Source organism: Gymnodraco acuticeps, unplaced genomic scaffold, assembly GCF_902827175.1.
Source record: "Gymnodraco acuticeps unplaced genomic scaffold, fGymAcu1.1, whole genome shotgun sequence".
Lineage (NCBI taxonomy): Eukaryota > Metazoa > Chordata > Actinopteri > Perciformes > Bathydraconidae > Gymnodraco > Gymnodraco acuticeps.
Window position 1 is genome coordinate 1,723,253 of NW_022990023.1, and position 121,896 is coordinate 1,845,148.

At 40.6% G+C, this 121,896-nt stretch overlaps 2 protein-coding genes across 3 annotated transcripts; both read left to right on the forward strand.

The window, feature by feature from the left end:
• Nucleotides 1-61,306: 61,306 nt before the first annotated feature.
• Nucleotides 61,307-68,988, forward strand: LOC117544824 (glycylpeptide N-tetradecanoyltransferase 2-like). The gene is made up of 11 exons (XM_034214281.1): nucleotides 61,307-61,634; nucleotides 61,890-62,034; nucleotides 63,099-63,217; nucleotides 63,376-63,467; nucleotides 64,363-64,479; nucleotides 64,617-64,787; nucleotides 65,428-65,536; nucleotides 66,361-66,531; nucleotides 66,643-66,810; nucleotides 67,052-67,189; nucleotides 67,611-68,988. The coding sequence occupies exons 1-11, from the start codon at nucleotides 61,515-61,517 to the stop codon at nucleotides 67,632-67,634; spliced, it is 1,374 nt and encodes a 457-aa protein (XP_034070172.1). The 5' UTR covers nucleotides 61,307-61,514; the 3' UTR covers nucleotides 67,635-68,988.
• A 365-nt stretch (nucleotides 68,989-69,353) lies between these two features.
• Nucleotides 69,354-120,435, forward strand: svild (supervillin d). 2 transcript variants are annotated; one of them, XM_034214427.1, is made up of 30 exons: nucleotides 69,354-69,682; nucleotides 84,106-84,640; nucleotides 91,726-91,760; nucleotides 95,199-95,251; nucleotides 98,131-98,228; nucleotides 99,497-99,599; nucleotides 100,916-101,538; nucleotides 102,170-102,302; nucleotides 106,432-106,467; nucleotides 107,244-107,391; nucleotides 108,070-108,153; nucleotides 108,425-108,511; nucleotides 108,767-108,950; nucleotides 109,054-109,226; nucleotides 110,185-110,346; nucleotides 110,545-110,681; nucleotides 111,111-111,258; nucleotides 111,696-111,841; nucleotides 112,083-112,258; nucleotides 112,451-112,586; nucleotides 112,799-113,099; nucleotides 113,391-113,545; nucleotides 114,816-114,918; nucleotides 115,108-115,315; nucleotides 115,400-115,527; nucleotides 116,526-116,681; nucleotides 117,255-117,398; nucleotides 118,052-118,164; nucleotides 118,608-118,763; nucleotides 119,110-120,435. In XM_034214427.1, the coding sequence occupies exons 2-30, from the start codon at nucleotides 84,255-84,257 to the stop codon at nucleotides 119,194-119,196; spliced, it is 4,599 nt and encodes a 1,532-aa protein (XP_034070318.1). In that variant the 5' UTR covers nucleotides 69,354-69,682; nucleotides 84,106-84,254; the 3' UTR covers nucleotides 119,197-120,435. The 2 variants fall into 2 exon arrangements, with proteins under 2 accessions (XP_034070318.1, XP_034070319.1); XM_034214428.1 differs by lacking the exon at nucleotides 106,432-106,467.
• The last annotated feature ends 1,461 nt before the right edge of the window (nucleotides 120,436-121,896 follow it).

Below are 121,896 nucleotides of genomic sequence, written 5' to 3' on the forward strand. Positions count from 1 at the left end.
GTTTTGGCCATTATGTCTGAACATAATATTATAGCATACTCACCAATGGCATTGTAGAGACGGCAGACATTGTAATACAAGTCACAGATGGATTTTAAACTGCAGTCTTAACCTTGCCATAAAAATCAGAGGTCTAAACAAAGGTGAACGTTAACGGTTATTGCCCCAGTCACACATTACGACTGTCGTTCGGAGAGCAAATTAACTCTGCAACATTAAAGAAACTCACAATAGAGTTACATCTGGGTTCAGACGGCTGAACTCTAGAAAGTGACTCATCTGTGCAAAAAACGTCAGTCAGGATGTCCTATGTTGAGCTCTGCAGACACACTGAGAGAAGGGTCCTGTGAGGGTGAGCAGGAGAGAGGAGAGGGAAGATATGAGGTAACAGAATACATGGTAAGGGATCAAAGTATCAGAAAAATATGTAGTAGAAAAACATAAATCACTATAATAAAATCAGTAAGAATCTAAGGAGAAAAAGTAATGAGTTAAACGAATCAAAGAGTAAAGAGGATGCCCCCTACTCTACTTTGTAGAAATGAAATGGAAAAAATTGGAACTGAATGGCAATTACAAAGGCAGTGTTGAGCCGGCCTGCAAAGAGCACACCAAAGAAATCCTATAGTTAATACTGAAAATCTTTATTTCAGTCAGACAACTCACGTGTTCCTTTAACACGTTTATTAGAAGCAGCATATAGTTGAGTTTGGCGACTAGGCTCGGGCATCATCACTCCATAGATATACATAGCACGATGAGTGATGATTAAATAACTAACCCCCGAGCCTACAGGTGGAAGCTGGGGTGCAAGCAGCAGCGACGTAGAGGTTGCTGCAGCAATAGCAGCAGCAAGCAATGCATGGAGAGAGATCTGGCAGGTTAAATAGAGCTGCATATTAAGGAGACTCTGATTGGTTGGTTGTAGAGTGGCAAGGGGGCGTTATGTATGAATGCAGCATAAGTGCTCGAGTTGACTGCCTGAACTAGCTCGCAGGCTTCGCCCCATTTATTTTCGTTACAAAGCCCTGAAAGTTAAAAACCCAAATAACCTAAGAAAAATAATTAAATAACAACAAAAAACAAAGGCGAAAGAATAAGTGTGAAATGAAAAAGGTGTGATAGTGTGACCAGAGCATATTTTCGTATGTGCCTGTTTGTTTGTTAAGCTTCTGTACTCTAAATGTGGACAAACACCAAAGGATGCATTAGGCTTTGGTGTGTGTGCGCGTTTGCGCGTGTGTGTGTGTGTGTGTGTGTGTGTGTGTGTGTGTGTGGCTACTAAATATATTCTCTCTCACTTTTCATTTAGATTTAAGTCACTGCTGAACACCACAGAACTTTTGAGCTTGAATAATTCACTGTACTTTATCTTAAGCAGACCCATACTGTTCATAAAGAATAGTTATGAGGGCTCTAATTTGCAATATGGTGTGTGTGATGGAAGAACAGAATGAATATGTAAAGAAGCTGCTCAGTCTACATTAAACTAAAGGCCTGTGTGTGTTCTCCATTACAAAACAGCATGGATGTGTGCACATACACACAATCAATATGTATTTCAACATTGATTCTCGTGTGTGCGCATTTCCGTTCATATTTCTCACAGCCAATTAGATACACTCACGATGGTCATACTGTACACCATAAAAATCAAAGGGAAACTTTAAAGGCAGACATTCGTCTGTAGCTTATCATTACCAAGCTCACATTGTGGCAGAAACATCAAAGGAAATCCCTTTGGCTCGGATAACTACAGAGCATCTCTTATAGCCAATAACACAGAGTGGAACATGGGAGAGGTTTAGCAACGTGACTGAAGAGCAGGTCAGTGTTGGCAGGAAGTGAATGGTAAATATGAAACGTCTGAAGTATAAAAAGGGAAGTGGCAATTAAAAAAGAAAAACATGGCTCTACATATGACTAAGAGTACATCTATAGGAGTCTGCGGTCCTCAGACACGGGCCTGCTCTCCATCCCCCGCTCTCGCCTCCGTACTGTTGGTGACAGGGCATTCAGTGTTGCGGCCCCCACCCTCTGGAATGCACTTCCTGCCGAGATCCGTAATGCTGCCTCCCTGGACATCTTCAAATTATCACTAAAAACACACCTGTTCACCCTGGCCTTCGGGCCCTAGCCCTTTTCTGGTCCCCTGGCTTCCTTTATTTATTTCTTTGGTTTGCCCGTTGATTGTCTGTTTGTTTTGTTTGTCCACCATGTACAGCGACCTTGGGTCCCTTGAAAGGCGCTATATAAATATTATTTATTATTATTATTATTATTATTATAGAAGCATTTATATGTATAGCACTATCAATCAAACATAATCACAGCTTTTTTACTTGAAAGGGAGTTTCAAATACTGTACGATCAGAGTGGATTTAAGAGCAAAAAGACTCAGTGGAACCTCGGTAGTGCCCTTACATGAACCGTATTCACCATAGAAGAAGAGAACAACAGCAGATCTGTGCTTATCGGTAAAAACTCCTGCTGTTTCCAAAAGTCTCTGCTGGCTGGGAGTCTCAAGGCCAGACAGTTTCCTTTCTGTCCCACATGCAGTGTTAGCTTTAAAAATCACAAGTCAAAGACACCTGTTTTACCTCACAATGGGAGACTTAAAATGTTGGGCCAAAGAGCAGAGCAAAAAGAGAAAGATGATAAAACAACAACAACAGAAGAAAAACAATGTCAGGAAACAGTGAGGATACTTGTGAGGAACCTTGTGTTCAATTGGACAGAAATAAAACTAAATATTCTTTAACTAATAACTAATATGACTTAATTCGTATTCATGATACCAAGGTGTCAGTATACAGTTTAGAAATAATGCCATATGTCTTGCCACTGATGGTGAGGAAACTACATGGGAAACAATTATCTGTTTTTCAATATTTGTATACTTGTATGTAGGGCTGTTAGTTAATCGTATTTTAATCTCGATACCGATTTTGGCTTGCAACAATTATGAAAACAACGTAATCAAAATAAAACGATTGTTTAGCTGTGTGCGCTTTCGCCCCTCCCTAAAAGCCCTCTCGGCCAGGTTGTGAGTGACATTAGATGTGTGAGTTCAGCGCGAGCGAAGATGGCAGAACAACAGCAACTCGTGAACAAGTAAGGTAAAACGAATTCCGCTGTTTGGAGATACTTTAAGGAGTCCGACGTGCAGGGGCGGATATCTGTGCTTTTTTTAAACATCATTTCAGTTGTGCTGACAGGCGACAGAGCTCCACAGTTTCCCCGCAGCGAGGCTTCCCAATCACGGCTTTGATACGGCCACTAGTGCAGGTGAAGAGATGTCGGTGAAAAGACAGTTTCAGTCCGGCACAAGCAAGAGGGGAAAAAAACAAAACATGAAGAAACTAGAGCATCACTCGAAAGGTGGGTTATTGTATGAGTCAAATGTACAACTTGCGAATGTTGTATAAGTCAAATTACCAATTGCCATATTAAAACATCAGCTGCAATTCAGGACATGAAGAAGGCAGTCTCTGCATACAGTAGCATACAGGCTAATGGAGATGCAGTTATTTCCAGCATTCTTTAATTAACATTCATTCAAGTATGTTATGCCTTTTATCTGCTAATGTACAGGAGGAAGAGTGATAAACTGTCTTTCTAGTTGGCTTACATAACAGTTAAAGTTTACAGCCTAAAAACATGGAGCATTTTTTCCCCTTTTATTCATTTTTATGTAAATTTGCACATTTCATGGTGATGCTCATCCTCTCCCCTTAACTCCTAACAGTCATCATCATGTCAACCACAACACAGAGAAATACTGATAGAAATGTGTGTGTAGTTGTTGATACATTGCTGACAGAGGGAACTACATTTGAATACAGATTTAAGAAGTATCAGTTTTTGTGCATGTCATAAGCATGTTTTGTCTTGACTATATTACAACTATATTATAATAAAAATAATATAGTATTTATATTATTGAATTGATTATGATTATTATTATTAGTAGAAGTAGTTTATTTGCATTCATTATATTTTAATCTTTTTGAGGCTAGTACTTGGCAGGAAATGCAGACGTATTCACCTGTAAACGCATACTGAACGACATACATGCACATAAACCATTTACCTCACTGTATAAAAAAGTAACTGTTGATAATAATAATAAACAGGAATTATATTTGCAAAGTAGCCTACTTTGTTTCCAAAAAAACATTTTTCACTCCTGTCAGTTGGGGGGGGGGGGGGGGCCTCATCTCACAATGTCACTTGGGGCCCCAAGTTGGCCAGGGGCGGCCCTGCCAGTTAGCACGTTTAGCAACCAGGGGTTTAACCAACTGGTTCACACTATAGACAAGTGTTCCAAAAAAACATTTTTCACTCCTGTCAGTTGGGGGGGGGGGGGGGGGCCTCATCTCACAATGTCACTTGGGGCCCCAAGTTGGCCAGGGGCGGCCCTGCCAGTTAGCACGTTTAGCAACCAGGGGTTTAACCAACTGGTTCACACTATAGACAAGTGTTGCGTGATGCTATCCCAGCATCATTTCACCAGATCTGCACTGCCTGCCCTATATGACAAATGCCGTGAGGAGGTTGAAAAAGATGTGGCTTCAGCTGAATACTTTGCAGTTTAATTATACTTAAAGTTCAGGGTAATCAACTGTTAAAAAGATACCGTTCACATTTATTGAACTTTTTTTAAAAGTTCAATAAATTGATGTTTTCAAAGTCAATGAATAATCGTATTTAATAATCGTGATATCAATATTGACCAAAATAATCGTGATTATGATTTTTGCCATAATCGAGCAGCCCTACTTGTATGTGACATTTGTGAGGCTTTACTGGAAGAAAAAAAGGCAGTTCTCCTCTAAACTGAAACGCTTTCTAAAGTGTTTTGTGTTGTGCTACCTCGTAAGGTCACTGTCACCGCTCAGCAGTGTTGTTTACTACAACGGGCACACTTTTCCAAAACCTTGAATACCTTAAAAGTTAGTAGAGAGAACATTTTTTGTTTTAGAATTATCCTTAAAGTGACAGATAAGGATGCTAAAACCTTGTGGTATGATCCAGCTTCTGCATTTTGAACAAGCTCGAGATTAAAGAACCTTGAAGAATTACACTCAAACTCAAACACTCTACATGGCACGCGGATGACCTCAGTGAGACAGCCTGACCTCGAGAAATGTAAATGCAAAACAGTTTCTTACAGTAAGAAATATCAGCAGAGACGAAAACCTGTCAGAGGGTAAGATCTGCAGTATTAAGTGTTTGGTTGTTAAGAATACTAAACTCTCCACACTCTTCTCGATAGGCGCTAAAACGCTGATTAAAAGAAGAGCTAATAAGTTATGTTTTCCAAAGTCAGTCATTACAACGTATGCATATTAAACCACTATAATATGACTCTCGTTTCTAAGTCTCCACAACACACCTAGGGTTTCATTCTGGCGTTGTAGCTGGTTTGTAAACATTTATTAATTTGAATGAAGATTAAGAATGAGGTTTTAGATGCGGGATTAACAGCTGAAGTGTTTTTGAAATGCTTCGCCCATCAGGTGTCTCAAGTGGAAAACAAGGCCTCTGATAATCTCTTGACCTTTGAGGATGCACCGTAGATAAGTGCACAAACTGACATTGGTTCGCTAATTCAGGATTAGAAGGAAAATAAGGGAAGAAACAAAGAAAGTCTGTAAATGACAAGAAACACCAAGAGGCTCGCTAAAGGTGGGTGAGTCAGACAGAAGGAGATGGTATTACAAATCTGTTTTACTGGTGTGCAATCCATGTGTTTTTGTATTTAATTCTGTTTCTACTTATTTTGTTTCTTATTCCAACTTTCCTTCTGACAGTTTACACACTGGGAGAGTTATTCTCCTACCTCTCACTTCTCGCTGCCCAACCCTGTGACAGATGAGAAATTGAACAATTGATATTTCTGACAGGAACTCAATTAAATCCTGTGGCTACTGTCGGAAAAGCTGAACCAGAGGAACCAGAGAGTTTGTGTTTGTGCGCATGAGTCAATGAGATATGATCATAAATATAGTGTACTGTATTTTTCGAATTGTTTGTGCGAGACGAAGAACATGTATATGCAAAATAAATAAATGAAGATGTCAAGAAATAGTTAAAACAGAACATGTTTTGTAAGCATTAGACACAAACAGTCTGTGGGGGTAGTGTCTAGTCATATCATATCTTGATTTTCTTATCTATCTGACCAGGCACTAATTCTCTATCTGTTGATGGGGACTTTTATGACATTAAATCTAATAAAACGAAATGTTCCTACGAGCTGTTGGTCACATCCATATTTCATTATGGCAGAGAGAGCGACAGAAAAAGGGGAATAGAGAGAGACAGTTAAAGAAAGAAAAGAAACACGAACTGTGCAAAATGCAAAGAGGGAGCCGGACGGAGACGAGAGTAAACGGGATCCAGAGAGACAGAGACAAGCTGGCCTGTGGCATTCTGGGATAAGGATTTAATGTAGATTGAAACACTTCATGCTGGTTGAGCATAAAAGGGCGCAGCTAAAACAATTTTTTAAAATCACGTCATGACTTAAAGGTGGGGTAGGTAATTTTGAAGAAACCAGCTCGAGTGCACTATAATTTGAAAATACATAGCCGGAAAAGATCTGCTACTTCCTTGCAGAGCCCCTCCTCCAACACACACAAACATGCACATGACCAATGAGGGCACAAGATAAGTTTGTGCACAGATGGAAGGCTGACAGGCTGGTAGGCCATCCAGTTACTTTAGCCGGGCCGGCTAAAATGATTGGTCGTGCTTTTCACAGTACTACGGCTTCCACAGATGACATTTTTTATGGATTTTTTGTCAAAGCACTTCAGATATTCATTGCTATCGGGATGTTAAGAGCATTCCATGGAATATAACAAAAAGTATATCTCGAGCCGGTTTCTCAAACTTACCTACCCCACCTTTAACCGTCAAATTAAAGACACACTATACTTTGAGTGTGATCTGACTCTAAATCATGTTTCTAATCTGAATTTGTGAGGGACTTTTGAATTAAGTACTTTCTGGGTGTGTTTTAACACCTCAGTAACACAATAGGGCAGGGGTGTCAAACTCAAGGCCCGTGGGCCAAATCTGGCCCCCGACTCCATTTTATGTGGCCCACAAGAGCTTGCAAAGAATATCATACGTTTATTATACAGTTACATGCCACTTTACAGAAGCAGGTTGCCCATAAACTACATGTCCCACAATGCACCTCATTATGTGACATGTGCACTGAAGAGACTTGCAATTATTTGCCCTAGACTTCTGCTTTCAGACGTATAGTTAATTATGGAGTTATTACAATTATATATAATAGTTATTTTATATTATATATATGTATATTTATATAGTCTTAAAGTTACAACCGGCCCTTTGAGTGCAACCATAATGCTGATGTGGCCCGCGATGACATTTTGTTTGACACCCCTGCTATAGGGCAAAAGTGTTGGTCCAACAGTGTGGCGCTTATAAATCCAAATTGAAATGGTTTGTTTCATGAATTATTGGCCAAAAAAGGAAACAAAGATTACTGAAAGTGTCTGGGATAAAGCTAATCTGATAAAAATAGTAGATTACTAAACAACATTACAGTGAATGCTAACATGCAAATGCTAATAGGGTTTAATGTTTACAAAGTAGCTTGCATTAATCAAATAAAAATGTGGCCTGATGATGGCATGAGATGAATCCAAATCACCAAGGGTATTATATTTTATCCCGAGAGAGAATAAAAGTCTGTGCCAATATGTTCGGCAATCTGTCCAATAGTTGTTAAGATTTGTGTTGTAAACTGATGATTTATTTTCTTTTTCTCACTTAACTTTGATTCTACAGTTAACACAGCATGTTGGTTTTACAAGGTGGCTAAATGAAGCATTTCCCAAATTGGGGTCCTTGGAGCTTTGAGAAGCCCCCAAGCAAAATGATAAATTATTCATTTTGATTATACCTTTCATACACGACTCTATTGTAGAGATTTGCAACTTGGTAGAATGAATAACTGTGATTATTTTACTCATGCTGTTTCACCGCCAATCATTTTCCAATTGGGCCACTATGGTTGCTTGTTTGCAACAGTGAAATGCATTTCTTGGTTTTTAACAAGAGCTTGTTTAATGTTCCAAAACAAATAATCAATAGTAATTCCCATATAATGCGCTGCGAGGCAAAATCCTGAGTTTTGATTTGGTGTAATTAATATGAGATGTGATCCTCTCTCACGTTCTGTCTTACTCTGATTCTGTCTTTGCCACTTCTTCACCTGTCCGTTTTTCCTGTGCAACCATCCATGTCAAAATATGTTAAAGACATTTTGACATGTTTCTTCCCCAGAGCAATAATTGCACTAAACTCCAGCTTGCACTGACACAATATATATGTGTATACACATTCAAACATATTTATTTTGACTTAAACCGATATATTCCTGCAATTTAACTTTATCTGCATATTGAAGTATGAATGCTTGTTGTTTGTATGTTGTCTTCTGATTGTTTCTTGTTTGTTTTTTGTATTTTGATGGCACCTTGAAAAAAGGAGTAGCTCTACTCATCTCATTGTACCTGTATAATGACAATAAAGGATTCTATTCTAATGCTTAATTTAGAATAATGGCACAAAGTAATCCCATAAAGCAAATGGGGACCTGACATTTCGAAAACATAGCCATTACTAATTGTTTACAGTTCAACCCGGAGAGACGTGGTTGTGTGGAATACATATTTATTGTTACACGTCATATGAATTAAATGATTGCCATGATAATACAACAGGAGAATGTAATGGTGTTTGGCGATTAGGCCCCGGTTTGCAGGATAATCATTCAGGAGGGAAAGAACCGCTCCGATGAAATCCCCGGGGTCTAGACACTGGGTGGTGATGAGTAGGTGAGACCGGTCTGAAGGAGGAAGGTTTTAGCTTTGTCCTGAAGGAGACGGGAGGCGAGAGGGGTGGAGGCGGGTTGCGTGTGGTCACCTGAAATGACAACTGACAGGAAGGAAGAGCAGGCATTTAAGGAATTTAACGTGTGCAGCAATTGGCTGCTGAGTGGTGACGCCCCCGCATTTAATGAGGGGGGAGAGAGCAATAGAGTGATGTGTAAATGACTCATTGTTAGGTCTTCCTTATTGAACTTGCGCTAAAGCTTTCATTTGGTACAGTAAATAATAGATAGAATATTGATATATAGAGGGAAAACAGAGATAATAATAAAATAGACACAAATAGACTTTCTTTAGGTGGAAACAGGAAAAGGCAGTCAGCAGATGGTAAACAAGGAAACATGCAGAGGCTGGCAGTAAAGGAAAGACAGTAACGATACAGGAAACAGGAGAGATTTAGTCATTACTAAATTCCAGGGCCCCCGCTGTGCAGATACACTATTTCTGGGACCCACTCTCATAATCCCTCGCTTGCCAACAAAGCATTTTCAAACTAATTTCCTGAGAGCATCACAGCAGCAATAAAAGCACAAATGGAGCAGTAAATGGCCTAATAACACCCAACAGTTTCTCTTTAGCGTTGCCTTTGTCTCTTTAGCGGTGACCGGCCTAACTCCTTCTGGGAAACGCTCAGCCAATTAAATCAAAAGTAGATGAGCAGGTTGCACGGTTGGTTTGTGTGAGAGGAGGAGGGCGTAAAGCGACAAGCCAATCGAGACTGGATAAACCAAATGATTGTTTTGCTGTATTAGCTGATGAAGTTAGCTTGATGGTCAGATATAAAGTGACAGCTCATGGTGGTATGGCATGGTGTTAAGGCTAAATGTATCCTCAAGGAGTAAGTGGAACAGCCATAGGCGTGTACTGCTACTGCTGCTTAGATGAGTGTATTTAACACCTTGACGAGCTGGCAATCATCTTCTTTATGTTAAAATATTCCTCTTTTTTTTTATTCCAGCACTTAGATGTCTCAGCACATAAAGTACGTTCATATTGTTGCCAAGGACGGAGCCACATCGATGGTAAACTGTTGAGCTTGTGACATTAATTTGCATGCTTTTAAATGCTTATGAGTCAGTTTCTTTGTTGGCGCACTCTAGAGTAATTCCAACCTGCATCAAACTCATCGTGGTATGTAGAAAGTGCACGCCACATTATTCACGTATTGCTGCTCTATAAACCGGATGGTTAATGTTCCTATTGATTGTGACGATAAAGACGTTTGAAAGCGCTGACTGCACTGACATTGGACTATAATGGGCTGTTAAACACTCACATGCATGCGCAAACACCCATGGATGGATGGACAAACACACACGCACGCACACACACAAACGTATGAAACTGACCTCATCTACTCACACCTGCCAACATTAATAATCACATATGTTTACTGAGCCACAAACGGACTCATTCCAGTTTTAATATTTTACTTTTATGACTTTTATTCTGCTTTATTACTACATTAATTATGCTCTTCAGGTAAGTGTAATATCCAGACGTCTTTCAGTGTAAATGTATTATATATGCAGATTAATTAAATGTAATTACAGAACAACATGGTATAGATTAATTGTTATTTAATTGTTATTATGTATGCATTATTTTACCCTTAAGGATAATTTGCAACTCTTTGCATTTACTTCCCATTTCAGAATCAGAATTGGTTTTATTAACCGTCCTGAGAAGCACTTGTAATGGCAACAAACTATTTTGGGTCAACTTTGTTAAGATCGCGGAAAAGGTAGGACCCAAAAGCAGATTACAAAAAGGTAAGAGGTCTATAAACAAAAGGCGAGCTTTATTTTCAAAGCTGATGATCAAAAAACATGGCATGGATAACATAGGTAACACAAGGAAAATACTTCACCAAAAAGCTGACCGTGACTGACATGGAGGGAGACAGGAAAAACAAACAATGAACCGACAGGGGAACACAGGGAAAGACTAAATACAGAGAGGGGTAATCACGGGACAAGAAACAGGTAAGGGAGGCTGAAACACAAGGGCAACAGGTGAACACAATCAGACAATCAGACACAGGAGGAAAAGAGACAGGGAGAACAGAACAGCTAAACAAAACCCATTACCAGACAGACAACACTAAAACCGTGACATAACACCGAGATCGTGACACACTTTACAAGAAGCGTATGAGCGTAAAAAGAAATACAAAGAAATTATACTGCATTAAAAGCATTGTGAGTAATGAATCCTGGATGTAAAAAAAGACAGAGGTTGTTACTTTTCACAGAAGTTTTCACATTAACTAACTATGAGTCAGTTAATTGCTCTCCATCCAACCTGCACAGCCCGTCTGACTTTAAAAACTTTCCAAATATCAAAGACCTGAGCAACTTACTTTTTACACTTGATATCTTAAGACCGTAGGCATGGAGTGACTAGGTTCACATTATTTCAAAGGCTAAAAAACACAAATAAAACACCCTCGCATACGACCGCACTTAAGTCACACACTTTTTCATTGTCACACTTATACACATACGCATGCAGGCAGTTGTTACAATAATTGTGCACATTGTACACACACACACACACACACACAACCAAAACCTACACACACGCTCAAACATGTGAATGTCAACGCACGCTAAGAGGGAGCAGCGAGGAGCAAGGAGGATGATTTACTGCAGAATGTATGCAGTCAAGACTAATTACTTCAACATCCTGTCTCTTGTCACACACTAAGCCTGGTGTAAAGTGGGATTGGAGAGATTAAACCCCCACACATTTGGGAGAAACTCTCCTTCAGGGCCACAGTGGGATTTGAATACATTTGTGTTTGTAACAAAACTTTACTTTATAAGTATGGGCAAATGAGTGTATATCTGTGGTATGGTTTAGCAATGCATTTGTATATGTCTATGCCTCTAAATGACTTGCATCACTACTGGACGCAAATTAAACATTTACTTACTTTAAGGGGCCTAAACACCAAACTGACACCAAAGAACACCTCCCGACGGGACACGACTGTTGTGTCGCCTCATGTCTTCTGCGTCTTGGCCAACAGTCACACTGGAACACACCGCAAAGACTTCAGCCGACGGCCAAGTAGCACGTACGAACTGCGCATGCGTGAGTGGCAATATCTCTCCTTACCAGCAGGCGGCGGTAGTGTGTATTCGTCAGAGGTGGGACCAAGTCATTGTTTTGCAAGTCCGAGTCAAGTCTCAAGTCTTTGCGCTCAAGTCCGAGTCAAGTCTCAAGTCTTTGCGCTCAAGTCCAAGTCGAGTCTCAAGTCAGGATGGGCAAGTTCAAGTCAAGTCCAAGTCCTAAACTTTGACAAAACGAGTCATAAACAAGTCATTGTGTGCTTTTCACCAAATGTAATGACATCGATCAACAGAATAATACTTAATAATCAAATTGCTCTTTATTAGTCACATTAATAATTTAATAATCAATTTTCTCTCTGCTGGTAAAGTAACGTGTTTTTTTCTATTTGAAGAGGTATCAGTGACGGTTTGATTCAGAAGGAGTTTAATGTATATGATGTTGAGGTGACCAGAATGTTTATTTCCACTGTGTACAACATGTTATAAGGGACCCACAATATATCTTTATGCAAGGGATAATGTGCAGCGAGGCGGACATTTTAACACCTTTTTAAGACCACTTTGAATAGAATTTAAGACCTATTTCACAGCAATAAAGTATGAAGGAAAATGTATATGAAAGAAGAAATACGTCCCATAATCACTTACAAAGTAAATGTATTCATGTTCAACATAAGAACAATGACTGAACATAACAGCACAGAACTGTGTTAGCGTGTTAGACAAAAGGTGTGTCTGTGTGTGTGTGTGTGTGTGTGTGTGTGTGTGTGTGTGTGTTAGGGCTGTGCAATTAATCATATTTTAATCGCAATTACGATTTTGGCCTGCCACAATTACGAAAACAACATAATCGAAAAAACCGATTATTTTGCTTTGCTAGGTTGTGACAGTGCACTTCAACATATTTGATCTAATTAATTTGTTAGTAATGTATCATTTATTTAATTCATTTTTGTATTAGTTTTTCAGTTTAATTATACGTTCAAGGTAATCAACAGTTAAAAAGATACTGTTCAAATTATTATTTGTTTTAAAGTTCAATAAATGGATGTTTTCAAAGTGAATGAATAATCGTATTTAATAATCATGATATTAATTATTGACCAACATAATCTTGATTATTGCCATAATCGAGCAGCCCTAGTGTGTGCGTGTGTGTGTGTGTGTGTGTGTGTGTGTGTGTGGTGTGTGTGTGTGTGTGTGTGTGTGTGTGTGTGTGTGTGTGTGTGTGTGTGTGTGTGTGTGTGTGTGTGTGTGTGTGTGTGTGTGTGTGTGTGTGTGTGTGTGTGTGAGAGAGAGAGTGTCTGAGAGAGAGTGACAAGAGCTATATTCAGAGCTCTGCTGCCTTGGCTACACTATTTCATCGTTGCTGTTGTATGATTGGTGTTTAGCTGCGGTATTTAGCGTCTACAGCAGCTCCGCTTTTAGGATTGACGTAGACCCAAACTTCGCCCGGAGGTCCCCCAGTGTTGTTGCGGGAGCTGCTGCACTCGCTAACGCTCCACTCGCTAACGCTGCACTCGCTAACGCTGCACTCGCTAACGCTCCACTCGCTAACGCTGCACTAGCTAACGCTGCACTAGCTAACGCTGCATTAGCCAAACAAACGCTAATTTATTTTGCAAAAGGTGCAGCGGGCTTCAAACACGTTCCCTCCACTGGTTTCAACCAAGCACTAAATTAGATGTTTTCCAACCAAATACGGTTGAACTGACACTTCCCCATATTCATTTGTAAGTAGATTCGAAGATAGGCTACATGAGCTGAAGCTTGGTTGCTTGGTTACTTGCTGGGTGTTCTCCAATAAGGGGCCGGGGGAAACAAAGTTAGTGATTACTGGTTCCATGTTGATTTAATTCAATACAAATTGTTGGGGGGAACTGAAAGGCTATTCCCGTACTGGTTACTTTGCAGCCCGGACATTTCCCCCAAAACACATTTAGACGCGATCGCAACACAGAAGTACCTTTCAAATCCCATCATTTTTAAGACCTTCTGAATCATATTTAAGACCTTTTTTAAGGCCTTAATTCAGATTATCAAATTTAAGACGTGTTAAGACCCCGCGGGAACCCTTTTTTTAAAATTGTCTGAACTTCTCCCACCTCTGGCAATAAATCCTAAGTGGTTACTGTAAGAGAATATTTTCAACTGATCTGTTTATAGAGTTTCTTATTGTTTTATAGAATCTGTGATACTGCAAACATCTGCTTGTAGTCAGTCAAAGACCCCTGTGTAGGTTGAGGCTTGTCTGGATCTCTTTGAGACAAGTAGACTATTGTCTCACATCTGCTACTAATTAGGTATACGCGGGCTTTCTGGGAGCCCGCCTCTCCTCGTGTTGGTTAGATGTTTTGTGTCTTTTGGTTCAGAGATTACCTTGGTGGAGCACAAGGACAGTGTGAAACTAGGATGATCTCCCGGCCGTACGTAATTGTCTGTCTCTCAATAAATATCAGTGTATTGACGGGTGAATCCAGTTTCCCTCATTTCATGATGCGCTCAACATTGCTGCAAAGAAGTTTTAACTTCACAGTTACCACAAAAAAAAAACCTGCTCTGAAGGTTATTTTCATTTTACAAATCCTGCACTCAGCTTTGCTTTCTCCAATATCATTGAAAAGCAGCCAGATGCTGCTTCTTTTTTCGGTTTTCGCTCATTTCTTGACTTTTTCCGACGCGCTTGCATTTAAATCCGGCTCCCCGTCTCCCTGTCGCTCTGTACAGCTGGCCTGTACCACTACACATGCTGTGCACCCCACCCTTCTTTCACATAATGGTATGATCCTAGTGTGTCCTCGCATATGATTGGCCGCATGGTGGCCCAGCTAAATAAAGCCTTGCCCCTGCCTGCAAGGATTCTCAGCAAGAGGAGCGGCTGAAGATTCTGCTCTCCCCGACGGGAGTCTGCTCTTCTAGAGGCAGCTCGCGATCGGCGTGTTGGAGACCTCTGAATTAAATGATCAAGTCAGAAGGCTCAAGTCCAAGTCAAGTCCAGAGTCATTGGTGTTCAAGTCCAAGTCGAGTCGCAAGTGTTTTGTGATTTTGTCAAGTCGAGTCTCAAGTCATCAAATTGGTAACTCGAGTCTGACTCGAGTCCAAGTCATGTGACTCGAGTCCACACCTCTGGTATTCGTCATTCAAAAGAGGCAACAACCGGAAGACAGACTACGATAACTGAGAGAAGAAGAACAGACTGGGTGATATAAACAAACAACAAATAGCGTGTGCGTTCCATTTTCACTCTACAACGAGAAGCTCATGGGGCTTTCCCGAACCTGTGTCGAGAGCTGGAGTTAAACGAAATCTCAGATTTGCCTTAATAGTTTGTTTGGGTCCTTCACTTCCGCTTCGCTTCTCATGCACTGATTCGCTAGCTGAACAGCCAATCAGAGTGATTTGTTTTTGCAGACAGCCTCCCGATTCAACATGTTGAATCGGCGGCAGAAGGTGTCGGCACGGCCGAAAAGACACCTTCCAATCGGCCAGACATCTATCGACGGCCGAAATCGGCTTGGTGTGTAAGGAAAGAGTTAATTGACAATAGATCCATCCCAAACTGAGCAAACTCTGGAAAAGCTGCATCTCAGGTTAAGAGTCTGGGTGTCATCCTCGACGGCACATTTTCATTCAAATCTCACATCAGTAATATCACTCGGTCTGCCTATTTCCATCTACGCAACATCAACCGCCTCCGCCCGTCCCTTAACCCTCAGACCACCGCCATTCTTGTTCACATCCTGGTCACTTCCCGCATCGACTGCTGCAACTCCCTTCTCTTAGGTCTCCCTCTCAAATCCATCCACAGACTTCAACTGGTTCAGAACTCTGCCGCCCGCATCATCACCAGAACCCCCTCCATTAACCACATCACTCCTGTTCTTCAGCAACTTCACTGGCTCCCCGTCAAATCCTGTATAGTTTTTAAGATTCTGCTCCTCGCCTTTAAGGCCATCCTTAACCTCACTCCTCTGTACCTCTCCGACCTCCTGCACATCAACACACCCATCCGCACACTCAGGTCTTCTTCATCTCTCCACCTCACTGCACCGCCCTTCCGTTTAACCACCATGGGGTCTAGAGCAGTAGCGTGGCGTGGGGAAAAATGTAGGGGAAGCCCATTTTTTGGGGGGGGGGGTGGTCAATAACGTAACCAGATGAGTGATTACAGCGCCCGGTATCATTTTACACACATTTGTATCGCACAGATGCAGGACTTGCACACGCCTGTTATCTAACCGAAAGGTCCGCACGCACTCTCCAGCTGAAACTCTCTCCTTATTAATTTAATGCAGACAATCACACAATCTATGTGATTTTTGGATTTACCGTGCCTCTCAATTGCCCGTGACAGGTCGATGAATCCTGAAGTTGCCCAAGGATTGTTCAGGGAGCACGAATCCTTGTCAAAAAGAAGACATGGCCAGCAAAATAGACGCTGAAGTTTAGCGCTTCCAGTTAGCCACTCCGTGCGGACATAATTATCCTCATTGAACGTCCGATTCTCTCCCTTTTTCCTCTGTGTACACACAGCTCGAGTGCGGGCATTGGCCTGTCATCTGATTTAATTTTCAGTTGCTGCTGTAGCGGAAGTTTAGTAAAGTTATGTTTGATTAAGTACGCCAAATCTCCACCCTCCATAATGCTTCATTTGCTTGATAATTTATAATGGCGGTGATGACAGTTACAGTATTAAAACTGATGTTGATGTGATTTGATTGGATGGCAGTGTCCAATCAAATCGCCAGCCGCCTCTGAAGGGAAGCAAGAGGCGGCTGGCTTCCCTTGGCATGGCCCTGACCAATCACAGGTTGGCAGGGGCATCACGTGGGCCTCATCTGATTGGTCAATCCCTCAATTTTTTTTCACCAAGGGAAGCCAGATTCGGCTGGCCTCCTCTCACAACAGTGAGTGCAATCTACTGTTTCACCATAACATCTAGAGGGGCGCTGTTTGTTTCACTCTTTGTAAAATACTCAATGAGAATGGGGGAGCGACGGGCCGGCTGGCAGCAACACACAGCAAAGGAGAATTATCGAAACAAAACAAAGTGTTTTTATTTATTTATTTAAATTATAACTACAATCCGAAAAAACAGGGGAAGCCTGGCTTCCCTTGGCCTCCGGAAGAAAACGCCACTGGTCTAGAGCCTTCAGCCGCTCTGCAGCCCGCCTCTGGAACTCCCTCCCACCTGACATCCGCAACACTGACTCTCTCCCCATTTTCAAATCATGCCTCAAAACATATCTCTTCACACTCGCATATCCACCCTGATCATTACCCATCACACATCCTCTGTTTTTATTTATTTGGTTATTTGATTGATTTATATACTGCATTGTCATTGTCTTGTTTACGTTTCTTATGCTGGTGTTATCTATTGTGTATCTTGTATTTGATGTGTTTGTACGGCGACCTTGAGAGCCTTGAAAGGCGCCTATATAAAATAAATGAATTATTATTATTATTATCAAGAACAGAAATCACAATAAAATACATTAAAATTAGAACAGGTGTGAACATCACCAGCAAGATTTGAATACAAAACCTGCCAAATGATCACAACATGGGACAAATTCACATCCATTACGATTTCTGCTTCCACAAGGGAACCCTGTACCTTCTTCATGGGTACGTGGACAATCAAGGGAAACATATATGTATACATATAATTAATTTCCTAATTCTTACATCTGCTGCTTTTGTATGTTTTGCACATTTTTTCTGACATTGTATAGACCAGAAGAATACAATTATTATTATTTAACCAAGATCATGAAAAGATAAAGTGAAATGAACAGCAACTAAGCTTACAATGAAGAAACTAAGGCCCATTCCCAAACCGCCCCCTACACCCTACACCTCCGTTTGCAAGTTCACGCGGAGGGTCCGTCATATTGAGGGCTGTTCCAAAGCAACGAGTGTGGAGCGGTGTGGAGGGGGAGTAGGCTATCAAGCCTTCAAACAGCGAGTCTGCAGCGGTGCTGACTTGAGACCGGTCTCTACCTGACCGGAGTCACGCTGTGTGTGTCCGTCAGGAAACACGCTGTTTACAAGTAGTTCCAGCAAACATCCACTGATAAATTGCGATGTTAACAACCCCATGATAACCTCATATGTTTTTAACTTAGGATCATACCTGTGTTTAGTCTAGAAAAACGTAAATGTGTGCATTTTATTATAAAGTTGTGTATATTTACAGACCGTTGCAAAAACTAAGAAGCTTATAAACATCAGGTTTAAAACTAAAAGAGCTTTGAAACACAATGAAAGATGTTTGGAGTTTTATTTGAGTTATTCATTTAAACTTTTTGTCTAAGAGATGCTGATTTGAAACCATTGTTACATACAGTTACGGCATTTCCTGTTTCTGCCAGAGAGAGGGGAGGCCGTCCCAAAGCTTGCTGCTGTATTTACTCTCCATCTGACAGGAGGGAGCCTCGTTGAGCTGCGAGTGTGGCTACAGACGGAGTTCACTCCGTCACGGAGGGCTAGGGTCGAGGGAGTGGTTTGGGATTGGGCCTTAATCTTCAATTGAGGCCAGAAGTCGGTTTGATTGCATTCGGGCTCGATTGCTTATCCTGTCTGAGTAGCCCGGATGATGTTGCATCGCAATTTTGGACATCGAATTTTAAACGCCGACATTTTATACACCGAAATTGTGCATTCGAATTTTTTTCACTTTAATTTTTGGGATCTGAATTTGACTATTCCAATTTTTTTAACTTCAATTGTTACATTTTTTTTCACATAGGTAAATTCGGGGCAAAAAAATTCAGATACATGATTTTCAAAGTAATTATTTTCAATGCTATAAATTCGGTGTCTGATAACATTCAAATACTTCTGTCTCTTGTTTGCTTCCATACATGTGAATCATTAAGCTAAAGATGACTGAATTTTAATGCTAGCCTATTTTTTCTAAAATGGTGTCTATGGGGTAAAGTGAACCACACTGAAAAAAAAGGCTGTTGGATTAACATTATTTTAATATGGAAACCGGTTGCACACATTAAAAACATGTGTACTCAAAACTATTCCATTATGTTAAAGACACACAACTATGTTATGTCAAAGAAACATGAAATTGTTATGTTCATTTGAATATTTCCTTTAATATAGGTATATTCATTTACCCTATATTTAACCAACATGACTTTTTTATGTTCATTTTAGGCTTTTAATATGCTCAGTATATTTAACTTGTACCTGTTAAAGCAACATGATTTCTTTATTTAAGCTTCACTGTAAAAAGTCTGTTGGACTTAAGTAATAAAAAACATGGAGATTGGTTTCACATATTAAAATCATGTGTACTCAAAACTATTCCATTATGTTAGAGACACACAACTATGTTATGTCAAAGAAACATGAAATTGTTATGTTAATGTAAATATTTCCTTTAATATAGGTATATTCATTTACCCTATGTTTAACCAACATGACTTTTAATGTTCATTTTAGGCTTTTAATATACTCAGTATATTTCATTTGTACCTGTTAAAGCCACATTAATGTTTTGTTTAAACTACATGCTATAGTTTTCTGTTTAATCTACCTAGTGCTCAAGGGGGTACATAAGATTATTTATTTCATGTGAATAGAGGCATGTCGTACATTCTTCTACAGGATCCATCCTAATATCTTATATCTACAGCATTTATCATAACATTTTAAAACAAATAGTCAATAAAGACAAACACATTTCTTTGAACAACATTCATGTATTTTTCTCAAAAAATAAAACAATATTAACAACCACCACACATCCAGATGAGCTTTTGGTTTTTCCATCATGCAGCCCCAGGAGAATGAACAAATACATTGAAAATAAAGAAATAGAAGAAATAGAAAATGTTTGTGATGCATGTACATATACATTATTGTGTTAGAACACAGTAAGCAAGCTTAAAGGAAACTATTCTCCAGACCAAAATAAAGGTGTATTGGGCCAAATGGCAAAGAAAGGCTTATTTTTGTAACTCATTCATAGTAAACAATTAACAGAAAATGTCAACGCCTAGCCGAAAAAAGGAAATGTTCTTACAAATCCATTATTTAAATAGTAACCTGCTAATATGAAAGGGCACTTTAATACAAAAAAGCAATGGCATTGCTTTGGAAAAATACATGGAAGTATAATAATGGCCTGGTTTCTCACCACATATGCACTAAAGAAAGTATTACAAATAAAAACAAGAACTGACATTTTGAAGTTAGTACATTAGTACAATTAGTGCAATTAGTACATTCTGAAACACATGACCCCAGGAAAAACCCACATTTCTGAAACATGCAAATCAAGCAAAAAGTATGAGCAAAGGAAGTGCAAGACAGTTGTATCGATGAAAGTCCAGTATGAATGCTGTAAAAGTGCACAATGGTCCATGGCAACAGCTCACTCAAATAGTTTGTTTTTAAACGCTTGGGCTTTCTTGGAGAGCATGTTGCCGTCTAGCTCCATTAACATTTGCTGGAGCACTTCGAACGTGCACTTCAGTTTAGGGGGGTCGTTCAGGTTCATTGCATACATTAGTCCAAACAGCTTGGTAGCAGCTAATGCAATGTTGTCCACATCAGTTAGTACCTGTTGGCCTTCCAGGACAATCTGTCATCTGGTCTCATCTGTCCTCTGGTCTCATCTGTCCTCTGGTCTCATGGTGGAATTGTGTTTGACGACATAAAGTCCCACTGTAATCCCCTGAATGGACCGCAGAATGACGTCTTCATCTTCTGCCTGCAGAGCGCACAGTCACAAAAGGAACAGAGTGAGATCTAACAAAACAATACATATATATACCCATTACTAAGTCCCTGTGTTTAACAAGTACATTTGGTCAGATTTCAGTACTTTTAAGCCTCCTTGTTATCTGATATACTCCTGTCTGACCTGATAAAAAATGTTTCATTTCCTGTATCCGTTTTAAATTAAAAGCCCTCTAGCTTTTAAGTGTAGTCTGGCTATTAAACAAAAAACAGGGATGTTCACATACTTTAGGCTATATACTATGTGGTGTTTCAATAAATACATATTTTAACGCCCAACAAAAAAATCAAAAGGTCAAATATTACTTCTACTGACCACAAACTCTCTCATTGAGGTGCACACACAGCCCCTTGAGAAGACAATCCCGGCCTAAATCGACATCATCAACCTAAGTGAAGGGGAATAAGAAAAGAAAGAATCTATTTTGCTCAATGAAATGTGTACACTATTGACTCCATGTATAATTTCCTTAAAATGAATTCTTACTTGAGTCATGTTTGACATAATACAGTTCAGACGCTGGCCTATCTGTCCTCCTCTCTTCTCAAAAACCTTCAGAAGTTTATCAGATAGCACATCCAGCTGAGAGAGACATTTTTGATTGGAGGGGCAGGGTTGTTATGCGCTTAAACTCCGCATTTATCAAAGAAAAAAAAATATCACAGTCATAAAAATCATGAAATCATTTCATTTTCTAATGATGTTATGATTGTAGTTGTGTGTTTGCCTCAAAACGATGCAGAGAAACTAGTCCATGCATTTGTTACTTCAAGGCTAGCTTATTGTAACTCTTTATTATCTGGGTGTACCAAAAACTCAGTTAAGTTGCTTCAGCTGATTCAAAATGTATTGACCAGAGCACGGAAAAGGGACCACATTACTCCTGTTTTGGCACTATAGTGAGAATAACTGTTTTTATCAAGTACGAACAACCAGGTTAGACTACATTACATTTCATTTAGTTTACGTTTTTTTCCAAAGCGACTTAAAATAAGTATTACTGTAATATAAGACTACATATAAGAAACACCCTTATCCATTTCAACAAACAAAACATTATCACTTTTGTGAAGGAGGCTTTATCGCAGAATGTTTGGCTTTTGCCTCTCACTTTGAGTAACTTTTGCCTAATAAATCAGAAAAAGTGTATACATATGTAAATGTTATGAATAAATATTCAGAAATTGTCAGACTAATACCAGTTCTCATTCATAACACTCCGTTCGATGTCTCACTATGGGATGCGCCTCATCGCGGAGCAAACAGAAGCATCAATCTCATTACGCCAATCCTGATTGGCTGGTGATCTTGACGTCAGCGTCAGGGAATTCACCCCCTATAAGTAGCTTGCGCCATGATGCATGCGTCATTCAAACACCTCTTCTCGCTTCAGAGCACATCTCTATAGTAGCCGGACAAGCTTAACGGTCCACAGACTGAACCCAAATATAACCATTTAGGTCGACGGGCGTTCGCCGGCTACTCCTTCTGCTTTACAGGAAGACGGTAATACTAACGCCAGTTAGTATTGAAATCGACCTCGCCGTTCTCTTTCCCCGGAAAGTAAGGTAGGTCTGATTTTTTTCAAGCTAGCAACACACCTGTTGCTAGCTCGCTCCCTCACTATCGACACCACGGTAGCGAGGAAGCTTTTTATTTTCTCTTCCCCACGGAGGAGGAAAGGATTAAAGGAGCATACTGTCACACCAGTCAGTATTCTCCGGGAATAAAAGACCCACACCGTCCTTTTCTCCGGATTAAGGACAGGGTGGTAACACCTTTTTTCTCCCAATTTACCTGTTGAGAGCGGGTCCTCTCCACGCCACGAGGCGAACAAGATGGACGCCTCTCTCCCTCACACCAGAGGAGTCAGGGACTCGGTGGCTCGACTCTGCGGCTGCGGGTTGAAGATCTCGGGCACAGACACACACCAGGTCTGCTCGTCCTGCCTCGGGCTGGAACACGCCCGAGGCGCTATCGACAACCCCGGCTCGTGCGGACATTGTGTCCGCTTCACCGTGAAGAGCCTCCGCCGACGGCTAGCACGCCAAGCTAGCCTGTCGGAGCAGGACCCCCCCCATGTCCACTGACTTGCCGGCCGGCAGTCAAGACGCGGGGGCGTCCGCCGCAGAGAGTGAACCCCTCTCCGTGTCGGTCTGGGGCTCATTATCTGCGATGGCTGCAGAACCGGAATCCCGCGCCCTGGCAGGCCGGGACCCGGTGACGGCAAGACACGCGGGAACGGGACCCCACGCTTTAGTGAGCTGGGGCTCCCGGTTAGACCTCAACATGGTCTCACCCGCGGAGGATGTCCTCGAGCTGGACTACGATGAGGACGAAGAGGACGCCTCGGTGTTCCTCCTGTCCGAGTCGGATGAACATGAAGAGGACATCTTCATGTCATCGGCAAAGCCTGGAGCGAGGGCTGCTCTCCCGGGCGATAGCACACCAGCTTCGCCCTGTCTGAGCATGGACCTGCAGGCCGTGTGTAAACGCGCCGCGGCCAGACTTGACATCCCGTGGCCTGAAATGGCCAAGGAGACCTCCAGGTCCCGCTACGAAGGGAAACATTTTCCCCAAGCAGCGCGGACGAAGAGGCAACTCCTTCCGGTCTTCCCGGAGATGTTGGATGAGGTGTCGGTCTCGTGGAGAGACCGGCCCTTCAGCAACAAGGTCCCAATCCAGGGTGCCTCCTCCCTAGACTGTGACGGAATGGAGAAGCTCGGCCTGCTCCGCATACCGCCCATGGAACCGCTGGTAGCGGCCCACCTCCTACCGAGGATGGGCCCGTCACCAAGCAGGAACCCCACGCTGCCAGCAAAGTCGGACCGATTTCAGTCGACAATGACTGAACGGTCCTACAAAGCCGCAGCGTTGTCCGCCAGGGCCCTGAATGTGTTCTCGCTGCTAACCGCTTACCAAGCGGAGCTCTGCGAGGACCTGTCGGGTAACCCGGGGGCAGCCACTCTGGACGAGATGGCAGCGGTCACGGACATTTGTCTCCATGTCCAACGCTGCGCCGTCCAGGCAAGGCAATGGGGATCATGGTGGTGCAGGAAAGAGCGAGATGGCTCAACCTCACCAACCTGCCAGACCGGGAAAAGGAGGATGTGCTGGATATAACCATCGTTCCCGAGGGAATTTTCGGCTCCGCTCTCGCCTCCATGCAAAGGAGGTGTGAGTCGAAAAAGAAGGAGGACGAGGCACTCCACCTCTGCCTCCCTCGAAGGGTCCAGCCGCTGCCTTCCCAGCAGCAGTCCTTCGCCCAAGCTGCCTCGAACCCTGCTCGGTTTAAAACACCGAAGATGCAGAGGTCGCAGCCCGCCCCGAGTCCCCAGCCCAGGCTGGAGACGAGGGCGAGCTGGCCTAGAAAATCTCCGGTTCCGGCTGCAGCTCAGGCGCAGCCAACCCAGAATTTCGGCCAGCAGTCGAGGAAGAAGAAGCGAGCGGCGTGACAGCCCCTCCTTCTCCCCTCTGTGACAGAGCTGGAAGTCCACGGTTCCACAGCTCTAAATGTGTTCCCGCCGCCTCGAGAGATGCCTCAACACCATCCTCAAGTCCGCACAAACACATGTCACACATTTGTTGATTTTTCTGTTATAAAACATTTGCCGCTGACGCATCCAGGCTTCAGGCCGAGGGCGCAGCTCAAAAAAATGAAAAGAAAAACAATAAAACCAATAAACAGCCCGTCAACTGTTCCCCTTCTGAGAGCAGCTATGGCATCTCTCAAAAGGCGGATTACAGGCGGGTCTGTGAAGGCACCACCGCCACGCGCATGCGCAGTGCCGGCTGGGGCTTTAAAGGCACCACCGTCACGCGTATGCGCAGTGCCGGCTGGGGTTGTGAAGGCACCACCGTCATGTGCATGCGCAGTGTCGGTGGGGATTGTCGAAAAGGGGCACCACTGTGTTCAGACACTAGAGGGCCCCATAACACAACAAATAGAGACTCAGAGGGGAAGAGACGTGACATCTCCACTGGCTCTAAGGAGCATGCAGTGGAAGATGCTCACATCATCTGCTTGGGTTTTCAAGACAGTAACACGGGGCTACAGACTCCAATTCGCTGTCACCCCCCCTCGCTTCTCGGACATTCTGCATTCGCAGGCCCGAGGAGAGTCAGCCCATATTCTGGAGAGAGAGATTCTCTCACTCCTAGAAAAGAGGGCTATATCTATTGTACCCGCCGAACAGAGTCAGGGCGGCTTCTATTCTGTTCCCTCCTCGTTCCCAAACGGGGAGGGAACGGAATTCGGCCAATACTTGATTTGAGGGCTCTGAACAAATATCTAAGAAGATATAAGTTCAGAATGCTCACTCACACATCTCTGCTGCGGCTCGTGCGACAAGACGACTGGTTTACATCAGTCGACCTGAAAGATGCGTATTTTCACATCCCAGTATATTACCCACACAGGAAATATCTGAGATTCGCATTTCAGGGGATCTGTTATGAATACAGAGTACTCCCCTTCGGTCTGTCTCTCAGTCCAAGGGTGTTTGTACGATGTACGGAAGCCGCGATATCCCCGTTAAGACAACAGGGTATTCGTCTGGCGACCAACCTGGACGACTGGCTGCTTCTCGCACAGTCGGAGCAGGAGGCTGTTACGCAGACAAATGTCCTCGTAAAGCACCTGCTCAACCTGGGTTTCATAATAAACACAGAGAAGAGCATGTTGTGCCCCGCGCAGACTATACTCTTCCTGGGTTTACGCCTGAACTCGGTGCCCTTTTCAGCTCGCTTGTCAGCGGAAAGAGTGAAAGCTTTCAGAGCTTGTCTCGCTCTTTTCCAGCTGCGCAAACATGTTCTCTTCAGATCATGCCTGCCCTATAGTGATCATTCAGATCAGAGTGATCCCCCTTTCACGGAAAGTGGTCACCACGGACGCATGCCTGACAGGTTGGGGAGGTATTTATGAAGGTCGCCCGGTGAGGGGTCTCTGGAGCAGAGACCTCCAGCGGGCGCACATAAATTACCTGGAGCTTTTAGCGGTGTTTCTCACCCTAAAACGCTTTCTGCCTTTCCTCAGGGGACATCACGTCCTCATGAGGACGGACAATACGACCACACTATCGTATATTAACCGCCAAGGGGGTTTGCGTTCTCTCCCGTTACACACACTGGCGCGCAAACTGATCCTATGGAGCGGTAGACGTCTCCTCTCTCTGAGAGCGACGCACGTACCGGGAGTGATGAACCTCGGGGCAGATCTACTGTCCAGAGGTATACCACTTTATGCAGACTGGACTCTACATCCAAGGATTGTGAGCCAGCTGTGGGTGCGTTATGGCAGAGCCGCGGTGGATCTGTTCGCATCTTAAGACAACGCTCAGTGTCAGCTGTTCTTTTCGATGCACGATCTAAATGCACCGTTAGGCGTGGATGCACTCGCGCACGATTGGCCCCCGGGCCTTCTGTACGCGTTCCCACCCCTGGCTCTGATACCCCCAACTCTGGCCAGAGTGAGAGAGCAACGCCACACACTTATCCTGATAGCTCCGCACTGGCCAGCTATGTACTGGCTAGCGGAGATATATCAGCTGCTGTGCGGGCAGCCATGGCAGCTCCCACTACGCAGGGACATACTGTCCCAAGCGGGGGGGGCGATCTTTCACCCACACCCAGAGCACTTGGCTCTATGGGCCTGGCCCGTGAGTGGTACAATCTGAATACAGTGTGACATGAAGCTGACCCTGGCAGCTGCCAAGCGAGCCAGTGGCACTCATGCACTATCTGTACAGTCTTCATGCACTCAGTTCGCCCCAGGGCAAACAGAGTGTGGTTGAAGCCCAACCCTGCCTTTATCTTAAGGCGGTTGGTTCAGGTACCACATTTGACATTGAGGCATCCTCCCCGCCACTGTATTCCTCCGGGGAACAGCGGCCGGATTTGCCGTGTCTAGCCCGTGCTGTACGCACGTACAGCGACAGATCAAGGGTGCTTCGTCATAATGACCAACCCCTTGTGTCCTGGGCTAACCCTTATAAGGGCAAGCCTGTTACTAAGCAACGGCTCTCCCACTGGTTTGTGGAAGCAATTGCTTTGGGGCCCATACGAGTCAGAGTTCGCAGGCACCCTCGGGTCCGCGAGCTCTTTTGACTCAGGGTCTGGCTGCATCCTGGGCTCTGTCCAGGATGTCTCCCATCCAAGACATTGGTGCAGCGGCGAGCTGGTCCTCGCCGCTCACTTTTGTCCGCCTCTTAACAGGCTGGACGTTCTGCTCCCAGTGTGACTCAAGCAGTGCTGGGCACCTGGTTGAGTCAGAGGTTTGGTGATTTTCGAGATAAGCTCGTCTGACAATACGGGAGCTACAATTTCCCATAGTGAGACATCGAACGGAGTGTTATGAATGAGAACTATAGGTTACTTACGTAACCCCAGTTCTCAGAGTAACATGAAGTGAGATGTCTCACCAGACGGCCCTCCTTGCTATGGTGAAGCGAGAAGAGGTGCTTATTTTGAATGACGCATGCGTTGTGGCGCAAGCTACTTATAGGGGGTGAATTCCCTGACGCTGACGTCAAGATCACCAGCCAATCAGGATTGGCGTAATGAGATTGATGCTTTTGTTTGCTCCGCGATGAGGCGCATCCCATAGTGAGACATCTCACTTCATGTTACTCTGAGAACTGGGGTTACGTAAGTAACCTATAGTTTTCAATTAGTTAAAGATCAAGTTTAAGTTAGTCAAGTAAATCACACAAAACATTTGAATACTCACCATTTACTACAGAGCCTTTGGAACAATGTTCAAAGCAAGGCTGAGGTCAATCTTCTCCACACCAATTACCTATCACAGAAAAACATATTTGAAATTATTTCTTTATTCACACACAAATAAAACAAAAATGTTCTGCTCCTTAAAGGCGACATTTACCATTTAATTATGTACCTTTAGGTTAATATGAACCGACTTCGGCTGAGATGGGCGCCTCCAGTGTAAAAAGCTACAGTAGCCTACACTAATGCAATGAGTACAACTTTGTACGGAGCCATACACATCAGCGTTGCGAGCTCATTTCCATTGGTTTCAATGGAGACGTGCACTGCAGCAGCGCGCACCGCTCGTCATGTGACGAGGAACAACCAATCACAACCGAGAAACATCTCAACTTCCGTAAACACAAGTGTACGGCAAATATGGAAGATAATTCATTTCACAGCGGGTGGATCATAACCCTTACTTGATATGTAGGGCATGTCCCCCATATTCATGGTATGTGCACCGCTGCTAAAATGTAAAACAATCATTAATATCCTCCACTTTCCAGTATCAAGTGTCGCTTTCCGGGACACACCCCCACACACAATATTGTGTCTCTGTTTTGATCTGTGTGTATTTACGGTATTTACATGAACACAGAGCGGATCAAAGCAGAGACATAAACACCGTTTTTCAGGGAAAACACTGCGGTCCCACAGACAATATTGTATCTTTAACAATCAACACCTTAAATGGGTAAAGATGGTCGCTTAACGTAAGGTAGGCCGACAACCTGCATCAGCGCCCTTAAAAGTCAGCACAAGAGTAGACATGCAGAGCCGGACCGACGCAGTAAAGTTCTACACCGCCTGACAGCAGACATGAAACAATACTTTAAAACAAGACGTAGCCTATAGATATGGAAACATGCTGCAAGCTCATCCATCAGATATGACTCCCCCCTCCCCACTGAGCTCGGTTTAATGTGCATAATTTTGGGCAAGGTTCATAGTTTTAAATATTGTAAATCAAGCAACTGTCGGACTTACGCTCTACAAATACTCACAGTATAAAAAAACACGCTAAACACAAGTCAATCAATATAAACTCACCTTATGATTTTCATGGCTTTATCCTAGCTAACACCAGTGAATGACAATGTTTACAAATTGACAGCTGTATTTACGTTAATCGTTGTAACAGCAAATGTGAACTCTGCTTTTTGCAAACAATGCATCTTGTGATAACCTGTAACTATGACGAACATTTGATGACATTAAATAACTTTTACCTTGTAGAGATGTTCTCGGGACAGAACCAGCTTACTCCGATGTGGGAAGAAAAAATGGTAGCTTCACAAAAAGCTTCACATTTTTAAAAATAAATATATTTTTTCGTGAATTTTTTTGTGAATAAAATATTTGTAAATAATAATTAGAAGCTGAGTAATCGGCTGCAGAGCAAGCTGCTGACGTATGTGCTCAGTGGGCGGAGTTACAGAGACAAACGTATTTTTTTTCCTATTTCTTAACATGATTGAGACTTATAGAACGTACACCCCTCAAGATTAACATAGTTCTACATGATTGATTCATGTTTCGACGAGAAACATGAATAAATTATGTTTCATATATTAAATGCATATTTGCAAATTGAACAACCCCACTTTCCCCTTTTTTTCAGTGCATGGGCCGTGGGGTAAGTTGAGCCAGTTTTTCAATGGAGAAATGAATGAAAGTAGGCCAAGTTGATAATAAGAGCTCATAGGCTACATTTAAAGTTGAATTTACCCTGTGTTTGATTGGTAAGATGTATGAAATTGTTTCACCATTTGTACGATTACTTATCCTTTTAACAAAATGTATATTCAAAATATTTGAAAAACTAAACTTGTATTTGGTTTGTTATTTATTGTTTATAGTTACCTTTAAGATTTGTTGTAGGTATGCCCAGGTTTGAACAGGTATGCCCAGGTTTGAACAGTGGTTCAATTTACCCCTGACCTGGATCAGCTTACCCCTAACCCGGGGCAAGTTGAGCCACAAGACCACTTTTTTTTAAGAAGTAATATTTTCACTGCCCTTGATCAAATATTAATTTGTATCATTGCCATTGATAGGAGACATCCTGAATTATAGGTGTGTGTTTTCATTTTTACATGTGTAATTTCTCCTTGCTTAGACGACAGCATAACTAAAAAATAGCTCAACTTACCCCACTCTCCCCTACGGCTTTCAATTTATTTTTACAACAGTCCTTCATGTCAAATCAGAAGCTTACTGTAAGTCAACAAAGCAGTATATTCCTTTATATTGCCCTCTCTTTCAGACACACACACAACACTCACACATCGACAGACACACAAACACACAATGCTGGGTCAGACTGAACCTGTTTAATCATTTATGAGTGTTCGGCGCTGCTAATGCAAACTGCACACCAATACCCACTTAATAATTAAAGCCTCATATTGATTGTGGAATTACAATGCTTGTGTTGAGGGACATTAGTCAGTGCTGCTGATGATAATAACACTGCTGATTCCCTCCTATAAAGACTAGATTTAATTCAGAATGAAGACAGAGTGGAGGAAATGAAAGGATGCAGGGAGGGATTTGAAAGACAGACTGAAAGTTAGAGGGATTGACGAGAAGTCTTGTAAAATAAATAAAAAATAGACAAAAGAGAGAGAAACGCAGAGAGCATAATAGAAAGCAGATGGTTTGAACACAACAAGTTGGCAGCCCATGTGCTGGGGATCAGATTCTGCTTAACCTCATGATGGTTTGCAATGTATGGTTTTTGTAATACACTTTTTTTAGCCACTGGCAGTAATTGTTTTATTCAATTTCTCGAGAAATATTGTGCTAATGCAGGAAACGTCTACCTTAAGTAGTCATTGCTGCTTATGATGAAAACCAAAAAGCACTATTAATCAAAAATGCATATCTTTCCATGGAACTTTTGAGAAAGTGCAACAATGCCATGGATTGTAAAAGCTAAGATTAGCATATAAGGGTGCTTTCAAGTATGCTAAACTTGTTTTAATCTTTTCAGGCCTAGGACACTGTTGGTTCACATGAAATTGTAAGGTTCTAAAAAAAAAAATTGAACAAATAATAAAGAGAGGAATGCGCAATATGATAAGATATGTGATCCTATACTGAGGTTTATTTTAGGGTAAAGACTAATGTGCGCTGTTTAATGAGTACATTTGCACCTACTTTGTATTTCATTAAATTAGGACTGTGACTATTTGTGTTACCCGGGAAGTTTGCATGTGCGTGGTGCTAATGGATGTAAAATTCAAAAGGAAAGAAACACATAGAAATAGAGCTTGCCTAAAACACACTGAATGTTTGTGCACTTGTAATCATCCCTCATAAAAACATGGCATCACCCCAAAGATGTGGTTTTCTCTGAAGTTGACAGCCGGCTCTTACACTGACGCTGATCCTCTAGAAAGGCTAAATAAAAAATATTCCCAAAGTAACTGTACATCATTCATCATTATCATCACCTCTATTTACCTCTGGCAGTTTGACGGAGTGTTTTGTTAGCTTGGAACCAGAAGTAAGAAGATTTTGGCAAAGAATTTCAGCAAGGCAAAGAATATATAATTGTAAATGTTTGATGAGGATATTGTTGTCCCATTAACACGCACATTATGAGGTAATATATTGCCCAAACACTTATTTTCAATAATGATCTTTTGTTTGATTTATACTGTAGATATAGGCCTGGTTCCAATATCTTTACTTCAAGTTTTTTCTAATTTGGGAAAATATGAACTCTGGACCATATTTATAAATTCAAAGTGAAGAATAGCTCAATTTGTTACAAAACTACAAGCTGACACTTATCCTTGTTAGTGCACCTTAGCAGTCATATTTGCATTAGTTAACCTGAAATTAACCAATTTATTATAGAAAGCTTGTTACTTGAAATTAAAATGTGTTTAGCTCCCATTAAATGTCCTATATTTTGTATTAGTTGTCTATTAGTCTGATTTTGTCTTCTATCTTTACACATATGGTATTGATAGATACACTCTTTTAATTCTAAAGTAGCTCAACATCAGCTAAAAGTATAAAGATAGGAATCCCAGTTTGGTAGATCAACGTAATATGCCGGGGTTGTTTAAAACCTAATTCTGCTGCCCTCAAGTGGCCAGAAAACCATGATGCTGTTTCCATCAGAGTTGTATTAGTTCAGGCTATTAATTGACAATCAAAATAAAAAACGAATAATTTCACTGAACTTAATCCTAAATAGGGTTGCAAAGCGACGGAAACTTTCCGGTACATTTCCGGAAAATTTCCATGGGAAATTAAGCTGGGGAATTTTGGAAATATTCAATGCAAAATTAAACAAAACATGACATTTCAACAGATTTTTTTTAATTTTTTAAGTAGAACAGAACACGTTTTAATTATTTTACTGAACAATTATTTGTTTCATTGAAGAACGAAAACAGGAATGTTGAGTTAAATATTACTCACCCCCAAACCAACCCCACTCATTAAAAAATTAACAAAAACGCACCCCCCCATCCAAAAGTCCCCACAAAGGCCCATTCAAAATGTTAAATGAAAAGATGTCTTGTGCTTTGGGTTCAAAAGTGTGATCCAGTCTTCTCGAAATCATTTGTGCATGTGATGGAGGAATGCACAGTGCCTGTAGGGGGTGTGGTCTCAATAGCCATGCAGTAAGCAGTGTGCTATGGCATGGATATTCAAGTGTACTTGAATGGCATCTGTTTGTTTTAGTCAAGATTATGCTAAAATATACTTCCCCCAACTATATTTAAGTTCCCTATGAAGAGCCAACCTTCAATTTTGAAAATTCCCAGTTTATTCCCATGGAAAGTTTCCATCTTTGAAAATTCTCGGAATTTTGCAACCCTAATCCTAAGCAATGACTACTGCTACATATACAGTGGAAATGCAAAGCAATTAAGAGCCACAAAAACACTATCCAACATGTCTTCCACCCACATGATATCATACAATCTTTCACACACTATTTACACTTTTAAACACACACAACCTTCACACTTAGCACTGACAACTACAAACATTCAACCCAATTACCATTCACACGTACAATGTTAAGATTAAGACCCATCGTCACTCGATTATAGGAAGCAAGCAATCAATCAGTACCACACAGAAAACAGGAATATTGGAGTAAAGAAGAACTAATCAGATGGTCATTTGGGTAGACTAGAGCTAGACAGGTGTGTGTGTGTATGTGTGTGTCGAGTCTAGTCGCAACAAGTCAATCGGAACATACGAAAACAGTCTGTTTGCCTTGCAGTCAAAAGAAGATGAATTTCTAGATTTTCTTCAAATGTGCCATCTGTCTACAAAATGTAAAGAGAACACGCAGAAGCAAGCATGCCCACACACACACACTTGAACCTTGAAAGTACTTTGTTTGTCCTGGTCAAAAGTCTTAAAGCCATTGGAACCATATGGTACTAATTTCATTCTTATGAGTAATTACTCAACCACTAAAGTGAACCGTTGAGAGTCACCGACATCTGCTTCATTGCACCAGTTTGGCCAATAAAAAAAACAGCTTGTTACTCGATCAACATCATCAAAAATCCAATATAGTTTGTTGAATTGTGGCCAAACGATTGGCAAAGTTGCATTTGCTAGTCGATCAGTCGACTGAAATACCTCAACAAATGTTTGATGCAAAGCAATGACATTTTAAAAACAGACATTTAAATTCCTGAGAGGATGAATTTGAATTGGTGTTCCTTTGTGTGTTCAGTGAAATATCTGGACTACTGTGGTGCAGCACTCCAGGATGTGTCATTTATAATACATTATTAACACCAGTCCCAACATATTAAGTTTAAAACTCAAAAGAAAGTGTGAAGTGGCTTTCATTGTCATATATTTGAGATCACAACAGCATAAATCATTTAAACCCAAACAAAGTCAGCAAAGTCTGAGTTAAGATTCCAAGATTTATTGAATTGAAGACATTTTTGACTCTGTCATCTATCCTCTGAGCTTTTGATCTAGATACTTCTGTATCTTGAAGAAAAGAGGAGACCCAGCTGCAGCCTGAGAGCGCTGGATCACTGTCATCGCTCTGGCTGCTGAGACAGCAGATTGTAGTCTGTATCGGGGCTCTCGTAGGACCTCTCTCTGAGGTATTTCAGACGTTCTGACCTTTTGATGGCCACTTAAAACTTTTAGACACGGAGCTTATTGACTGTCAGCAATGATTTATGTTAGTAAAGACAGCGAGGGGGGAAAGATGGACTTAGAAAAGTGGATCAAACATAAACTGACGACACCCTGTATCTTGAAAAAGCCAAAAGAAAAAAGTGTTTAAACTAGTGGTATTGAGTTTACACAAGTTACCATCAACCATGACACAATTACACAGAGGAAGCTTGACTGAACAAACAAAGAACATTGTAGAGAAACTGAAAATGAATTTGATATGTTCCTATCAGAATATTTCTCTTGCTTTCTGTCTCTGACTCTCCTGCCCAAGTTTATGTATATGCGATTCAGAAGGAATTTCACCAAAGAAAATTTTATTTTCTGACTCAGATGATCCTATTGCAACATCATTTAAGATATCTTTATAACTCAAGAATGTAAAATACTTTGATTGCAACATCATACATTTATCAGTGACAATTTGTGTTGCATTCTAAATTATGTTGTAGTAGCTAAACGTTATATACTGCTGCCGATAACAGGGATCAGTATCAAGGGAGATGTGGGCTTAATGTACCAGTACACTAAAATAAATCAGAGCAAAATCAAATCCTTATTTTACTGTATTTTGTGTTTAGTCAACCCCAGCTTGCTAATGTTGCATTGCTCTCCTTAAACAGACAGCCATGCTCTACACTGCATATGTTGGTAAAAATTGGTGATTAAATCTGCATAAGATGTGCTACGTTGAAAGCTAAAGGAAATTAGAGAATGCAATTTGTGAAGCTGACCGTTGAGCGGCCCAGACCAAGCAAGGAGGCAGAGGCAGAACGTCCAAAATACAACCCGGTGTGGGCATCTATACTCACAAACGTATGACACAGCCTCAATCTGCTGTTCACGTGAGCACAGTCACCAGCCACCACAAGGATCTCACACGCTACCCAGCCCCCTAACAGACAGGGAAACAGAGCCTAAATACACACACACCCTAATCAACCAATTAGACACAGGTGGGGGGGGGGGGGGGGGGGGGAGGAGACAACACAGGGCACCAGGTGAACATAATCAGGAGCAACAGAAGAAACGGGAGGTGGAACACTTTTCAAAATAAAAGACATGTGCAATATACAAGGCCCAAAGCAGTCAGTCAACAGTGACGAAGTTACCTTCGTCACACAATTCCTGAAGAAATTGCGAGTGGGAATGCTTTATGCTGACGCTGAATTGCTATGCTGAAATGTAATGTGTAAGAAGAAAGTGAAGAATTTAGATTGAAATGATACATGAACACTGGGGGCTTGAATGTGTGATAAGAGAATAAAATAAAATAAAAAGGCTTGGAAAAGCAGCAGAATATTTTAACTGCTAACTTTTGAAATAAAACCATACGTCACCAATAATGTATAAAATATGTGGAACATGTTGAAGTCAGTATGAAGTCTCCATCAGACAGAAAATAATAGGCTGAGACAGTCTGTTAAACTCCAGTCTGATTGTCAGTGTTTGTTTCTGTGCTGAGCAGCTAATCATAACACCTGTGTTTGTGCCCAGAGATCAAAGGTTTCCATGGTGATGTGCAGTGATCTGTGAGAGGAGAGCCTTTCCATTGATCTGAATGAGAGATAAACCTCTTACATTTGAACGTTTTGTTGAAGAACCGTAGCAGCTATCGGTGAAATTCAACGCGTGGAGCATGTCAGGACCCTAAGGGTCTAACCTCAGTCTGCTTTTTGGGTACTTTCGGGTCAATAATGTTGCTTTTTTGGCTGTTGCTCTGAGGAAAGATCAGTCTGAATTTACAATGGGCTTTAATGGAGACATGTTGAACGTTGTCACTTCATAACCTCCAGAGGCATTTTGTTTAATTTTTTGAGTCACCGACATCTGCTTCATTGCACCAGTTTGGCCAATAAATAACAGCTTGTTACTTGATCAACATCATCAAAAATCCAATATAGTTTGTTGAATTGTGGCCAAACGATTGGCAAAGTTGCATTTGCTAGTCGATCAGTCGACTGAAATATCTCAACAAATGTTTGATGCAAAGCAATGACATTTTAAAACAGACATTTAAATTCCTCAGAGCATGAATTTGAATTGGTGTTCGTTTGTGTTTTCAGTGAAATATCTGGACTACTGTGGTGCAGCACTCCAGGATGTGTCATGTATAATACATTATTAACACCAGTCCCAACATATTAAGTTTAAAACTCAAAAGAAAGTGTGAAGTGGCTTTCATTGGCATATATTTGAGATCACAACAGCATAAATCATTTAATTTACAATAATACATTTTTTTGCTTAATTTTAATTTAAATTTTTGAAGCTACGAGATGAATTATGTCCCAGGTTATGACAGGTTAAAAAAAAAATACGAAGGCAAATTTCAAGCTCTGCTCCACTATAGCTGTGGCATCACGTACTCTAAGTCGAAGTTGAAGTCGCATGAAGATTTTTCAAGTCTGAAGAGTTTCTCCATTGACTTCCATGTTAAAAATGTGATGAATTATTGGATATATCTCTGGAATTATGAAATGTATGAATGTGAAAAGTAATAGCCATCGATTCCCGATCAAGCTGAACGTTTTGATGTTTGAATGGAGTTTCTGCGATGTGGAATGTGGGAACAGAAGAGGCGCAAAAAAACCCGGCGGAATAATAATAAATAATTTTGTGCGTAACCAGCATAATAGGGAGATGTAAATCATTGTTGCACCCCACACCGTCCTGAGAGGAAGGAGGACTAATCAACAACATACGTGAAAACACCTGTGTAGGTGTGAAGGGCCTGACGACATGACCATATATGGTAAAGCATTTCCATAGTATAAAAAATGTTCAAGGCTTACAATATGGTATTAAAATGTGTAGAACTGCAACAATTCACATCATATTCACTCGTACTACACTATAGGCAAGGCAAGGCAAGGCAAGGCAAGTTTATTTATATAGCACTTTTCAACACAAGGCAATTCAAAGTGCTTTACAAAAAATGAAAGAGATTAAGAAAATGGCATTTAAAATCAGTCATTAAAAAGAAAAGCTAATAAAATAAACATTAAAAGAAAAAAATACATGGATAAAAGTTACAGTGCAGTCAATTAAACATTAAAAGAAAAAGTACATGGATAAAAGTTACAGTGCAGTCTAAGATATGAATAGTTCAATTAAAAGCAGCGACAAAAAGAAAAGTCTTCAGCCTGGATTTAAAAGTAGTCAGAGTTGTAGCGGACCTGCAGGTTTCTGGGAGTTTGTTCCAGATATTTGGAGCATAATAACTGAACGCTGCTTCTCCATGTTTAGTTCTGACTCTGGGGACAGAAAGCTGACCAGTCCCTGAAGACCTGAGAGATCTGGATGGTTCATAATTTAGCAGGAGGTCAGAAATGTATTTTGGGCCTAAACCATTCAGTGCTTTATAAACCAGCAGCAGTATTTTGAAATCTATTCTTTGACACACAGGAAGCCAGTGTCAAGACTTCAGAACAGGAGTGATGTGATCCACTTTCTTAGTGTTAGTGAGGACTCGAGCAGCGGCGTTCTGAATCAGCTGCAGCTTCCTCATAGATTTTTTAGTGAGACCTGTGAAGACACCATTGCAGTAGTCGAGTCTACTGAAGATAAAAGCATGGACAAGTTTTTCCAAATCCTGCTGTGACATTAGTCTTTTAATCCTAGATATATTCTTTAGGTTATAGTAGGCTGATTTAGTAACTGTTTTAATGTGACTGTTGAAACTCAGGTCAGAGTCCATGACTACACCTAGATTTCTGGCTTTATCTGTTGTTTTGAACATTGCACACTGAAGCTCAGCGCTAACTTTTATACGTTCTGCCTTGGCTCCAAAAACCATTACCTCAGTTTTATCTTTGTTTAATTGGAGAAAGTTCTGACACATCCAGTCATTGATTTGTTCAATGCACTTACTCAGTGTTTGAATTGGAGCATAGTCTCCTGGTGAAATTGTTACGTAAATTTGTGTGTCATCTGCATAGCTATGGTAACTTATTTTGTTGTTCTTCATTATCTGAGCCAGTGGTAGCATGTAGATGTTAAAGAGAAGAGGCCCCAAGATGGAGCCTTGAGGAACCCCACATGTCATATTTGTCAACTCAGATGTGTATTTACCTATAGAAACAAAGTTGTGTCTGTCCTTTAAGTAGGATTCAAACCAATTCAGAACTGTTTCCGAAAGTCCCACCCAGTTCTCCAGTCGGTCTAGTAATATGCTGTGGTCAACAGTGTCAAACGCAGCACTGAGATCTAATAATACTAACACTGAAGTTCTGCCACTGTCTGTGTTTAAGTGGATGTCATTAAAGACCTTTACAAGAGCAGTCTCAGTGCTGTGGTTTGGACGAAAGCCTGACTGGAACACATCAAAACAGCTATTTAAATGCAAGAAATTACTCAACTGTTGAAAAACAACTTTTTCAATGATTTTACCTAGAAATGGCAGGTTTGATATGGGCCTGTAATTGTTCATTACTGAAGCATCTAGATTATTCTTTTTTAAGAGCGGTTTAATGACTGCAGTTTTCAGGGCCTGTGGAAAAATACCTGAGTGAAGAGATTTGTTTACTATATGAAGTAGATCTGAGGCCATGCAAGGCAAAACATCTTTGAAAAATCGTGTTGGAATAATATCAAGGCAGCAAGAGGAGGATTTCAGAAGTTGAATAATGTCCTCTAGGTTTTTATCATTAATCTGATGGAATTGTGTCATGATGTCTGAATTGATGTTAAGTGGAGATAGGGACAACACATTTGCTGTTCCTGATGCAGAGGCACTGACTGCTTGTCTGATTTTCTGAATTTTGTCAGTGAAGAAGGAGGCAAAATCATTGCACGCCCTGGTGGATAGAAATTCAGAGGCTACTGACACTGCTGGGTTAGTTAGTCTGTCGACGGTAGCAAACAAGGCACGTGCGTTGTTTTTGTTTTTGGTAATGATGTCAGAGAAGAACGATTGTCGTGCGTTTTTCAATTCCAAATTATAAAGGCCAAGTCTCTCTTTATAGATTTCAAAGTGAACCTGGAGATTTGTTTTTCGCCACCTGCGTTCAGCTTTTCGACATTCTCTTTTTTCTGTTTTCACGGTCATGGCCTTTCTCCATGGAGATATTTTCTTGCCAGACACTTCCTTTACCTTAGTTGGAGCAATGGCATCTATAACATTTTTAATTTTTGAATTAAAATGATCTACTAGCTCATTTACTGAGATGTTGGCAGGGGCAAGTGTGGAAGAGAAATTCTGAGTAAACATTTCCCTAGTATTTACTATACAACAATATGTTTAAAAAAAAGAAGGTCAAATGATTACACAACATATATTATATCACACATTATGTAAGTTTATATATGAGAAGGTAATGTTTAGAACTGGTGTCTTCCCTCGTGTATCAGCTCACAGCAGCACTGTCTCTTTTTAGTTTTAGTCTTGTCTGACTCACTTGATATTTCGCCAACATCTTTCAATCTATTTCTATCTCTGTAACTATCTATCCTGTTCTCTTTCTCATCCTTCTTCTTCTTTCCTTCTCCCCTTTGAGACGGGTCTCTTCCGTCCTGTTCTCTCTGTTCTCTGAGGTGATTGTATACGCTTGTCTGAACCTTCTCTGAAACTCCCTGCAGGATGGGTGGTGGTGGATGCACACAAAGGCATATATATATATATATTTGGCACACACATTTCCACCTATGCCTCATATGTTCATACTATTGTTTTACACAAAACAATGTAGGCACAGGCACTGATGCTCCCACACACCTTTAGTAAGCACTTAAAGACAAACACACATATCCAGGAGTTGTTGTGACATTTGTTATAAAGGGCTTAATGGAATTTCCTCTGCTGGTTAAAAAGGTTTGAAATGCCACTGCAGGCATGATCACAAATCAATAAACCATTCTCATAGCTGCCATTTTAGTTTGGGTCCTTTCATTTCTGGCCACAGCTGGCAAAATGTTGTACTGCCTCCGCAGTATCATTTTTTCTATTAATTTAATCGTGTTCTCTTGAAATGTCCCTTAACCGTGTTGATAAGATAAGATAAACTCTATTGATCTTCAGAAATAATACCAGCAGCAAATGAAACTATGTAAAATTAAATACAAGTGTCATCGCTGATTTAAAGTGAACTGAAGGGATTATTTGCCATGTCCGTTTGCAAAGTTGGCTATTTACAGATTTGCAAATACATTGTAAGGCAATACTATTGGTATTTTCTTCAAATTAAAGTAAGATGTCCATCGGCTTTTAAAGACGCCTGAAAGATTTGCAAAACACCTTAAATTAATGAGCTAACCTTTATTCCCCCTCGCTCACTTAAATTCTTATTTTATTTTAGCTATAGTGTGCCCAGGTGTTATGACCAGAGAAAGGATTAAATAAGTGTGGAGATGGGAATTTTAGAAATAAATCAGTAATGATATGGTGGAAATGTGCAGAGGGACACGGATTAAGGTGGAAATCTGATTCATTTAAGATAAATCCACACTGCCTTATTGCCTTTGCAATGGCTTTGTGTCTTAAATATTTGCTCCTCTTAGTTTCTACATGCTAAAGCACATTCTGGACTAAGTATTTAATTTCGGACTCTCCTCGGATCATTGCTAAACTGTCGTATTCTCAATTCCTGGCTGAGTTCAGTGTGGAACTATAATGAACACCCTCATTTCCCAGATAATGCTTTGTGTACCCCAATAATGATACTTTCTCTTTTCTGAGGCTTAAAATAAGGTATGAATTATTCAGGCAGTAAATTACATTTGATCTCCATTTTCGAAAGGCATAGGTGATACGTGCAACGCAAGACCATGCCAGATTTATTAGTTACACCACGACAGCAGAAATCTCCTGCTGCTGCTTTTGAAATACTTTTAATAGACGGTGCTTTTTGTACTGGGTGGATTGTTCTGAAACTTGAGGGCAGCCATGGACGGCAGTGACCAGGGTTGCAGCTCCCATCTATCTCTTCTGAGCTTAAGCTATTCTGAACAATGCAAACCACTACTCTGTTCATGCACTTCAATAAAAGTATCCATTTATTACAGCTATCAGGCAACTGAAGTTGAGTTGAAATGATTACCTGAATAATAAAAAAAATTGCGACTACTTTCATACTCATTTATATTCATTACCTTTTCAGGGGAAAATGCCAATATTTTCTTTACCCAGCTCTTCTGACTGAATACCAGGAAATGAAGAATAAAGGTGCCTCTTTTTGTTAAGGAAATGATAGCTCTACTTTCCAATCATGTGACATTACAGGCAACAACCCACAACAAATAGGAAAATATGCTTACACCAGACACAGCAGGTCAATGTATCATCTGGCCCTTCCTGATAACTGCACACACTCAACAGCTAACAGCTGGAAGACACTACAGCAACAGCAGTAAACAATACACAGGCAGGATCCACTTGAAACAACAATATGGCACAGCGGCCAAATAAAAGCACACACAAAGCAGAAGCAACATCCATACATCCATTGATGCTTCTGTGGGCTTATCCAACAAACAAAAGCACAACAAACTTTAACCATAGCTTCATCCAATTGCCGCTTACCTTTGATGTCTTCTATTTATTCACGATAGTCCATTTATCCAGACGGTTCTCTTTCAGGTAAATATTGACATAGTTTAGTCTTGTTTCATTGTTGCCAGTCCAAACCACTTTACGTCTTCCACAGTCGGTTAAGTTGCAGACAGCACTTTGTTTAAGGGCTAAATTAGCAGCTAAGTTAAAGCTACGTTTGTCCACTTACTGATGTTGAGAATGGCGACCGAACTTAGTCTCTTTTTCTTCTTCTCGCCCAGTTATCTTTGGGAAACTTTACTAATGTTTTATCGTTTTTGGGCTAAACATGTGCACCATATGTATTTAGCTAGGTTTCACTAAATGTAACATGGCAACGCAACGCAAATGGGGCTACCATCAGGTGATTAAAAAATACGCAAATAAACCCCAACAAACAACAAATAGGCCTTTTTGTATTTAGTTGTCACATAGCTTTAAATAATAATATTATTATTTATAAGTTGGTAGCGTATTCATTTATCTATTAACTGATTATTTGATTTGTATACATGAACATATGTCATTGAGCTGACGCTTTTATACAAAGCTTCATACAAGTTTCATAAAATACTGAAAACTTGAAAGCCTTCACAATTTCTAAAGCCCAAGTGCTGTTTCTTTATTGCAAATAAGTATTCAGACACTTAAGTATTTGTATATAATTCAAAACCTTACTTAAGCAGAAGTGTAATTGACCAAATATATCAATAGTAACAACAGGCTATTCTGCAGAAAATAATCTATCCTTTGAGAACCATGTAGGTGTATCTTTCCCAAGGATCCATGGATCATTATTGTCATTATTCAACACAAGATTTGATTCTGAAAATAAAACGGCCCTGCTTTCAGCTTTGTGATGAGGCATTTTCCAGCTGATTTATTTTATCAATATTTTTTATTTCATACAAGAATTAAAATGTTCTCAACCCCCAAATGGAACAGCTTATCCTTCAGTTTATCAAAACAACTCAAATGTAACCAGTTTAGCCCTGAGCCTGTTTTTCAGGTCTCAGGCTCGAAAATGACATTCCCAGAACAAATGACCATATCTTCCCTTCTAAAAGGGTTAAATTAATAATCTTTGTCTTCAAAGTAATGATAAACCTGTGAGTTGGATGTAGAAGAGTCAGAACAATATAGATGTTTTTCATTTTAAAGAAAATTCAGATTGAACATAGTAAAAAACTGTAAATTATAGTGTCCGTCCAAAAATTATGTTTTACTTATAGTGAAAACTACCCTTGGATGATGGTAAGGTAGACTAAGAGCTTTAGGAAAGTACAATATATAATAAGTACCCTGTATCAAGATTGATGCAAAACAAGTGACATTTGACCTTTTTAGAGAGGTTTAGCCAAAAGAACTCCACCTCTGAGGTGATTTGGGTGGAAATGGGGGTTTTACCATTTCTCTGGAACCCATTGGTCGATTTTGGTGATTGACATCTCTTTCTGACCGTTGGAGCCAATAGAATCGAACGAGAATCTCCCCACTCATACACATGGTAAAACAAAAAGAGTGGGCTTCGCCCAAGCAGTTTTGCATGAGAGTGAAGCTGTCTCTAGCTCTGACATCTGGAAACGGAAAAACAGATGTATTGCTCATGGATTATCAGAAATCATTTCAAAGGGACACAGACACATTGGATTAACTTCAGCAGCGTTTTTATCGTTGTAATGCCATTGAAGACCACGTTTGACCAGACTACGACACAGGTGAGCCATGTTAGCATTTTTAGCTACCTAGCGCCACATGTTTTGATGTCTGTTTTTGTTTATAAAGTTGCGATTTCGTATAATTGAGTGATAATGAGGGTACCCTTCGATTCTGTGTCACCTCACGATGTGAAACGATGTGTTGGATGTGCAGCAAAGATAAATAATAAGGTTTTGTGAGTGAATTTCGGTGCAGTCATCTGTTAGCATCTTTCGCTCGTTGCTAATTCAGAGGCTCAACGTTATTATTGTGGGTTTTATTTTGAAAAAATAATAATATTGATCAGTTAGATGAGTTTCTTCCCGTTACATGGATATAAAACATTCGTAGTTTATTAAATGAACATGCCCTCAGACACTGTTTCCTGCAAGATGTTGCGGCAGTGCTCCGGTACCGTGGTCTCTCGGGATTAACAGGTTTTTAAACAAATGTAGTGAAGCAAAAAGTATTATGTTTGACTGTATATAAAAAGTGCAAGTATCCGGAGTACAAGTCATATTTTTTCAATGACACTAATTATTTTAGCTCTAATATCAGTGTTTGATCAAATTAATGGTCATGTGCAGTGATTACTGATAATATATGTATTGTTCTAATTGGTGCAAAATGGATAATCTAGCTATTAGTCAGGGTTATTGACAAAAGTGCTTTTGTGGTGTCCCAAAAATGTGTCTTGAACGACCCCTTTCCCCTACTTCATTCAATTAAAATAATGTTGTCTTTGAGCCAGACCCAGAGACAATTTATCTTCTTCGCTCATGTTTTGCTAAGAGCCCTTGCTATTCCACTTCAGCTCAGTTTATAATTAATTTCCATGGGCCTATTCATTGAAACTTAATTAGACATTTCACAGTCAGCATCCCCAAACTACATGTAAATCTGTCATATATTTTTTTATGTAGCTAAAATCTGCAGAGCTGCAATTGCATCATTATCCTGCAACTAGTTTTCTTCCCACTAAAGTGTCTGAATGTTGGTTCAGTGTCAAAACTGCCAGATCCGTGCAAAATGGCTGGAGTGCCCAGGTGATGCAACAGTAATGGGTTTTGGATCCTCCGCCAGCAAAGTATATCAAAAATTAGGTCCTGGTACCCTTTGGGTGACTTCAGAGGGATGTAATGTGTGAGTCCCGTGTAAATAATTCAACAATAATATGGTCAAATATATACTTTTTTTTTGTGTGTATATGTGTGTAAGTGGCACTATCTCAGGAGCAGGAGGATAGAGCAGAGGAAAGAGAACTTAAGGAAAACGGGAGAAAAATGTCTGCTTGACCACCTTTTCTGAATCATCACTGCACCAATACAATGATTGTGTTTTGTCATGACCAAACGTTTGGCCGTAGTGAGTTAAATATTAAACTTTCCTGCACACCCTTTAATAGAGAGCAAATTAAACCTATGTTACCCTGTGGTGGGGAAACCAATCATGTCCAACAACAATTCAAACTCACCCTTTGCCAGTACCACAAACGTTGTCCTGTTAATCTCTTCTGCTCAGCCATCTGTCCCAGAGTCATCTCACCACACCATCATCATCACCTACTCTCCTCCAGGGGGGGTTTAGCAGCAACACAGCCCATCTTCAGTCGCTTATATCATGCTGCTGAATTAAAGCCTACATGTTTTTCCATTCCCTTTTAGGTATCTAATTCACATTTGTTCAAACAACACAACACAACATTATTAAATATATTCCCCAGCCTGTTGAGTAATGTGTTCTCTGGCACAATACATGAAAAAGATAACTAGCCTGGATGTAAAGTAAAATTAAGGCTATTTCTTAGGACTGCTACACTTTTGAACACAATAGAATGCAGACTAAGATGAGTAATGCAACGGAAGAGTCATAACTAATGCAGCCAATTACTTGAAACTAACCATTATATTGTTTTGCCACACTTGCAGAAATTATTGATTTGCTCTTGAGAGGATAACCTTCTCAGAACTCAGATAATTGTTTTCAGGTAGAACCGAATGCAATACGTCTTTAGACCAGTTAAGAATTATTATTTACAGTCATAGTCACAGCTCATGGTTGTAAGGCTACTCCTATAGAGGTGGTAACAGTCAATTATCTGTCTCTCATCCATGCATTGAATGGCTTCTGTGAATCCATCACCAGTGTGTGTGGATATTTTTGTGTTTCCGTACCATTCTCTTGGAAGTTGGACCGGCATGATGCTGATTGTACTGACAATCACTGGCAAATTGCATTGTCAACAATTCCCCACTGTGGCTGTGCACATGTGTGAGTGAGGCTTTTATATGTGTTTACACATATTCTTTCTTTTCTGTATGTTCCTGTGTAAGTTTCAGCTGTACGTATAGCTTGAACAATTGCATCCTTTTGATCTCTGTGCTGAATGAATAACGTGGGAGTTGGAGATGGAGCAAACTTTTTTTTTTTTTAAAACAAACTCAAGGACTCCTTCTCTTTTTCTCCCAACAGAAGTGACTCACCACCAACTAATTGTAAAGCTAGTAATAATGGGATACTACATTGCTCACTGAAAGTAAGGAGAATATTTGCTCCACGATGGTAGTTCTAAAAAAAGCTTTCCATCTCATTTGACGAACAAAATCAATTGCAGTCACAAACTTTGCTCAATGTCTTGCAATATAATGATTGCAAACTGATTCACAGTATGATGTCATTTTCCTTTCCCTTTTAAATAATGCCTGAAAAATCACACTGTAATTGTTACTCCGATGGATTCATGTCATCATTCAGTCATCTTACGACAATCCCACTGTGTCTGCCAACACATCCGAGTGTAGCCAGTCCCTCTGATGGCTCAGCATACAAGATCTGTGTGTGTGTGTGTGGGTGTGTGTGTGTGTGTGTGTGTGTGTGTGTGTGTGTGTGTGTGTGTGTGTGTGTGTGTGTGTGTGTGTGTGTGTGTGTGTGTGTGTGTGTGTGTGTGTGTGTGTGTGTGTGTGTGTGTGTGTGTGTGTGTGTGTGTGTGTGTGTGTGTGTGTGTGTGTGTGTGTGTGTGTGTGTGTGTCCTGTAGCTGCATACATGTGCACATATTTGTATTTATGACTCATCTGTGTGGAGGATTGACTGCATGCCTTCTTCTCATCCGGTTGTCTTGTTATCCTGAGATTTCCCATCGACACGAAAGTGTGTGTGTGATTGTTTAAAATATATGCGCATTCTGGGGAGAGTATGACACTATACATGCTTTTCCTCCTTCTCCTAAGGGGATCGCAAGGCTGCATGGTCAGCCAGCCAGTCTGTCACAGAACTTCATAGCCGGAAGGTTTACATCCTAATGACCTTGACATATCATGTCGTGCTACCAGTACATTTTAATTCAGTTTTTTAGCATCATCACCAAAACACTAATTACCAAAGGCTGAAATTCTGAGCTGTATATGCATACCTCAATATAAGTATATTTGTAGTCCCTTTGGATTTTAATGACCCCATTAACCTCCCTTTGTGGACGAACCTCTGGGCAAACTGGCAGCTTTTTAGACATTATAGCTTCTATTTTAAATAAATTACCATAATTTGCTGAGCAAATTCATGCCTCCAACAGACTGACACATAATGTCAAACCTCAACTCACTCACAGACTCGCCTTATCTTCTGTCAAGCCGTGACGTTAATCTCCCAAATGTCTAGGGTTTGGGAAATGGTGCTGCCCTGTAAAAGTAGCATGGTTTATAGACAATTATGAGTACACATTTGTATTTTAAATAAACTGTGTCAACTAACTGTCTTTTGAGCAAGGAGCTAACAATTGACCATTGGTAAACTGCTAATTCAAAGTAAGTAATGTGTGACGGTTAGTGAGCTTGCCAGCTTTTCGACTGCCGGCTCTCAATTCGCTTTACTTAAGGAAATATTTTGAGTTCAAAAGTGTGTTAACATTAGGAAGAGGTCCTTTGGCAAAAGGCAGAGCACATTGTCTTTTAAGATGGTGAACTCATAATAGTAATAAAAAGCTGAGTTTGGAACGCTGGACATTTCTTAGCCTCGTTAGTCGCCATGTTAGCTCCATAGCAAAAATGGGGGGAGCAACAATGGTGGTTTTCATTTGTGCGATACACCTGTCTAAATTAACGCACTAGGCAAGTGATTGATAATGCACATAGACAGTGTACTATGGAAGTCTAGTAAAATGCGTAGGACTACAGCAGTTCACCAAGTAGATCTGTAAGTAATTCCCACATCACCGTGCCTCCTAATGAATTGTGGAGATGGATTTTCACTTAATGTTGGCACTAACAGTTATCCATGAAAACATTACAATAACTACAGCCTTAGTGTCATATTGTGTACATTAGGGTTGTACAGCACAACAAACTAAACATTGGTTTCTGTTTTGTGTTATTGTTCAGATGTATCTACACTGACCCTTCTGTCTCATCTTCTTTTTTGTCTTTGTCACTAAGGATCGCAGCTTGAAAGGCCTCTCTTTGTCTTTGTACGTGTCAGAAACTGCTCCACTCTATGTATATGTGTTTTTTTCTGCCTCTTTCTCCATTCCTTCCACCCCAACCCCTGTCTCTCTCCCTCTATCTCTGTCTACTCATTTACACCAACGCAACTCCGGTTCAAGCTCCGTGCTAGAGCTTTTCAGGTTCAGAACCGGTTCTTCGGTTTAGCTCCGGCTCTTTTCACACCGCCCAGAGTCCGACTGGTGCGTCATTGCGTCATTGCGTCATTGTTTGCGTCATGACGTAACCGTTTGCGTGCCTGCTTCATAAAGCCAAACCGTGCGGAAACCCCTCACAGCTCACACCGACAACAACAACAATGGCCGATTGTGTTGAAGCGCTACTCGTTTTGGTTTTGCTCTGTCGAAACGAAATGGAAGAAATGGAACGACTTTACTACCAACTTTACAGTCGTTACATGCTACATTCAAAACTGCTTTACAATCGTAATCATCAACTTCAACGACGATTCCGATTCCCCCTGTCCCTGCCCCTGCCTCGACGTAAGCGTGATGTATGCGGTGCTTTTGCTCTAGCCGGACAATTTTTTGGTGCTTGAAACGAACCGGATTCCGGAGCTAAGAGGCTGCTCGGAGTTGCTCGGTGTGAACAGGAAAACCCGGTGCTTTTCAAGCTCCAGCTCCGAACCGGCCCTGAAACACCGTTGGTGTGAATGAGGTAACATACCATATGAGGGAAACGGAGCCAATGTCTCCTGCTCCATCACTCAAATCAAATCAAATCAAGTTTTATTTATATAGCACATTTATAAACGATTTTTGGTCGAGCCAAAGTGCTGTACATATAATAGCCTACAGTAGAGACACTTTACAGCAAATACAACAGCACAGATTGTTCAGAATATCAGTATGAGAAAAACGACACCCTCTATCCTTATTATGCTCCAAATATCTGGAACAAACTCCCAGAAACCTGCAGGTCCGCTGCAACTCTGACTACTTTTAAATCCAGGCTGAAGACTTTTCTTTTTGTCGCTGCTTTTAATTGAACTATTCATATCTTAGACTGCACTGTAACTTTTATCCATGTACTTTTTCTTTTAATGTTTATTTTATTAGCTTTTCTTTTTAATGACTGATTTTAGAGGCCATTTTCTTAATGTCTTTCATTTTTTGTAAAGCACTTTGAATTGCCTTGTGTTGAAAAGTGCTATATAAATAAACTTGCCTTGCCTTGCCTTAGACCCTCACATCGTACAAGAAACCTCAGGGAGAGCAACAGAGGAGGGATCTCTCTCCCAGGACGAACAGACGTGCAATAGATGCCGTGTGTAAATCGAAGAGATAATACATTTTACAGCATATAGACCGAATGTTAGGAAATGCATGTGTCTGTAATAAGAAGATGAATCCACGAGGATGTCAGCTACAATCCTGTGGAAGCCATCAGGGAAGCAGCATGACGAGACCCAAGGCAGGACCGCAGAGACAGGTTCAGCCACGACCCGAAACGTCCACGACTTAATACAGAACTCAGGATAGAGGATCCAAGACACAGGACTACAGCAAGAGGATCAGCCTCGATACAAAACAAGAAAAAAGATTTGGCTGGGTTAATCGGAACAAGAGAATACACAGACACAGACAGAGAGGGGAAAGGTCATTGGATAAAAGTTATTCTTGATAACCCTCTAGAAAGATCTCATGAACTTCCCCACTCAATCTATCAAGACCTGAGCAGTTCTATTAGATATAGGATAAGAAACAGAGATAGGGAGCACAACAACCTATCTCTTCGTCAGATGCACTCCCCCGCTTATCTAAGCGACTCTGTACCCCGTTACCCTCTACAAGGCCATAGACCAGCAGAGGGAAAATGGGGGGTGTGTAAGGGTAAGGGTTTTTAAGAATAAACTGCAAGGGTCTAAAGGAAAAAAGATGAAATATAAGGTACTATATTTTAAGTAATCCTATCTACTATTCCTATATTCGAATAATGTATAAACTATTTTAAAAATACTTTATGAAATCCTATGTTATGTTATAAATAATAAAATAAAGAATTAAATGAATAAATAAATGAATAAATAGATAATTAAACAAAAGCCAAAGAGAAAAGGTGAGTTTTAAGTGTTGATTTAAAAAACCCCAGGGTCTGGGCCGACCTCACATGGAGGGGCAAAGTATTCCAGAGCCTAGGGCCAGCCGCTGCGAAAGCTCGGTGCCCTCGGGTTTTAAGCCTGGTCTTAGGCACTATCAACAGCAGCTGATCAGCCGACATTAAGGCTCTCCGTCCACTCTCCATCCGTCTGTCTTTGTGTGATGCTCCACATCTTTTACCAATGTCAAAAATAGACCCTTCTGCTCCTTTTTTTATATTGCCCCCTTTCACCTCTCTCTGTCTTTCATAGATGTCAGGGAGACATGCTCTGTGCTCTGAATGAGGAGTAGAGGTGATGCTTGGATGTTTTGAAGCAGAACTGTCTGTCTAACTGTCTGAATGCAGACTGAGACCTATTGATTTCTGGTTTACGGAGGGATCAGAAGCTAATCTGTATGGTGTGCACACAAACAGAGTGACTCACACACACTTATGTACAACAAATAAAATGCTCACACTCACTAACAAATGTTTTCCCTCCATTACAGTGAGTAAGTGTTCATGCACAAATTAACAAATAAACAAAGGCTTTCATGGAGAATCAAGAAATTGAAGTATTTGGGCACACACGTACGACGTACACAGACGCACACGTGCGCACGCACGTACATACACACACACGCACACAAACAGTACACTTAAGGTCATAACAGGGGTGGACTAAATGCATTTTGATTCTTCAAGGTACCATCCATCGGTTAGAAACATTATTCTCTAATACACAAAGTGAAGTAACGTGTTATAGCAGAAAGTTTAATACAGCGTATTTCTGGTATATTCATTTTAATATGTCACCTGATATATAAGAAGTGTGTTTTTATATATTCATGTGTATACTTAATTACTTTGTATTAAATAGTAGCAGTCTGTATAACAAGAAGCTGGAAATATGAGAAGTGAAACCTTTGTATTTGGAGTAGTGGGGATGGGAGAGAGGAGATATCCTTATTTGCACACAGCAGGGCAAGTATCTGGAACGCTGCATGGTAGAATGAGTGTGCGTTACTATTTCAGAAGCATGGCTGTAGGACTGCTTGAGAGCAGAGGTAATGTTTTCCTCGTTATTATTGATATTAAAGTAACTTACATGTATTACTTGTATTAGTCAACTATAAACAACTATATCTTAGACATATCTTTAAAATGCCAAGGGTGTGTGGAGCTGTGTGTATTGAACTGATGGGGGAGGGGGCCGGAGAGAGGGAAGTCTATGCAGAAAATGTGTGTGTATGCAGTGTACAGGAATGTGGGACAACGGACACCAGAGGTGACTCTTTTTTCATGGGCGGCCTCCTGGCTGGCTCGCGCTGATTCGCTACGACAGCCCATCGTTTTTATATCTCCCAATGGATGGGCCCTATGGGAGGAGCATCCGACACAACTCCTCCCCGTTGTTCTTACATGTATGCTGTTGTGTGTTTTGTTCGGCCTCTTTTTCCCTCCTGCTGCCAAGATAATAAGATCTAACAGCACTCGGACCAGAGCAGGGGTAGGCCTACTCCTTTTAAAGTGTATTGTTGTTCTCTTACCATTAAAACAGATTATTGTTTAACCCTTTATCTGGTGCTTTGAATTCCTTCTTTTATAAATCTGACCAGCTCATCAAAGGACACGCGGAGCCGAGGTGGGTTTCAGACCACACATTGCTCCAACAAAAGTCAATTAGCACATTTATATTTAGACATTCACACTCAAACACAATACACACACAATCATTCATGCATTTCAAACAAATAGAACCAAGGCAATTGTTTTAATTATCTTATTATTTTCCAAGCAAAGGGATTTAGTAGGCTCACAGGCTGAGTCACTCTGACAATGACACTCCCCATATCATCAGCTCCCCTTTTATTATTTCCTCTCTCCCACCAACTCCTTATATTTATTAAGTTCATCCGTCATTTCTGCCTTCTGTCATGTTGATTTGCGGTGAAATTCAGATGGAAGAACAGAGCTATAAAAACTAAATCGGAGCCGTATCTTCATCCTAAACTTTCTTCGTCTGACCCCAAGGTTTTCCAAAAAAAGATGATCCTTCTTAGTGTTTACGCTGAAATTGAAGGTTGATGTAATAACAGATTTTGACAAGTCGATTGATAGGATTACGGTAACGTTTTGAAAGAGCAGGATTGATTGTAGTTGTGGGACGATTTCTGAAACTAATAGCGCGGTAAGAATAGGGTATAAGAGCTATGTAAGTGTTGCATCTTCTGTCATGATGATTTGTGATGAAATGTGTATGAAATATTGTCCTGGATTGAGACAAACTGTTTCCTGAACTGACGCAGAGTTATCTGTCTGACCCTAAGGCTGCAGCTGTCAGAGTGAAAATAGTTTTTCCTTTAGGCTTTGACTTTTCTGCTTTGACACTTCTCATAAACTGGCGCAGCATCCTAAGTGAGGTCACTGGCTGAGTTAAATGGGTAACTAAATTATTCCAGAGATATTGGTGTCAGACAAAGGTATTTATAAAGTCCTTTTCATAAACAGCCTTGTCAACAATTCTTAGCAGAGAACAAAGGATTATAAATGTAGATAGGTGGTGAAGACAAAAAATAGAACAAAACATTAAAAAGTCAGGATATTGTTGGCAGGTTTTATTTGCATAGTGATCTTTCCAATTCCATCCCACATAAAGTGCATCTCACACACGTAATATGAGCCAACAGGAAAATAAATGCTAGTAAATTTCGCCTGCAAAAGCATCGTCTACTTCTACCGGCTTCATTGGCAGGTAACCAAACCCAGCATATGGAGGTTCACTTAAAGCACAACATGAGTTTGGCTGCAAGAATAATGGGAGTGACTGATACGTTTTGGTATGCACAAACCAACATGGACAGAATCCAAAAGAGGATTTGTTTTCTGCCTGGAATATTATCAAATGAGGGGGTTTATATAGTTGCATGAATAGAGGCAGTGTATACATGCTGGTAACTGTGTCTGCAAAGTTACAGACAGTGGGGGGCAACGCAAACTAAAACTGTAGTCAAGTAAAACTTTTATAACTTTTAAGCATACAAAAGTTTTTGTAAATACTATACTCAATTAGTAATTTGATGTTTAATGAAGTCCTCAGGTAATAACGAATGTAGTTGTTTAGGTAATGTAGCATGTTAAAGGAGAACATATTTAAAGACATGTAATAAATAAGGGGAGGCTTTGGTACAGTTTTCATTGTGTGTGGGCTTATATTTTCCTAAAAGTAGTGTTTGATTTTATACGGCTGCCTCCTTGACTGGTCTTAAAAAATAGATTTTTGATTTCATGAGACATCCTGGTTAAGGTGAAATAAATAAATAAGTTGTTCAATATCACGGAGAAAGTGTCGTTAGAAGAACATTTTAAAGTAAGTCTATGTAAATTAAAAAATAAATGGTAACTCACACAAACCAATTAAAAAGTAATTTTACTATATATACTTTAAACTTGTTACAGGAGCCCTTGTTTTCTTGTCAAATGAGTACATGTGTACAGCTCTCATGTTGGTATCACAGTGGTATCAATCTTCTCATCAAATGCTGTAAGAAAGTAAATAAGCATCCTTTTATTATTGTTAACTTGTAAATGTTCAAACTTGGCCCTTTGCATTACATTTCACACTGCTTGCTTTTTTAGTTTTAGACTGAAATTATTCTTGATGTCTGCAACTGACTGGCTAAGCTCATATAATGATTACTAAATCTTTGAAAAACCTTTAAAAAAAGCTAATTGTAAATATGTGTCCTTTCAATAAATGTAAAAGGTTTTAACTGTACCCTGAAAGAAATACAAACAACGAACTCACACAACAAGAATCAGATTTTGTTTTTTTGTCGCAATTTCCCATGAAATCACCAGATGCCAAATGACTGCTCTCTCCCATTTAATTAAGTCCTTCGTATTTGGAAAGAAAGCCGTCTTTGTTTGCACTGCTCATATGCTTTACAATATTTGTGTCTGGTCATGTTTTGTGTTGCCAGTTTTGAGATGTTGCTGTATTTTGTGAATTGGCCCTTTAAAGCAGGCCAGTCACATTTTCTTTTAGAGAAGCTGTCGTCTTTCATTTCAGTCATTTGATCATTCTATAGGTTAGACATCACTTACATCAAATGCTGTAGGCATTTAAGCTCTGCCATGTTTCCAATTATAGCCAATGTTAATCGGCTTATTTGTATGAATCTCATCATTGCATGGTGTGTTCATTTGGCTGCTAACTGGATAATCTTTATTTTCATTTCATTTTATTTCATGTCAAATGCTATAATGTGGAAATGACTTGATGCAAAACAAACAGGAGGCCTATGTTGAATGCCATGCCAGGCTAAAAATAATGAAAATGCTGCCTTGAATGCAAGTCACTCATTGTTAGGAAGGCATTGCATTGACTAAGAACTTAAAACATACCCAACTTTTTTTTCAGAAAACCAAAACAGTCTTAAACATACTTTGTTTACCTTGTATTTCCTGAGCTCAGTGGGAGTTGTCCCTACACCTGTTCTTGACATTATGCTGTATAAAATATATAAAGTTGTTAAAATCCAAGATATTGGGTACCGAATAGTCTTAATTAAATCCACCTGCAAACAAGTTGTAGTAGCTGGCTGTGGTTCACATACAAGATTGAAGTTCGGAAACAACTTTACAGACTAAATCTATGTGTAACCTCCCTGTAAGTAAGTTTCCAAAGTCCTTACAACTTTTCTATGAGCAGTCAAGGAAGTAAATAACGTTTTTATTTGATTGTTAAATTTTGATTGTCCTTGAGAGTTGTCAGGAATTTTCCTTTTCAATCGGGCCAAATTGAATTTTAGAAAGGTACAGAGCAGGCAGGTGAAATGTGTGTCCGTCCACTTTTTCCTTTTCATTCCTTTGCAAAGAATAAGAAACACAGAGAGATGTAGAAAGAACGGGAGGTAAGCTGGAGGTCAGCCACCGTTGTAGATGTAATGGTCATTGTTGTAAAGTCAATGTTTCGATCTCCGACAACAGCCATTTACTTCAAAGGTCTTCCCCTGCGTCCTTGGACAACTTATTGAATCCTGCTCACTCGCAGTCACTGTCACCATCATATCAGCTATGCCTTAAATGTAAGATGGACAAAGGTGGATAGAAATGACAAGTTGCCAATAACACTGTCGGCCAGCTTCAATATTGAATGCTGGTCCTTTTTCTGCAACAGAATTTGGCTCGGAGAGAAAGTATTTAGCTTGGCACTCAAGGGGAATGCAAATACGGTTGTCCAGCCCACTCAACATGGCCAAATAATTATAGACAAACAAGGTTGCATGATTTAAGAGGGAGGGTCTTCCAATCAAGACAAAACCAAGCTTTGTTTTTCGGAGTTGTTGCCAACATCAAAGTATTGTCTTGGACTCTTTGATGAAAAGATGTTGATTATGGGACACATAAGGACACTGATTCCACAGGCAGAAAAATACTGGTTCTGCCTTCGATAATTTTACTAGACAGTTAGACTCAGACTTCTTGTTTCATGGCTAATTTTGAAAAAGTTTCAACTTTCAAGGAGTTGGTCCCAAAGGTTTCTTGTAGCTTACAACATGAAATGTTTTGATGTTATGACCACAATGGGATGTATTATTTATCAATTTAAGCCTGCGTGTTTATGTGAAAATCCCCCGTCTGTTTGTTTTATCCTCACCCTTGGGGGGAGGCAGTAAGCTCAGCCTTAGGCCAGACACCGTTTTTAAGGTAGACAGCCCATCAAGCTGAGTGACAAGTAGAAAGTGTACTTCCTGCCCTTAGAAAATACTATTTTACTGTTTTCCACAACCTATTTGCTAAACAAGATCCTGATATTGGAAGTTGCTATTAGGTGATGACACTAACTAGTTTTTAAAGTTATGGACGAAAATGCACTCCAAGTCAGGGACACTGAGATCAATAATTGACCTTGAAAAAAAAAATGCTATTGATGATAATGATTTGAAAGATGTCAACTCACGTACACATTCAACACATGAGACTTCTTTCAAACTCTTTCAAAGATCGTTTTAACAGGTCATTATGGTTTAAAAAACAGTCTCATACAGAACAAAATGTAGGTTAATTCATGAAAATTGGTTTGCACGAATACATTTAATGCATTGGCCTAAAAACCCCTTGTTTCATTCGATACGCTCAGCCTCTCACTATATATCACTATATTCTGTGAGGCCATTAGCTTTAAGTCGCTAATGTTAGCAAACTTTTGCTAGTAACTGAAGTAAAACGGGCATTACTGAAATAGTTTGGTAGGTAAAAAGAATCTTCTCTACTTCTGCTACTATTCTTCAGGTTTATCCTTTCATATTTGTCCTGTGACAATGAGTATAAAACAAATACAAGGAAAGATAGAAACAAACAGACTTAAAAAAGCAATAGTGCTAATGTTAGCAACTGTTTGCTAGTCATTGATAACAGCCACAAACATTTTGGTGGCTTCGTGAATATTCTCTACTTTTGCTACTTTTATTCAGATGTATCCATTTATCTTCATCAATGAACGTAAAACAAAGAGGAGTAAATAGAAAAACAAACAGAGATAAAATAGCTAATAACAAAGCCACTTCCATTGATTACCAAGACTGAATGCGAAAAGATAAACAAATATTGAAAAGCTGTTGTGTCTCGTAAAATCTGTTAAGTTAATGTATTTAGTTCAGTCTTGTATCCTGTTTTATTTTGTAGTAACCTTTCCTTCTTGTTTCAGATCACCTCACTTCCTCCCTTTGTGTGTTTTCCCTCCACTGTGATTGTCGACCCCGCCCTAATTGTCTGCACCTGTGCCCCCTGAGCCTGCCTATAGATCCTGGGTGTTTCTCAATGTCGAGTAAAGCTGCTCCAGAGCCACTATTTCAAGCATACTACGTCATCGAGTGCCGCCGAAGGACTGTTCCAATGTCCAGCATACTTGGAATTCTACCGAGTCCGGCGTACTTCGTTTGGAGACATTTCGAGGCTGCACATGTGTAGACTCCGCGGTCTTAAAATCCCCACAATGCTTTGCGCACGGACCAATTTCCCCAAATCTGTGGCGGAAAATGTAAGGCGGGGCCTCTCATATGACGCACACCTGCACACTTGCTAGCCTGTTCCACTCTTTGTTTTCAGAATGCCAGGAAGTATTCTTGCCTTGCTTCTGAAGCAAGACGCTCGGAAGACATGTGCTACAAAGCAAGCGTACTCGCGATTGAGAAACACCCCCTGTCTCCCTTGTCTTGTTGCCAGTTCGTTTTGTCCCATGTGCCAGACAGCCAGCATCAAGTCCATGTCTTGTCCTCAGGGTATCTTATTTGCTAAGAGCTAGCAGCCGAGTTTGGAATTTACTTTGTCCTTTGCATTTTTTGGAACTACTTTGGTTACCTTTTCCTCTTAAGTGGGTTTTTTTGTTATCTACCTGTTACCTCTACGGAGTGATTTTCTGTTGTGCACATACTGTAGTGCAATTTTTTCAGTAAAGACTTTCTTTTGTACTTTGTTTGTCGAGTCGTGGTTTTGGGTTCATACTGGTTTGCCTAGCCGTCACAAAAGCCCAATCATTCTTATCCACTGATTAAAAGTATTCACTAAAACATGTGGAGATCGTGACTTATTTCACAGTCACGACTGACAAGAAGAACTGAGATGAAGGAAATACGTAGGTAACAAGGAGGAAACAAGAAGCTGAAAGAGAAATCTGAGAGACTGAAGACAGCAGAGAGAAAGATTGATGCAGAGATTGTTGTTCATTCATCCGATCTCTCAAACAACAGAGTTACAGAGACAGACGGGAGAGAAGGGGCAGAAGAAAAAGCGAGGAGGATCTTGTTCGGCAGAGAGATCACAGCAATACAGATCTATTTACAGATTAATAATGGTTCTGACTGTGTCTGTGTCGTCTGATTGTTCTTGCACACACACACACACACACACACACACACACACACACACACACACACACACACACACACACACACACACACACACACATACCCAGCCAGCCATTTGGGGGAACCGTTTTATAAAGGTGACCTCTCAATATCTTAAACATTCAAACGATGTGTTCATGTCCCCCCGTATGTATTACTCTACTGCCTTCTTTTTTTCACTTGTTTCACTTTACCTCAACAAATTCACTGCTACGTCCACGCCATTTTGTGCAAAACATGGGTGACGAGTTTGAACAATAATGAAGTTTTGATGACTGAAAAATGAATTGTCGACTTCCAAGTCGACAATTCATTTTTTGCATTATATTATATTGAAGATAAATAACTGACTGATAATGACTCAAGAGAGCACTAGCACAGATAGAAGATGAAATGTATATGAAAAAACAGCTAATGGCCACAGAGACAACAAAACCAAATGCTTTCATCAAACCTTCATCCTCTCCCTCCCTCCTGGGTGTGCGGCTGAGTCCTTTGTGTCATGTCCTGCCTGCGTCTCAAGAATTGGTGCTTCTCCTCAGGACAAAAAAGTGCACTGACCACGAATAATCAATAAGACTTGCAGTATGTTGCATCATGTTGCAACACCTCAAGAGAATCATGCTCTTCTTCCCTGTCATGCACCTCTTTGTTGTTGAATCAGAACTTGTTTGTGAACTTTCCCCGACTGCACACGGTCCACTCCTTCACTCTGAGTGGTGACAGGTGTTAGTAGGATTGTGAAGTAGAGACAAGTATCTGAAAAATCTATTTTCTGTGTATATTTTAGTTAAAAACACTCAATCATGTATAATCACTACAAGTGGTTATAGACAGGGGTGCACATAACTTGTTTGCCCTGGTTCTCAAAGGAGCACCTGGAGATGTTGCTTGGTGCTCATCCTTAAAATGAAATAAACCATAACTTTTGAGGGGGTCTTGACTTTATTTGCCAGACACACGGCACTAAACACACATGCAGAGGTGAACACAGAACACACATGCAGAGGTGAACACAGAACACACATGCAGAGGTGAACACAGAACACACATGCAGAGGTGAACACAGAACACACATGCAGAGGTGAACACTGAACACACATGCAGAGGTGAACACAGAACACACATGCAGAGGTGAACACAGAACACACATGCAGAGGTGAACACAGAACACACATGCAGAGGTGAACACAGAACACACATGCAGAGGTGAACACAGAACACACATGCAGAGGTGAACACAAGACAACATTAGCACGACCAGTAATCCTACAAGCTGTCATCACTACCCTTCTGACTGTTCTCCTCACTGTCTTCCTCTCTGTCAGACATGGTAGCTTATAGGCCTACTACTTTCTCTCTGGTTGAGTCTGTGATTAGCTACTGGTTTTGGGTTGAAAGTCTCTGTTGTCATCTTAGACAAGTGGATGTAATCAAATAAGTATGTGAACATAACCAATAACCTACCATAGCCAATAACAAATGAATGTAACTTGTTTTATTTGTGTTGTTCATTCATATCTTATTTTACCTTAACATTTATTTATTTATGCATTTTTTTTATATCTTTCCAGTTTTAAAGGATTTTTTTGGTTTACTGTTTTATAGTATACATTGGAATGATTTCAAACCTGTTTATCCCAATAATTATAAAGGAGTGCCTTGGAAATATGTGTTTACATAAATTGTGATCAAAACGTTTGAGACCCACTGAGATAGTCTGACTGGAGAGGACTCTCCCTCCACATTATTGTAGAAACATCTTCTTCTTATATCCGTTAGAGCAGCTAGCACCAGATGCTAATAACAACAGCGCCGGAACCGGTGCACCATCCCTCTCTCCCACGCTCACTCGCACTTTGACTGTGAGCTGCGGGTGCCAGATAAGCCAACATCCCCCATTTTCATCACTTACAGCGCCCATCGTACAGGGAAAATGAAACGTGTAACCGGGGTGAAAAGGGTGTTACATTTACTTAATTATGAATATTGTTACATCAAGGCCGAAAATTAGGATGAGCCCCAACGGTCAAAATTGTTTTTTTCCCTCCCAGAGCTGCCAGCGCAGCGCCTCCACAGATCTGGCGCCCTAGGCGAACATCTATAAAGAAAGGGGAAGGGAAGAGAAGAGAAGAGGAGAGACGAAAATAGATGGGAAAGAGAAGAGAGGAGAGTAGAGGAGAGGAGAGAGGGCGAGGAGAGGAGAGAAGAGGAGAGAGAGAATAGAGAGAATAGAGAGAGAGAGAGAGAGAGAGAGAAGGAGAGAGAGGAGAGAAGAGAGAGAGAAGAGAGAGCGAGAGAGCGAGAGAGAGAGAGAGGAGAGAGCGAGAGAGAAGTCAGCTCTCTCTCTCTATCTCTCTCTCTCTCTATCTCTCTCTCTCTCTCTCTCTCTCTCTCTCTCTCTCTCTCTCTCTCTCTCAATGCGCCTTTTTCAAATGACCCGGTGCTCTTTTTTTGGCGCACCAGTTATGTGCAGCCCTGGTTATCGAGATGTGTTGCAAAGGGCTCAGTACTCATGAGGATGCTTTAGAGATTATAAAGCCCTTTGAGACATCTCCCCCCTAAGCAGAATGCAAATGACTCTACAGGGATTTCGGTAAGCACATCTTGGGACAGAGTATAAAGTAAACCACGCACAATCCAAAAGATGCACACGCTTAATGCACTTTTTTATGTATTAAAGGTCCCCTATTATACTGTTTTTCATCAATATATAATAGGTCTCAGATATATACAAAAGATGTCTCGGAAGTGTTTGGCTCCAAATACGTATGACATCATAAAGTGGCCAAAATCTGATCAGCTCATTTTCAGACAGGTTTTTATATAAATGGATCAGGACAAAAAGAGAGCAAATCTTTTTTCACAGAGGGGACACATGTTTTTGTATAAAAGACATGAAAAAGTGGATTTAGCATAATAGGTCCCCTTTAAATAAACATGTAAGAATGAAATTAATCCAAATCTAAATCCAGAAAAGAAGAAGTTAGTAGACCATTTCAACTTTTGCAGGGTTTGAAATTCTCTTTTTTGTCCTCCTGCCATTTTGGAGGTGGATTCCAAATCTACCAGGCTCTGCCATTGTTTATTTTGGCTGGTGAGTGAAGCAACTCTAGCAGCAGCTTTAATATTTTACCAGCATTTGGCTGGTGGTTTCTTTTAATTTTCAACCTTCTGCTGTCGCTAAATTAATGAGCGTATCCTTAACTTTAAGTAGAAAAAAGCACATGTTGTAAAAACACTTTTAGAACATTTCTGGCTACTTTTAATATGGTAAATCATTAAAATGTTTATAAAGAACAATATCTCTCTAATTGAAATTGCTTCACTGTTCAAACAATAAGATAATATGTGCCCTTGATTTCATACACATCGTCGTTTACATCCTGATATATAACATATTGCTGAGTCATTGTTAACATGTTGTTCATTACAATTACCCGATTATCATGGGCAGGGCCGTCCCTGGCCAACATGAGGCCCCACGCAAAGTTATATGATGAGGCCCTCTGTTTCAGGAGCGTCGACGGGGGGGGGGCGGGGGTGCTAGTGGAGCGCCGCATGCATCGGTGCGCCGCATTTTCGGCAGTTGAGGCACACTCCGCAAGATGAGGCCCCCTCTGCAAGATGAGGCCCCACGCAGTCTGCATGATCGGCTTGTAGGGAGGGACGGCCCTGATCATGGGCACAAGAGATATAAAGTTCTGGAAGACAATATGGGAACTGTGCAATTAGACGACTTCAACCAATTAAATCTGCTGCCTGGATCAAGCTGCTATAAGCTTTAATCTGCCGCTAACTTTATCCAGCAGCTGTCTGACAAGTGAAGGCCGTGAGAATTTGTATTTGATTAAATTGCACGTATTGTGTGCAGTTATCTATCCACTGGGTGGGAGTTGGGTTGGGTGGCCACCCTCCTCCCCTCACTGCTCGCCAAGATAAGAGCTGAAAAACCACAAATGTTTCAGAAAACACCCGATCCACCCTCAACTTGTTCACCACAGAAACTTGTTGTACAGACGAGAGTAGGTGAAATTACATTCAATATTCAAGAAAGTCTGCATGACAATGTCTTTGAGTGATAAGCAACCGACAGAGAACGAGAGTCTAAAACGGAGCAGAGAGAAGCAAAAGAAGGAAGATGCCTGGAAACCAGATGGACCCAAGGACCTTTTTTCTATGGTTTGTGTCTTAGTATAAGTGTGAATGCATTTGTGTATTTTAATGTGTGCTAGTTTGTGTTTGTGACTATTTGAACTCTCGCAAACATGCTTATTCTTGTATTGTATCATGAAACAGGTAAATGTGTCTATCATAACAACCAGTTTTGGCTGCAGGAATAAAGATGACGCCTGCTGCTGTGTGCCGGTCAAAGATCAATCTTCTTGAAAAGATTATAATGTAACTTGTCCTTGCCTGTCTTGTTCTGCCCTAAAGCTGGACTCTCTTCCTGAGTCGAAGCAGCAGGAGATCCAGAAAGCCCTCCACCTCTTCTCCTTGGGCCCAACTCTGCCCAAGACCCTGCAGCAGGCCAAAAAACACACGTACCGCTTCTGGGAAACACAGCCTGTCCCCAGACTGGGTGAGAAGAGATAACTGTTCCAGCTATTGTTTGTTGGTGTCCTCTAAAATGAAAGCATTGGCTCAAATGTATAACAAAGGCAAAAGTAATATGCTTTTTTGCTTTCTGTGACAGAATAAGAAGAGAACATTGATCCCTGTTAAACATTTGTTAGCTAAATATAAGGCAATAGCCAGCAGCCAGTTAGCTAGCTTAGCATAAAGATTAGCAACATGGGGAAACAGCTAGCCTAGCTCTTTCTAATAGTAACAAAATCCACCTACCAGCACATGTGAATTTCACTAATAGGTTAAACACGTTTTGTCTGCTTTGTTTATCAAAACTGCATCATAACAATGTAAATTTGGGTTTTTTGTGGTTATGTGTTGTACTCATGGCTCTGAGCTGTAGCATGGCAACCAGCAGAAAGGTAACAAAAAAAATAGTTTTGTACATAACCCTTAGACCGTAAACATTTATTTTTCTATACTTTACGATTTTGTTGTCAGGCTAGCTGTTTATCTTTATTCCAGTGTTTATGTTGGCCTACTAGCTGCCGTCAAAAGCTTTAAAATGCAGATTTAAAGGTGGGACCTTCTTTTTGTTCTAACTCTCCTTCAACAAGCACATTGTATTTGTAAAAGGCTAAAACGAGCTTTACAATATAATAATATTTGCCATTTACTGAGAGAAAAGACTAATGCAAACCCTTCCAAGCTACTTCTATCAATTTATTGGACACACCGTCTTACTTTTTTACAATCACATCAGAATAAACATCTGTGAGCAGACATGGTAAGGAGCATTAGACAAAAAAAATACAAGAGGCACTCCTCAAACATTGCTCTGGATGCCCTTAACTCTACTTCTGATTACAGCCGTTGCATACTAATTGTATTAATGATCAATTCCCTTTTATGCAAAATAGTAAGGAGAAGCTCTCTAATCCTATTTAAACATTATTACAGAGCATCCATTTTAAAAAAGCCATTACCAAAAGTTGATCAATCATTCACTGTAATTACAACATTGAGAATGAAGTTATGATTTACTTCAATTGTTTTTCTTCATACTTGTGTCCTCAGGTGACAGTGTTGAGACTCATGGTCCAATAGTAGAGGGTGAAGCCAGTGTGCGTATGGAGCCCTACTCTCTACCTCAAGGTTTCTCCTGGGACACTTTGGACCTGAGCAACCCCTCTGTGGTAACTTACTGTTATAGTAGTTATTGTTACAACATTAGAAACTTGATCACACATATCTGTCTGATTTGGGTCTTTAAGATGTAAGGAACTGTACTTTTCTTAGTATGAGGTAAAACAAAAAAAAAGACTGAAATCTTGGAAAATTCATATAATTTCAGTTGAAAGAGATATGCACTCTGCTCAATGAGAACTACATGGAGGAGGATGACAACACTATGAGATTTGAGTTCTCTTCGGTTTACCTACAATGGTAAGCTTCAATGTATATCAGCAAAAATGTATCTAGCCAGTAAGCCTGTTGGGAGATAATGTGTGTGTAACAGTGTGTGTGAGCCTTTATGTGCAAGAGTGTTTGAGTATGTATATCTCCCACATTACAGAACCCATCAGCCTAATATTTTTTTATGCTCATTTATGACTGTAGCCGATGCTAAAATAACACTTGTGGTTGTTGTTGTTATTCACACATATGTTATTGACTGTTTTATCTTATCTAAAAACAAGTCTGTTGTCAGGGCTCAAAAACTGACAAACATTGAAAAGTTTGGTCTTATTTTCTACTAAAGTTAGGCACGATAGAAGATTATTAAACCCCTTTTTAGTTATCTTCACCACCATTTTGACTTAAAGGTTGCCGTGATTGATAATTAAGGTCATCTAGTGAAAATTACCATACTCTGTTTGAGCCTGGTCTTGAATTAAAACACCCGAAACCTCTCATTACAACTGCAACACGACTTTGTGAGTTGCACTAACGTATTTAATTTGTTTTGAGTCTAACAACATCATTTTTCCCCACTCCACATTCCAGTCTGACCCCCTGACATGCCGTTATCAGTTACAAGCCGGCTACTCTAATCCCCCTGCTGCCTTTTGCCTCTGTGATCTGCATAAACGGTATCTCTGCCTTCAGGAAACACTTAGTTCAAAACATAATTTTGTTTGATACGAATAATTAACATTCGTATTCCAGGAACTGGCACAGGTATTTGGCCCTGAGGTTAAAGAAAGCTGCTGTGTTTATTCAGTTGAGTCATCTCAAGCTCAATTATTTTATTAGAAATGATCTCTAATCAGAGTTTGTTGAACTACCCCTGCATGTTTTCACAGATTCATGTTGCAGACAATGTGATTCTCTTTCTCAGGGCTTTACAACCTCCTAACTGGCTGGCTCAGTGGCACTGCGGTGTGCGAGTAGACTCAAATAAAAAGTTAGTCGGCTTCATTGCTGCTCTTCCCGCAGATGTCCGCATTTATGAGACGTGAGTAGCTCATGAATATATGGAACGAAATGTGAAATATGACCAGTATTAGTATTCAGAGCACTTGCTGACAAAAAATTAAGCAATTTTAACTGCAAGTGTCTCAATGCAAATGCTTATAATGTGGTCTCCTGCAGGGACAAGCGGATGGTGCAGGTCAAATTTCTGTGTGTTCATAAGAAGCTGCGCCTCAAGCGGATGACTCCTGTTCTGATCCGAGAGCTCACCAGACGAGTCAACCAGCAGGGGGTCTTCCAGGCTGTCTACACAGCTGCCTTAGTGCTACCCACACCCCTGAGCTCCTGCAGGTAGTAGCTGCTGCACAGGGTGGATTCACATTGATCTGAATGCAAAGTGAAGCCACGATTAGCACTTTTAAAGCCGCTGAATTTTTTTTAATATGGGGGATATATTCTCTGCCAAAGGTCACAAGAAGTTTGGTTATTTCAAAGGGCAGACTTTTGTTTATGTATTTGCTTTGTTTACTTGTTTAAAACAGCACAGTGCATTTGGAGGAAGGTGATGTAACATTTTAAAGCTGATCTAATCACACCAAGAAGCAGATATACATATAGAGTTAGAGAGCTAGAGTTTCTTAGTATGAAACCCAAAATATTTCTATGGTAATGGCACGGTGGAATGTCACTAAGTACATTTAGTATGATAGATTATAATATGTTATGATGTATAGCAGTATATACAGTATTTACAATTGGTTCCTTCTTTACCTGCTGCAGCATTAAAGCAATGAACACAAGAACAATTATAATACAATCATTCACTTTTGGTACTTTTGTACTCTTAGTATATTTTGTTGGTAATACTTTCATACTTTTACTTGAGTTTTTCTCTCGTAAGTTTGTTGTTAGTGAGTGTTTTTGAGAGTTTGATTTTAAGCATTGTTCTGCCTTTACTGTTCTAACCAAATAACCAAACGTTATCCTTTAGGTACTGGCATCGCCCTCTGAATCTCCGAAAGCTGATGGAGCTGAGCTACCCCGGTCTGAAGCAGAACTTGAGCCTGCAGAGAGCTGTGAAGTTCAACCGTCTGCCTGATGTGAGTGTGTGCTGCCACCTACAGACAAAACACATCAGTGCCAATAAAGTCTGTCATTGGCCTGATATGACTTCAACTGATTGACGAAGAGTCGTAATACACAATGTTAAAGGCAAGACATAACAAGCAAAAACCAAAAGAAAGTTCATGCACTGGTACATTTTGAAGGTTTGAACAATGTTTGCTTCCTGTTAGACATATTTTTTCATATTATAGGAAAAGAACAACCAAAAATAACACTTTTCTTAAAATTATTTTTTTCTTCTCAGACTCTAAACCAGAAATTACCACTTCAGTGACACACAAACCTTTCATTTTCAATCCTATCAATATTCTAAAGGTTTTCACAGAGACTTTTATACATATATCATTCATGGTGAGATTTATATACATTTGTATTCCTAACATTTGGTTTGGTTTGACTTTATGGCTTTTGACAGTATTTTCTGATTCCAGCTTTCTAGAATTCCCACGACAAAAAAACCTTGACTTTAATATGTCAACAAAATGAAACAAGAATTTGTTAACCTGTCTTTATTTAATGTTGATATTTATGTGCTGTAAATGTATGCAAATAAGCTCATATTTAATAAGAAAATGCCTCAAATAATTTACATTTTTAAACAGAACATTTCAGAAATCTTATAATATGAAAAATAAAATCTTAATGTAAATGTAATCAACTGGTGGAGGTTTCATTCTGATATACATTAGTTCAAATGAAACCATTTTCTCCTGCAGTTTCTCACATTTCACATCAGGAATTTGTGATGAAAAGCATCCATATACTGAAAGTCTGTTTTGTTTTTCCTCCTCTCTTCCAGGTGACAAAGACCCCAGGTCTGCGCCGTATGACTGAGGAAGATGCTGCGGGGGTTCACTCTCTGCTGCAGGCTAACCTCGGCAAGTTCCACCTCAGCCCCATGTTGTCTTTACGGGAAGTAGAGCACTGGCTGTTGCCGAGGGAGAATGTGATCGACACCTATGTTGTACAGGTCTGACCTTACAATTTGTCGATTTAAATATTTAATTACTAAACGCTTTCCTTACAAAAAAATCTCTACTGCATTATTTATTAACACATTCCTATCCCTCCTCACACACAGGGTGATGACGGCACACTGACCGACATGGTGAGTTTCTACAGTGTCTCCTACAGGGTGCTGAATCATCCTGTGCACACTGACCTGAGATCAGCTCATCTCCTTTACGTTACCTCGACCGCCACAGACCCGGTCGACCTCATGGAGGACACGCTGGTCCTGGCTCAAACTGTGAGTGTCAGAATAATAACCCCCCTCATTTAAAAAGAGCTCAAGGTGTTTGACTTTTAACCTAACCTGGAAACATACAAATAACTTAGCTTACATTCCCTCCAATCTGCATATGTGAAGTTAAATAATCAGTTTTAAAAGACACAATTATATGTATTAGCGTTCGTATTTCTGTTTAATAAGTGTATATTTGGTTTACTATGATTATTAACAATTAAATGATGTTTTTCCTCACTGACAGAAACGTTTTGACATCTTCTTTGCTCTCAATGTGATGGATAACCAGAGTTTCCTGGAGAACCTCAAGTTCAGCATCAGTGACAAGAGCCTTCATTACTACTTGTACAACTGGATGTGTCCTACTATGAGCCCAGACAAGGTACTGCATAATGTAATATCTCCATCTGCCAAGAAACGTTACTATAAATTACTATCATATTGGATTATTGGTCATTTCAAGCACTTCATTTGAGTGCAACTTAAATTACATAACTATCAAATCTCACCATTACTGAAGTGTTGGATCCAAGTAAGGGCCTGATTCAAGCAGGATAAGGTTTGATCAACTGTTTATAATCTTGATTTGTGATATTGTACACTTTCTTTCAATACCATAAAGTAAGACTGGTAGAAATGATTTTACTACAGCTTAAAAATCAGTAACCTAAAATAACTAGTGCAAACACAAACACTACTGTAAGTTTAGTGCAGGATAATTGTTGTATATATGTTGTATGTTGTAATAGCTGCCAGTCATCAGTAACTCATAATGGTAAAAGTAATGCCTGTATGTTTTTCAGGTGGGCTTGGTGTTGCCCAACTAACCTGCCACTAAAAGGAGACAGAGTGAAGAAGATGAATGGAACACAGTGATTTGCAGGAAATTGGGAATCAAACTGCATGCCCAGCATTGATGACGTTTAAAATGTTAACAGAGAAACTGTAAAACTGAAACACAGTCAATAAAATTAAAATAATTCCATTTGTTTTCATCACCCGGATGTCAGCAATTTACTGGGTTCAGTGTTATTGTGACAGGAACTTCTGCGTGCATGCCACCTAATATCAAAGCTACCAATACACTGATTTGATTAAAGAACAAGGTCATTTATCATTCTCACGTAATGCACATATAAGATTACAAACTGCCAGACGTCAACGCAATCATCTTAAGCCACATTAAACATCATGTGAAACAAAAATCAATATGCATGCTTTTGAAAAATCAGAAAGCATGTTTTTAAAAGTGTAACCCTTACACGCATTATAAAAAAGCTACCAAGACAAGATGCTTTAGTATTTAATGCTCTTACAAATATAACATCTGTCTCTTCCAAGTCAGCTTGTCACTCTGTCTTTGTGTAACTTTACATGGAGAAGAAGAAGAAAGCTGATCTATTCACATAATTTCAGAGTATCATGCTTATTTCTGACTGAACCCATTTTAGCGTATTTCTCTAGTAACAATATTATCATTGTTACTACAGAAAGAGTAATTTTTACTATTCAGCAGGAACTGATTACTAGCCATAAATCCTCGAGGTACAAACGTTGTCTAAATACAAACAGCAGGGGGCATTGCGACCTTAACATTATTGCGATCCTTTTTAATGGTGTTGATAAACAACAACAGATGGAATGTAGATGTGGGTTTTCTCCGGAAGTTTTTCCTTGTACGATGTGAGGGTCTAAGGACAGAAGGTGTCGTATTGTCATACTGATATTCTGTACAAACTGTGAAGTCCACTGAGACAAATATAACATTTGTGATATTGGGCTATATAAATAAACATTGATTGATTGATTGATCACCTGCTTTGCATGTTATTGATGCGTTTGATAATCACAAACATAAATCCAGTGTGTGTTAGACAGAGAGCAAATAAAGCCATAGAAAGATAGATAACAGGTTTATTAACAAATCTACATTTACGATGCTTTCAAGGGCTGTTGAAATAAATCCTGCTACTACGAATAGCCTGCAAGTCAAGCTAACACAACTAGAATCGTGTTATTGTACATGTAGCTCTCGTGTAGATGATGCAAAACGAAAATGTTACTGTCGATCAGTAGTGCCCACTGCCCACCCAGATTGTCCTTCGCCCTAGATGGTACAAAGATAAATTTAAGGGGTCAAACATTCTTCATGTGGAAATAAAGAAGAAAAAATGAAATCAATATTTTGTCCTACTTTTTTTGTGTGTAAAACATTGGATATTTTTTCACATTTCATCAAATAAAGCCACTTTTTACATTTACAGAATTTACATTTGAATATCGTGCAAATGACTCAAATTATTATATTTTCAAAAGCTCCTTTACGTTTAAATAAGTAAGTACAAGAAGCCTATCTAACATTTAAGAATGTGAAAACGTCTCTAGAATGCATTTGAATGTTCACTTACAACTTTTGTTAGGCTGCGTATAGACAAAGTCAAAATTGAATACCACATTAACCAGAAGCTCATGAACGCACCACCTCCCTGAGTTTGGACCAATCAGAAGCGAGAAGTCATTTTAAGTTTGAAGTTACTGGACCTGTCTGCTGCTGCTGCTCTCACTGTCTGCACCCTGCCCGGGCAGGACAGAGCCGTATCTCTTCGGTGAAGGATGGGTAGAGCAAGCTGAACTATTTAAAAAACAAACAGAAGAAGCAAAGTGTCGATATATATCTATTTGTCTTTCCTTCTCGTCGAGGACTCGCTCGGGCTGAACGTTAGTGACGTGTTGCGGTTAGCTTTGTCAGGAACTTTACAAAACATACGTGCTGTTAAAACCTGTGTGCTATTTAGTTTGAACAGCTGTCTAACACGGCTCCAACAGTCTCATCTCCGTGGATGTTGTGTATGCTAACCTCCATGAAGAATTGCAGGTATGTTATGCACGACATGAATTGGCAGTTTACGTTGCAACATTATTATGATTGCATTGTTGCAGCGCATGTTATATGAGGCACTAAATGCAAGCTTCCTCTGAACATATTTCACAGGTGTATTAGGAAATGCTAATCAGTGCGAGTCATATGTTTCGCTACAAATGGTTACATTCAAGGTGGAGGAAATACGTAGTTTTGTGTGGAAACGCTGTCACGAAGTCTCAAGTCTGTCATTGCATGTGTCATGGTAGTTTCCAGCATTATTCATCATCCTAGCTCTTAAGAAAACAATGGTCACAAAATAAATGCATGCTTTTTGTCATGCTTGTGCCTTTTCCTAGCTGCAGCCCTACGACATATATTAATACTCCATCGACTGCGAATGTTTCTGTCGCTGCTTGTGACATATCAATGGACAGAAAGACCACGCCAGCTGGTTTTATCCATTCACCCACTGTCTTCATTTAGAAAATTGGTCACCAGAGACATTTTCTAACGACTCAGTCCCTTTGCAAATCAGTGACAGAGAGGAGTGAGCTGTTCTGCAAAACCACCTGTGAAAACAAAGTGATAAGAAAGAGTGTGAGATCACAAATGGCTGTCACTCTATACGCTTACTTTTCAACTCCTATACAGCCTACAGTAATGTCACAAGTTGGCACAACATAGTTTGGAATCAGAGTCATGTTTATCTGTGTCAAACTTCCCCAGCTATGCAAATACTTGCAAACTGCTTGGTTAATTCTGTGTACATGGATGAGGCGTATTTGATTTTCCTTTGCGATAGTGGCGAATAATAATAATAATTCCTTACATTTATTATAGCGCTTTTTCAATGACTCAAAGCGCTTTACATATACACACATTACACATATATCATACATGCAATGGTCAGATACTGTGGACAATACCCACAGGAGCAAGTTCAGGTGAAGTGTCTTGCCCAAGGACACACTGGAATGTGAGGTGTAGCCTTTGTTTATTCAGGGTGTATTTCTTTCAGCAGTCATTTAAACTTGGTCTGGCTCTTATCACTTGTCAACAAGCTGCACATTCAAAAGCTTATGAACAATCATTTTGGTGAGAAATTGTGTAATCTGATCTTCATAACAGTGTGTCTTCAAACTTGAATGTGTAAAAGTGCAACCATTCATTCGAAGAGTACATGTTACTCTTTTTAAGCTTCATATCTGAGGGCTATGGTATTTGGGGCTTGCTAGAATGTATTTGTCCTCAATGTACGGCATCTCTGTTACAACAGGTTCACCTGCCTCAGCCAGCTGGTGTTGAGCAACAAGAAGACTGATGCATGCCTTGATAAGACAACTCTATTTGTCAGACACTGAGCAAGACGACACATGTTACACTTTAACTAATTAACACACCCAACTTCTTTGTGTTACTATTGTTGAGAAATAACAAAAAGTTAGTATTAACTGAGTACTATCTTGAGCAGAACAAGCAGGGTGTGGCTCCTGTCATGCTAACATACATTCTGCTGCTCTTTACCTGCCTCTCCTTTGGACCGTGTAAAGACCCCAAACAAAGAGACATACGCTCCATTGTTGTTGAACAGAAGTGAGTGTTATGTGGTTACATTCACCTGAACGCCTCGTGCCAGACTGGGGGGGTGGGTTTGTGTTGCCTCTGCAGGGATTTTGTTACCTTCGAGAGGGCTTTTGAGGTGTGGATGTGGGATCCTGCTGCAGTGGCTGACTTGTCTTGATCTTCACTGGAACATCAACTTGTTATTCTTTAAAATAGCACATTTAAACTGTACATCATGTTTCTATGCCTGAACTAATTATATTATGAGGAAGCAAGGAATGCAGGGGTTTTAATGACAGTGGTGTTGTTTTTTTCTTCTGAGGGACTTTTCCTCCCCCTAAAACTTCAGATCAGTTAATACAGAGGTTCCAAAACCTATTCCCCAAATAGCAAACCCCAAACTATAGTACATGCTCCTACATACACACAATTCATTGCTATCAACAGATGTACTCAGAATGTGCCAAGTTATGAAGGTGTGGGTGTGAGATTTTATTTGGTACGCTGAGTGAAGAGAGATCCAAAATATACACTTGTGCCTCAATTTAGTATTAGATGATCAAAGATTTACTTTTGTGGACTGGGTATGTCATGCTTTCATTGCTTTTTACATTTTTGTATAGAAGAATTTCCCCCTAATCAGTCGTTCTGCACATTATGTTGTTATATAGAAACAGTATTAGTATATTGAGCATTCTTCCACACGTGTTACTTAACAGTTAAATGACAAGATACAGCTGAGCTGCGAAACTTGGCTGCACAAAGTCAAACACGAGATCCACCACTCAACCCCATCCTTCCCTTCCGACCTATCCTCTCAGCTCTCAGAATGGTTGGATGTCAGCTGCACTGCCAAAAGGTTCTGCCGTACAAATATTTATACAAAGCAGAAGGGAAGTGACAATGTGAGCAATAGGAACTCCACAGGGAAAGTACTGGGGGTTACCCTCAGGCTAATCTCCACTAAGACATGTTTATAAACCTAGCTAGCAGTTAGAGTGGACCGCTTCCAGCTTCGTCACCAATACGCTAACTGTATTTGGTCAGCCACCGCACAGCGAGGTCCACTTCAATGACGTCGTTAACCAGTGTAATATTTGCATGGCACATAAACACATGGTTGTACTTCAGACTTTCATTCGATTCGCACACACATAACAGTTTCCATGTGTAGGGGCAGCACAGGGCTTCTCTCCATGCTAGTTTTGACTTTGTTTTAGCTCAGTGCCAGAGCAGAATTTCCTCTGACACCATCATCAACTAAAAAACAAAAAGCCTCTGCGAAAAACACCAGTGTTTTCAATCTCAGTCAAAACAAGTACGGTTATGAGCAGCTTTTTCTGTGCATGTCAACCAGGGTTTAGAGCCTTCATGCGCATGCGAGTGACAGATGTTGCCATGAAACCATCCATTAGTAAAACATGCACTTAAGAAACGCATATTTGTAAACCATATGTAGGGATAGAGTCAGAGCAGTGTGGTTAAACACAGCAACATTTGAATCTATAAGGGGATGTAAAGGTTGCCTTAAATCTATCCTTAAGGACCAGTTTACCGAGGGTATTTAAATGGTACTGCACTCTTTCTGCCTATTCTTAGTTTAATTGCCCATAAATTGTGGTTTTGAACATGTTTGTGCTTTATCATCATGAACATGAAGCTGGTTAGCTAAGCATAAAGACAAGATAAGGAGATAGCTATCCTGGATTTGTCCCAATGCACTAAAATGTTCCTACAATGCGTCTCAAACCAAATAGATGGCTTTTATTATTTTTTTAATCTAAAAAAGTCAAATGTGAAGCACAATAAGTCCTGGTTTATGTGCTGGGAAACCTTTCGGCTGGGAACAGTGACTCAGCGGTTGCTATTCAATGAGCGGAAACTTAAGTCTTAATACTCCGCCACATAATCCCCAGAAACCAAACTTCGACTTTGGTATGGATTTAATAAAGGAGATATAAAGGGTTAATTAATGGGCTTAAGAGGTATTTCACCTTCAGGGTTCCAGCCTTTTGTGCTAAGCTAAAGCTAAGCTAACTGGCGGCTGGCTGTACTGTAGCTCCAAAGACATACATTTAAAAAAAAGGAAAAAAAAAGATCAAATAATCATATTTCCGGAAACTATTCCTTTTAACACATGCATATTTCCTTTTCTGATATCATATTATATAAATAAAGGCATTATACATCATCTTTATGTCTTGGATTTCAACATTTATATCTATTTTTCGCCATTTCATAATACAATTTCAAGGAAAGGCTAACCGCCTCAGTACCGCTTACCATAGTGTTCCTCCATGTCCGTCTTTTCCACTTACAAGAGTTTAGGTGGCATTACATGCTTAATACCCTTACTGTTAATGCTCCATCTCCCAGCCATGACCCATCCCCCTGCTGTAGCAGACCCCCTTCACTCACCCCCTGCCCTGTGGCATTCCAGCTGTCCAGATGGTGTCTGCTCTGCACTGTGGACACCAGCGAGAGAGAGAGAGAAACCCAACCGGCAGGATTCACCGGATGACAGCCCCCCCTCTCTTTATGTCTCCCTCACTTTCTGCTCACTCTTACATGGGGACATTTTGGGGATGAAGTCCATGTTGATAAGTTGTTGGCAGGCGAGAAAATCTCATTAGTTGCTAAGGCGAGACAGCTCAGTATTTACTCTGTAGTGAACTGAAAGAGGGAATCACTCATTTCTGTGTCCAACCCCAAGTGTTTATTACATTACATTACATTGCATTTAGCTGACGCTTTTATCCAAAGCGACTTACAATAAGTGCGTTCGACCAACAAAATACAAACTTGAAGAAAACAGAATCATATACATCAGGTTTCATAGAGCAAAAACATTTCAAGTGCTACTCAACTGACTTTAGGTAAGCCAGTCCTTTATTAGTATATAAGTGCTTTGTTAATAGTTCTATTGCTCGAAGTGGAGTCGAAAGAGATGAGTTTTCAGTCTGCGCCGGAAGGTGTGTAAGCTTTCTGCTGTCCTGATGTCAATGGGGAGCTCATTCCACCATTTTGGAGCCAGGATAGCAAACCCACGTGTTTTTGCTGATGGGAACTTGGGTCCCCCTCGCAGTGAGGGTGCAGCGAGCCGTTTGGTTGATGCAGAGCGGAGTGCACGTGCTGGGGTGTACGGTTTATATAAGGAAGTGCATGCTTTTTACACATAGAAGTCATACCACAGGCAAAACATGTGCGAAAAATAAGGATTCATGCATGTTATCATGGAGTAATTGTTGTTATGAACTTTTCTTCAGTAACTAGTCAACTTTAAAATCAGGAGTACATGGAATAGGAACACATTGAACAAAACATCAGTTCTACTCAAAGTAACACGCCTAGTTCCAGTTTTAAAAATAGTTGAAACGGCTTGCTTTGCGTGTTCGGGTGAATGCCTCGGTCAATTTGCAAATGTTTCACTCTTTCCATCAGAAGTTGGCAAATGTAGTGCACCTGAAGTGTTGCTGGAGTGAGGCAATGCTTTCCGTATGTTGGAGTGAAACAAAGGGTAGCAATGGGTGTGAGGGTATGGGCTTTAACTGTAGCTACTACAGTACATCTGTCCCATAAAAACACTGCGTGTTTGTTTGTTTCTGGCCCTCTAAAATGAATCTGCCGTAGCACATTGTGTGTGTGTGTGTGTGTGTGTGTGTGAGTATGCATGTGTATGATCGCCCAGCTAGATAAAGCCCCATAAACCCCACCCTTCCTACTCCACTCTCCAGCCTCCATGATTGCAGCCTTGTTGGAGAGCCAGTGTGTATTCCTGCCTGTTGTCATTCTTCAGCTGTGTGTGTCTGTGTGCACTTCAGTGTGTATTTCTGTGTGAGTTTGCTTGTTTGCCTTCCCATACGTCACATTTAATGGCTCCTTTTGAGTGCTGCAAACAGAAAGCCGGAAGGCATGGACAAAGAACTAGCCTGTAAAAAAAAAAAAAGAAGAGGAAAACACAGATGCTTCTCTGTCTTAAACTTCATAGCTCTATTGAGTTTGAAGGATGTGTGCTCTTGTCCCCCTTGACAAAGATTTCAAGGAGGGAAAGCATCACACTTTCTTCCCCTGATGACAATGGTAGCTCCGCCTCCAGCAGGTCAGTACAGTTTTTACAGTGTCAGTTACTTAGGCAAAGCAGAGTGCAGGCATGAGTACCCGGGGGGTTGTTATGTCAACTGGCTCTCGGGTGACTGGCTGCAGTCAGCAGGACTTTTGGTAAAAGGGATTTCAGGGAGTTTGTGTCTGTGTGAGTAAGAGAGGGGAGAGAGGGGAGAGAGGGGAGAGAGGGGAGAGAGGGGAGGGAGAGATGGATTAGTCTCAGGCCCTGTTTTCGCCCCATTCTCGTCCCTCTGCAGCAGCAGCAGATCTCGCCCTACCCTCCGCCCCGTACCACCAGACTGGGGCCCCTTGGCACCCTGGAGACACTTGCCCCACAAAGCCATCACATCCACCCCCCACAAAAGCCCATTCTCTCCTCGATCCTTTCCAACCTCTGATCTCTGCAGTTCTCTTGTTGTTTCCACCCTTTCCTTTTCTGTATCCTCAACCAACCAAACTCTTCTTTCTGATTTTCCTTCTCCTATCGCCTCGTCCCTTTCTTCCACTTCTTCCCTTTTTTTCTATGCAGCTCCAATCCAGGGGAGAGTTGAATCATGTGAGTGATGGGCTTTAGCCATGTTAGACAAACACACCCCCACTGTCATCCTTTGATGCTCTCTATTAGTGAAAGCCCGTTTCAACAGGATGAAGTGTTGTGAGCTTCGACAATTGCAATTGAAACGTCACTCTTCCAGAGGTTCCTAGGCAGTGTACTTAAACTGCCTTAAGTGCTCAATGATTGGTTTTAAATGACAAACACATTGGCCACTCAGCATGTGATTGATTGTTGTATGAGGGTAGCTTAAAATAATGTGACACACCCTGGACCCGCCCCCACTCCTTGGCTGGTTTCTGGTGCGTTTGTTTACCCGTATGGATCTGTTTGAAGCCAGTGCTTAATTTAAAAGATGGAGTTATTGGATTAGCGACTGGTGATCCGTACTCAGGCCTACATGCTTTCAGTCGTTGATCCCATGACCTGGTTGTAGTCATGCACACAGACATGCAATATACTGTACACTTCACAAACCGTAGGACACTGAGACCGATGAGACCAAAACTATTACCTCTTTCCCGGATGGTAAAATGTTTATTTATGGTGCAAAGTTGTGCATTTTATCATGAGGATATATGGAGATTGCAATGTGTTTTGGCGCAGTGGTTAGAGCGTTGATCATCAGATCAAGGGGCGTTGGTGAACTCCAGTTCGAAACCCCGCCACTGCGTCAGGCCGTTGTGTCCTTGGGCAAGACACTCTACCCGCATTAGCTCCTGTGGGTAATGTCCACAGTAATGACATTTACATGTCTAATATGTGTAATATGTAATTGTAAAGCGCTTTGAGCACCTGTAAAAGCGCTCTAAATAAAAAAAAAGTAATTTATTATTATTATGTGCTTTGACGGCATGTCTCCATGCTTTAATGTTCAAAAAGTTCCTTATTTTTCTCATGCTGCATGTGCTTCAGCATCTCTTTTCACCCTCTGTCTGAAACCATAGCCCAGTCTGCTCTGATTGGTTTGCTGACCGGCTCTGTTGTGATTGGTCCACCGCTTGGAGATGTCCGCCCCTTAGCCTATAACGTAGAATGTGTTGGCGCTAGCCAATAGAAGCGCAGTTGTTACGTAGTGATGTCACTACTGAAGCAAACAAAGGAGTCCAATGGAGGCGTTTCCGGCAGGGGGCAGTGTGTGGGAGAGAAACTGCCTCTGGAGGGAACTTTGGGATCTTAGCCTTTCCGCAAAAGCTTCACTGATCCGCCTGGAGGTTCCAGCTTGGACCAAACCTCAAAGCAAGAAACAATCATTTTTAATTCACCCAGATTTCCTCTGCTTTAAAGATACTACCAGCTTTTGTTTGGATTTATTGTCCCTGAGATTATCTGAGAATTCCCCGAAGCTGTACCGTCTGAAGAAATATTCTTTGGAAAATGTACTGCCAGTCCTTTTTTCCCTGCTATAGTGTCTTTGCAATCCATGCACTGACACCTGGTTTTCTCTGTGGAGCAAAGTGTCCACCCTCCACCCTCCTCTCTCAGGGAGAATGTGAGTCAGGAGCTTGCGGTGTCTTTAAAGGCCTCCTCCCTTTTTGTACAGCCAAGTTAAGTCTCTCTGATGTTTGCAGTAACTTAATGTGGATTCCTGAAGGTTTACAGTGGCAACAAGTTATCCTAACACAAAGGGTTGGTGCTGAAGAAATACCGTAACAATTTTTTTGTAGCAGTTTCAGGTGGAAATCTCTGTGTGGATAACTAAGAGTTCAAAGAAAGATAGGAGAAGATAAACTACTCTAGGGGTAGTTCCAAGAAAGCTCACCACTGTCGAAACATTGGCCAAATATAAGTCCCTAAATGTTCTCTAAACAGAGCTTGCATGCAGGGCCGCCCCTGGCCAACTTGGGGCCCCAAGCGACATTGTGAGATGAGGCCCCCCCCCAACCGACAGGAGTGAACTTTTTTTTTTTGGAAACAAAGTAGGCTACTTTGCAAATATAATTCCTGTTTATTATTATTATCAACGGTTACTTTTTTATACAGTGAGGTAAATGGTAAATGTGCATGTATGTCGTTCAGTATGCGTTTACAGGTGAATTTTGCATTTCTTGCCAAATACTAGCCTCAAAAAGATAAAAACATAATTAATGCAAATAAACTACTTCTACTAATAATAATAATCATAATCAATTCAATAATAAAAATACTATATTGTTTTATTATAATATAGTTGTAATATAGTCAAGACAAAACATGCTTATGACATGCTCAAAAACTGATATTTCTTAAATCTGTATTCAAACGTAGTTCCCTCTGTCAGCAATGTGTCAACAACTACACACACATTTCTATCAGTATTTCTCTGTGTTGTGGTTGACATGATGATGACTGTTAGGAGTTAAGGGGAGAGGATGAGCATCACCATGAAATGTGCAAATTGACATAAAAATGAATAAAAGGGGAAAAAATGCTCCATGTTTTTTAGGCTGTAAACTTTAACTGTTATGTAAGCCAACTAGAAAGACAGTGTATCACTCTTCCTCCTGTACATTAGCAGATAAAAGGCATCACATACTTGAATGAATGGTAAATAAAGAATGCTGGAAATAACTGCATCTCCATTAGCCTATATGCTCTGCAGAGACTGCCTTCTTCATGTCGTGAATTGCAGCTGATGTTTTAATATGGCAATTGGCAATTTGACTTAAACAACATTCGCAAGTTGTACATTTGACTCATACAATAACCCACCTTCGAGTGATGCGCTAGTTTCTTCATGTTTTGTTTTTTGCGCCGGACTGAAACTGTCTTTTCACCGACATCTCTTCACCTGCACTAGTGGCCGTATCAAAGCCGTGATTGGTCAGATGTCGATTCATTGCAACGGTGTCGGGTTACAGACGTGCTCCTCTTGTCACCTCTCACTCTCACTCTCGCGGGGGGTGCGCGGAGAACTGAGCGGAGAACTGAGCGGAGAACTGCGCACAGCAGCTGAGGCCCTCTGGGCGGGGCCCCATGCAGCCTGCCTGATTGGCCTGTAGGGAGGGGCGGCCCTGCTTGCATGCACATTGTTCGGGGTCTCGGTCAATGAGGTGACCACTTTATCCCTCTGTCTGTTTAAGCTTCACTTTGAGGGTGACACACGTAGAGAAATATTCTGCATTTAAAACCCCCTTATACCTTTTCCATGCAAATCCGCTGTTTATGAGAAGCGTGTGACTGCATTCCTGACCTGTCCTCCTGTGTGGTGACATACAGGTCAGCTTTGGCCTCTGGGGCAGTCTGGCCATTGTCTTGGAATGAATCAGCGAGTTCATGTATTTGTGCTAATCTGTCTGACATGTATTCTTTTCCCATAACAAGCCTCCCTTAGATAACGACATGAGTTGGTTGTGAGTAAAGGCCCTGACACACCTACCCGATTTTTGGAGTCAGAGGCCGTCAGAGGCAGTCGGGCATTCGCGATGCCCTACTCAGGTTGGTGTGTCCCGCACCGTTGTTGCTTTATGGCACATTTTCACACCTCCCAGAGAAAGTCGGGACAAAGAAATCACTCTGATTGGCTGTTCAGCTTAGCGAGTCAGTGCATGAGAAGCGAAGCGGAAGTGAGGGACCAAAACAAACGATTAAGAAGGCACACACAGACGGTTAATCTTTTTCATTTTCATCTCACCCGGACGCAAGAGTTTCTTTTTTATGTTTACATGTTTTCGATCGACGAGAGAGAGTGAAAATGGAACCCATACGCTATTTGTTGTTTGTTTATATCACGCAGCCTGTTCTTCTTCTCTCGGTGTATAGTCTGTCTTCCGGTTGTTGCCTCTTTTGAATGACGAATACACACTACCGCTGCCTCCTGGTAAGGACAGTTATTGCCACTCGTTAACTGAAGTCTTTGCGGTGTGTTCGTAGGCGGGCAGCGTAGCCGAGGCAGGTGACGTAGTGGACGTAAAAGTCGGGACGCTTTCGGTACGCGTTCTTTGGTCTCAGGTTGGTGTGTAGCGGCCTTAACAGTGACATAATTAGGGCTGAACGATTAATTGATTTTAAATCGAAATCGCGATCTGAAATGATGCGATTATCAAATTGCAAAGCCTGCGATCTTTTTAAAATGTTTTTACTTTTTTGTTTTGTTCTTCTTGTGCATCAGTCATCCACACCAATCAGCAGTGCTGTGCTCCACATGTACCAGCCATTAACCAATCAGAAGTGGCCCATGATAGAAGGTGATAGACAGATTGATCCAATCAGCTGCCAAGTATTTTTGAAAGTGCCTGCCCTTTCCAAATGGCTTCCAATGGAGCTTTCCTAGATGGTTTGGTAAAACCAACCATCTGAGTCAGGTTAGTAATGCTCCATCACATGTTTCTATTACAGGGTGAATCTTAAACTGAAGCTTGACTTTAAAGCAACCCAACGGAAGTTTCATGTAAGTTTAGTTCTTTCACTCGTAGCTCGGGCTGCGAGGGTGCTGGAGACGGGAGTACGTTGATGCGACCTTCCTAGCCGGAGTTATGGCCGCATTTTACAATAAACTTCCGTTGGGTCGCTTAAAAACAAAATATTGCAAATCCAATCGCAATTAGATTTTTTTTTTTTTTTTAAATCGTGCAGCCCTAGACATATTAGTGACATTTCAGATGCTACAGTTCAATGAGGTGAAGAAAAAGAGTCCAAATACCATCCATCAACTAATTGTAAGGGATAATAGTTGAATTGTCCAACTACCGGTACTCCAATAGGAAATGTAAATCAGACCAAACAAACATAAGCATTGACAGTTCATGTGTATGACTGCACTACAGTTTATAAAATGATACTGTTAGATACAATTAAGTTTAAACATCAATTAAATTAAACACATTTGGAATAGCGTTGCACCATATTTGATGTTGAACATTGCAATAATGATGTTGCAACAAATACAACGATATTAAACTGACATAAGGTCTGGCTTTCTGATACTGATGCAAAGTTACAAACTGCTTGTTCAATAGAAAACTGACATTTACATTTTAACGGTCTTTACTCAATTAGTCTGAAAACTGCGGGTCTAGTCTTTTGCAATGTGAGTGACGATGGCGAATAAATGTTAAAAAACAATATCTAATTTTGAACCTTAAGTCAGATACTAAACTGACTGGCCGTTGGTTATGTCAGAACATATCTACAGGGTTCATTGAATAAAATAAAAAGAGCAAATATTCTCACACATTTGTAATTGTCTTTGAAATGTCTTGGCTTTTGCAACTTCTGCAATTGTGGTATGTTGCATTTGTCAGTCGGCCTAGCACTGCTATTATGCAATCCAAAGTAACTGCTTATAATTGCTGAAGGGCTTCACAAAGATGTAAATATTTAAAAAGCGGGCTATCATAGAGTACTTAGGCTTTGGAAAGAAAATGATGACACTAAATCCGATACTGTTTTGAGTGCAGAGGGGATGTCTGGCTGATGAACCCACTCAAAGTTTTCTCACTGCTCTTACCCATCCTGGCTTGCAAGAGTTTTGAACATTTGGCAGCCGTATGAGTAACATTTCCTGATGAAATGAGCGTTTATGAAGAAGGATACGGGGCACAGCAAGGAAGTGACACTCTTGACCTTTGTTGAGACAGATCTTCCTCTCATCGTAAGTAACAACTCCCAAAGGGCCACAAAAGGTCAGAGAACGCTCTGGCGATTGGAACCAGAGGACTGTGTTTGTTTACATGCACCGAGGAGCAGAAATAATATTGCCCACATGAATTAGCAGGTAGTACCGGTATAACTACATACTCTACAAGAAATGCGCACTGTTGTTAGAGAAACAAAAGAAATGCATTTCCTTTGTAGTTTTTCTTACACTCCCTCAACAAACCCCTAATTTATGATAAATGTAACTTTCTCACCACCTTTATTCTGAGCCCCCTATCAAGGTTTAAACGTCTCTCTCCACTTGTTTGTATTTCTAATGTAATAACCATAAATACGTGAAGACACCTCGGGGTGTTTTTTGCAGTGTAAAACGCCTACCAGAACAAATGTTCCCCGGCGAGTTCACATTAGCTAATAATGTTGGTGATTGTTCATGTATGGCTTCAGCCCCCCTTGTTGCTTAAAATAACAGCCGCAGCTTCCAAACAAAGCAACCTCGATGTTCTGGGTCTCCACGGACAAGCTTTAGCGTACTCTAACCAATCCTTTTATAGGTAGTGACCTTGGTGAATTATGTAAGTGTGTGCACAGTCCTGAAATCAACATCCAAACTCTTTGCCTTCATAAGGCAATTTAGACTTCGGAGTGACATTCAGTTTTAACCCTAAAACAAGTCAAGTAAGATTTCTGCTTTAGGTTTTGGATGAGGAAAGTTGATCTAAAACAGTTCAGGAAGTGTCATAGTTAACTGCTGCCTTAATTGTAGATATATATTTTTGGCGTTTTTACCATGAATTTACAACCAAAACAAACCTTATTTTGAAAATGTTTAGCCTGACAACCCTAGAGTAGAAGTGTTTTGCAACTCCAGTAACAACCTTTTTTTTGGCTGCAGAGCTCTTGAAGACTTGAAGCTTAAAGGATACACCACTGCCAATACATGATGTATGATATTCATTTGGTTTTCATATTATCCAGTAAATTCCTTTTAAAAATGCTTTAGAGCCGATTGTTACTTTCCGGCTCAGTTTAGTTGGCTATGGTTACTTGTCGTGGGACTAGCTGCAATCCAAGTGCTGATTTGTTAATTTAACAAACAGATGTTGAATTTATATCTCCATAGTGTTGGAAATCTCCTGGCTTTATAACAGGGAGCAGACGGCATGTAATGGTCCAGCAGAGTTACACTTTATGGTTAGACTACATTTAAACCCACACAAGGGAGGCCCTGTTTAGCTCACCACTGTTATGTTAGGTGGAGGAGGGACAGCAGAGGTCAAGGTGAAGAAAGACACACAGAAACACATATTCCCCGACATATACACTTATTTCCTGTGTAATCTTTCAAAGCCATATTTTCTTAAGGGGACCAGGTTCTGGTTGGACTTTATAACCCAGCAGGTGGTCAGGTGGTCGGGGGTCAGGAGGGTACACTGGAGATTGGTTCAAGCTTGTCATCATTACAGGAAAGGCTCTTGGAGTCAGCTCATTTATTTCCCCTTATAACCAGACTCACCTTTCTATTCCCTGTTGCCCTGACACATTCTTCACTTTCCCTCTTTCTTCACTCATTGCTGTGATTGTTCAGACATCAGTCATTTATATGACCCCCCCTCCCCCAGAACCCATAGGATAAATGCTTAAAAGATACAAAGGGGCTACTTGAACCCCCTGTCCATCTCTAGAGTATAAATACACTTTCTTTATTCACTTTTTAACAGTTTTGTTCTCCTTAGACAGAAGCATCGTAAGCGCACTTGTGAAAAATGTGTGCGTAAAAGCCCCTGTGCTTGGTGGTGTAGAGTATCTAATACTATGCACACATACATTTTATCACTCTTGTCAGCTGGCAATGAATTTATGAACGTGCAGTTGTTAAACCTCTGCGTATCCACATGTGTGGTTTTCTGCTGTGTGAATAAATCATGGGGGAAAAAATGAGCTCAACTCCTGATTATTATTTTTTTACCTACAATTTATCCAAAGTTGTTGAATCGTACATGTTGTTATTGGGCTAGATGTGGAGAGGGGTAGATGTTAAAGGGATTATCTTATTTAGAGAAGCTGAAGCCTGCCCCAGCATGCATTAGCTGAGAGGCCGTGCGGATAGATTTCAAGACTTTCACAGGGCTAACACACGCAGATATACAAACACATTCACACTTCGGCTTGGATTCAGCTTTTCTCCTGCTCTGTGTTTGTAGTAAATACAGAATCATTACGAGGTGGGAGAATGTTCAAGAGGTGATTGGCCCTGGCACAAAGCTTCTACTTAGTAAGGAATCAAATGGGATGAAGATATTCTTTGATGTGTGAGCTTTACTTGCACTCCTCCCTCTTTCCAAATGGCTCCAAGTGAGTCCATGTAATAGAGGTTATATGAGAGTCTCGCTGTGGTGGTCCGCTGTGTTTGAGGCGAGCTGGCTGACATCATCCCCACAGGGGGGGCGGGGGGTGGATTGGGGGGTGATAGCCGGGGCAGGGCTAACCAGCTGAGCCAGCTTTCTACGAAAGCTTGAGAAGTATATGCCCAACCACATCTAGTTTTACACAGTGTGTAAAGAGATTTACACCCCTGCCTGTCGTCTGAAATTCTACTCAATCATGACGCACTAACAATGTCTTCCTTTCTTGTTTGCAGCACTGACATGATTTTAATGGAGTGAGACACTGCTGTCAGAGGGGATCTACAAGAAAGCTGGTCTACAAATCTGGGGTAGGACAATTGAGGAAGCAACTTGGAATCTTCTCACCTGCATTTGACCCCTTAAACTGCATTGAACTCTAAAGATGGATGGACTAGACACCTTGCAGAACTCGGCCCTAGAGACTAAGGCTGAGCGCATCGCTCTGTACAAGGCAGAGAGGAGGAGGGAGCTCGCCGAGCGCTATGGCAACGCGGACGAATTCACCTCCAAATATGTCCGTCGGGACCGGAAAATCGGAGACGCATCCGAAACAGGGTCATCCGAAAACAAGGAGAAGGAAAAGTGTGAGGATAACGGATCAGAGCAAACATACACTCGGAGAGGTGTCAGGAGTAAAGCAGCAGAACCGGAGCATACTGAGGATGAGCCAGTCAAAGAGAAAGAGGGAACCACTCGCCTCAAGACAGACACGGTTTCATCCTCTAAAGCAGAAGCTGTCCCCTCCGTGAAGACGTCCTCCCACTTGAGGTGAGTTTATTCACATTGTCATAGACAAAACACCTATGTTTATACTGTTGTTCAGCCACAGTGTTATTCTTTTTGTGACATACACTTAGCCATAAGACACAAATCTGTTCAGTGCCAAGGCTCACATCTCAGGAGTTTAATTTATAAAATGATGATATGACAAAAGAGGTGATTACATGTGATTATCCATGTCCCTATCAATGGTTTGTCCAGAATCTAGAAATGTTTTCTATTCACCATTTCTTTCCCCCTTTTAGCAGCTAATCATCATTTGCAATGTTATTCTCTGATAGGCTATAATATTACTTTTTTTTGTATATACATAATTGTTTTCTCTTTTTAGTGACATTTTTTTTTTTTACATAAACCCAAAGTTGTTTTTTACCTCACTTCCACATGTAAATTATTATTTTTCTGACATGTCCTCAATAAATTGTGGAAATGAAACACATGATATGCTTGTATGCATCTCAAGTAAAGTACAGGTCTTTATTATATATTCTTTAAATTGGAACATAATGTTCAGGTCCCTACAAATAGCATAGTTTAATTAACTAAATTAGCTCTTCTACTTCCTCCCCTGATTTAGACTTTTGCACTATTCGTAGTAAAGTGACTATTAGATTACTGTCAGAGAGCTTGCTGGCTCCTCATGAGTTAAGAGGAGGCAACAAGTCGGCACATTGGGAGAACACTTAGTTCTCTTGTTTGAAGTAAACACGGCCGCCAACATTTCCAAAATTGGCCATGAGTGAAAAGCAGCGGACTTCCCCATTTATTTTGCCCTTGTTTTGCTGTGACGTCGTGCAAGCTGCTTCTTCTGGTTCACTTAGCAGTCAGGATCTCACATGTTTAACGTGTGTGTGGGTAACAACCCGGTACTGTCACGGTGACCTCAAAGAGTTTTTCTCATTAAGTGCCAAGAATGTTCTTCTTCTGAATGTTGCACATAGATGGACCAAAACATGTTCAGTCGTGGGTTTTTGGGATGTTTGAGCTGTAATCAAGCCGAGGACTCTGATGCGTGAAAACAGCCAGACTTGTCTGTTCTTGAAAAACAGCCTGAGGGAACGAGATCATGTCAGAGAGTGGGGCTTAAAGGGGGAGGGGGTGGTTATTAGGCTCTGCTAGATTGTCATGCCCTGCGTCTAATGAAGCAAGATGTCTAGATGGCTGTAAGCAATGATTTGATAGATATGTTCGGCCAATTATATGAAAGGATTGGGAAAGGCTTGTCTTGTGTTGTAATAGATTTCTAAAGAAAGTATGTGCAGCACGACATGTGTCAGCAAATCTTCCCTTATCAGGAGTTCTACTTCATTCATCATTGTTTTGATGTTCTTTATCTCCCAAAATCTTATTTCCAAACATTTTTTAACAAAAACATTTTTTTTACAAATTATTTTTATTTATAAAGGGCTTTCAAATGTACTCAAACACACTCATATACGGGTTAACATTTATAAAAATAATAAAAACAACTCTATATCAATTACACAAAAGCTGCACTGAAACGGTTAGTTTTGATTTATGATTTAATGCAGAATTAAGTATTGAATTTATACAAATCTTTCCAAACATAATAATTATGCCTCATTGTGGATATGGAGCAATCTTTAATTTGTGTCGTTTTTTTGTTGGTTTGTGCCCATAATGCAATGGGGGAAGGAACTGTTTTGAGCCACAACACTAAGAATATTTGGCAAAATACAGAGTGAAGTCACACACAAAGTTATGGACTACATGTTTTAATTTCAGAGAACAGGATAGTGGGTTGACGTGTTGACACGTTTGTCCGTCACGTTAGCTTCTAATCTTGTCGGTTTTGTTATGACGTTCGCTGCGTGCCTCGGTCCAGCAGTGCAGTCTCGTGTTTGACACCCTCGTGCAACACAGAGTTAAACAATGAGGCCAAACACTTGAACATCAACGGTTTATTTGCACGTTATGTTTCACCTTCAATAAGGAGAGAAGTGGAGTTCTCTGTTTTTTTTATTTGGCATCCTTATATATACATCTGAAGAGTATATTAATACAATATATTTCACATTCCTGGTGGACTTGCATGTGCTTTAAGATTAGAGGCTCACAAGTATTTAAGAGCACAAAGGAAACTGGATCTCAGCTGCTCCAGAGATAATGAGAGCTGTCGACAAGTGTATCAGCCGTAGACAGGCATCCTTCCCTGTGAGGTTACAGTTGAAGGGTGACATTCCAAAACACTGCGTCTTCATATTGCAATTAACTGTTGCCTAAAATTCACCCGTTATACCTTCATATTTTATTTAAGAAAATACATATTATGTCACTACAAAACGTATACCCTAAATGTTAAAGTAAAGTTAAAAAGTTGTTTTCTGGTTTGAATCGCTTTTGATATAATCCAAAAGCGAGATGCTCGGGTTAGGAAGACCTTACATGAATGCATGTTTGCGATACCAAAAATGCAGCTGATTCTTAGAACAAATTTCCATCTATACTGTGAAGGATTTGTTTTTCTATTTCTGAGTTCAACGCTCTGTGGGTCATTTCGCATGTATCCTAATCACCAGTCATTTAGCTACTGGCACGTTGAGGTTAGCCAAACACCAAACGGGACTAAATGGGATTGGGATAATTATTGTTTACATGGCTGAAGCGTGACACCGCTGTTCTACCTGCCACAAGAAGAACTGAGCTTCCTTGCAATTAAGCGCACAAATTAGACACATTTAAAAGGAAATCTTCTAACTATACCACAGTCATGATTATATCCCTTTGCTGCCTCTCTCACCTGTGTATGACAGGATGTACTACTAGAACATAACGAGGACGTTTACTCTTTTTAATTAATGACTCGCCCGCCTTGATTTCAATGTATGTTTAACTTTTCCTTCTACAACTTCCCCCCCTATTCTGTCTGTGGCTCTTCTGGTCCTCTCTTCTTCTTTGGTTAGTTTTTATGGCAGCATAGGGCCAACTTCTGCAGCCCACCCCCCTAAAGCCTCAATGTGGGTGGGTTTGATTAAGTGTCTCTGAGCCATGTGATTGCACAGCAGTGTGTTAAAGCTGGATTTTTAAAACTAGGTGGCACCAGTCAGCCTGAGACTCGCCATGGTCCACACTCGGACTGTATTTAGAAGCCGAGCCTTAAATGGGGAAAGTTGTGTAAACATTTGAAACGTTGTGTTTATTTTGCACAGCCACAGATTGCTGAATATTTCATTACTTTAATCATTACTCTTCAATTTGTAATATTCCATCCCAATTTCCATTTCCAACCATATTCACACGCCACAAATACCTTGGGGTGGCAATTTGAGATTTCCCACTGTATATCGTAAAGCTGTACTGAGGCGTGCCAGCCAAAAAACTGACAACATTTTCCGAGGTATCCAAACCCCAAGCCCAAAATGACTCCTAATAATATGCTGCTCTAAAAATTACTTTTCAACACAGTTTTGGGATTTCAATATAACACCAGTCCAAGAAGAGTCAGACGATACTGAGTCAGATGCAGTACTAAATGATGTTTATTCCCTACATCAGCGGTTCCCAACCTGTGGGCTGTCTGCGAAGGCATTTTTGTTTTTGTACAGGCTAAAGACACAAACATGGACATAACAATAACATATAGGAGATGGCATTCCCATCTCAGACAAAAACAGAAGAAATAAAGATACAGTCAGTATAGGATCACTTCAACATTTCACAAACAAAAATAGGTTGACAACCAAAAAACACCAAAAACACAACATGGCAAGCATATTTATTGTTCCTTTAATCCCACTCTTCGTTAGAGCTAATTATTTCCCATTTCATGGCGTGTTGAGCCACCCTTTGATTTTTTGTGGCAATCATTTTTTCCAAAATAAATTGTATTTTTAATCTACTCTTCAAACACCTTAAAGGTGGGGTAGGTAAGTTTGAGAAACCGGCTCGACACTTTTTGTTATATTCCATGGAATGCTCTTAACATCCCGATGGCAATCAATATCTTAAGTGCTTTGACAAAACATCTGTGGAAGCCGTAGCGCTGTAAAAAGCACGACCAATCATTTTAGCCGGCTAAAGTAACTGGATGGCCTACCTGCCTGTCAGCCTTCCATCTGTGCACAAACTTATCTCGTGCCCTCATTGGTCATGTGCGCGTTCGTGTGTGTTGGAGGAGGGGCTCTGTAAGGAAGTGGCAGATTTGTTCCGGTTGTGTATTTTCAAATTCTAGCTGGTTTCTCCAAAATTACCTACCCCACCTTTAAATTAAGATTACTCCTTGATTGACTTTTAAAAATATGTATTTTAGCCAGAAGAATAGTTGTATTTATTGACTGTGTGCGGTCTACATCTCAAAGCCCAAATAAAATATTAAAGGGTGTAAATGTAAATTCAATATTTGCCGCAAATAATTTGCAAAACATTAGGATTTGTGTGGAATCTAGGGATGGGAATTTGAAAGCAAATGTATATTTGAATATTCGACCCCCAAATAAAGGTTAACCGAAATGTACATATCCTATAAAAAAATAAAAAAATGACATGGTCAAATAAGTATAGAAACCAAGTCGAATTTGTCAAATGTATTGAACTGGTGATCACAGTTTGAACAGTTGACAGCGATAGGCCTACAGCTTTCATGCTTAAAACATAACTTGGTTTTTAAATTTAAAGAGGGATCATACACGAACAACATAACGGGTTAGGGTAACGTAACCCTATTACAACAGAGATCAACAACCTATAACAGGGCCTATGCACAGAATGCAGCTATTCAATACTCATTCTTGTTTAAAAATATGAGCATGTCTACATGCTCAGGGGAGAGGCGGGTGCGGAGGCGATTCACAATCAGGCCAGCTGTAGAAAAGACCCTCTCAGCTGGAATTTGGGCATAAGATGAGGTTTGAGTGATCTGCGTGTAGGGAGGGGCAGCAGCCATATCATTAGCTAGAACTAGCTAGATCTGATGGATTTCGACATAAACGCGAGTGAAGTATAACCGGACGCGAGAGAGATCAGCACCTGCAGCTCTGCCCGCTGTGAGGGACCGGTGAGTGGAGCAAAACACACCTTTAGACCTAACACATTTAGCTATGGCACCACTGTCGTATACATTGAATTATTCCATTTGATAATATGTAATCAACTTAGGCACCCCTCCCAAAAAAAAAACAACTCATATTCGAAGACCTGAATAATTTAGATTATTCGATTAATCGTTCCGATCCCTAGTGGAAACATTTTCATTATTAAGAATTATTTTTATTTTAACCTCTTTTCCTTTCTCTTTCTTGATCCTGCTTAGCAATGGCCATTACATTACATGTCACTTGTTAGACGCTTTTATCCAAAGCGACTTACATACTCAATACTGTGGACAGTCCCCACAGGAGCAATTTGGGGTGAAGTGTCTTGCCCAGGGACACAACGACATGCTGACTGCAGTGGGGTTTGAACCTGTGACCCCCCTGATCCGAACACCTACGGACAACCCACTACGCCACACGCCTCCGTTTACAGTCCTTGACAGCGGTCTGTTCTACTGGATTTACAACGTGTCACATGTTCTGAATTGACCAAACATAACTTTATTTAGCCTCCGTATTGTTTATGGTTGAATGTGGGCTGCGAAAACGTTTTTGATTCTTTAGTGGGCCCTGAGTTGAAAAAGGTTGGGAACCGCTGCCCTACATAATATAACTGCACAGTCAACAATAAATGGGCCACTATACTCTATCTGCACAGATCCAACTTCTTCAGCTCTCATATAAATACCTGGGCCAATACAGGGTATCTGCTAACAGTGTTTATTACACAGCTTTGTCGAATACTCGATTGTGATTGGACAATTTGGAAATATCTCCCTAACAGACAGCTACTAAAAGGAACGGATATTACTAAGGAGGATCAGGGGACGATGTGCAGTAATTTCAATACGCAGAAAGAAGTCTGTTAAATGCAACGTCAGCTGTGGACAACAAACATTAGTTTCCTCCATCAGAAAACACCATGGAATACTTACTTATTATTATTTGTGGAGAGGACAAAACTTGGATTTATGATGGCTAAACTGTCCTCCGCAAAGAAAAGAAAAAGAGCGCAGGAGAAGGAAAGAGGTTAAGAGTGCGGGATGTCAGAGAAATCAACAGAAGGATGCAGACAGGAAGTTAACACTAATGGGCAAATGAGAACAGAATTGGACAGTAACAGAAAACCTCGATCAGTGCTGTCTTCATGTTAAATTACGTTGCTGTCGAGTCGGGATCCTGATCACCATGTTGGTGATCTTTTGTCATTATTGACCGCCTCTCTGCAATTATCCCATACTTAATTTATAAGCAGCATCTGTTGTTACCACTTTTGGTACCACACTAATGGATGTCAGTAGTTCCTCATAGGACGCTGATTGATCCAGACACAAATGCATTACTTAAAGCCTGAGAAGGGGAACCTTTGTGTCATCTGGTGATTGCAGGATTTTACCAGAACCCATCTGCAGCGCAAGGTACATTTATACCCATCTCACAAAGTGATTGGTTGAGTGTGTAGGAGAGAAAGCAGGGTTTGAAATTCTCTATCCAGCTCCTTTTTCTTAACATTCTCTACACATGGATCCGTCTGTATTTAGCCAACATTGACCCGTTAAAACTGGACCTAGAGACTGGCTTGGGGCCAGCTCCCCTTCCTCAATAACCTCTGACCCCTCCCAGATGTCCACTACGACTCTCTATTGTGTTAAAAGCGGTCCTCTCCCCTCCTCCTGTTACATCATCGCTGCTACCCCACAGGCAGCTGCTGTCCCCATCCATATTTAACAGCCATTACTTAGAGATGAATGGCCATCTTCAGAGGCTACACAGGCAGCGCGGTTATATCATTGCAAACATGGGACTGTAACAGCAGCATGAATAAATGTTAGATCAAACACAGTGGCTTATTGCAGCGCTGTTGACAGTTTGGTTTATAATACAACTTTCTCACGTAAGTAAGACTTAATATCCTCATTATTCTATCTAGTTTGCAAACCTCAATTGCAACAGACGCATCATTTCTGTGTCATCACTTCAGTGTGTTGGAGTGACTTCATTTGTCCCCTCTCTCTCCCCTAGGCTGCTGGAAACCGATGACACTGAGGAGCCAAAGGGTAAGACCAACTCTCCACTTTCACTGCTCTCAGATCCTCTTTCCATCCACACACCGCTTTCTCCCCTAACTCATTAAAGTTCTCTCTAATACTCAGCTAATTGCTAATGTCAGATCACCTCCCTGGTTTATTGATGTTGGCTTCCTAATACTCTGAAGGGAAACCGATCTACTGAGGTCTCTGCATTGTTCCCTTAACTGTTTAATTTAAAGTGAATGCTCTGCCTCAAGCGATGGTTTTCTCTTTTACAAAATAAGGGAGATAATGCTTGGCACGTGTCTTTAGTGAACATGACTCAGTAGGTGTGCACTTTCATCTGTGCAAATGTTGATCATATTATGTATGTACACTGGAAGCTTTTTCTTTGAAGACAAATAGCATTATGAACCATTTTTTAATCCTGCTTGTACAGAAAGGAGAAAATGGCTATGTCTACGCACGGTTCACTTTTCCCACTCGCATGCAGCACCTGAGCCCACAGCCTGAGTCTGTCTGTCCTCTGCCTGTCTGTCTGACTCAGTGGCCTGTCTCTATGCGTTTCTCTGCTCATGTATTTGATGTGGCGGTCTCACTTTGTGTGTGCGTGTGAATGCTTGACTGCACAAGAGACAGAAAGGAGGTGATAGTAAGGTCCCTGCTTATTTCAGGATATGTAAAGCAGTGTTATGTAAACATACCTTTGTTTACCTTCGAACTAAATTTGGAATTATGGTTGTAAAACCAGATTTTTTTTTACGATTTGCAAAATAAAAACACTTAATTTTAATATCATGGTATCTGTTGTGTTCCCTGAAATAATGAATTCACTTTATGTATATAGCACACAGTGCAACACAGTGCTTTACAATTAACAAAAACACACGTTTAAAAACGACAAAGATGGAAGAGAATGAATTAAATTAAAATCATTATTAATCTGCACATTTTTCAATCCAATCAAAGAATATTGTGGCCTTTCACAGTGACTGTCATCATCTAGTGTACATGTGCACAGTAAGCATTAATGGAAGATGGCGTAGTCATGAGAAGTGCATTTGACTGAAGTGCTTACTCACCGCCATATGTAGAGCTTTTTTTATCCAGCAGTAGTTTCTACCCTATTTTCTGTAAACTGAGTCTGGTGTGATGAGGAGAGGTTGTGATATCCGAACAAAAACAGGAAGTCAGAAACAAACAGTGAATTGCTGCTAATGATTTGCTTCCTGTGGTATATTGCCACTAAGATATACTCATTACATGACTGTATTTGTGTCCTAACTGAATATTTCTCAGATCTATTATAGAGTAAATAGATAAAGTCTATCCAGGATTATGATCTCAGATATTTAAAATCCAATGCCATGATACACTCAACATATTTTAATCACTTTAAACATTTGGAACAAATAATAGAGAGTTCTGAGGATTTCCTGTGCATCAACATATTGAGTGTGGAAGATAAGAGTTATCATTGTAAAAGAAAGACCCAAAGCGACAGAGAGAGGAACAAAGAGCAGTCAGTGTTCATCTGTAATTGAGGCGTGCGAGTGGTGTGTGAAAAGCGACAGTGTGTGAGCATTATCGGTCCATTCACAGGCTGATGAGCTTCCTGTCCGAGCTGGCAGAGGAGTCAGGGCCCTGGAGCCTGAACGCCTCTGCTGGACACTTGAGGAAATACCAACATAAATACATCAAACTGGTTCATAGTGAAGTGAACACATTGTAGAAACCTTCAGTAAGATGTGTGTTTAAACTGCACACATGCATTAACCCATGTTCACATTAGTAAAGATGCATTAGGACTAATTTAAGCTCACTATGACGAAAAAGGTTATTGCTTTACATGTGACTTTTGCAGTAAGCATTATTCAGATTCCACACTGCTCATATTGGCTTATATTCTCTTGTGTGCAGAGCCTATAGGCATTTGTTCATGGAATTATATTATAGAGGAAAAAGGCCCTGTGTAAACAATTGCAAAAAATGGATTGCCTGAATGTTGATCTAATGACTAAATGGATAAAAGAAGATGAACAAGAAGGAACAGTCTGGTGCATCAGAAAATGTTACGACCTTATCGTAATACAGTCTATAAATCAGGAAACTCTCCTTATTACGATATCCAAAATCTAAGACGGTATAGAGTCTCATATCACAATATTAATATCATTTCGATGTAATCCCCAGCCCTGATTATAACCACATGCTTCTCCTATTGTGACGATGCAAGATGTCTGCTATGAGAAACGTCTTTTGGCCGTGACAAGGTCAAAGGCCCTTACAATAAACTCTCAGCGTGACCGAGCACTTCTGATGGATGAAAACACTTATGGAACAGTCCGTAAACTTAAGTGGAGGTTTTTCCATCCCTGGAGTCTTTCTTTTTGACTCTGTCTCTGTCTCTGGGTTGAACGTTTGATGGATGATGATGTGAAAAAGATTGGATTGCATTCAAAAAGTATGAAAGTGCAGTCGGTGGGGAATCACCAGTCTGCAATGTGTGATGTCATCTGAAGTCAATCATGCCAGGTTCTGGACAGCAGGGGAGCCTGGAAACATACATCTAAAGTATTCAAAATGAAAGTATCAGGCCGCAAAATAATCGCTTCTTGGGAGTTAAAGGGGAGGGCGTCAGAGACTTTTTGGATTTGTTTGTTCATTTGTTTTCTTTGGAGCGGGAACAATATCACCACGTCTCCTTGTCAATGCAATACAAACTGATTTAAAGTAGATGAGTGGATTTGAGCGTGTTGACTTTAGACATTTGTGTTGGTTAGGAATACCATTCAATGTAATGCTTTCCTTGCGTGCAGATTAGAAGGTTTTATTCTCAGGGCTGTTTTTGATTAGTCTACCCGCATGAGAATAGAAGATAGGAACACGCACAACAATCAATCCAACAAAAATATGTATTGCATAATAATATCATCATTAACTCTTGGCAGCAGATAGATGCCGGATGGTTTTGGTGTGTCTAAATACACTCACTCTTGGCTGAGGAATACATCGCTACATTCATTTCCTATTTCAGATCCAAAGACACCTTATTAGCCAATAAGATTTTATCCTGTCAGTTCACCCGTTTATATTTTCCAAACTGTCATCGAGAGCAAGGAAAACTTTGACTGGACCTACTGAGAGTCTGGTTTATGTCTGTGTGGGGGAGTTTGTGTTAATATGTGTGTACAGGCATGACTTATTACCTGGCTTAAATCTCGCTTGTGTCTTTATGTGCAATTATATTCTGTTTTCCCCAAAGAATTGTGTATGATTTAGCATGTCTGATCTTACCATATCCCACAACATTAACAGTGTATTATATTTTGGATACCAAACACACTCTGTCCTCCTTAAAACCCTTCATGTGACAAACTGACTAAACATCTGATATTTTGCTGGCAGGAAGCATTAGCAAATGTCTTCTTATTGTTGCATTCATGGTGTGTGTGTTCTTTCTAGTTGACGAGAAACCTGGGGATGCCAAGAGGACTTCCAAGACGTCTATTTTTAAGGTACTTTAAGGCTGTCTCCTTACTCCCTTTGTCCAAATGTTTCATAATCTCTTAGTCATTTTGTGTGTGTGCGATTGTCTTGACAGCACACCAAATCCGAGCTTCAAAACTATTTAGAAATGTATGAGGGATCATGTCACAGATGCTATATCCATATTTTGTTCTGTCTAAGGTTACCATTTTTCATTCCCCTCGCTGAGTTACTCCGAGCCCTTTTCCAACACAGCTGGTGAACGCTTCAACCCCCCCGGATCTTTTGCTCCAGTAATATCAAATTGAGCTGTTCCATACAGACTGAGCTGTCCTGCACCTGCATATACACACCTCGCCAAAGTTTTGACTTCACACACACAGTCAAACGGGGTCTTAAAGCAACGGTGGGAAGAAGACGTCTAGAGATCCAGCCAGGAACAAAAGCTTTATGATGCCTCCTTTACAACGGGACATACACATGCATGCTTAAAAATGAAGACACTGTCCGTCTTTCCCAGGCTGCTTAGGTTTCATCATATTGGATGTAAATAGCTGTTGTAACTTGGCCTTTACAGACCAGGAGGAGTGCCAAGTTTGGCCAAGTGAACCCAGATGGCAGCTAAACCTGCTGGGAAAACAATCTCCCACCAAGAGGCCATCCCACAATCACACCACTTTTTGTTTTCACTTTTATTCTTCTCTCTCCGTCCTTTGTCCTGTCTCTTGTTATTCCAATGCGTCTCACATGAAAGTCATCGGCAGGGTTTTTCTTCACTGTCTTCACTTTCATTCCTTATCAGTCATCGCTGCTCCAAATCCCCCCGCTGAGAGCGAGTGAGTCAGAGCGTCCAGCAGGAGTTAGGTTGCAGTGTGGATTGAGGCAATAAATGTGTACACAGAGACACAGAGTCAAGCAGGTTTGGAGAAAGATACAGCTCATTTACATTTGTTTCCTGGTTCAATTTCCTGAGCATATTAAAGCCTGTTATTCAGAAGGCGATGTTTTCACGCTGGGTGAAAAATAAGTTCCTGGGTTTGTTATTTTGTGAGAAAGCAGCATTTAATTTCCGTTTTTTTGGCTCACAGCTGGAGACCCACTTGTCTGCAGGTCCAGCCCAGGGTCTCGGTAAAGTGTGAACTGATGCAGGTCTCACACAGCTGCACAGTTCAACTTCACACTATACACATGTTTTAAAAAGTCTGATATTAAACCAAAGCATGTATCTACCGCCCTTTTTGCGTATTTTAATTTCACTGTGCTGAAATAAGTATACATCTAAAGTATCACACGAGGAGGCTGATTTCACACTCATTTTCCTTCATGTCTGAGCTCAACTTAAAGGGGACCTATCATGCAAAATGCACTTTTGTACGTCTTTTATACATGAATATGTGTCCCCGGTGTGTCAGGAAACTCACCAAGTGTCAGAAAACACAACCCTCTCTCTGTTCCTCCATACCCAAATCTCTAAAAACGGGGCTGCAACGGAGCTGATACAGACTGATCCTCCGCCTATATGGCCAACTCTCCACCAATCAGGGGAATGAGAGGTTGGGCCACGGCCGGCCATTGCCGCTCGAAAGCGCTGTAGACGCTGTAGTACATATGCCAAGCCTGTAAGTGGCGCTGTAGTCTGCCACAAAAGCAGCGAAGAAGACTTCCCGCGCATGGTTGCCCTTCTGTTTATTCTCCGCAGTGGCTCTTTTTCTCCCTCCCCGAGGCAAGCGTTTGCTCCTCCTGCTGCTGTAATTCAATGCAATCCCTCCCCATCGAGGCAAGCGCTGTAATTCTCTCCGGTAGTCCACCAGCAGATGACAAACACCCACCTCTCCATCTCTTCCAAGGAACCAGGGGACCGTGCGGCAGAGTTTCAGTTAGATTTTTTTTTTTCAACATGTCCGTTAAAGTTTAAATCTTCTGGACAAAATTAGAAAAGTGCCGGTTAGAGGTCTTTGTTATTTATTGAGCTTTAAAACAAATGAATAATGACTACATAATCATATAAGAATAAAACACGGAGATCTCTTTTTCTCCCCCTCTTCTGACAGCCCAGCAGCTGATCTCAGAGCACGCTCCCCTCTCCTGCAAGGGGGCGTGGTCAGCTGCAGCTCATTTGCATTAAAGCTACATCACAGAATCAGCCCCTGCAAAAACAGGGCTGGAAAGAGCAAATAGAGCGAAATGAGGCATGGCTAAAATGCAGGATCTGTTTGGTATTTTGAAAAAAAAAACTATATTTATATAGGTATGGCCCTACAATATATTGTTCAAATATAGCATGATAGGTCCACCTTAAGTTTGAGTTGTACATCAGAGCATAATTTATGACATTTTGGAGCCAATCATAGTCTGATATGCAAATGACACAGGTGTGAGAACATGCTGGTGGACTTTTCGTTGTATTTTGAAAGTATATATATTTCTATATTCAGAAATTCTGGATTTAAAAAAATTATTTTTAACATTTTATTCCTTTTTATTCTAATTGAAAGACAATATTAGACATACATGCATTATTATTTATGATTCATGGTGGGGTATTTTTTTTTATTGGTCATATAATATGTCTGGAAGAGATCTTTTAACCTTTAATGATGGGATGAAAAGAGTCAAAACAAACCCTAATGTCTCCCCTAAGGCCACTTTACTTTAATGTGGAAAATACCGTACAGGCTGTGCTCATCTCTCTATTTTTTCTGTGTGTACTCGTGGTGATAGGTTACTACTGCACTGCCTTGAGCAACTCCACTGGAGCTTTTAAAGGGTTAACTGCTCCACTCAAGTGTATGGGTGGAGCTTTTACTCATTCATTCACTCCCATTATAAAGCTTTACAGCTAGTGTAGGAAGTAAGCAAAGTATTACCTAACCTTTAGGCTTTTTGCCGCCCTTCTCTCTGCCTGTAGGACCAGGAGGGGATGGAAGATGGAAGCAGCCGCCAACACACCAACAACAAGAGAAAGAGTCCAATAATGAGCAGCGACGAGGAAGAGTCCTCCGCCAGGTAGGCAGGTTCAAAGTTGATTTTTAATCACAGCAACTCCTGAATCAATCTGTAACTGAAAGCTGTATATCCTCTGCTGGGATGGTGTTAGTTGTGTCTGACTAGTTGCATTCACACTTTGAATAGAGTCTTCATAATTAGAGTAATAAATGTTGTGGTCTGCGGTTCATTACATTATGCCACAACACGAGCAGCTAGAACAGATTCACTGTGACACAAACACACTGAGGCCGAGCAGGCAGAGAGCAGCGGTAATTACAGACAAATTGAAAGGATCTCTTGTGATGTGAACAGCTGCACAGATAAACCAGATAAACCTGCAGGGCTTGCCACACACTCTCTTGCACATGGATTAATACACAGGCCTCAGTGCTGCGTGGTAGCCATGGTGATGCAAACCAGGCTGAAGTTAAAAGCTGGAGCAGTGAAACTGTACCCAGCAGGGTGATCACTGGAGTCTGGACTGAGCCGGAGAGTGTGTATTTATTGTGTCTATCTTTAAAATCCCCCACATGCTGGTTGTGTGTAGATACTTTTCAGAGTTCACTCCTGTTTGTTTTTGTTCACATGAAGTTTGAACTGACCCATAAACTGCTTTCAGTTTCTACCAAAGTCAGAAGTGAGATCAGGATATTTGAACTTAATGTTTTCAGCAAAGCTTTATTTCACTGCATCAAATAAACCAAACATTTTTGTATACATAAATCAAGCTGACAACAACTAATGTAGACTAAATAAAAATATTGCTTGAAAGCAAAAGTGAATGTGTCCAAGCATCACTGCCTCCCAAAGGTAAAAAACACTCCTCAGAGGAGATCAATTATAAGCTGAGTTCACTTTCTTTATCATTACGCTGGCCCAGAGCCTACGTTGATTACTAAGTGCCATATCAATGACTGGTTATTGATTTTTGGAAACGCCCTTAGGGTTAGTGAAAATAAGAACGTCTGCAGAAAAAACTACTTCAACACGCTTTACTCATTGATTTAGTAACATTCAGTTGAGGTTGTTTATTAACTACTGTGTTGTAAGTACATTAAGTATACACAAATAATTGATTATACCCCTAACTGTTAGTCATGTTTAAAACGATGTGATTGTGGCAGAACAGATTCATGACGTTTCTTAGTTTGTGGTTTAAATTCACCTTGCAGCTCTTTCCATTATGTAATGCCTGAATCACTTCTACCTCAAATGTATGAAATATGTTTTTTGTCCTCTTTCTGTCCGTTTCCACCATCTTCGCCTGTTTTCCGCTCATATTTCAGCCTTTCCAAAACTGATGGGAGCAAGGTAATGGATGAAAAAGAGGCCCCAGATGACCCGTCATGGAAGGAGCAGCATGAAAACGCTTCCACTGAGGAAGAAAAGGTCTCATTTATTTTTTCAGTTTATGCATTACAACATGGTTTCCATAACTCAATAGTCTGAAATATAAGTCATAAGAGTCATCTCTCTGGATTGTAATGTGGGAAAAAAATAATCATATTTTGTGGCTCTACATGCGGGCCAATTCCAAAATGCTTACTCACCTTTACTCTGGCTCTCCGAACCTCTGGGTCTGCTTTGGTTTACTTTTCTGTTTAGCAAACTGTAATTCATGTCACCAATGTACTGATGCAATGCAAGCAATCTCACACACACACACACACACACACACACACACACACACTCACACTCTTAAACGTGTTCTACGCTCTGGTGTCTTTCATTGAAGAGGACCACCTGGTTAGCGTTGCACTTTCACAACCAGCTGGTCTCACGATTTGCTGCGTCCTTCAGCTCCTCCTGAATCAGCGCTCCCCCGTAAACTCTGACCTGTCAGTAGGACGTCTGCTGTTGCTCCAGCTGCTGTTTTATCGCCTGAACAACCAGCATACAGTATCACACTCAAAAGGGTGTGTTTACATGTGTCATTTCATGCTCCTCCTGGCTATTCAATCAAGTGTATTTATAAAGCGCAATTAAATACAACAGTGGACCAGTGCTGTTCAATGAATATAGAGCAAATGCCATAGAAACAAAACCGCAAAATCACTGTCTTTTGCATTTAAAAATGACTACTTAAATTATTTTCATGATCACATCCTTAAAGCAGTTCATATTTCATGTAAGCTCAGACCACACAAAGCTTTAGTCTCACAATAAAACTTACTTGACACAACATGTGTTTTCTTTTAACGCTATTCTCTCTTAGAAAAACAAACATGAGTGACGTCCCAAACAAGTCTTGCAGATTTGTTGACCAGGGCACAGCTTTAACAATCCTACTCGACACATTGTTTATTTCTTTTGATTTCACCTATTAACTCCTGGATTTTCACTTAATCCCGTGTTATAATCACCTTTGATGCAGCTTTCTGAAGCTTTTTTTTTACTTATGTGCATTTGACTTTTCTTGGTAACACCAGTAGTTCAATAAAAGCAGCAAAATAGTTAGAAAAGGAGTATAACTTCATGCTTTGGGAAAAAGGGAGAAAGAAAAATGGTTTTCCACTGTTCATGTGGAAAATGCAAATGAGCGCTATTGGAAACTGCCCGGTCAAATAGCATTACACGCCACAATCACAGACCATAGAATACACTTAAAGTAGTCTTAGAACTGTAATGGTTATTTCCAGATTTTCTAAATATTATTGCTGGTAGAAAATAAAAGCATTCTCTCTCTTTCTCCCTCTCTTCATCAGCCTTCCAGTCTCCTCTCTGACGGATCTCTCCACCTCAGCAGGAACCGAGACGCCTCCCCCCCGCCTTCTCCTCCCTCTCCTCCCTGCCAGCCGTCCTCTCTGCAGCGCCAGGACTCTGAGCCTCGGGGCATCAAGGGAATCCTGAAGAAATGCCGCTCCACCAGCGTGGAATCGGACCACAGCGATGGCTCGGCGGCCGATTGCACACCGGCCCGACAGAGCAGCGTCACGCTCAGCCACGCAGAGAGCGAGGAGGAGGAGGAGGAGGAGGAGGAGGAGGAGGAAGAGGAGGAGGAGATGGAGGATGAAGAAGAAGAAGAGGAGGAGGAGATCGAGGAGGAGGAGGAGATCGAGGAGGAGGAGGAGATCGAGGAGGAGGAGATAGAGGAAGAGGTCAACGGGGAAAATGACAGAGAAGATGAGTCATTTACCGAGAATATCACAGACGGAGGGTGCTTCAGCAGCGACAGGCAGCAGGCGGGGGGGAGCAGTGGCAGTGGGGAGAGCTCTGAGGACATGAGAAGCCCGTCGCCCCTCGAGAGCCTGGAGGCATCCACAGTGTCCGAGGATGCTGAGGAGCCCGAGAGCAGCTTTGATGGAAGCCAGAGCGGCTCACTACAGAGGTCAATGGATGTACACAACCACGTCATGCATTCATCTGATCAGGGATAAGACCTAGATGCGCATATGTGTGTCTGTGCAAAGAACAGGGGGTTCAAGTGTCTCCGAGTTCATTTCATTTGAGGTATATGATCTCAAATGGTTGCCAGGAGTAGCATAACATGGGAATATCCTGGTAAAATAAAGGTAAAAATGAATCGAATGTAATTAAAGCACCCAGAAGACAGTAAGTTTGAATGTCACAGATTATTATATATACAGTAGTTAAAATAAATAATAACTATAAACCTTTGACTAAGTAATATACAAAAGAAAGGTCAGGGAGTAAAACTTAAAAAAACATACAACCTTCAACATAAAAAAAAAGTTTATATATACAGAAGCTGCAGTGTAAAGAAAAAATAAATTGAACATGAGAAATTAAGTTTATGCAAATGTCATAACAACTTTTTAATAACATATTTAACACAAGACATTGTGACTTTATTCTCTGCTCAGGAAGCCATTACTCCACGATATTTTAGTTTACTGCCATATTATATTACATAACACCTTTAAGGCTTTCCAAAATACATAGTGAATGTATATGTTTTTTCATAGAGAAAAACATACGTGTCTTTGCCTTTATTTCAGACTGACGGAGGACACTGGTGAAGGAGAGAACAAGGATAGAGTGAAGAAACCCAAAGCCTCCGACCGGATCGAGACCAAACTGTCCGATCGCTTCGGCCAGCTCCAAGATGCTGAAAACGCCTGGAAGAAAAAGGTAGGTTTTTACTTGAGCAAGCCTGTTTTTTTTGTGTCATTGGGTTTAGTATTTGGTCAGTGAGCAAGTTTGGGGAGGGTGTACAGGCAGGAACTAGTAACTACTGCCACATGTCCAGGCTTCCTCTCAGCTTTGTGTGCAGGGAAAGAAGGATTTAGCTGTGGACGCATTTCTTCCTCTGCCGAATCAGCTTATTTCCCCTGAATTGCTGCCAAAAGGGTGTGAGGTTAAGAGGGCTTGGGGTTGCAGCAGATTTGGGAGTGGTGACGCAAAAGCCCAGAGATCCAGGGCTTAACTGGCCACCGAAAGAGAAAGAGAGACAAGCCCCTTCCCCTTGTGAAAATAAAATCCAACACCATGACCAAACACCTGAAACCTTAAAAGCTAAAGCCTGCTTCCCTTTGTTGGTTTTTGTACTCTCCTGTCTTCTCCTGCTCTCAAGAGCTTTAAAATAATACCCTCCATGAGCGAGCTGTTCTGTTCTTTATAGACTTCCACGTCTCAGAAAATATAAACATCCAGGTTACACAGTCTTACACAGGTCAGCGTGGAGGGTTTAATGTTTAACAGATGCTAAGATAACTGTGTTTTGGAAGCGGTGCATGCAGGTTTATACACGCTCTTCACCTATGCAAACAAGACCGAGTTTTCAAGAGGAAAAACAACCCGACGCTCTCTGATAATAACCATTTCACGGACAGAGAAAGAACTACAGCAGTGGAACAACTCTTCGAGCGCCACATGGAAATCCTTAAATTGGACACTGAAATGAAAGTGATGTCATGTTAATTTAAATGGACCATCTCCTGGCAGGCTGTCTGTCCAAATCAATGATCCTCCAGGGGGATTTCTGCTTTTTGGCTCATCCTTCATCCGTAGAAAAAAAAAGTAAATCCACTCTCCAGTCTGGAAAAGCTACTTAATAAGTATGTACAGCCAGCCAAAAACCTACTAATCCCCCAATCAATTAAACACTAACAACTGATGTCATTTTATATTTGTGTGGTCTGTCTTCATTATGATAAGTCCATGAGAAGGAATGTCTCATCAACACAAAACACATGCATGGAAGGGGAAGTCCAAAAGTCTGCGGATTTCTTCCTTTGAGTCTGTCTGAGGTTAGTGCTTGTGAATGTGTCTAAAACCTGCTGTGGGAACTGACATCACATGTAGATAATACATGGTTTGGCTAAATAATTGGCATTGACGCCATGTCGGCATTAGCTATGGGGCATTTTCCTCGCATGTGACCGTTCTTGTTACAGTTCTGCTTCTCTCTTGAGGAAAGGCCATTGGTTTTTAGGTTTCGGCATGTGATTTTGATCGTATACACTGCCAATCCGGAGCAGATGTTGTTGCTCTTTGGTTGATATGCGGGGGACCAGGGAATGCAACGTGCATGGTACACAGCATGGTCATCTTCAACCAGCTCCAGATGTTTCCTGTTAAGCCTGCTGAGCTGCTCTCTGCGCCGCAGCTGTGTTGTAAAGTGAGGCCTTGTTGTAAATGTAATTTAAAGGGGGGCATGTCTTCTCCTGAATAATGATTGTTATGATAAGCTACATTGACTGTTCGCAGCATGTCACTAGTTAATTACACATTTTAAGATAAAACAAATAAAAAAAATTGCTGCTTTGTTCATCTCAATTCCGTTTTGCCAGTAAAGTAAACTAAGTGAACTTTACACATGGATATTAAATGAATGAATATCTACGATTTACTTTCAAGTCCCACAGGATATCTAAGTGTGTTCCAGTGATGATTTAATAAAGAATAGTCTGATTTGATTCATTTAAGACTAATGATCGTTTGGAAATATCGTCCCTGGTGGGCTGATTCCCAGAACATGTATCAGAGATAATCCACTGAGGACATGTGGATTTTGTAGGAAAAGGCTCTTTATTTAAAAACACAAGCTAATACATTGAGTAAAACACATTTATACCGGATTTAAACCAAACAATGAGGTCAGTTTTTTACCCTGCCTGGCTTTTCATTTATTTAGTTTGCTCTCTTTGCATGCACTGTTATGAACAATCTGTTCCCCTTTTCCTTTCTCTTCCTCCCAAACTTTAAATGTTCTTAAATAGTCTTCCATGCCTAAACCCACTCTCTCCAGCTGTAGCAGTTTAATGTGGCCCTGCTTTGCTTTTCCTCCTCCAAGCCCCTCTGATAATTCCCCTTTCTTCTTCTCCTCCTGCTCTTTCTCCTCCTCCCTTCTTTCCAGTTTTCCTTTGTTCTCACCTGCGGACCCCTTTCTTTGTCTTTGCCACCCGCCTGTCAACCTTTCCTCTTCAGGTGAGTGTGTGTGTGCATACACATGTGCTATATTCACCTCTTTGCACGGACATGTTTTGCTCTTATTGCTCTACCTGTGCTCTGGACAACCTCTCACACACGCTGAGAAATACCAGCGAGAAATCAGAGCTGTCGACACACTTGCTTTTTGGGTACTTGAATGTGGTCTGCTGGCCCTCAGTTGGTCCATATCTGTGTCAGTGGTTTATGTTGAGGTGCTGGCTGCACTGCACAGCAAGGCAGGGCTGAGAATAATGGTTTCCTGTGGGGGCTTTGAGGCCCTGGGCCTTTCCTCTCCTCCCCTTCCTCCAGGGTCCTGTCAGGCCAATGTATTTCCCCTCTCTGATCCACTCCAGAGATGGGCTGCTGGCTGCACTGAGAACGCTTTAGGACTGCGTGAGATAATGGGTATCGTTGTTCATGTGCCCTAGTGCTGTACTAAAAGACTGAATGTGATGTACTGTGCACTAAATTAAGAGTGGCATTTCTGAGCAGTAATAGTTTAAAGGTACAAAAAACAGGATTTTCCTATGAAAGTGTGCAGGAACGGCTCATATTGTTTCATTTGATAAAGTCAGCGTGAGTTCACTTTGATGTTCGGCCCCAGTGTGTCGTCTGTGTGTGCATGCCATTGTGATTAAATGCATTTCTTTGAACTTTTGTCTGGTGCCACGCTAATATTTGACCAGGCCATGCAACATGTTTGACATTAAAGTACAAAGTGTCTGTGCACTGCTGTGTGAGAGCAACAGAAAAAGAGAAAGGGGGAGGTTGTTATGTGTTTTGATTGTGTGGAAGATGTGTGAGGGAAACTTGTGTTTTTCCATTGTTACCACATGCCTTCTTGAATATTGTAGCATGTGTCACATTAAGTCAGGACAAATGGCACATTGCATTACTCAGACTTGTTATTCAATATTTTTGTTAAATGGCAGTTTAATTTCCACCTCCTTCCTTGCCAGGATGTCAACAATGATTGGTTAAGCATGGATGAAGAGTCTTGCTGAGGGACATGTCAACAGATAACATGTATTGTTGACACGGGATGATGGTGTGAGGAGTAAACATTTGATCCTCCTGTCACAGTCGTTTTTTGGGAAAGACTGTATGAATTATAAACATCATGCAAAAGTGGCTGATGCTTGTGTGTATATGTAAGTTAAATATAATAGATGGTAGCTGTCTACATTGAGTAAATCATTAACTCAAATTAGCCTTTGGATATAACAAACTCTAATGTGTTTATAATGTATGCAATCAATCTTTAGGCGAGAGTAAACCCAGGAGTAAATTGAACTTTCAGTTTTTAGCCATTTACTTTTTAGCTCCTAATACAACTAGAAGTTCTGGTTAGCTGTTGCCAAAAATTATGACATGTGTAAGTAAACAATCCTACAAAATGAAGCTACAGTCGGTTACAGTCTATTTATTTTTCTTTTCATGCAGAAGTTATTATGATAATGATTTGTACACATTTATCTTGTAGACAACTAATACAGGTCCGGAGGTTAATTTAAAGAAACAACGTTTAAAGTTGGTTAGACTGCTGATCACGATTAGACATTTTTCGTGCCGCCTATAATTTTACATCAACAACATTGTAATGACATCAGTGTGGCAGCAGCTCACCACTTTAACGTCTTTTCAAACTCTGAAGCCGCTGACATCTGTGACTGTTTAAAGTTGACTCCTCAGAGCTTACCGTGCAGATGATGCTGTGAAATACAGAATGACAGTCAGCAGTTCACACAGATTCCTCTATGACTGTAACAAGATGTTGAGTTTTAGTAATCCTGATCATTTGTTTGTCATTTACTTTCTTCTCCTGCAGAAAAAACGTCCCAGCTGTGAAGCCAAACAGGCAAAAGTACTTCAAAGACTATTCAATATAAACAGAAATACATACAATCACCGACCACTTTGTATAATCACTTTGCCTAATGCTGATAATCTGCTTGGAATTTATTTTCTGTGTGTTTCTCCTTCCTTTTTTTTCTGTTTGTGTTATCTGTAGAAAGGATGTGAACTCATGCTACATCCCATGCAGTGGATTGCTCATTATTGGAGAAGGAATATGGGGTGGCAGCCAGTAAAAAGCTGAAGCAGGGCCATAAAACGCTTCAAATATTTCAGAGTGGAATATCATTAATTACTATAAAACAGCTCAGGGGTCCAGTGGGACCAGAAGTGCAGTAAAAACGCTGCTAACTCAGTTTTAATGATGGAGTTCAGGTGCAAAAATGGCAGCAGGAGTAAATCACAAAGAAAGCTCTAATGCATAGCAGCAATTTGAAGGTTTCTGGACACTTTTGGTGTTTTATTGTCAGGACTCTACATTCTTCATATTTTCTTTGCATAAAATCAAGTATGGAATAACACAGTAAGACGTTTTGGGGTTAGTTGTTTTTGGCAGAAGCCACACTCCCACAGAAATAAGGTTGGGATCTGTCATCATTCGCCCTTAAATTCACTTCTGGTGGCTTCACTGTCTTACTCCGCCTATCCTCATGCAAGCCGGCTTGCTCATTCATGATGATTCCACTGTCTTCATAACTGTCTGTTCATGTGTGAAATGAATGGACAGTAATGATCTCAAGTCTTCATGCTGAATCTAAAGTTGCATTTGAATAAATGTTCCAACAGAAATCCAGTGTGGATTTGGGGCCCAAGGTGTCGCTGGCAGACAGGATGAAGGTGCTGAGAGACAAAGAGGAGCAGTGGAAGAGCCGAGGCAAAGGAGCAGCCAACGACTCGGTCCAGTTCACTGTGGCTGGACGTATGGCCAAGAGAGGTAACTGCAGTGTGTGTTTACTCAGTGTGGTGAGATGAGAGCGTGCTTATTGTTCTACTGCGGGAGGCCGGGCCAATCGTGCAAACTCTCTGTGACCTCTGCATTCTTTCAGGTGTCTTTACAGTTGGCTTAACAATATTGTTTTTATATTACACACATACAAAAAGACAATTGAAAGTTGACATAACCTTTTCCTCCTCAGAAAACGACAGCTAATTAAAAAATGTGATTTTTTTTTTTTCTTTTTTTTTTTAAATTTTTTTTTTAAAGAATGGCAAACAGCCCCCTAAAAAAAGCATATACTGTATACCAATTTTGCAGCGTCATATCCAGCCCACAATGAGTCGGGGATATAATATAATAGGATATATTGCTAATTAGACTTTATGTTGGACCCAATAACATGAAAATGATTAGTCAATTTATTTTCTATTATATGGCAAAATGTCTTTAAATAAAAATATCTATGAGTTAATCTAATGGGATCATTTGACGCTTGTCTTTCTCATATATTCACCAAATATATATCTTTGAAAATGTTGGAATATTACTGTGCATTTTTTATTATGTTCTGGCTATTTTAGACAAAACAATAAATCAAGAAAATATTTGACACTTCATTAATAATGTAAATATGTTGTTATTGCAGCCCTAATTCCCCCCTTTGTCTTCCTCCAGGTCTTGTGACAGACACCGGAAAGGATGAGTCGCCTCTTATTGCCCTCAAGAAGTGTAACGCCACGCCTGTCAAGCCGCTTGAAGGTCAGTCAGTCAGTGCGTGAATCATTTCGTTAATCAGGGAAGTCATTAACCCGATGCGTCTGTTAGGGCAGCAGATGGTCTGAATATTTAACATATAATTATAGTCATGGTCATTTGTGTCATAAGGTGCAGATGACACGGAACAAATGTAAATGTTGGTAGTAGTTCTAACAGAATTTGATGCCTTTTATACAAAAATATGAATGCCAAAGATTGATGTTGGATTGTAATACTGAGTATATTCAGCCTTTGTTCCTTTTTTGCTGAACAGAAATCTCCAGTAGAACAGATGTCAAGGTGGAAGGAGACAAAAGGCTCGACAAGCTTGAGTCTTTCCTCGACAAGCTACACAGTAAAGGTACACTCCCCCTGTTTTCTTCCATATGAGATGATGGTTTATCACACATTGTGTTATTGTGGATCTATTGTACACGTAGGTAAACAACTTTGTTATTCCATATTTGTTTAATTTCAATTTAAACTCTCCTTTACCGATACAGGATATCCAACACATTTTGTGCATATGTGTTCACTAAAATCATTAGCAAGAGAACATATCTGTATAACACTTCCTTTTCTATCCTCTTTCTTTCCTTCCATGGTGGGCGGTCAGGTGTGAGCAAAAACAAGATATCCACAGTCGAGGTGACGGCAGAGACGGAGAAAGAAGTGATGACTCTGGACGATGACGAGACATTCGGCAACTTTTACAAAACTGTCTCACCGACATCGCTCCATGATTCAAGTATGGTTTTAACAGAGGAGGACTTCAGCCAGATCCATACCAATACACCAAAGTTAGTGTACAATAATAATATTTTTGACCATTTAAATGACTTATGAGTCCCTTTTCAGGCTTACATTAAAACTGACCACTGTTTTGTGTTTGTATGTTTTCAGGCTCACGTCAGCCGTAACGGAACACAAGAGAGCGGTCCGCCCCCCCAGGAGGAACCAGGGCTCCAGGAACCCTCTGCGGGCCCTCGCTGCTCGCAACGACATCCGACAGGTCTACACCGAGCAGAGGCTCAACGTCGCCTCCCTGGAGACCAAGAGGATCCAAGTGGAGAGGAGTAAGACTACTAAACTGACTAAAGTGATATTGAGGTTCTCAGCATAGCTAGGATAAAGTCTCCAATATGGCAAGAGCTTTCAAGCACAAATGTTTCATCTACAACAGTTTGGTATTATGCCTCTATAAAGATATGTTGTGTTGTTCATGATAAACTGACACGGTCACAGTGGCCTTTAGGGGTTTCTGTGGGTCGCAGTGTGCTCTACTGGTGTATGAAACTTATCCTTATAAGAGATTACAATTGTAATACCGGTATGGAATCTCATAATAGCCCAAAAAATATAAAACAAATTCAATTTCCCATAAAACATTAACATTTACTTTTGGTTATAATTGGTTGTTTTTTGTACTTATTATTTTGCATACAAAGGGCAATATTAACCTTTATGACCCCAAAAGTAACGTTGCAGTGGCTACATATTTCTCAGACATGAATTAAGACACATTTTTTAATACAGAACATGAATGAATAACTTCATCTCCTGTCCAGCAGCCTACAAATAAAATGTGCACTTCCATAAACACAGCTGTTTAATTTGTTTATTATCCGTAAACGCATTGCATGAAAGCTAAAGTTGAAATTAGTGGCCAATAAACTGTACTCTATGACTGAAGCTGTTCTGAAAGTGCAAGCAGCTGTACATACTTATCTAATGCATATATTCAATTCCTTTCTTTGAATAGTTTTCACAGACTAATCTGACCTCAGTGACGTTTTCACAGAGATGGAGAAGGAAGTAAGATCTGCAGCCGTGTGTAGCCCGCTAAGTATAGCTCACACAAAGCAGACATTTGAAAATGTCTCTATATCTATGATATCAATCTGATCTTGGTCTTTATTTGTTGTAATGAGAGAGATGGCAGAGTAGATCAGGGAATACCTACTGTACGCTCAAGTGTGTCAACTCAACTGTGTTCATTTCTAATGTCTGATCCTTTTCTTCTCTCTTTTAAAGTGGCAAAGCACTCCAAATCAAATCTCGCTGATGTGGCCTTGGCGGGTCTCGCCAGCAAAGAGAACTTTCGCAAGATCAACCTGCGAAGCGTGAAGTCCACCGATGTTGTGACCAACAACAGCACGCTGCCTTTCAACAAGCTCATGCTCATTCGCATCAAAGGTCAGAAACTCAAGAAGGTGAACTGTGTTTTCTGTAAACATGTGTTGAATGGAAGTGTCAGGTATCTTCTTGTGTTATCTCTTAATGATGTTCAGTTAATAAACCACAACAAAAGGATGCTCAATACCAGATCAGTGATGTATGTTTCAGATTTAAACTGCTGAAGTCAAAGTATTAAATGCTTTATCATGTCTGCAGGTCGGAGGCACATTCAGGTGCGTCTGGTGGAGCCCACATCCCACTCTCTGAACAGCGGAGACTGCTTCCTCCTCATCACGCCAAAACAATGTTACATGTGGAGTGGAGAGTTTGCCAACGTCATAGAGAAAGCCAAGGTAGAGAGGGATGAAGAAACTGCTTTGGATTTTAATTTTTGGATAATTGTTGACTGTACAGAATAGTTTTGAAGCTTCATTTTCACATTGACGTTCAAATAATAAATCAATCTATTCATTATTTTTTAAAGTCAACACTTCTTCCTAGTTGCACATAAAGAATAGGCTACAATAATTATATTCATTTGTAGATTTCTGGATTGTTCCCAACTCATGGGAACTTTTTAAAGGTTGTGATTATTCTGTAGTCAAATGTATATTGGAAAATTCACAGATTTGTTTTCAATTTGTTGGAATCAAGCAACAAAAAAGGAAAGCCTAAATTCACTGCTAACAAATCCATTAAATAAAGTTGATTTTAAAATAAAAAGGATGAATACCTCAAATACAGGCGTGACATGTACTGTACCACATGTTTTCTGTGACCAGGCGTCGGACATGGCAGCGTTCGTTCAGGCGAAGAGGGACATGGGGTGTAAAGCCTCCCAGGTGACGGTGCTGGAGGAGGGCATCAACACGGACACTAGATGGGCCAAAGAGTTCTGGACCCTGCTGGGAGGACAGACCCCGTACAGAGGTTCATACACATATACAAGAAACAGAATAAAATATATCTATATATATACTATAATTACCCAAAAGTACAACAAAAATAATACTTTATATTCATTATTCATCTTATTTTTACATATATTTCTTTTAAACCTACTGGGTGTATTTCACATTTTCGGTTCCCCTTCAAAACTATTCCACAAAGAAACTAATTTGACTATCAGACATCTTTGTTTTCCATTTTTTGTAAAAATCGCACTTCCTCTAGGTTCATACTTACTCTTCACAGTTGTAACATCTTTTGGGATGATCTAACACATTACCTTTTACCGTTTTGATTCAGAGAAAAGTGCTTTGTCATTGTTTCATAGGATATTTAAAAGGTAAAGTAAAACATTAGATCTGTTTTTTTCCTTAAGAACACACATGCTTACCCTGCTTTTTGTTCTGTGTGTGTTATAGGAGCGGGGGAGCCAGAGGAGGACGAGCTGTATGAGACAGGAGTGTTGGACTCTAACGGGGTGTACCGACTCCTGGGAGACAAACTGGTTCCTCATGAAGAAGCCTGGGCCTCCATCCCGAGTGTCTCCCTGCTCGACTCCAAAGAGGTAACACTGCTACTATATAGAGGAATAATGACCATATTTATGTAACAAACTATTTTGTTCGATTTTAAGCCTGAAAAAGAGTTGGACTGGCATAGAAAGTATGAAAAGTGACGTTATTATATCTTTAAAAAGAGTCCATAATAGTCCAGACATACATTTCAGTACACAGTGTTTTGTTTTGCTTGTTGTAACAACTGCAATCCATCTTCCCCCTCCCCCCGCTGCCAACACCCTACAACAGGTCTTGGTGTTTGATTTTGGCAGTGAAGTGTACGTGTGGCACGGGAAAGATGTGCCCTTGGGTGACAGAAAAGTTGCTGTGAAACTGGGCAAACAGCTTTACAGCGGCAGCTACGACTACAGCAGCTGCAGAGTTAACCCTTTAGACGCCTCCTGCTTGAATACAGATGTGCCTCAGTGAGTATCACGTGTTAATACTACCATTTTTTATTGCTGTTTTACACATTTGTAAAATAACAGTGTTGCACTTTTTGCATGCAGAAGGTTAGTTAGACTACTGGTTGTGTTATTGTAGCCCCTAGTGGTTTCATTTTGCCGGTACAGTTGTACACAGGATTTATTTCTTTTTCTTGTATATTTGATTTCCAGGCAGGGGGAGGGTCGCCCCAGCTGGGCTCTGTTTGGCCGGCTGTCGGAGCACAATGAGACGTCGCTGTTCAGAGAGAAGTTCCTGGACTGGGCTGAGAGGAAGAAGGAGGAAGCTGCTCAAGCAGAGGAAATCAAGGTAGACGAGATTAGACTCAGGATGTGTTCATTTTTGGAATTAGCAATGACTCAGTGTTTGTGTTTTACATGAATCAGTAACGGCTTTCATACACTTTTTGGATTATTATTAAAGGAATTTAGAATAAACCCTGCTTCTAATGCCATTTATTCATGAAAATCCTGACCAAAGTAAACATTTAAACTTACTGAAACTTTATTTTGTCTTCTCAGAGCCCAGTCCACTCCATTGACCGCCCCACTCTTGACCTGGAGCTGCAGCCATGTGACGCCAAGGCCCTCCTGGACAACGAGCCGGCCTCGGTGAAGACCCTCCTGGAGGGGGTGAACGTGCAGCGGGGCCGCGGCCTGGTGAGAGCGGACGACGGGAGGCAGGCGGAGTTGGCTACAATAGCTGTAGATTCCTGGCACATCAAAGAGCACGGCGAGGAGGAGCTGCCTGAAGAGAGCCTGGGCCAACTGCACGAAGGCGACACCTACATCATCCGCTGGAAATACTCCATCACCACTCTCGGTGAGTCATGTGTTTTGGCACAGAGGTAGCCTGAAGTATAAACAGTGGAGGTTTAAATATCATGACAAAGTGGTAAGACCTTGGAGAAGATTAATGGCATTCGTATCTGCCCGACTTCACTTGTTAGTTTTAATGGATTGCAACTGGAAAAAAACACATCTGTGAGGCAAATGTAAGTGTGGTTAACAATGTTTGACAGATGAAGAGGCTATAGTGTTACATTTTAGGGTTACAGCTGTCCAGAAGTGAAAGCAGAAGTCCTTCATTTATCCACTTGTCCGGTTTTCACAGTGGGTAAGCGACAGAAGCCCGGGGAGCTGAGTGCCGGTACTCCTGGGAGAGAGAGGACAGCTTGTTTTTTCTGGCAAGGCAGTAAGTCCAGCGTCAGTGAGAAGGGAACCTCGGCTCTGATGACGGTGGAGCTGGGCAGCCACAGAGGATCACAAGTGGGTATCAGTTCATCACAGCCACACACATCCAATCAAATCTATTCTCTTTTTCATGTTAAGTTTCTGATTAGGACTCTAAAAAGGCCAGTTTTTCTAGTACTGTCATGATTAAAACTTCTACTGGACGATACATTGTTTAAGAAATAGTTGTGATAAACAACATTTATTGCATTTAAGACCGTTTTATGCCACATATAAAATGATTTAAAGGTCCCATGTCATGGCCATTTCTACCGATCATAATTCCATTGTTGAGGTCTACTAAAATACATTTATATTGTGCAATTTTCCAAACTCACATTGGTTCCTCATACAGAATCTCTGTATATAGTATGTGTATTCACTCTCTGTCCTAAACGGCTTGTTGGAGCTCCTGGCCCCCCCTCCCTATGAGCCCACTGTGCTCTAATTGGTCAGCTCGCCCACTCTGTTCTGATGAGTCCACCACCGTTACAGCACAATCAGTGATTATGTGTTACAATGGTGTTTTGCCACTGCGAGGCTCCACTAGCACCCCCCCCCCCCGCGGATTGGTCCATTGGGTTGTCGTTACGTCACTTGGTTCCCGGAAGAAAAAAATGGAAAAAGAAAAATCTCCAACGAGGCGTTCTGGGGCAGCATAGACAGGTATTTTCTGTGTTAGAGTTTAACTCGCTACAGGGTTTGTGACTCTGCAGACTGTTAACATGCAGAAAAACCTTCATAACAAACAAGGGGACGGGTAATAACCGGAAAAGCATGACATGGGCCCTTTAAAAAAAAGTAGAATAAAAATGAAAGTACAGCTTTTCAAAAACAATAAACTTCAAATTCTTAATAATTAGGGAAAGACTTTTACAAAATATCCAAATAAATAAAACATAATGAAATAAAACCCAATAATCAAAACGATGAGTTGAGTCTTGTGCCCTGTAAGCAAAAAGGTCTGTGCCAAAGTCTTATTATGGGAGGTATACCAAGCTGTTTATTCTGTTGGTGACATTCTTCCTTCAACAAACACACACACACACACACACACACACGTTACACACACACACACACACACACACACACACACACACACACGTTACACACACACACACACACGTTACACATTTAAACACATTGAACAATATTGAGGTCGGTAAAAATGATCATGGTTATGTTCATGTATCGTCAATAAGGTTATCATCAGGCCTTTTATTAACAGAATATGAACACGTGAATGTTGGATACAATCTGTATATATAAAAGTGTGTGTCTGTTTGTTGTCTTATTTGTTCACCAGGTGTTGGTGAGTGCAGGGAAAGAGCCTCCGTGCTTCCTCCAGCTCTTCCAGGGAGGTTTGATCATCTACAAGGGCAGTAGAGAAAACAGTGCCAACAACACAGGTACAAAAATATACATTATTTTTTTTAAGTGTTGCCCTATATTCCAGCCAATGTAGGCTTTGGATCACTGCATACAATACTGTATCAAACTCAGTGTTGCCAAATGGTGGCTTGGGACTAACATGTTTTGTCAAATAAAGACAGTGAATAATGTGGCATTATGCTTTTATCTGTGGTTCATCTCTGCAGGCGGCTGGAGGTTGTTCTGTGTCCGTGGAGAGGCGGAGGTGGAGGCGTCGCTGGTGGAGGTGGATTGCCAGCGTGCCAGTCTACGCTCTCGTGCCAGCCTGGTGCTTCTGAACGCTCAGACAGCCGTTCTCTTCTTGTGGCACGGCTGCAAAGCACATGCTGGAGCCAGGCAGGTGGCCAAAAGAGCTGCAGACAAACTCACCCAGAGGTAAGGAGCGAGCAGATGGACATTAATATGCTTAGTGGACGAGCATATGTGGACTGACATTGTTTCTGTGTTGGTGTCTTCAAGGTGTCCCTCAGAGTTAGGTCTGAGCAGCAGTGTGAAGGTGGAGGAGGTGGAGGAAGGGTCTGAACCCACAGAGTTTGTGAAGGCTCTGGGCCCGCTGGACAAGAAGGCCTACGACTGCATGCTGCAAGGTGCGACCTCACATTGCATACTATGCCTTGTGCCTTACGTTGTTAAAAGCAGCTCTCATATCTTTAGAGGCATGTGGTGCAGTGGGTTGTGCGTTGGTGTTCAGATCAGGGGGTCACAGGTTCAAACCCCACTGCAGTCAGCATGTCGTTGTGTCCCTGGGCAAGACACTTCACCCCAAATTGCTCCTGTGGGGATTGCCCACAGTACTGAGTATGTAAGTCGCTTTGGATAAAAGCGTCTAACAAGTGACATGTAATGTGATGTTTAGAGGCTGAACATGTCAAAAGAATATCAATTACAACTAATATTTATATTGTTTTCCAGTGCAAAAATAATTTCTGATTATAAATATTAATAATCGTTTTCAGAATTGTAGCTATTTTATATAGCAATTTAACAATTATTGAATGTATACTTAAAGTTTAGACTTTTTTTCACAGTCTGGGATATGTCAAAGATTAGCAACAACATTGATGTTGATGCATGTCATCTAAAACATAATACAGCACCAATCCCCCCTAGTGGAAATCAGGAAAATAAAATGTATTTTCCACTAAGGACACACATGAGACAACGGCACAATCTGGTTGAAAAATGTTAGCCAGGGCCCTAGATTAAATATCTGATATCCTTTTTATATATATTTTTAATTAAATGCTCTAATTGCCATGGGATCAAAAACATTTTATTGAATTTTTAATGGACTTTAATAGGGTAATTGAGTTTCTGTATTTTGGCTGCATTATTTAATGTTGACTTATTGAGGCTGATTTTAAAGATACAAATTCAGGAGAAAAAAACATACTTACAAATTGTATGAAATATGCATCAATGCTGCCCTAATGATTGGACATTTAAGTCGGCCAAAAGTATCCCAAGTGAGGGAAACACCATGTAGTAACTTACCAGCAGAAATAAGAGCACAGCTTGTGTTCAGCGTGTGAGCTGATGAGACGTGTGTGTGTGTGTGTGTGTGTGTGTGTGTGTGTGTGTGTAGATCCAGGGAAGTACAACTACACACCGCGTCTGTTCCGCCTCAGCGCAAGCTCCGGGGTGTTCGAAGGGGAGGAGCGTCTGTATCCAGCCAGGGTGTCGGAGGGAGTCATGGCGATGCCCTTCCTGCAGGAGAACCTCTACTCTGCACATCAGCCAGGTACCAAACACCCGTAACAATGTTATAATCCAGTGAAGTAGGTCTTGATAATTTGTCCTATATGGTAAAAAAGTTGAAATAGCCAGTTGCAGTCCGTTACATTCTAACAGTTTAATGGTCTGTACAATCTGTAAAATGTCTCTGTCCTTGCCTGAAAAAGAGGAAAACATAACTAAATGTATCAACCAGCAACTGTATATATTTACTAATGAATACTTATCTTTGTTAGCTTAGTTATCAGTGGATTGACTGAGTCATTTAGTTAAATGAATTGTTATTTGTGTTTTTGAGATTGATCATTTGAATGTGAATCAGAAATTCTGTTAAAAGAGACTCTTGGCAGGTTTCTTTTCATATAAGGAAGGACAAAACTAAAATCACAAAACAACTCAGTTACTCAATGTTCCCTGTTTGAACCTTGAAAACGACACAATAAGACGCTGGTTTTGAAAAAGCCTTTCACAGCTGTTGATGGATGTGTTTTATTGTTACTGTCAGCCTAACAATACCTGGACTGTAGTGCCTCTTCCTGCTGCTGGGTGTTCATGTCCTTGCTCTGCCTCACCTCTCCAGCCCTGTTCCTGCTGGATAACCGAATGGAGGTGTACCTGTGGCAGGGCTGGCAGCCTGACGACACTCAGTGCACCGGCTCTGCCAAGATGCGCTGGAACAGTGAGAGGAAGTGTGCCATGGAGACTGTGCTGCAGTACTGCAAAGGTCAGAGGTCACATACATCCACTGTAGCTAAAATGTCTGGGGTCTGTTTGAAATCACATACTAACATACTACCGGTTATAGGTATGACATTTTTTTGTATTGGATAAATGCTTGGATGTAAAGTAGATTAACAAGAACTGCTAAGTACGCAATAGTAGGTTAATGGACAAACTGACCTGCCCCCATATTGCATTGTGGGTCTTCAGACTATCCAATGGAGGACTGCCAGGGAAAATGATTACCTGTTTGATAAGATAAATACTATAGTAATGACAGTGAGACGTTATTAAGAGTAATAAAGGCGGGAGCCAGACATATAATGCACAATAGAAAATATATTAATAACTAATACTAATTGCCTTAAAATCCTGGAAAATATTTAATTAAGTGCTATAAAACAGTCTGCTCGTGATGGCATACCTAATCGTTAATATGTATGCATTATGTTAGCATGAGATTTCGAACATAGCATGGATCTACAGTAATTGATTAGCAGCCAAACACTTCCCTAAGCACTCTCAAAAAATAATGCTATTGCTTTTTATATTCACACCATCAGTATTGTGAGCACACATTATTTGTCCCCATACAGTATATGAATTATGAAATGTAAAGCATGTTTTACTCATCTTCTACACTGGTATGATTTACAGAGAAGAACCCTCGGCGCCCCCCTCAGGCTTATCTGGTCCTAGCAGGCTGTGAACCTCTCACCTTCACCAACATCTTCCCATACTGGGAGAAGGACACCATGATCACTTCAAAGGTGGGTTACTTTTGATACACATTACATTTTGATTTCTGATGTTTTACTTTACGAGTCTGTGTCGGCGTGAGTGGGGCTATCACAGTTGCTTGAGCTTCATGTAGTTGACGCAAGAATCCAAATCATCTCACTCAACCAGATCTGTTTTGTCAAAGTGCCAGCCCAAAACTATTTCTGAATGGGGTTTTTATCTGCCAAATGACTTGCCTGTTCTATTTTGCTGCCTTTGTTAAACCCTTTTTCAAAAAGTGCTTTATATATAAAGAGTTTTATTATAACATCACATCATTTTTAAATAAAAAGTTGAAGAAATGAAATGTAACGTTGATTCTTTCTTGCAGCAATTATCAATTTGGAAAACCTGTTTTTTAGCTTGCACACAAAGAGGAATGGCTCTATTTATTTGCATTTATTTACCTGTTTTCAATGATATGTGTTTGCAGACTGAAGGCTCCAAGAACAAGGTGATGTTGGTAAAGGAGGCGCTGTCTCGCCTCAGTAAGCAGCAGTACTCCATCGAGGAGCTGACCGGGAAGCAGCTCCCAGAGGGAGTGGACCCTCTGCGCCTGGAGGACTACCTGTCCGACCAGGACTTCAAGGTAGGGCACTTAGCTGATCTCAAATAGGATTTTAAATAGCTTAAAGTTGATATATTGTTAGATCAGATTATTTATAAGCCAAATACATAGATATTCTTCGTATGAGAGTTTTGCGACAGGAAAGAAGAGCCAATAAAATAGCTTAATTTATGTTGAAAATAATGATTAGTCAGTCTTGTGTCATATTTCTATAATGCAGCAAATTACAGATTTTAAATGCCAAATATGTTGAGGATACAGAAAGATGCATACAGTAAAAAGCACTTGGCCCACCTAGACAAACATATTATTTATTATAATATAAGGCCTTGTGTAACCTTTGTCCTCTCACTGTGATGTTTTGCAGACACTTCTTGAAATGAGTCGAGTTGAGTTCAACGCTCTGCCAAACTGGAAGCAAAAGAATCTGAAGAAAAGCAAGGGCCTGTTTTAAAACAAATATTTTTGTACACTCGCTGTCTGTTTTTTCATTCTCTCAGAAGCTTTTCTATCTTTTTTTTATTCCAAGAAAAAAATGATGTCCTCATTTTGTAAAGGATATAGAAAAGCAAATGTACAATTTAGTTCAAATGTTGATCTATTTTTAATACCAATGCCATGTTTTCTTGTGTCACTAAAATATTTTAGCCGATCATTATGTGCAATTGTTAATCTTTTTGATGGCAAGATGTTTTCCTTGTATGGTAAAAATAGTTACCCTTGCATTATAAATATGTAATATACTATAAAGGAGTGTGTTTTATATGTTACACTAGAAGGTGTCCATTTTCATGTAAGAATGTGTGTGCATGTTGTTATAAAACTGAGGGAGTTATTCATTGATTTTCCTACATGTATTTCACAGAGAAAGGCAGCTCTGTGTAATGGGATCAAATTGTTCATCAAAATGTCCTCACTTAGAGGATGACAAACAAAAGAAAGCAAAACAAATCGAAGTTCAGAGAACAATCCCTATGATTTGTGAACATTTGAAAGAAACGTGGTGATTGAAAACCAAGATTGTATTCAATACGCCTGACTTGTATAATTGTAACAGAAATATATATTCAGTTTTCTGTTTTTGTACACGTATGTGGATGAGTAAAATCCCATTGAGAATTTAAACAAAAAAAATGAACTGAAATTGATGCGACAGACCATAAGCATCACTAAAACTCAACCATAACATTTGTTCATGTTTGGTACTGAATACTTCCTGGATCTCATGAATGACTGCCAGTGGTGGCAGCCCTTTGATCAACTGCTTGTTATTGACCAAATTGAATCTGTTTGTCTTGTTATACATGTTTCTGTTTTTCTATGTGTGTCTGAATGTGTAAATGTGCAACTTTAAAAGTATTATGTGTGTGGATATGTAAGAGAGAGTACCATGCAGTATAAACTGCCTTTAGCTGTAGCTGACACCACAAATGAATACTGCAAATGTGATGTCATATATTATATTATGTGTAAACCATACTGCCAATACTGTAATGTCTGAATTAGAACATTTCTGCATGATGTTCACAAAAAAAAATGTTTCTCAGAAAACTTGTTATTTTTTTGTGACATGTGGAGAAAGCTTACAAGCCACTTTTTTATTTCATGGCACATAACAATAAACATTGGTGGTAGGGAAATGAGATATTAATGCTCAAGGTTCCCTTTTTAAATAAAGTATTTTTAAAAAGGGTTTTGTTAGGATTGTCTTTTAAGTAGCACAAACAAATACAATCTTTTGGTCTTTTCAGTCAAGACATGTCGTAGTAGGTGACGCACTGTGTAAATAATTAAATTAATAATAGCTTAGAGGGCAGATTCCTTGTTAACGGTTATTAGTAACACCTGTGTTTTTCCTACTATGCGAGTCAAAAATGCTCGTTGTGAAAAATTATTAGAAACGTTATAATGGACACCTGGTTTTAGTAGATTTGTGTGCAGTTTTAGACGGAAAAGCCTGTGTTTTCAGTGGAACAGTAAAGCATCACAGTACAGAGCCACTATCTAAACATCTTCATGGGGCTTAGCAGGCAAAGCACTGGTGGAACTAAGAACATAAATAATGGCTCGATTTTATTACCAGTCTCAGCTAACTCTGCCAGTGAGCAAGCACAATACCAATCTGAACTGAACACATCCTGTATTCTTTAGTGACATATATTAGGCTAACACACAAATACAGTAGGCTATGTGTCAGCATATTCAAAATGAGAAAATGGCTGTTTTTTTATTTTATTAGATGCTTGAAAAGCAGAAGTGAAAGCAGAAAAAAATCATTAAAGACCTGACACACAAATACACTAGGACTAGGGACTTTCAAACTAGGCTACATGATAAGAACACATCTCACTCATAAAACAATTACATTGTGGAATCTGCTGAGAAATACAATATTAAATCTTCTAAATAATTAGTAAAGACGGCTCCGCTCAATTATGATTTTGATCATGATTTAGGTTTTTGCTATTCTACTGTCAAGACTCCAGTAATTGGCCGTAATGCACCTGAAGCTGCACTCTGCCAATAGCCTATAGGCCTACCCCCAGAAAAAAACACCTTTTAACCTGCCATACATTTTGGGACACTTGGAGCCAGCTGAAACGAAGCTAAAACACAATATAACAGTTTATTTGGTCAATTAAGTGAAAGAAAGGGTGGAAAAAATACACTTTTACACACCCAGCAGGTGTGGATCCGAGCAACAATAGCATTCGTTTGGAGTCGTGTTTGCTTCTGCTTCACTAAATGTAAGTCAAAAATCCGTCTGTAATGTGCTTTTAGTTTCCACCAGCTCCTGACGGAAATAGGCGAACGTTAGCGGCTAACAGTTAGCTAGTAGCCACTACCAGTCGTTAACTGTTAGCCGCTAATGTTAGCATATGGGTAGGTAGCATAGCGTACAACATAACAGATTTATCAAATCATTAATGCTCTGGGCTGGAAAAACACATCTTAAAACATTCTGAAACATTTAATAGAGCTAAAGATGGCGTGATATTGTGTTTTGTTACAAAGAATGACCCCATCACCCACGAATAGCCGCTTTAACAGTTTATCTATGTAAATGCTCATTCATCTGAAGACAGCACTGGGGCCTGGGCTATGAATACAAAGTAGTAACTGGATTAGTATTCATGTATTGCCTTAAAATATT

Excerpts from the sequence above, each read along its gene's own strand:
- LOC117544824 (XM_034214281.1), top strand. The coding sequence starts at position 61,515 with ATGACAATGTCTTTGAGTGATAAGCAACCGACAGAGAACGAGAGTCTA. Across the intron at positions 63,218-63,375 it reads ACCTGAGCAACCCCTCTGTG|TTGAAAGAGATATGCACTCT; the intron begins GTAACTTACTGT and ends ATATAATTTCAG. Across the intron at positions 65,537-66,360 it reads AGTTCAACCGTCTGCCTGAT|GTGACAAAGACCCCAGGTCT; the intron begins GTGAGTGTGTGC and ends CCTCTCTTCCAG.
- svild (XM_034214427.1), top strand. The coding sequence starts at position 84,255 with ATGGATGGACTAGACACCTTGCAGAACTCGGCCCTAGAGACTAAGGCT. Across the intron at positions 106,468-107,243 it reads GTGAAGCCAAACAGGCAAAA|AAATCCAGTGTGGATTTGGG; the intron begins GTACTTCAAAGA and ends ATGTTCCAACAG. Across the intron at positions 110,682-111,110 it reads ACGTCATAGAGAAAGCCAAG|GCGTCGGACATGGCAGCGTT; the intron begins GTAGAGAGGGAT and ends TTCTGTGACCAG.